Source organism: Rhinoraja longicauda, chromosome 9, assembly GCF_053455715.1.
Source record: "Rhinoraja longicauda isolate Sanriku21f chromosome 9, sRhiLon1.1, whole genome shotgun sequence".
NCBI lineage: Eukaryota > Metazoa > Chordata > Chondrichthyes > Rajiformes > Arhynchobatidae > Rhinoraja > Rhinoraja longicauda.
Window position 1 is genome coordinate 54,874,260 of NC_135961.1, and position 121,896 is coordinate 54,996,155.

The window sequence follows — 121,896 nt, forward strand, 5'->3', positions numbered from 1 at the left end:
TTTAACTTCAAATTTAATTAATTACTCATTATTTAAACAACACTGTTGTAAGGATGGTGCTGAGTCTGTTGTGTTCCCAATATTAGAATTTTGTGAATATAATGCTATTTTGGCATTACAAATACTAGGAACTGGATATATACTAGATTCCACAAAATGGGACTTGTTTTCCCAATATTTACATTTTGGACTATAAACCAAGTTCTCTACTATGGGGGATCCCCAAGCTGTGCTAGAATCCCAAAATTAGCAAAGTGTGCTTTATTCCAATGTAAGGTTTGTGCCAGATTAAAGTACTCTAGGATAGGTATTTGGGCAACCATTAACCTACGAACATTGGGTTATTTTCAAAAAATTACACAAACACCATAATTTCATCCAATGACTTGCGTTTTAAGTCTGGCACAGTGGCATATTTTGCCGGGTACCCAACCGGCAGCAACAGTAGCAGCTTCTCATTCACAGGGCGTTTTAGGATTTCACGCACACGAGGGCCGCAGTTCAGAGGTGTCGAGGTGACTGTTGCTAGGCCAGCATTCTGGATGAGAAGGTGATAAAACAAATGCACCATTAAAATGGTACCATGATTTTTCATCGTCAACTTATGGGTTAAGATCAATTCTGCCTCATTTTGTTTCAGTAAGATTTAGTTTAGTTTAGAGATACGGCGCAGAAACAAGCCCTTCGGCCCACCTAGTCCGCACCGACCAGCGATCTCCACACACTATCCTGCACACACAAAAGGGACAATTCAATTTTACCAAGCCAATTAGCCAATAAACCTGTACGTCTTTGAAGATCCACTCCAACAACGGGCTTACATGATTTTTTCGATGTTGCTGGGTTGGAGATACTTGTTTGTAGCGCTCCCCACTAATGTGATACTTTGTGGACTAGCAGCCCCACAGAATAGGGAGCTGGGAATCATGAGAAGGTTAGTCATGCTATCCTTAGACAATTAAAGATTCAAAACCACAGAACAAGTTGCACCAGACATTCAGTCAGAGTTTATGTAAGCAAATATGTGTGGTTTCATTCAAAGCCCCCCCCCCCCCCCTCAAACTTATCATCCTTTGAAGTGGCGAGCAGCGGCCCTGCCACCTTGCCATCCAATTAGTCAAGCTGAGAGAAGTTACTGGAATAAAACTAAACCCCATCAGCAAATCAAAGGAGTGATTGCTCCACCTGGTGGTCATTAATGAAGAACCTTGACAGCAACCAGCAAAGCCAACAAGGACCATAGCAAGCGAAGGCCTACTTTGACGACTCCAATTAAGGGAGAGCCACCTGAAGTAGAGGACCAACCACTGTGAAGAGCAGAGAACCTTGAACACCATGAGGTCAACAAAAATACCTGTGACCCACCTCACCAAGTGTGACAGATAGTGTTTGGGACTCGGGACGGACAGCATCTAAGTTAAGTATTGCTTGATTAACTTTGTGTATGTGTGGGTGTGCGTGAATAAAACTATATTTTCACCAGGCTCCGACTTGTGTCTTTTGTTTACCTCACAAGTATGGAGCACGCAAGTAAAACACACTTAAAGGGATATTTATTTTTAGTTTAGAGGTACAGCGCGGAAACAGAACCTTCGGCCCACCGAATCCGCTCCGACCAGCGATCCCCATAAACTAACACCATCCTACACACACTAGGGACAATTTATATTTATACCAAGCCAATGTACGTCTTTGGAGTGTGGAAGGAAACCGAAGATCTCGGGGAAAACCCACGGGGTCACGGGGAGAACGTACAAACTCCGTACAGACAAGCACCCGTAGTCGGGATTTAATTTGTGTCTGTAAGGCAGCAACTCTACCACTGCGCCATTGTGCTGGATTTTGGTGGAAGTGCTCAGAGAGGAATTGGAGCAACAACTTCAACTTGTAAGCATATCCATTCTTAATGTTGGAATGTAAAATATAGGTTTATTTTTCAGTGCAGTTTTGAAGGCGGTACTGCACTGAAAATCTGCTTTCTTTCAGATGTAAAGCTAAACTAATGCTGCCTTTTAAATCAATAGCACTGAAATACATAGCCAATATATGTAATTGCTATTTATAGCTTTGGGTGAAAGCAATGGCTGCTCTGTTTTTACGATGTAAGGATGGCATGGACAGTGATAGGCCGATATTCTCTATACAATGCTACGGGACACAGATGTCACACAATTTCTCTTGATCAATTTAGGCCAAGTGATCAAAAAATAAATGCAAGATTTTATCTCAATAGTAGAAGTTTGATAACATGTATGAAGGATTGTAATTTACATTTTCAGAATTACCTGCAGAGCAGCTAGGAGAATTCCACAGGAAATTGAAACACTAATCTCATTGTAATAATGGGTCTTCCTGCCCGTGGATAGGATTCCATAAATTTGTTTAAATATCAAGATAAGATAAGGTGCAGTATCCAGGTACTCTTTAATCCAATTTGTCCTGTAACAAAAGATCAATAATCATGTATTTCAAAAAGTTACATGTTCATAAATTTATATGTTATAGGAGTAGAATTAGGCCATTCGACCCATCAAGTCTACTCTGCCATTCAATCATGGCTGATCTATCTTTCCCTGTAAATCCCATTCTCCTGCCTTCTCCCCATAACTCCTGACACCCATACTAATTAAGAATCTGTTAATCCCCGCCTTAAAAACAACTATTGACTTGGCCTTCATTTCCACTGATTCACCACAACTCCGATGCTGGATCTAGTATTGGAAAATTGGGACGGGCAAGTTAATGAAGTGTTTGTGGAGGAGCCTTTTGGGACCAGTGGCCACAGTTCGATTAGGTTTAAGATAGTTATGGATAGGGACAGAGAGGGTCCACGTGTTAAAATGCTCAACTGGGGTAAGGCCAACTTTGAGGGTATGAGAGAAGGTCTCGCTCACGTTGACTGGAGCATTTGAGGTTATTTGAGGAGAAAGGAACATCGGCCAAGTGGGATGCTTTTAAAAGTGTGCTGACGAAAGCTCAGGATATGTACGTCCCCGTTAGAGTGAAGGGCAACGCAGTCAAATGTAAGGAAGCTTGGCTGATGAGAGAAATTGAGGCGTTGGTCAAAAACAAGAAGGATGCATGGGACAGGTATAGGCAGCTGGGATCAAGTGCATCCCTGGAGGAGTTTCGGGAACAAAGCAGTAAACTGAAAAAAGAGATCAGAAGGGCAAAAGGGGGCCAGGAGATACCTCTGGTGGGTAGCATTAAGGACAATCCCAAAAGGTTTTATAAATACATAAGGAGGAAAAGGATAACTAGAGAGAGAGAGTGGGACCTCTCAGGAATCAATGTGGTCACCTCTGTGTGGAGCCAAGGAGATGGGCAAGATCCTCAATGAGTATTTCTCCTCTGTATTTACCGAGCAGAAAGACAGTAGGACGAAGAATCTTGGGGCAGTCAATGGAAGTATCTTGAGAGTAGTCAGTGTTACCGTCGAAGAAGTACTGAAGGTACTGTCGTGTATGAAGGTACACAAATCTCCAGGGCCAGATCAGATATATCCGAGGACATTGTGGGAGCCCTGATTGAAATTTACGAGTCATCCTTAAATACAGGAGAGGTGCCAGAAGACTGGAGGGTGGCAAATGTTGAGCCTCTTTTCAAGAAGGGCTGCAGAGAAAATACTGGGAACGATAGGCCGGTGAGCTTGACATCTGTAGTGGGAAAGTTGCTAGAGAGTATTCGGACAGATAGATTATACAGGCATTTGGATAGGCAAGAGCTGATTAGGGATAGTCAGCATGGCTTTGTACGTGGGAGGTTGTGTCTCACAAATCTGATTGATTTTTTTGAAGAAGTGACCAAAAAGGTTGATGAGGGCAGAGCTGTAGATGTTGTGTACATGGATTTCAGTAAGGCATTTGACAAGGCTCCAAATGGTAGGCTGCTCTGGAAGATTAGATCGCATGGGATCCAAGGAGAGATAGCTGAATGGGTAGCAAATTGGCTCCCTGGAAGGAAGCAGAGGGTGAAGGTGGAAGGTTGCTTCTCAGACTGAAGGCCTGTGACTAGTGGTGCGCCTCAGGGTTCGGTGCTGGGCCCGTTACTGTTTGTTATCTACATCAATGATTTGGATGAGAATATACAGGGCAAGATTAACAAGTTTGCTGATGATACAAAAGTGAGTAGTTTTGCAAATAGTGAAGATGGTTGTGAAATATTGCAGCAAGATCTGGATCAATTGGCTAGGTGGACGGAGGAATGGTTAATGGAATTTAATGCAGAGAAGTCTGTGGTGCATTTTGGGACGTCGAACAAGGGCAGGACACAGTAAATGGCCTCTGGGTAGTGTTATAGAGCAGAGGGATCAAGGAGTATAGGTGCATGGATCCTTGAAGGTCAAGTCACGAGTAGATAGGGTGGTCAAAAAGGCTTTTGACACTTTAGCCTTCATCAGTCAGAGTATTGAATATAGATGTTGGGAGGTCGTGTTGCAGTTGTATAAGACGTTGATGAGACCGCATTTAGAATATTGTGTTCACTTCTGGGCACCATGTTATAGGACAGATATTGTCAAGCTTGAAAGGGTTCAATAAAGATTTACGAGGATGTTGCCAGGACAAGAGGATGTGAGCTATAGGGAGAGGTTGAGTAGGCTGGGTCTCTATTCCATGGAGTGCAGGAGGATGAGTGAGGATCTTTTAGAGGTGTACAAAATCATGAGGGGAATAGATTGGGAAGATGCACAGAGTCTCTTGCCCAGAGTAGGGGAATCGAGGGCCAGAGGACATAGGTTCAAGGTGAAGGGGAAAAGATTTAATAGGAATCCAAGGGGTAAATTTTTCACACAAAGGGTGGGTGGGTGTATGGAACAAACTGCCAGAGGAGGTAGTTGAGGTTGGGACTATCCCATCGTTTAAGACACAGTTAGACAGGTACATGGATAGGACAGATTTGGAGGGATATGGACCAAGCGCAGGCAAATGGGACCAGTGTAGCTGAGACATTGTTGGGCAAGTTGGGCCAAAGGGGCTGTTTCCACACTGTATCACTCTAAAGAAATTCCTTCTCCTCTCCTTTCCAAAGGTACGAAAGGAGCTTTAACTGTTACCTTGTTTCATGTCGGGTATTGAGTGCAGGATGAATTAAAGCCTTGTCTTGAGGGTTCAAATTTGCATTTATTAAGAGTCTCCTCCAATTGGGATCAGCAAATAAAAGCAAATGACACCCTGCTAAATTATAGCTCTGTCAACCACAAGTAGAGGCAGTGTAGTAGCACAACAACATCAGAAACTAAAGGGCCTTTCCCAGTTATGCGATTTTTAAGGAGACTGCCGGCGACTGTAGATCGCCAAAATTTTCTTTTACCCTAAGACAATGACCACGACAATGCCGATACAGGTCGATACAAGTTACTTTTTTTGTGAAACTAGCTGGCTGAGACATTACACCGTCTTTGGAAACATTGCAAAATTCCCACGCTTACCTGACTGTCAAACTGTTGCTTCCAATCTACCTGTCAAATGTCCTGACGGTAAATAAATAGGTTAAACAAAACTATCTTCTGGTATCTTCAAATGCCTTTTCTTAATTTAATATTACGTGCTTCTAAATACATCTGCGACAACCTAGTAAACCTGGGGACAGCATGCGACAACTCCTGCAATAAGTTATGGCACCTGGCGACAGGCCAGCTGTCGCCGAGAAATTTCTATCTGGAAAGTTTTTCCGCGACACGCTAAGATCCGCTACGATTCATTGAAGACTCCTCACGATCATGCCCGCGACACCCCAACGAACGTTCGGTGACAGCCTAGTCGCCAGCAGTCACCTTAAAGTCGCCTAAGTGGAACAGGCACTTAAGTAACTTCCTTGATTATGCTCCTGCTAATATATAGTACCTAAACAACCGGAGTGTTGTGTCTATAGTGCGATTGATTCATTAATGCACTGCAGTACAGCAGCTCACCACGAATATGCCAATATTTCTTTCTGTCAGAGTGTGCTTTGGCCTTGAGGAGGTATTTGTTGGAAATTGGGTACCTGAGCTGGGAAATAGAAGAAAGGGAAAAAAGGAGAGAAACAAAAGACAAAAGTAACACGAGGGAGGAAAATGCATGAGAAGCAAATAGAGCCACAAATGAGTTAAGTTTCGAAACAAAGAACTTCAGATGGTAGTTTATACCAAAATTGACATAAAGTGGTGTAACGCAGTGGATAAGGCAGCATCTCTGGAGAAAAAGGATGGGTGGCATTTCAGGTTGAGCCCCTTCTTCAGACTTAATGAGTTAACTATAGAGTTAATGTAAGGTAGTGAAAAGTAAAAATTAGGAGATCTGTATCAACAGTAAATGCACATGATATCTGAAACAAAAATCAATTAATTAACAGCTCAGATATAAACTTGCATGATCTGACATTCATTATGAATAAATGATTATAAGGTAATTAATACTGATAACGGTTTTGAAGGTCAGCCAGGAGCGCAAAGGTGGTGGGGCAGTCTATTAATAAGGTAAATAAATAGTTGCGAGAGATGACCTACACTTAAGATGTAGAGTCCATTTCAGTGGAAATTTTAAAAATATCAAGAGAGAGTAGACACGTCGAGGCTGCAAACAGAAATCACACTGCATTAAAGTACATAAGAGAATTATCATGAACAGTGGATTGACTAATTACCAGGAAATAGTGCTTGTGGGAATTATTTTCACGTTGGGGCGCCATAAGCAAGTGTTGGAAATGTAGCTCCTTACAGTTTTTATTAATGATTTAGAGGAAGAAACGAAATATGTTGCAGCCAAATTCATGGATGATACAAAAGTGGGCAGGAAGCTGTGGGGAGGATGCAGGCGGCTCATTAAGAGATTCTAGAGTTAAGTGAACGGGGAAAAAGTTGGCAAATGGAGTACAATGCAGGAAAATGTGAAATCAGTCAGAATGATAAAATGGATTATTATCTCAAGGTTGAGATAATAAGATGAGGGCAAGGTTGCAGAAAGTTATACACAAAGGTATCTGAGAGTCCTCAAACATGAAACACCGAAAGCTGGAGCAGCAGATTACTGGTAGAGCTAAGGGAATGCTAACTTTGACTCCAACTGTGTTGGAATATTAAGAAAGGGCAATTTTACTACTGTACAATCATACAAGGCATCTAGACCGCACCGAGAGCAGTGTGAAAAGTTTTGGTCTCTTTATTCAAAATAAGATATATATCATATAATATATATACAGCGCGGAAACAGGCCTTTTCGGCCCACCAAGTCCGCGCCGCCCAGCGATCGCCGCACATTAACACTATCCTACACCCACTAGGGACAATTTTTACATCTACCCAGTCAATTAACCTACATACCTGTACGTCTTTGGAGTGTGGGAGGAAACCGAAGATCTCGGAGAAAACCCATGCAGGTCACGGGGAGAACGTACAAACTCCTTACAGTGCAGCACCCGTAGTCAGGATCGAACCTGAGTCTCCGGCGCTGCATTCGCTGTAAAGCAGCAACTCTACCGCTGCGCTACCGTGCCGCCCATATATTACCTCTAGAGGCTGATCAGATGTTTATTAGGATGATCGCAGTTATGGAGGGAGTGCCTATGAGGGAAGGAAGGTTAAACAGATTGTCTAGCCTCATTAAGTTTTGGAAGAATGAGAGGTGCTCTTCTTAAACAAAAAAATAATTTGGAAACGTAATGGAATTGAACTTTTATGAAGGAAAGTTATGAAAGACTGTATGAAACCAGCTTCATGCTTCATAGAAGGTGGTGGGTGTATGGAATGAGCTGCCAGAGGAGATAGTTGAGGCAGGTACTATAACAGCATTTAAAAGACGGACACAGTGCTGAAGTAACTCAGTGGGTCAGGCAGCATCTCCAGAGACCCTGGATTGGTGATGTATCGGGTCGGGAACCCTCTTCGGAGTGAATGTCCAAATGTCTTGAGTCTGAAGAGGTGTCCCAACCTGAAGCATCGCCTATCCATATTTCTCCAGAGTTGCTGCCTAATCCACGGAGTTACTCTAGCACTTTAGGTTGTCGAAGCCTAAGACACTGATGCTCTTTTGCTTTGTCCTCTTGTTCTTCAATCCCTCTTGATTTAATTGAGTTCCTCGTTCCAGAATCTCCTTGTGGGGTCTGGTGATTTCCTTCATCTGAAACAGTTGCCTTCCCTAAGCAGAGTTGTACTTTGTTAAAAACGGTAAAGAAACGCACATAATTTAGTTTGGGTTAGAGATACAGCCCTTCGGCCACCGAGTCCGCACCGACCCACCGATCACCCATTCGCACGAATAAACAACACCCTGTACTACACTTAGCAATGTTCTTGCTCACCTCTTAATTTGTTTGTACCAGAAGGAACTGCAGATGCTGATTTAAACCAAAGATGGACGCAAAAAGCTGGAGTAACTCAGCGGGTCAGGCAGCATCTCTGGAGAAAATGTAAAATGTTTGAAGGTGTTGAGTCTGAAGGAGTGTTCCCAACTTGAAACATTGCCTATCCATATTTCTCCAGCGATGCTGCCTGATTCGCTGAATTACTCCAGCACTTCGTGTCCTGTTTGACAGTCTAGCATTGTACTTGCTGGAGTTCAGATGAGTGACTGGTAGCCTCTATAGAGGTGGGACCTGTTTGGTAGCCTCTCAAGAGGTGGAGGCAACTTAATTTATTTTTTAAACTGAATAGGAAAAGTTTAGAGGGGTATGGGGCAAAAATGGGCAGGTTAGACAAGTGCAGATGTGGCATCTTAGTCAGCATGGATAAGCCTGTTTCCATGGTGTATGACTTTAAGACTCCACAATCATACTGATGCCTCAGGCTGAAACGTTCGAAGATCGTGTAGGAAGGGTTGGATGCTCTGCTGATATCTTGGCCGTTATTTTACTCATCAACCATTGCCATTGAAAACAGACTGCTGTGTCACTCTTTCTGTTGTGCACACAAACTATGCTTTTCCATGTGTTACAGTGGCTGGCCTTCAGTGATTCTAAGGCAGCAATGTGTTTATAACAGGTATAACAGGTATAACAGAGCTTTATTTGTCGTTCGGTACCGAAGTACCGAACGAAACTACATAGCAGTCATAGAAAAAAAAAAGAACACAAGACACATAACCCCAACACAAACGTCCATCACAGTGGCTCCAAACACCCCCTCACCTCTCTTCCCCACGCCCACGGACAGACAGCTCGTCCCCGACCGACCCGCACAGTCCCCGCACCGGGCGCTGAAACGTCTCGCGGCCAAACCGGGCGATGAAAGGCCCGCGACCAAGCCTTGCGCAGCTAAGTCCCGCAGCCGAGCCGCACCAGCGGTGAAAAGTCCCGCAGCCGAGCCACACCGGGCGGTGTTAAGTCCCGCAGCAGAGCCGCACCAGCGGTGAAATGTCCCGCAGCCGAGCCGCACCGGGCGGTGTTAAGTCCCGCAGCCGAGTTGCACCGGGCGGTGTTAAGCCCCGCAGCCGAGCTGCACCGGGCAGTGTTAAGCCCCGCAGCCGAGCTGCACCGGGCGATGTAAGTCCCGCAGCCGAGTTGCACCGGGCGGTGTTAAGCCCCGCAGCCGAGCTGCACCGGGCGATGTAAAGTCCCGCAGCCGAGTTGCACCGGGCGGTGTTAAGCCCCGCAGCCGAGCTGCACCGGGCGATGTAAGTCCAGCGGCCAAGCCGCACCGGGATGTAAAGTCCAGCGGCCAAGCCGCACCGGGATGTAAAGTCCAGCGGCCGAGCCGCACCGGGGGATGTTAGGCCCCGCAGCCGAGCCGCACCCCGCGCCGTGAGGAAGAGAAAAGTTCCCCACACACACCCACCCCCCCACACACCACCACCCCCTCCCACACATACACAACCAAAAAAATATATATAAAAATCATCCCAACACCGACACTCAACAAAAAAAAAGACGGACAGACTGCTAGTCAGCCGCTGCCGTTAGGCGCCGCCACGTTTGGTGTCCCCCGAGAATATTTATATACTTCTATTCATTGGAATTTAAAAGGATGCGAGGGGATCTTATAGAAACATATTAAATTCTCAAGGGATTGGACAGGCTAGATGCAAGAAATATGTTCCAGATGTTGGGGGAGTCCAGAACCAGGGGTCACAGTTTAAGAATAAGGGGTAGGCTATTTAGGACTGAGATCAGGAAAAACTTTTTCATCCAGAGTGTTGTGAATCAGTAGAATTCTCTGCCTCAGAAGTCAGTGGAGGCAAATAAGCGAGTTTGGTATCTCGACTGTGCATGCCCAGGGCATAGGTCATTCAGGATAAACATTCTCGTCGGCTGAACTGCTGCGTGTATAAAGACCTGCGCTTCATCCGATTTTCCAGTTTTGCTTCTTCGAGGTACGAAAATATTGCTTTAAAAACTGTTAACTAGGTGTCTTTATGTTTAATTTCTACAAAACTACGATGATTTTGTTGGTTTTATTACTTTATGCTTCGGTGAGTGAGCGAGATCGTGACGATGAATAACAAGCACTTTTTATTGTTTTTGTTTTGAGGGGGGAAGAATGAAATAAAATGTATCATTTCTATAACTATCAATAGACCTCTGAATGATTTCTGCATGTACATGTGTAAGTGAAGCTGTGTAGTACAAAACTTTGTCACGAGTCTCTTGACTAATCATGTCTCTTCTGATTCCCATAACATTGGATAATTTTAATCAGTACTAGACCAAGTGGACCCGTTGGGCCCATTCCTCGTAGAGGGAAGGGGAGAGGGTGTGATTGAGTGAGCCCTGGACCCAAAGCCTCTCCTGTATTGTGGCACCCTCAACCCCCCCCCCCAATCAATCCCCTTTATCCCCTCCTCCTCCCCCCACTGACCCACTCCCCCCCCTACCAACCCCCACATGCCGCTCCCCTGCCCCCACCCCCACTTTCCCCTCCCCTACATCCACTCCCCCGGCCCTGCCTCCACCCCCATTTCCCTCTCCCCACCCCTATTCCCCCCTCCTCCCCCACTCGCCCCCACCTCCCTCCCCTCTTACCCCCTCTCTCCCTACCCGCACCCCACTCTCCCCACACCACAATCTTCCCTCTTCCCCACCCCCACTCTCCCCCACCCCCTCTTCCCTTTTCCCCACCCTGCCCTCCTCCCCACCCCCACTCTCTTTGCCCGCACCCCACTCTCCCCCCACCCCCAATCTTCCCTTCTCCCCACTCCCACTCTCCCCCACTTCCCTTCTCCCCACCCCCACCCTGCCCTCCTCCCCACCACCACCACCACTCTCTCCTCCCCCACCTCCCCCACTCTCTCCTCCCCCCACCCACCCCCACTCTCCCCTGCCGCGCACTGTCCCCCTTCCCCCCACCCTTAATCTCTCTTATCCCGACACCCAACACCCTCACCCTCCTCTTCCCCCCACACCCACTGTCCCCCTTCCCCACACCCCTCCTCCCCCCCACTCCCACTCTCCCCAACCCCCTTCCCCCCCACCCTCCCCCCACTCTCCTCCCCCACCCCGCCCTCCTCCTCCACTCTCTCCTTCCCCCAACCCCACTCCCCTCCTACCCAAATGTCTCCTTCCAACTTTTTGGGTAGAGACCCTTCTTCAAAAGTCCGGAGAATAAGCGAGTTCGGTATCTCGCTTCTTCAGACTTCTGAAGAAGGGTCTCGACCCGAAACGTAACCCATTCCTTCTCTCCCAAGATGCTGCCCGACCCGCTGCGTTATTCCAGCTTTTTGTGTCTACCTTCGATTTAAACCAGCATCTGCAGTTTTTTTCCCTAGAGTTTGAAGGGAGGTGGGCAGAAACAGTTTCCCGTTGCAAATTTACACACATGGCTGTCACACACATTCTGCATCCACTTATTCAGGTGATACGTGCTACTCCCACAGCCCAAATGGGCATGGCTTTGTCCAGTAACATATAAAACAAAATAAATAACGAAGACAATCATATGTTAATTCAAATAGGGTCCTGTAAGCATGTCCATTACATAACGGTACAAGTTACAATGAAAAAGAAAATGGTGCAAGTATATTGAACTAATTTGTACAATCACAAGATTATAACAGAAAATTAGAATATCAAATACTGATTAAAATTATCCAATGTTATGCGAATCAGAAGAGGCATGATTAATCAGGAGACTCGTGACTAAGTTTTGTACTACACAACTTTACTTACACATGTACATGCAGAACTCATTTAAGGATATGGGGAGAAGGCAGGCACAGGTTACTGATTGTGGGTGATCAGCCATGATCACATTGCATGGTGGTGCTGGCTCGAAGGGCCAAATGGCTCCTCCTGCACCTATTTTCTATGTTTCTATGTTTAGAAGTCTATTGCTAGTTATAGAAATCATACATTTCATTTCATTCTCCCCCCCTCTCCAAAACAAAAACAATAAAAAACGCTTGTCATTCATCGTCACGATCTCGCTCACTCACCGAAGCATAAAGCAATAAAACCAACAAAATCATCGTAGTTTTATACAAATGAACCATAAATACACCTAGTCAATAGTTTTGAAAGCAGTATTTTCTTACGTCGAAGAAGCAAAACTGTAAAATACGGATGAAACGCAGGTCTGTATACATGCAGCAGCTCAGCCAACGAGAATGTTTATCCTGAATGACCTATGACATGGGCATATGCAGTCGAAATACCAAACTCGCTTATTCCCTGGATGTTTTCAAGAGTGTTAGATATAGCTCTAAGGGCTAACGGAATCAAGGGATATGGGGAGAAAGCAGGAATGGAGTACTGATTTTGGATGATCAGCCATGATCATATTGAATGGCGGTGCTGGCTCGAAGGGACGAATGACCTACTCCTGCACCTATTTTCTCTGTTTCTGTATTTCTATGAAAGAAAGTAATTGATGAAGCAACTGAAGATGGTTGGGTCTCTGAGCTGTCCTGAGGAACTGCTACTGAGATGCCCTAAGGTTGGGATGATTCATGACCAACAATTACAACCATCTTCCTCTGTTTGTCAGATGATTCAGCCATTACAAAACCAAAGTTTGCTTCTTTTATTTCATAAATAATCTTTGAACTTTGACCCTCTATATCATGTTATCCAACACTGGAAATGTAACCTGGAAAACAATTCAGTGAAGCAGAGAAATTTGGGGCATTCCAATATCACAGAAAGTGTTAGATAAATGCAAGCCCTTTCCTCCTCTTCAACTGGCACTTAAAAATTAACGCACAGTTAAAGGTTAGGGTCAGTTGAACTGTTATGTAACTCATTGAGCAACTCATCATTCTGGCCTTAAACATTAACTTTCTCCACAAATGCTCTCTGACCTGTGGAGGGTTTCCAGTATTTTCTCTTCTACCGTATTTCAGAGAGCCAGTATCTGCAATATTTTGCTTTTAACTCATCCCCTGATTGAATTTACCTCAATCTCTGTAAGTCAGTGACCCAATTCTGCCCCATTCTCTTCAGATAGTTAATTTCTTCCTCCTCCTCAATTATTTCTCGAATTTGATGCTTCATTTCCTGGTCTTGTATGACGACGAAGGTCCAGGGTTCTGTGTGTGCCCCGCTTGGAGCAGTCCCTTTAAGGAAGCAGAAAACAAGTTATCCAATACAAGGCTGTTGTTGCCCATATCTGAATTCAATCATAGAATATTAAAGGACAATGGAGGCAAATTGATCAACTATACCTAATCGGATCTTTTATCTATCCAATTCGTGCTACTGCCTTGCCTTTTCCAACACAACCTGAAAAAAGTTTCCTTTCTAAGTATTTTTCAGACTCATTCTTTACTGCTGAAACTGCTTTCACCACTTTTCAACCCTACACACTACATCATAACAACTCACTGTGTAAAAGTCTCCTCATCCTTTACATCTGTTTTACACTTCCTGACCTTTTAGCCAATGAAAACCTGGTGCCAAATGCTATTCAATAATGTCTATTCAATAATGAAATGCTGTTCCTCCTATTTGCGTTTAGCCTCACTCTGACAATGGTGGAGACCTAGGACAGAAAGGTCAGTGTGGGAATGGGAAGGAGAATCAAAGTGTTTAGCCACCAGGAGATCAGGTAAGTTCAGGCGGACTGAGCGGAGGTGTTCAGCGAAGTGATTGCCCAATCTACGTTTGGTCTCGCCGATGTATAAGAGTCCGCATCTTGAATAACGGATACAGTAGATGAGGTTAGAGGAGGTGCAAGTGCCTAACCTGAAAGGACTGTCGGGGTCCCTGGACAAAGTCAAGGGAGGAGGTATAGGGACAGGTGTTGCATCTTCTACGGTTGCCGGGAAGGTACCTGGTGAGGAGGTGGTTTGGGTGGGAAGGGATGCGTTAACCAGGAAGTTGCGGAGAGAACAGTCTCTGCGGTAGGTGGAAAGGGGTGAAGAAGGGAGGATGTCACTAGTGTTGGGATCACGTTGGAGATGGCAAAAATGTCAGAGGATTACGTGTTGTATGCGTCGGCTGATGGGGTGAAAGGTAAGGACTAGAGGGAAGGGGAGCAAGGGCGGAGTTGCGGGGTACCGAGGAGATGAGTGAGAGCCTCATCTAAGATGAGAGAGGGGAACCCCCGTTCCCTAAAAAATGAGGACATCTCAGATGTCCTGGTATGGAACACCTCATCTTGGGTGTGAACGGAGGAATTGGGAGATGGCGATAGAGTCTTTGTGGAAAGCAGGGTGGTAAGAAGTGTATTTGAGATAATTGTGGCAGTCAATGCGTTTCCATAGATGCTGCCTGTCCTGCTGAGTTACTCCAGCTTTCCAAAGACGCTGTCTGTCCCACTGAGTTACTCCAGCTTTCCAGAGATGCTGCCTGTCCCACTGAGTTACTCCAGCTTTTTGTGTCTATCTTTAGTTTAAACCAGCAGTTCCTTCCTACACCATTCTAAAAGGTGTGCTTTTTGCTGTTTCTTGTTCCTCAATACCTGGGTTGATCTTAAATTGGGTTAATAATTGCACAGATAATCGCAACATGACATCTGTACATCCTATTCCAGATTCAGACTATAAACCTGGGGTTGCGGAATAATTGGATGGCATTCAAAATCTTTTATGCCATTCAAAATATGACCCTGAGCCATATAAGAGTGTATGAGGACAGACAGAGAAAAGCTTCAAGTGGTAACTTTGAGGAGGTGACTATGAGACTTTGAAAGTAAATTCCAGAGGCTACAGTTTTCGAGAGGTAGGTCAACCCACCAATCATGGAATCATCAATACCAGAAATTGGCCAGCATTGGATGCTTTACTTTTTTAATTTTATGCATAATTTCCTGGTCTTGCATGACTCTGAATGTCCAGAGTTGGAGGAATGCAAATATCCTGAAGAGCTTTGAGAGATCTATGCCTCTCATAGTTTTACAAACTTCCATCAGGTCTCCCTTCAGCCTCTGACACTCCAGAGAAACCAATCAAAGTTTTTCCAACCTCTCCTTACAGCTAATAGCCTCTAAACCAGGCAAAATCATGATAAAACCTCCTCAGCACCCTCTCCAAAGTCTCCACATCCATCCTCTATTGGGGCGACCAGAAATGACGTTTTATAAATTATTCTACCACTGGCCTCTGTCTTTTATGGATAAGCCAGTTCTGAATACAAACTACCAATCCACTATAGATCCCATGCTTCTTAATGTTCTGGAACAGCCTTCCATGACATTCTCACTAATTAATAATGAAATTCCTCCACCACTGATACCTCCCTTTCTATCAAATCCGAAGCATCAAAGCTCTAGGACGTTGCGTTGCCAGTCCTGTCCCTCTCACAACATCTTATTCCATTCACTGATCCAGGCTCAGTTCATCTGTTTTGGCTGTCACACTCCTTACATTGAAATAAGCACACTCCAGTCTATTAATTTCACCATGTTCATTAACCTGTCTCTGCCTACTGTTCTTGTGAGGGAGTGGGGGATATGAACTCAGTTCAGTATTAGTATTTGTGCCAAAGAAAAGCAAGATAGCATGCCTTAATGTAGCCCATTGCATAGATCACCATCAATCCCATTTACACTTCACCGCCTCGGGAAAGCAGTTAACATAATCACGGACCTTTATCACCCCACTCAACCATATTCTTATCTCTTTCAGGCAGAAGATACAAATGCTTGAAAGTTCCTACCACCAGTTTCAAGAACAGTTTCTTCCTTGCGATTATCAGGCTACTAACGAGTGCTCCCATTAACTTCCAACTTACCTCATCGTGGACCTTGAACTTTCTGAACCTTGAACTGTAACTTGAACACTATAATCCTATAATACTAAATTCTGTACTCACGTATTTTTCTCTTGGTACTACCTGTTGTACTTGTGTATAGCTTGATTGTACACACGTATAGTATGATTTGACTGGTTAGTGTACAACAAAGCTTTTCACTGTATCTTGGCATGTGACAATTATAAACCAATACCAATAGTATCCTGAGATATGTGTCTTGAGATACAGTGAAAAATTATTTTTGTGCTATCCAGGCAAATCATACCATCAGGTAGTGCAAAAAATAAAAGAAACAGAGTGCAGAACGTAAAGTAAAAATGGCCTGGATGCTACCTGCTGTCCTAATGATGCTCTCAACCACCTCCATTGGTACCATTTCCTCGCTGAAGAAACGCACACTCCTTCTCCCATTCATCAGATGGTAGAACTCATTGGCTCTGCAAATCATTTCTTCCTTTGGATAATGCTTCATCGAATATGGAATGTGATGGATTTCAACTTCTGTTTCAAGACATTCTTCTACTGAAAAGTAAAGAACACAAGAACAAAGGATTGTTTAGCAAGTTAAACAGAAGTACAGATGCCCCCTGCCTTACGATGCTTCAACTTGAGATATTTCGACTTTGCAATGGTGCAAATGGCAGCGACCCGTAGCACGCCGCAGCTCACTTCTGGCCACGTGATCAGGTGTATTAAATGCATTTTGACGTACGATATTTTCAGTTTACAATGGGTTTCTCAGAACGTAACCCCATCATAAGTTGAGGAGCACCTGCATATTGAATTAACAATATGTTTTGGAACTGGCACATAAACAAAAATCAGCTATGTTAAAAACAGTCTGAGTATTGAACATCAATAAATTTTGGCACAAGGCATACTGGCCAGAATCACTGGCCATTCCCGTCAGCGAACCTTCTACCTCTTATGATATAGAATGCAGAAAATATATGTCAGTAGAAATAAAAATCTGTACCAATGTTAAATGGACCACACACACTTTCAAAAACTTTCAACCACAAATCCACTAAGTAAACTGCCCTGTGTACATTGGCTCCATTTTGAAAAACAGGCCCCACATTGACTATTCCCCGTCCCATAGCAAACATTTGTGTCATCACAGCCCTGAGATTTAAGACTGAATTTGAAGCTGTAGGAGTGTATGGGTGCTGGAGGGAATGGGAGGATAAATGGGGAAGGAGGCAACTGTCAGGAAACTGGCTTCAATCTTTCCCGGGTGGCACTGTAGGGCAGTTCCTCATAGTGCCTGAGACCCTGGTTTGATCCTGACCATGAGTGTCGTTTAGCTGGAGTTTGGATGTTCTCGCAGTGACGTTGCCTCCTGGTGCTCTGGTTTCCTCCCACATCCCAAAGATGTACTGGTTTGTAGAATAACTGTAAATTGTCCCTAATATGTAGGACGAGATGTGGATGAGAATGTGGAATACAGAACTAGTGCGTGAATGGACAATTGATAGTTGGTGCGGATCAGTGGGCCAAAGGGCCTGTTTCCATGCTATATCTTTCAATCAATCAATCTAATTTAATGGCATTAAAACTTTAATTATTTTGATATTGACAAGCTATTATAATTAATTGTAATGCCGCATTAGATTAGTTTAGATGTACAATGGTATGTAGGGTACCATGACCTGCATGTATGTGGCAAATAAGGAATCTTCAGATTACCTGGCAGCAATTATCAACCACAACGTTTCATCAATGCTGAGCTGTGGCGCAGCAACAAACTGATCTTTATGTAGGTGTGCACAGGCATTTTGGACAGCTGCTTTAGCACTTTCATTCCTAGCTGTCCAGCTCCTCGATTAACTTCACACCATAAAACAAACCTACCGGTTGATTATTTGGAGACAAGGTATTTCCAAGAAAAAACGCAACTAATGAAACAGATCCACAAGGAACCCAAATTATGAGGCATAGGGTGGAACAGCAAAAACCAAATGATAACCAAATGTGTCCCTGACTAATAGGCTGGCTGAAGAAGCACTCTGTGTTACTGAGGAGATTTGGAAATGCTCTTCAATACATACCAGCAAGTGTCCTCAAAAAGGCCCTGAAATGGGCATCCTGAGTCTTTGAGAGGGAAACATGAGAGCCTCTTCCGATAATAGGAAAAAAATATTTCAGCAATACAAAATCGATTGCACCCATTACCGAATGTCATAATTATTATAAAGGGCATTTGAACTGCATCAAACCATTGTCCAGATAACAAATCCACCTTTATCATCCATAATAAGCAGCACAAAGGTGACCTTGGGTTATGGTAAAATGAATATCAGGATGGAGATGAATATGTCCCGAATTTCAACTTTGTTGACCAGGATATATTCATTAACATAATGAACATAACATAAACCTGCTATTAATAATTCTATGGACAATTTGAGGAAAGAGAATAGGGAAGAATTCATTGTGTCCCTATGCAGCAGAGTGTCATGTCTATAACCATATAACCATATAACAACTACAGCACGGAAACAGGCCCGTTCGGCCCTACCAGTCCACGCCGACCACTCTCTCTGAGGAATTACAAAACCAACAGCAGTCTTTCAAAAAAAATAAAAATTAACTACAGACTCTAGTTAATACCAAAGATAAACACAAATGCAGGAGTACCTCAGCAGGTCAGATAGTATCTCTGGAGAAAACAAATAGGTGACATTTAGGCTTGGGACCCCTCTTCAGACTGATTGTTAGGAGCATGGGGAGAATTGGAAGCAGAAAGTACATGGTTCTCCCATTATGATGCTCAGTTCTATCAATTAATATACCTACAAAGAAAACCTGAAGCAGGGATGAGGGGAGATTAAGAGCTTTTTTCACAGTGTGCAATTTTTCTGCCTGAAATGATGATGGAAGGTGATTTGTTAATAATTTCAATTAAGGCAGCTAAATATAAAACTAAAGTGCAATAATATGTTGGATGATGGGGGCTGGGATTAATTGGTTGGGTCTAACTAAAATTAAACACAATGGAATGAATAGACTTGTGCATGATTCTGCACAAATTTTCTGTAGACAACCAGGTCATCTCTGGTTACTTCTCATCCCCACAAAGGGATCTCCAGAAGTTAAGAGCCCATTATAATCATTAAGGACATGGCTTGGCAGATAGAGTGCACCCCGCATTGAACAATGGTGGCTTGTGAGAAGAGAGCAGGTTGACATAATTCTGCACTGTGATAAAATCAACAAAAATCAGGCAATGAGTTCTTCAAAGTGAATGTGAGCAAAATAAATGTCTTGAAATCAGTGAAGTGCGAATTTAAATATATTTCTAACATTTGAAGTTCGTGCAGAGTGGTTGAGATGAATAGCATAGCTTCACTTAAGGGGAACACAGTTAAATGTATAAGGAAGGAGTGAGAGGATGCGCTGATGGAGTTAGATGAAGGGAATGAGAGGAATACATAAATATAGGAGCGCCTCAGCTTCCGATGGGGTTCCGTTCCGAGAAACCCATCAGAAACTGAAAGTATTGTAAGTCGAAATGCATTGTAATATATGCGATCACGTGGCCGGAAGCGAGCGGCGGTTCGCCGTTTGCACCATCGCAAAGTCGAACTATCGCAAGTCGAAACATCGTAAGCCGGGGAGCACCTGCAATGTTATGGACTGGATGGGCTTCATTCTTTGTTGCAACCACTCTATCCACTACCCACTATTCTGTAACATTAGTTTTATTGATTAATCCTCACAGACTATAACAAACATGCAGAGGCACCCTAATTTTGGATAAAAGATTTAGGATCATATCAGAACAAAGAGTCTGCTCTAGTGACAACCCAAACTCTTTGAGATGATCAAAGGGTTCAATGGAAAGGATAATTCCACAGGTGGGGGTGATGTTCTAAATAAGAGATAGGAACAATAAAGCCAAAATGGAATTCAAGAAAAGTATCTTTATCCAAGGATTGGTTAGAATTCTCTTGAATTCACAATTACACAAAAGTGGGCCATTCAGCCCATAGGGTCCATGACAGCTACAGCAGAGCAATCTCATCAATCCCACTTTTTTATTTCCTGAAGTCCTGCAATTTACTCTTGTATATGACCATCAAATTCACCATAGCTCTTTTACCACCTGCCCTTAATTAAGGGTAATTTACAGGAGCCAATATATTCACTAGCACGTGCTTGAAAAATGGGAGAAAACCTAAGCAGCCGGAGAAATCCATGAAGTCAGTGGGTGAAAGTGCAAACTCTGCACGGATAGCATCAGAGATCAGGATCAATGCCAATCACTGAAATTACAAAACAACTGTGAAAACTACTGTGCCACCCTGTTATATTTGCTCCAACACTGGGTACAAAAGAAAAATAATGCTTTCTTTGGAAATCTGAAATAAAAATAGGAAATGCAACAAATTCTCAGCAGTATAGACAACACCCATGGAGAGAGAAAGAGAGTAGAAGTTTCATGTTGAAGACACAAGGAACTGCATAGGCTGGAATCGTGAGCAAAACACAAAGTGCTGGAGTAACTCAAGAGGATCAGGCAGCATCTGCGCTGGGAATGGGCAGGCATTGTTTCGGGTTTGAAAAAGGGTCCTGATCCGAGACATCGTCTGTCCGTTCCATCCATAGATGTTGCCTTACCTGCTGAGTTCCTTCAGCACTTTGCGTTTTGCTGAATTTCAAGTTAATGCCTTGAAATTGTATTTGCAGGAAATACTTGAAAAGAATGTCATCAATGCAATTCAGTACTCGAAGAAAATATTCCAGGCATTGGTGAGACCATATTCAGAGTACCAAATATAGTTTTAACGAATCTTGGAATTTTCTACCCCAGAGGAAGGGGAAGGAATTATATAACAAATCACATTTTCCACATAGCTGTTGCTCCAGTGACTGTTTTTTAAAATTGATTTGATTTTAAATTTCTAATCCTTATTGCCAAATACTGCCCTGCTCTCCTATCTCCCTTTCTCTGCACCCACTTCCAACTGCAACTGTCTGTGATCACTATGCCCCTCCACTTCTGTACTATTATACATCCTTGGGTTAATCACTCAATCACTGCCAACCATTCCTTCAGTTACCAAGAAATATTAGTGTATCTCTCCTTATACTCCTTTAAAATATTACTTTTTACCTATTTCTGACCAGGTTTATGGTCAGCTGGCCTAGTGTTTCCTCGTGTAGCTCAGTTAAACTAGATAAGGCTCCTGTGAAGTGTATTATGAGGTTTACTACATTAAAGATACCATCTATATCCAAGATAGATTGCCATTGCACAATACTTATTCTTCAGAAAATACCATATAATTAAGTCTTTTTTTTAATGTTTCAAACATTAAACAGTGATAGATCTCCAAAGCAAGCCTGTTCCAGAGATTAAGAGTCTGAAACTGCTCACCCTGATGAAGCTCGCAAAAGTTACATGAAGATTCAGACATTTTCAATGGTGAGGTGTACAGGACAGCATTACAAAGTTCCCTGCGTAACACCTTGTTAAAGCTCTCAATAAATGTTTCAGCGACACATTCCCCATTTATATTTTGCAAGTTCTCGTAGCTGTCAGCACTTAGAATAACATCTGCTATACAATGTAGATAAGCACTGGAGTAACATGTACATGGATAATGCTACGTTTATGCAATTCCCTCCTCCTATCAATCATTAAAAAAGCACATCAATATTTCTACTTCCTTAGAAGATTGAGGAGATTCATTATGTCAATAGCCTCAACTGTACAGTAGAGAGCATATTAACTGGTTGCATCACAGCCTGGTTTGCCAACTCGAACGCCCAGGAACAAAGGAGATTTCAGAAAGTGGTAGACATTGCCCAGTTCAACATATGCACTGACCTCCCCGCCCTCGAAAAGATCTACAGGACTTGCTGCTTCAGAATGCAGTCAATATTTTCAAAAGTCCACAAAACCGTGGTAATGTTCTCATTTCATTCCTACCATCAGGTAGAAGATATAGGAATCTGAAAACCATGACCACCATATTCAAGAATTCCTTCTTTCCAACAACCATCAGGATCTTAAACTCTAGACAGCACTAAACTCAACGATGAACGTCCGTGGACTGTGTTGGGTTCCACCAAGGACTGTGGATTTATTTTGCATTAGCATTGTGGTTTATTATTTTATTGAATTTTTAGTTTATTATTTATAGTTTATGTGCATATGTTTTACAGGTCTGTTATGCTGCAGGTTAGAATTTTGTGGTTCCATTGTCAGAACATACAACAATTAAACACTTTTTTTAGTTTAGACAGGCCCTCACGCCAACCAGCAATCCCTGCACACTAACACTATCCTAGACACACTAGGGATAATTTACTATTTTACCCAGCCAATTAGCCTGCAAATCTTTAAATCTTTGGAGTGTGGGAGGAAACCGGAGCTCCCGGAAAAAAACCACGCAGGTCATGGGAAGAACATACAAACTCCATACAGACAGCACCCGTAATCAGGATCAAACCAAGATCTATGACGATGTAAGGCAGCACTTCTACCGCTGTGCGCCTTGACCACCATCTCTGCATACAGTTCTTGAAGTGCCACCAGCGAGATAAATGCTGTGATAAAAAAGTTCTAACTTGAATGTTAGGAGCTGAATTTCCTAATGGGATATAAGTTAATCGGAAAGTGGTACAACATTGTTCTACTCTAAGGCCAATTTTCAACTACACTGTATATTTTCAAATTGTGTAGATGGTTTTGTTTTAGACAAAAACTCCAAGGAGAATTTCATTTCCATCACATGTATTAACAGTAGAACTTAACAAAAGAAAATACATTTAAATTCAGGAAAAATTCCATGCAGATTAATAGAACGGATGAAATAGCTTTTAGGCACCAGGTTTCATAAAATTACCTCCTCAACTTCTCTGAAAGACATTTACGTGAAATTTAGAAAAAAATGTAAAACAGGCTAAAAACTTTTAATTAGATTTTAAACCTAAAGCTTTTCTGGAAATAGGTACATTTTGTTTTAAGGAAGTGGACTACAATTGATTAGACATCGTTTGAAGTGCTGCTTCTAGTTCTGAGCAAAACACCTTAGGAATTACTTGATTGGTGAGAATGTAGGTAAAATTATGATTGGTGAGAATGTAGGTAAAAGTGGCTTCTGGAATAAATGGGACACAAGGTGTCTGGCTCAGCTAAGTGTTGTTTGTTCTTTGCATTCTTGCCTCTGGAAGGACCAGAGTAAAATACAGGTGGTAAAGGAGTTAAATTATAGCTGTTACATGGTAAAGATAAATCTTACATTTCCTTCGAATGCGAGAGGTCAGCTAATTTGAAAAGAGCTGACAGTCTAGACAGAGAAATACTATTTACTCTAGTGAGACTAAAATTTGAACTGATCTATTCAGTCGTATAATCTGAAAGTACATATTCAAATAAACAGTCGAAGAACTTTGAAATCTACTACCACAAAAAGCTGCTGAGGCTGGGACAGATAAAAAGAATCCTTGTGTTTCTTTGAGGATTAAAGCAAGGCATTTCATAATCATAATCATAATCATAATAGTACTTTATTAGCCAAGTATGTTTTGGAACATACGAGGAATTTGATTTGCCATATAGTCATACCAATAAAGAGCAATGTGGGATCAACTGAATCCCATGACAGAAAGCAAAGAACAAACAACACTTAGCTGAGCCAGACACCTTGTGTCCCGTTTATTCCAGAAACCACTTTTACCTACATTCTCACCAATCATAACCCGTGTGCAGATAAGGCCAATTAGTGCATCTGACCTTGGAGTTGTTATTGAGCTCTTGTGGCTGGACCTTCTTGTGAACCCCCTCCCCCACCCCCCACATAAAACAAACCAGAGAACATGAACACATACTTTTAAAACACACTAAAAATGACAAAAAAGACAGACTAGACTGTTGGTGAGGCTGCCATCGCTGACGGCGCCACACTCTGTAGATTTCAGATGGCCAGAGGCAATAATCTAACTTGTTGAGAATCCACACAAATGTTATGTTTTCCACCTCCTCAAAAAACATAATTATCAATATAAAATTAGTATGTTAACATCCCTTTTACTTTACCATTCTCTTCCAAACTGAGTTGTGACTCATCTTGCAGATCTTCATCTGCCCAGGGTTTGGATCTGGTTCTCTTTTCAAATGCAATGTTCTTTTGTCTCTTCACTTTCCCCTTATTCCTCCACCAAGCAACAACACAAATGCAAACCACAGCAAGAATGAAAGGAGTCAGGGGAGAAAAGATCGACATGGTAAACAACACTCAAAGCCAGGAACTCAATGAGCTACTGAACTATTGCTTAGCTCTGTTGCCACACAGTTAAGCAAATTCTGGCAATGTACCTTTCCTTACAGCCAATTGGAAACTTGTTTATTGATTCAACTTCCCACAGGGGCAAAGTCCATGCAAAATATTTGGCAAATTTTTGTTCTTGTGCAGCAGAGGTGCTCTCAAAGTGCATGTCCACAGCCAAATTCTGTTTAATTCACTGAATCACAAGATGGAACGGAATGAATCATCCCAAGCTACTTTCACCTCCTATTTTACAGGTAATTATGGCTACAAAGCAATCTGCTCCTTCACTATTCCCTACCCCTCCTGAACTCCCAATGCATTTTGACATTCGATTTATGAGACATTTACAATGTGGTAGACATTATCAGTGAGCATGGAAGAATGCTGTTAAGGAGCAGCTAGCCATAGTCAGAGGGTATATAGCTATAAGTGACCATTAATTTAACCAGCAAGATCTAACTTTAAAACTACTTCTAATTTATTTTCAAACTATTTTTCCCCTTCTGCAACTGGATCCTTGACTCCTGAACCATAGACCAGAATCAGTAAGGATAGGCGACAAAACATCCTCTACGATAATTAACACCAGCGCCCTGTGGTTGCATCCTCAGCTCCTTACTCCCTTCTACACTCACGACTGTCCACAGCCAATTTCTGTTCAAATTCCATTTCCAAGTTTGCAGATGACACTATTGTCATGAGTTAACAAGAGGGAGTAGAGGAAGGAGATAGCAAGCTTTGTAGCTTCCAATATCAAAATAACATCTCCTCCCTCATTATATATCATCAAAGTGAGGTTACTGGCATTGGAAGCAGGCATCAAACAATGTGAAAGATTCTTTGAACTATTGTGAAAGGTAAAGGACCCCGTGTTTCCACTCCCAGAATGAGTTGGAGAAGAGGATTCAGGAATTCCGATCCGAGTCACAGCAATCCCTGTAGAGTTTGGTCTCCCCCTCTCTCTCCCCCTCTCTCTCTCTCCCCCTTTCTCCCCCCTCTCTCTCCCCCTCTCTCTCCCCCTCTCTCTCTCTCACCCTCTCTCTCTCTCCCCCTCTCTCTCTCCCCCTCTCTCTCCCCCCTCTCTCTCCCCCCTCTCTCTCTCCCCCTCTCTCTCTCTCCCCCTCTCTCTCTCCCCCTCTCTCTCTACCCCTCTCTCTCTCTCCCCCTCTCTCTCTCTCCCCCTCTCTCTCTCTCCCCCTCTCTCTCTCTCCCCCTCTCTCTCTACCCCTCTCTCTCTCTCCCTCTCTCTCTCCCCCTCTCTCTCCCTCTCTCTCCCCCCTCTTTCTCTCCCCCTCTCTCTCTCTCGTGAATGTTAAGTAGGGGGATTGATGTGTGTACATGTGGGTTTATTGTAGTTTACTGCAGTTTACTGTAGTTTTATGGGTGGCACGGTAGCGCAGCGGTAGAGTTGCTGCTTTACAGCGAATGCAGCGCCGGAGACTCAGGTTCGATCCTGACTACGGGTGCTGCACTGTAAGGAGTTTGTACGTTCTCCCCGTGACCTGCGTGGGTTTTCTCCGAGATCTTCGGTTTCCTCCCACACTCCAAAGACGTACAGGTATGTAGGTTAATTGGCTGGGTAAATGTAAAAATTGTCCCTAGTGGGTGTAGGATAGTGTTAATGTGCGGGGATCACTGGGCGGCACGGACTTGGTGGGCCGAAAAGGCCTGTTTCCGGCTGTATATATATGATATGATATGATATGATATGATATGAGATCAAGAGAAGTTCCCAAATGGTTATTTTGTCACAGTGCATCAAACATGCAATATTTGTTTTGCCAATCAATATTTGGGATGTTTCTATATCCAGAGAGCCATCCATTACAATACCATGATTCAATTATACTTTGTTGTCACATGTACCTAGGTCCAGGGAAATGCTTTGCTTTGCATAGAACCTGGTAAAAACATACAGCAGACTACACCTATGCAGTACACAAGTGTCGTCACACCTATGGCAGTGACAAAGTTACAAAAGTCCATCCGCTGCCTGCCGCCACACGTGGCACCACCAACTCCCTGCCCCACTCATACCTGTCGGGCCCCCCTTCATTCTCAGGTCCACCTTTATTCTCAGTGCCCCCCTCGCCAGGTCCCCCCTTTGTTCTCGGCAGCACCCCACCAGGTAGCTCTCTATGGCCCTCCTCGTTCTCGATGCCCCTCCTCACTCTCGACGGCCCTCCTACGATCTCAACGGTCCCCTCGCTCTCGAAGGTTGTTCACGGATCACTCGTCGGTCTCAGCAGCACAGGTTCCGTCGATGCCGGTGGCTTGGGGCTAAATTCAAAGTCCACTGCTTCGTTATTGGTGAGCGAGTCATCGGTCTGCAGTGGGTGAATCGGACCTGTTGGAAGCCTTGGCCTCGCTTGCCGGGATACTCTCTGGTAAAAGAAGGATCTTGTAGATGTCTGGGTTCTGACCTCCTAAGCTTTTAAAATATTGATACAAACTAGCCAGCTCAACATAGGTATTTGCTGGTCTCGTCTCGTCACTTAAAATCAACTCCCATTGTAAATGTCTCACTCTTTGGAACCAAACATAGACATAAAAAACTGGAGTAACTCAGCGGGTCAGACAGCATCTGTGGAGAAAAGGAATAGGTGACGTTTCGGGTCGAAACCTTTCTTCAGACCAGTTATTCCAGTTGGAACCAGTTGTTCACTCCCAAAATGTTTAAATGACAATGCTTTATAACTGCAGTATGGAACATAGTAATGTCTGCAACCAAAAGGTATAAAGATAATGCATTTTCAGTTTGAGGAGATTTTTCCACCTGATCTTCTCTTTGCATTTACTCTTACCGTGATATGTACAGCTCCAAACTCCGTATGACTCTTTTAATGTCAAAACAACTACATGTCTGGCCTTCATGTGCACTGAAGCCATCAGTCTTAAAGGCACCAAGCCAGCTGTCACAGCAGCAGTGGCACCCACAAAATAAAACAAGTCTAAGGGTGAAGTGGTGAAATTTCAGAGCTGAGCCACTAACACACTCGGGAGTAAACAACGTTTTTTGACAAATGTTTGGAAACATTATGCAATAAGAAAATGTGTAAGACATGAGAGTTCTTTAAACATGTTCCAAGGCTTCTACCCAAAAATAGCCTCGCCAATGATATATTTCCCTGGAGTGAGATTAATCTAAAGTTTGAAACTGGGGTTCAAAACCCAAAATATAGACACAAAGATCTTCATGGCCTCCAATCATCTCCTCAACTCCTTGCAATTCTTTTTTTTTAGCATTATCAATTCGCTGATGTGTTATTTTGTGTGGCTACATTTAAATAAACCACATTAATCCATAGGATCCAGGGCACCTTGGCAAAATGGATTAAAAAAACTGGCTTAGTGACAGAAGGCAGAGGGTGATGGTAGAAGGTTGCTTCTGTGACTGGAGGCCGGTGTCCAGTGGGGTGCCGCAGGGATCGGTGTTGGGTCCCTTACTGTTTGTAATCTACATTAATGACCTGGATGTCAACGTACAGGGCATGATCAGCAAGTTTGCAGATGACACAAAGTTAGGGGGGGTGGTGAATAGCGAGGAAGGGATCTGCAAGCTGCAGGAAGATATAGATGAGATGGTCAGATGGGCGGAGCAGTGGCAGATGGAATTTAATCCTGAAAAGTGCGAGGTGATGCACTTTGGCAGGAATAACTTGGAGAGGGAGTACACCATGAATGGAAGGACCCTAGGGAAGACAGGGGTACAGAAGGACCTTGGAGTACAGGTACATAAGTCCTTGAAGGCAGCAGGACAGGTGGACAGGGTGGTCAAAAAGGCATATGGGTTACTGGCCTTCATTAGCCGGGGCATCGAATATAAAAGTAGGGGGGTAATGATGGAATTATACAGAACACTGGTGAGGCCACAGCTGGAGTATTGTGTGCAGTTCTGGTCACCACATTATAGAAAGGATGTGATAGCTTTGGAGAGGGTTCAGAGGAGATTCACCAGGATGCTGCCAGGGATGAAGGGCCTCGGCTATGAGGAGAGACTGAGCAGACTGGGGTTGTTTTTCCCTGGAGCAGAGAAGGCTGAGAGGGGACATGATCGAGGTGTACAAGATCATGAGAGGCATAGATAAGGTAGATGGCGGGGAACTTCTTCCACTGGTGGAAGGTTCAACAACGAGGGGAAATAGATACAGGGTAAGGGGAGGGAGGTTTCGGGGGGATGTGAGAAATAACCTTTTCACCCAGAGGGTGGTTGGAGTGGAACTCACTGCCTGGGGTGGTGGTGGAGGCGGAAACACTCACAACGTTTAAGAGGCATTTGGATGGGCACTTGAAATGCTACAACATTCAGGGCTACGGTCCAAATGCGGGAAAATAGGATTAAAATTAGACTGTGTTTGCTAACGGGCGGCACGGACATGATGGGCCGAAGGGCCTCTTTCTGTGCTATAGGACTCTATGACTCTATGACTCTATTATCCACAATTTGAACATCAATAAATTTTGGATCACTATGTGCATGGTTTACCATGTTCTGCTTTGGTTCTGCTTCTTACCTCCGCTAAATATCTGGTATCTTAGGTCAGAAATTTGGCACAGTTGCACATCAGGAAAGCTGCTACCTCCAGCACCAAAGACCCATGTTCAATCCTGACTACAAGTGCCTGTCTGTGCAAACCCTGTGACCACATGGGTTTTCTATAGGTGTTCTGGTCTTTCTTCCCACATCCTAAGAATGTGTATGTTTGTAGGTTAATTGGCTTCTGTAAATTGCCCATAGTATGCAGGATGCAAAAGTGTCGTAACACAGAACTAGTGAATAGGTGATCAATGGTTGGCATGGATTTGGTGAGCCCATGGTAATGTTTCCATGCTGTATCTTAGTTTAGTTTAGTTTAGAAACCCACCGAGTCCGTACACTAGTTCTATCCTCCACATTGGGGAGAATTTACAGAAGCCACATACCTACATACCTGCACGTCTTTGGAACGTGGAAGGAAACCGGAGCACCCAGAGAAAACTCCCATGTCACCGGGAGACCGTGCAAACTCTGTACAGTCTAAACAAAAAACTAAAACTAAAATTAATTTTAGCACACCAAATTAGTGTCAGCATAATCAAGGTTATTTAGGGGGGGAGGGGAGGAGGAGAGGGTGCTGCACCAATGCAGGAAAGATTTGGGCCCAACGGGACCACTTGGTCTATTTGATATAAAACTTTGGCATTGGCCCGAACAGCATAGCAGCAGCGTGTGTAAAACTTATGTCTCCTTTAACCCACTTGCAGACATTATTATTCTGCACGCAGTATTATGTAAATAAATGGTTTAGCTTTCTACACTGTACAAAAGTACATGGGCTGAGTGAATTAAAAAATGATGAATTCATCAAGGATTTTTTTTCATCGTTAGATGACTGAACAAGAAGTGATATTATTGAAGTTTTCAAAATATTAACAGGATCTGATAAGGAAAACAAACTTTCAGCCATTTGCAGGTAAAGGACTGGAAGAGCAGGCCTAATAATTAGAGCAAGGCCTCAAAGGCCACCATCAAAAATATCTTCCGCATACATTTGCGCACAAAATGCTTAAATTTAGAACTCTTCTACAAATAACAATCGATGTTAGAACAGTTATGAATTTAAAATCTAAAATCAATAGTTATCCCTTAACCAAATATTTAAAGGGAGAGGGTGAAAGGGTATGTAAATAGATCACAGATTAAATCTAATCTCAGAATGATCAGAGGTCTTGAGAGAGGAAATAGCATTAACACATTCCTACATCTCCATGCTGTATATGATTTTGGTTTAGTTTTAGGTTTATTATTGTTACCTGTACGAAGGTACAGTGAAATGCTTTGTTTTGCATGCTATCCGATCAAATCAGATAAAACTGTACCTAGATACAATCAAGCTAAACTCAAGTACAATAGCTGAAGCAAAGGAAAAGATACAGAGTGCAGAATATAGTTCTCAGCAGTTGTAGCGCACCAGTTCCAGAAACAAAATTTGCACTGGGGAAGAGGTGAATTGGACAGTACCCTGCCTTATAGAAGGACTGTTCAGAAGCTGAAGTAGCTGTTCCCGAGTCTGGTGGCGCTGCTTCCAAGTTTCTATATCATCTGCCCGACGGTAGAAGAAGGAATGACCAGAGTGTGACTAGTGTTTGATTAGGTTGGCTGATTTTCCACAGCAAAGTGACCTAAATTCACAATTCTCTGTAATTTTTTTGGAGACATGGACAGAGCTGTTCCCAAACCAAGCTGTGATGCAACCCGACAGTATGCTTTCTATGGTGCACCTGTCGAAGTTTGAGACATGCCAAATTTATTCAGTCTAAACTTTACTTATTGTTAATTAATCAACTTAACAATGTAGATCATTATAAGTAGCACTCATCATAACTAACTTTATTCTTACCAATTATTAACCTCACATTGCGAAATAAAGTGGTTGCAGGCAGAGCCAAAATAGTTCTTTGCAATACAGTAAATCCCCGTTTTTACAGACCCCTTTACAATGAACTTGGTTCTAGCAGATGGACCTGCCGATTTCCTCGGCGGCGTCAGCCGACGCTCCCCCTCCGACCGCTTCCTCGATCACGCCTACCGATGTCGACCCCCAAACCTGCCAACACCACCGCCAGCCCACACAGCTTCCTCAGCCGTGCCTGCTCTGTCGCTTCAGACAGGTAAGGCATCGGATTAATGTTTCAGCTGAAGAAAGGCACCTCTGTCAGTGCAGTTCTTGCTCAGCCTACAGTTTATTTTTGGGCCTCTACACATGAAATGCCATATATTACACTTGGTTATAGCAAACAATAAAAAAGAAAATGCAACAGATATGTGGCAAGTCAGGAAGCAATGTAACAGAGAAAGATGAGCTTGAGTCAGACTGACAGAAATGCTCCATTGTCTCACACATATCAAAGACATGCAAGCTTGTAGTTTAATTGGCTTCTGTAAATCACTTTGAGTGTAGGATGCGAAACTGGGACAACATGGAACTAGTGTACATATGATCAATGGTCAGTGCGCACTCAGTGGGCCAGGGGGCTTGTTTCCATGCTGTATCTATAAACTAAAACTAATCTATCAGGAAATGCTGGCTATCTGAAATTCTTTAATTCAATATTCAGTCCCCAGGGTTGCAACATGCCTGAAATGAAGACAGTGGTGTTTGTCAAGCTCATGTTTGGTTTTGTTGTAAAAGTGAAGGAGGACAAAGTCAGAGGGGTCATATTTGGGGTGGCATGGAGAATTGAGATGATATAGATCATTGGCAGCTTATGGTTACTCTTGTGGACTGAGTAGAGAGTGGCCACCCAATTTGCATTTGGTTCTCCAATATGAGGAATCCACATCATGAACACAGAATGCAATACTGTGAAAAATGCAGTGAATTTCTGATTCATCAAGGACAGTTTGGTCCCTTGGTCATTGCCAAGGAAGAGGTAAAAGAATGGTGTTGCATCTTCTGCAGTTACATGGAAAGTACTACGAGTAGGGAAATAGTTATCGATGAGAATGAACGGGCAAACCAGGAGAGAATGGTGGCTTTGGAATTTTGAAACCAGAGTGGAAGGGAAGATGATTCTGGCATTAGCATCTTATTAAGGGTGGTTGAAGTTACAATGATGGATTGAAAGCATAAGCTGAAGTAGTTGAAGATCAGAACAAAGGAAACTCTTTACTTATCCTGAGTGGATGGAGAAAAGGCAAACCGAAAAATGAAAGAAATGTTGCAGAGACAGTTGAGAGTCCTGTCAACCCATGGTAACGAGGAAGCCATATTTACGAACAAAGGAAAACATTTCAGAAGCATTAGTGTGGAAAATCTCTTCATTGGAACAAATATTTTTGAGAAACTAGAAAAATGGAAGAGTCCCAATGAGAAACATAATTGGAAAAAGCAGTCAAAATTCTTGTGCTAGTCTGTAAGCTTGGAATGGATATTGGCCACTATCCTAAACAGGAATGTCAGTGTTCCAGTTGAACAAAGGGGACTATGAAGGCATGAGAGAAGAGGTCGAATGGAAAGGGATCCTAGCAGGAATGACGGTGGAACATCAATGGCAGGAATGTCTGGGCATAATCCAGAAGATGCAGGATCATTTCATTCCAAAGAGGAAGAAAGATTCTAAGGAGAGTAAGAGGCAACCATGGCTGACAAGGAAAGTTCGAGATGGAATAAAACGAAAAAAAAATGTATAAGATAGCAAAGAGTAGTGGGAAGCCAGAGGAGTGGGCAACTTTCAAAGAACAACAGAAGAGAGCAAAAAGGGCAATATGGGCTGAAAAGGTGAGGTATGAAGCGAAGCTGGCCAAGAATATAAAGAAGGACAGTAAAAGCTTCTTTAGGTATGTTAAGAGAAAAAGATTAGTAAAGACAAATGTGCGTCCCTTGAAGGCAGAAACGGGTGAAATTATTAGAGGTAACAAGGAAATGGCGGAAGAGTTGAACAGGTACTTCGGATCTGTCTTCACTAAGGAAGACACAAACAATCTCCCAGATGTACTAGTGGACAGAGGATCAAGGGAGACAGAGGAACTGAAAAAAAGTTGCATTAGGCGAGAAATAGTATTGGGTACACTGATGGGACTGAAGGCTGATAAATCCCCAGGGCCTGATGGTCTGCATCCCAGGGTACTCAAGGAGGTGGCTCAAGAAATCGTGGATGCATTGGTGATCATTTTCCAATGTTCAATAGATTCAGGATCAGTTCCTGTGGATTGGAGGGTAGCTAATGTTATCCCATTTTTCAAGAAAGGAGCAAGAGAGAAAATGGGGAGTTATAGACCAGTTAGCCTGTCATCGGTGGTGGGGAAGATGCAGGAGTCAATTATTAAAGAGGTAATAACAGCGCATTTGGAGAGCGGTAAAAGGATGGGTCCAAGTCAGCATGGATTTATGAAGGGGAAATCCTGATTGACTAATCTTCTGGAATTTTTTGAAGACGTGACAAGTAAAATGGATGAAGGAGAGCAAGTGGATGTAGTGTATCCAGACTTTCAGAAAGCCTTTGATAAGGTACCACACGGGAGGTTGGTGAAAACAATTAGAACACATGGTATTGGGGGTAGGGTATTGACATGGATAGAGAATTGGTTGGCAGACAGGAAGCAAGGAGTAGGAATAAACGGGTCCTTTTCAGAATGTCAGGCAGTGGAGAGTAGAGTGCTGCAAGGCTCAGTTCTGGGGCCGCAACTATTTACAATATATAATTAATGATTTGGATGATGGAATTAGAAGTAACACTAGCAAGTTTGCGGATGGCACAAAGCTGGGTGGCAGTGTGAACTGCGAAGAGGATGATAGGTTGCAGAGTGACTTGGACAGGTTGAGTGAGTGGGCAGATGCATGGCAGATGCAGTATAATGTAGATAAATGTGAGGCTATCCACTTTGGGGGCAAAAATAAGGAAGCAGATTATCTCAATGGTGTCAGATTAGGTAAAGGGGAAGTGCAACGAGACCTTGGTGTCCTTGTACACCAGTCACTGAAAGTAAGCGTGCAGGTACAGCAGGCAGTGAAGAAAACTAATGGCGTGTTGGCCTTCATAACGAGGATTTGAGTACAGGAGCAAAGAAGTCCTTCTACAGTTGTATAGGCCCTAGTGAGACCACATCTGGAGTATTGTGTGCAGTTTTGGTCTCCTAACTTGAGGACGGATGTCCTTGCTATTGAGGCAGTGCAGCGCAGGTTCACGAGGTTAATCCCTGGGATGGAGGGAAGATTGGAAAGACTAGGCTTATATTCACTTGGGTCTAGAAGGATGAGAGGGGATCTTATAGAGACGTATAAAATTATAAAAGGACTAGACAAGCTAGATGCAGGAAAAATATTCCCAACGTTGGGGGAGTCCAGAACCAGGGGACACAGTCTAAGAATAAAGGGGAGGCCATTTAAAACTGAGGTGAGAAGAAACTTTTTCACCCAGAGAGTTGTGAATTTGTGGAATTCTCTGCTACAGAAGACAGCGGAGGCCAATTCACTGGATGGATTTAAAAGAGAGTTAGATAGAGCTCTAGGGGCTAGTGGAATCAAGGGATATGGGGAGAAGGCAGGCTCAAGTTATTTGGATGTTTGTAGATGATCAGCCATGATCACAATGAATGGCGGTGCTGGCTCAAAGGGCCAAATGGCCTCCTCCTGCACATATTTTCTATGTTTCTATGTTTCTATTCTGTGAGATACAACAATAGACGATAGAGCAGTACAGCACAGGAATGGGCCCATCGTCCCACAATGTTTGTGCCAAACACGATGCCCAGCTGAACTAATCTCATCTGCCTGCTCATAATCCATATCCCTTTATTTCCAGCACTTCCATGTGCCTATCAGAAAGCTCTTAAATGTCACTATCGTATCTGCCTCTACCACCTCCCTGGCAATGTGTTCCAGGCCCCCATCACCCTCTAGGTAAAAAAGTTGTCCCACACATCTCCATTAAACCTTCTGCCTCTCACCTTAAAGTGATGCCCTCTAGTGCTAGATATTTCCACTCTAGGAAAAGGTTCTAACTGTTTACCCTATCTATGCCTCTCATAATTTTATAAACTTCAATCAAGTCTCCCCTCAAACTCCAACATTCTGGAGAATACAATCCAAGTCTAACCAACCTTTCCCTGCACTGAAACACTGTAATCCAGGCAAAATTTTGGAAAACCTCCTCTGCACCCTCTTCACAGCTTCCATCTCTTTCCTGTAAAGGAGTGACCAGAACTACAGGCAATATTCCAAATGCAGCCTAACCAAAGTCGTATAGCGATGCATCATGACTTTCTGACTCTTATATTCATATAAGCAATAAAGGCTAGCAATATGGTTTCTTTACCACCTTATCTGTATGCGCTGCCACTTTTAGTGAGCTATGAACTTGGACTCCAAGAACCCTCTGCACATCAATGCTGTTAAGGGTCTTGCCATTAACTGTATACTCTCTCCTTACATTCAACCTCTCACAATACAACACCATGTACTTGTTTGGGTTAAATTCCATCTGCCATTTCTCCACCCATTTATGCAGCTAATGTACATGCCTTTGTATCGTCTGCCAGCCTTCCTCGTTGTCTGCAACACCTTCAATTTTACTGGGTCATAGAATCATAGAGTGATACAGTGTGGAAACAGGCACTTTGGCATAACTTGCCCACACCGTCAACATGTCCCAGCTACACTAGTCCCACCTGCCTCCACTTGGTCCATATCCCTCCAAACCCATCCTATCCATGTACCTGTCTAACCGTTTCTTAAATGTCGGGATAGTCCCAGCCTCAACTACCTCACCTGGCAGCTTGTGCCATACACCCACCACCCTTTGTGTGAAAAAGTTACCCCTCAGATCCCTATTAGATCTTTTCCCCTTCACCTTGAACCCATGTCCTCTGGGCCTCGATTCCTCTGCTCTGGGCAAGAGACTCTTGTGCATCTATCCGATCTATTCCTCTCATGATTTTGTACACCTCTATAAGATAGCCCCTCATCCTCCTGGTCGCCATGGAATAGAGACCCAGCCTACTCAACCTCTCCCTATAGCTCACACCTTCTGTCCTGGCAACATCCTCATAAATCTTCTCTGAACCCTTCCAAGCTTGATAATATCTTTCCTATTTGTGCCCAGAACTGAACACAATATTCTAAATGTGATCTCACCGATGCCTTATACAACTGCAACATGACCTCCCAACTTCTATACTCTATATTCTGATCGATGAAGGCCAATGTGCCAAAAGCCTTTTAAAACACCTTATCCACCTACAACTCGACCTTCAAGGAACCATGCATCTGCCCTCCTAGATCCCTCTGCTCCACAACACTCCCCAGAGGCCAACCATTCACTGTGTACGTCCTGCCCTTGTTAGACATCGCAAAATGCAACACCTCACATTTCTCTGTATTAAATTCTACCATCTACCATTCCTCAGCCCACCTGGCCAATCGATCCAGGTCCTGCTGCAATCTTTCACAACCATCTTCACTATCTGCAAAACCACTCACTTTTGTATCATCAGCAAACTTGCTAATCTTGCCCTGTATGTTCACGTCCAAATCATTGATGTCGATGACAAACAGTAACGAGCCCTGCACCGAACCCTGAGGCACACCACTAGTCACAGTCCTCCAGTCCGAGAAGCAATCTTCCACCATCACCCTCTGCTTCCTTCCATGAAGCCAATTGGCTATCCATTCATCTATCTCTGCTTGGATTCCATGCGATCGAACCTTACAGAGCAGACTACCATGCGGAACCTTGTCGAATGCCTTACTGAAGTGCATGCATACAACATCTACAGCTCTGCCCTCATCAACCTTTTTGGTTACGTCTTCAAAAAATTCAGTCAGATTTGTGAGACACGACCTCCCACGTACAAAACCATGCTGAGTATCCCTTATCTGCCTTTGTCTGTCCAAATATCTATCCATCAGAACACTCTCCAGTAACTTTCCAACTCCAGATGTTAAGCTCACCGGTCTATATTCCCAACATTTTCCCTGCAGCACTTCTTGAAAAGGGGCACAACATTTGCAACACTCCAGTCTTCTGACACCTCTCCTGTATTTAAGGACGACTCGTAAATTTCAACCAGGGCTCCCACAATTTCCTCTCTGGTTTCCCACAATGTCCTCGGATATATCTGATCAGGCCCTGGAGATGTGTCCACCTTCATACACGATAGTACCTTCAGTACTTCTTCGACGGTAACACTGACTGCTCTCAAGACACTTTAATTGACTGCCCCAGGTTCCTCTATCCTACTATTCACAAAATGCTGGAGTAACTCAGCAGGTCGGGCAGCATCTCGGGAGAGAAGGAATGGGTGACGTTTCGGGTCGAGACCCTTCTTCAGACCCGAAGAAGGGTCTGAAGAAGGGTCTCGACCCGAAACGTCACCCATTCATTCTCTCCCGAGATGCTGCCCGACCTGCTGAGTTACTCCAGCATTTTGTGAATAAATCGATTTGTACCAGCATCTGCTGTTATTTTCTTATACTCCTCTGTCCTACTGTCTTTCTCCTTGGTAAATACAGAGGAGAAATACTCATTGGGGACCTTGCCCATCTCCTATGGCTCCACATAGAGTTGACTGCTTTGATTCCTGATTTTGGTGTCGTTAGAAAACTTGCTAACCCATCGATAGTTACGTGTAAATCATTTATAAATATTATAAACATCAGAGGTCCCTGCACAGATCCCTGAGGAACTACACTGGCAACAGACCTCCAGCCAGAATATCTACCTTCCACCACAGCCCTGTGTTTTCTATGAATAAGCCAATTTCAAATCCAGATGAACAAGTCTTCAAGAATACAATGCATCTAAATCTTCTGGATATCAGCATACCATGAGGAATCTTATCCAAAGCCTTACTAAACTCCTTTTACACAACATCCACTGCCCTACATTCATCAATCTTCTTTGCCATCTCCTCAAAAAACAAACAAATTAGTGAGACAACTTGAACTCTAATACCTCTTTCGTTCACTGGTCTTCCCTTCCTCATACCTTAGTTTTACATATTCATCTGCTCTCACTGTCTCTCATGTTTAATTTTATCCACATTTCCTTGCGATATAGTAGGAATCTATTTAGCCTATCCAGTCAAAGTTGGCTGGCTCAATGGCACTGAGGCAGCCAACTTATTCCACCATGTATTCCTCCACGTATTTCTCTGTAACCCAATCTTTCTCATATGTCCACTACACACTCCCTGATTACCTACCAGTGAACGGAACCAGGGCCAAGGTAATGGGGGTAAGTACTCTCACAATATTTAAGAAGTATCTGGATGAGGACTTGAATCACCAAGGCATTGCAGACTTTGGAACAAATGCTGGTAAATAGGATTAGTATTTGATGGTTGCCACAGAAAGGATAATTTCTGTGCTGTCTGGCTCCATGTCTGAGCTCTGAGTAATCTCCCTCCTTCCACCTGTTCGGTCTCTTCTCCCTATCCCAACCTCTGGTTCCTTCATCATAATTTCAAACGCTACTCCCTCTGCCATTTGCTCACTCTCCCTTCTCTCATAATTCAATATCTGAACCCTTTGTCGTAACTTGAATATCTGATCTTCTTTCCATCTCTTAAGTTTATCCCTCCTATTACCTGTAGTGCAATCCAAATCAATAGATGTGAAATGGATAGCTTCCCCATCAGATCTGGAGTCATGGAGGGTTGCCCACTCTTCCATGTCTTGTCTGTTTGCTGCATATATGTTTGCTGAATTCATCAGGAGGGATGAGAACATAAATGGGGTCCCAAGCAGTAGGAGCACTCAGATCAAAACCTCCCTATACATTGATGATGTTTCCGTCTTTTGCTCGGATCCACGGTTGGTCTGCAGATTGATCAGCATCAGGATCAATTTGAGTTAGCATCAGGAGCTAGAGTTAACCACAGGAAGAGCACGGTCATGTTCATCAGCAATAGGGTAGATGCACAGTGTCTCTTGCCCAGAGTAGGGGAATCGAGGACCAGGGGACATATGTTCAAGGTGAAGGGGAAAAGATTTAATAGGAATCCGGGGATATCATTTCCACACAAAGGGTGGTGGGTGTACGGAACAAGCTGCTAAGGAGGTAGTTGAGGCTAGGACTATCCCATCGTTTAAGAAACAGACAGGTACATGGATAGGACAGGTTTGAAGGGATATGGACCAAGCGCAAGGAAGTGGGACCAGTGTAGCTGGGACATTGTTGGCCGGTGTGGGCAAGTAGGGTGGAAAGACCTGTTTCCACACTATATCACTCTATGATTCTATGACTCTAACTGGCCCAACTGATCTTCCATCTCATTCACCATTGGGTCTGGCTACGTGAAAGTGCTGGGGATCTGGTTTGGAGGTGCCGAGGTGTGCAATAAGAATTGACTGGAGCAGATAGCCAATGTCAAGCAAAAACTAGTGTTCCCTCGATAATTGTGAAAGATTTGGTCATCAGGTGTGACGTGCTCTTAGAGCTACTATACTTGGAGCAGGTGTGGCCCGCCCCGGCACTTCTGCCCCTGCGATCACCCGGGCCGTCTTCCAGTTCATTGACGATCAATAATGGAGCAGGTCAGATGGGTCATGATGCACAAGTCAGCAGACAACAGGGGCAAAATTGTGCCCAACATCGCCGTCAACCTGATGGATACCTTCAAGTCTGACTGCATCAGGCTGTGTGTAGAGGCAAATCACGTAGGCACTATGTCATTACCTGCTGAAGTTCCACTTGTCCCCAGTGTTGTGAAGGATGGGCCAGTGAGCTGGACACCGCTGCACCACCTGTCCTTTGTGGAAGATTTCTTCCAGACCAACTCCTTTGACTACAATTCTATCGGCAGTGGTCAGCACGGAACATCCTGCAGGCACTGCAGGATGACATCTCGATGGATTCTGTAGTGTGGTTTCCTGAGTTGACTGCCTGTTTGTCTGGTGAAATACCTCATCACAAGACTCACTAACAAGCACCAAGACCTCGCTTGCCTCCCAGTCAGATCCTTTGTGTACTGTCAGAATCTAACTACCAATGCGCACAAGAGGGGACAGTTGCCCACCTCTTCAAGTGTGGATTTGCTAACAGAGTCTGGAATAATGCAAGGGTCCTTGTCACAGTTCATCCCAAACAGCTCCATAACAGAGGATTCTTTGATTTCCATGCTGTTCCCTGGGACATATTCAGAGACGGACATCAATTGCCACTGGAATATCATCAACTCAGTGACAGATGCTCTTTGGTCTGCCCGAAACTGGTTGGCTTCCCAGAACGGCGAGATGTCTCTGAGAGGATGTTGCAGACTGGCCCATTCCAGACCTTAGGAATTCATGCTTGAAAGATGCAATGAAGCTTGGTGCAACCAATGTCAAGGCTCTGTGAGGGAGGACAACAGTTTAGGTGATCCTTCCGCCACTGACATTGAGGGGCAGAGACTGCTGTGGACACCCCTCAAATAAGGGGATACCACCCCATTGAGCCACATGAGTGGCAAGGGTGTTTTGTTGTGTTTAAAGATAGGTGCGAACACTACTGTGTATAACACTAATGAATGTATAGACGTTGAGAAAGTCTGAAGAGTTTTTGCAGTTATTGTTTTGGATAGGTATTTTTTATTCTGAATAACGTTTATTTTTGGAAAAAATCTTCTATCTCTGATCACTCCTTCCTTCTATCTATACACACTCCCCCATCATCTCCCCCCCAACCCCCAACCACCTTCCATCTCTGATCCCTCCCTCTTTCCTGAATCACTGCTACCTACCTCCCTCTTTCCTGAATCACTGCTACCTACCTCCCTCTGCTCTTTCTTTCGATTGTACTCCCTCCCATCCTCCCAAGTGTATGCTACGCGGCTCCCGAGGAAACTGAGTGTCAGTGTTCGCAGACGGGATTTGTCTCCCCGCCCGCTTGAGCTCGGCAGCCGGAGCATCATGAGCCGCTGAGCCTGGTCTCCCACCGCCTGTCCCTGCCCACCCACCATGCCCGGAGCACCGGTGTTGGCCGGCCGACTCCTGGCGCTCGGCGTATGGCTGCGGATCACGGCGGCGGTGGCAGGACCAGGGACGCTGATCCTCGACCAGTTCCGTCAGCAGCTTCACGAAGCCTGGCAGCCCGAGGCGTCGGGCACCTGCGACGCAGCCTTCAGCCTGAAGCAGGACTACATCATCCGCACCCGGGACTCGCTGAATGCCGGCGCCGCCTTCTTGCGCGCCCCGGCCGGGGTCAGCAGCCCGGTGCAATGTTTGCGAGCTTGCTGCGGCCTGCCCGGCTGCACGGCGGCCGTGGTCGAGCGAGCTGCCGCCAACGCCGCAGGAGGAGGAGGAGGAGGAGGAGGAGGCGGAGTGCCGGTCTGGGACCATGGCCGGGACCTAAATCCCAGGCCCAAGAACTCGGACGCCCTCAGCTGCTACCTGTTCAACTGCACCTACCGGGGCCGCGACGTCTGCCGCTTCTCTCCGCACCGGGGCTACAACAGCTTCTCTCGGCACCTCAACGGCAGCCGGTCCCCGGAGCCGCGTCGCCATGGCAACCGTAAGGCCCGCGCGCCGCAGCCGTTAACGGTTCTCCTCGTCCAGATTGGTTCACTGTATCCTTGATAAGGGTTGTAAAATAGTTATTTAATATTTAGGATATTTGGTATTCGAAAATATTTGTATTTGGTGATGGGTGTGTTGGTATTGATGGTGTTGTAAATATTATTGTTGTAAATAATTGGTTAAAGTTATTTTTTGGGTTAAAAAAGACAGGTCTCGTCCAAAGGCGCCCCAGTGTCACTGAAGGGATGCTGGAGGGCAGTGAAGCACAAACTTGAACTTGGGCATTGAGGGCAGCGAAGAGACAGAGGGGAGGGAGTGGGACTTGGATCAGGATGGGGTGTCTGTGCCTTGTGTTGGGTAACCTGGGTGACTCACAAGTGGCTGGTGTTGGGTCGATCCCTCAGAGGGTGATAGGACGGAGATGGGGGGATTGGGGGGGGGGGGTTAAAACAGATGGGAAATGTGTTTTGTTTTTAATTAAATCATTGCTTATAACGTGCTTTCGGGTGGCGATTGAACAGACTGCACTGCATTGAACCAGCTGCCTGGCCTGATGATTGCTTGCCATATTTTTTTCTCTTTATTTTCAGCTTCTGCGGTTTTAATTTGTTTTCAGTTACTGCAAGTTGGCTGATGAAAACCGCTTTAGGACAGTCATGTTAAGAGAGAGTGGCAAATAACTGAGATAGGGTACAAATAAAATCTGAAAATGCTGGAAACACTCAGTGATTGATTAGGCAGTATTTGTGGAAGGAGAGGCAGTTGACCTTTCAGGTCGAAGACTCTATCAGAATTGGGGTAAAGTCACGCTACAAAATAACCCTAATTCAAATAGCTGACCTGGGTGACAGTGCAGACATTTGGACTGATTCATGAGTGTCACAGCTGTGATCCAGGGAAAACCAACATAAAAATGCAGATGCTTGTAATGTCATAGAGTCATACAACATGCAAACACCCCCTTCGGTACAACTTGTCCATACCAACCAAGATGCCCCATCTAAGTTAGTCCCCTTTGCCTACATTTATCTTGTATTCCTCCAAGCCTCTCCTATCCATGTACCTGGCCAAATGTCTTTTAAATGATGTTATTTACCTGCCTCAACTACTTCCTCTAGCAGCTCATTCTGTCTACTGACACCCTACATGTGGAAAATGTTGCCCCTCAGGTTGCTATTAAATCTTTCCCCTTTCACCTGACACCTGAGCCCTCTAGTTATTGATTCCCCTATGCCGGGAAAAAGACTCTCTACATCCATCCTTTCACCCTGCACTTCTATAATATCACCCCGTGACCTCAATAAAAATAAACTTTGGGAGCAAAATGGAGGGAAAAAAATCAAGGGTCTCAATTGCGAGAGATGGGATATCAGGAAAACTTAATGGGACTAATGCTGTTTCCTTGAATCTGGTAGCCTTCATCGGAGGGTATTAAATGTATTGGCTGCAGACATAATAACACAATGGTTGTGATCTTTCAAAATTTTCAAGAACTCAAAATGCCCCTGCAGATCATGACTGTGCCTATTTAATGATAATAAAGTAAGGAAACAGAAAGCAGAAATCTACAAGGGGAAAATACTGAAATTCATTATGGAAAAGAAACAGAACAACTTTATAACTATACAATCAGGCAGAATCAACCATTTTGAAGGGAGATCAAGTTTGACAAATTTATTTGGGTTCTTCAAGGACATAACAAGATTGAATGGAAAGAGGCCAGCAGATGAAATGTATTTGGATTTTCAGAAAGCTTTTGATAAATTTGACGTAAAAGCTCACAATAGAAGGTTGGAGCTCATTGCTTTGGAGAAATAGTGTCAGGAAGACTAAAACAGAGTCAAGATAAATACACATAATTTTAAGATTGTCAGGCCATGACTAGTGGAAACTGTTGGGATCCGTCCTGGGGCACAACCATTTACAATCTATATTAATGGCTTTGATGAAAGGGCTGAGTGCATTGTAGCCATATTTACTGGCAATGCAAAAATATTAAAACAACAAATTTTAATGAGTTTACAAAAGGATGTTCAGTTACCAGATTTTTTTAATGGTGGATGGAGTATGCTGTAAGGAAATGTAATTATTTTACTTTAGTAGGAATAGAAAAGCAGAATATTTAAGTGGAGGGAGAATATTAAACGTACTATTCAGAGGCATCTATTTGTCTTCATAACTGAAATACTGGGTGCTAGCAGGCAGGTATAACAAGTAAATAATAAGCCACATGAAATGATGGCCTTTATTTTGAAAGAGTTTGGAGTGTAAAACTAGGGACATCTTGTGATAATTGCAGAGCAATTCAAACCTTGAATGCAGTCAAATTTTAATCTGGCACATGCAGGACTTGGTAGTGCTGACTAACAGATTTTCTGAACGTGAGATACTGTTTATATTTATTCCCAAGCACACGTGTAATTAGTTTTTTTATGATGTCACACAGTATGATTATAAATTCATCATTAAACCTGGTCAGTTTCATTGGAGTGCAGGGACCAGAACCCTTGAAAGTCTTGGGAGAGTGCAGGAAATGTTTGCTGATGAGCCAGGTACTGAACTTTTGGGATGTCCAAATTATCAGAGTTTTAATATACTCCTTTAAAAGCAATGAGATAAGCAAGATATTTGTTTAGCAATATAGGTTCAGAAATAAATATTTGCATGGCCAAATGCACCCCTGAGAACCCCAGAACTCAGATATTCTTTGTCATTAGGTCATGTAATAGGAACAGAACCAGGCTATTCGGCCCATCAAGTCTACTCCGCCATTCAATCATGGCTGATCTATCTCTCCCTCCTAACCCCATTCTTCTGCCTGCTCGCCATAACCCCTGACACCCATACTAATCAATAATCTATCTATCTCAGCCTTAAAACTATCCATTGATATGTAATATATCCATTGAAAATTTTGCCATGTTAGATTTAAAGAACTTCAGCTTTTTCAAAAAAGTTACCTCCCATTGGTATGGTGATCACTCAGTTCTTCGCCAGTATCAACCTAGATTATGTTTGGCTCTCTGAATGTGACTTGAATTCTGACTTGGGATTGAAAATGTTTCAAATTGTGGCTGATCCATCTGATTTTCAGAGTCTTTTGCAGTTCACTCCTTTAGGCATGTTTGATGCACGCCTCATCTGATGCACTGACTGATTCTTTAGATGGCAAGATGATTTCTTTATTTTGCTTTTTGTCTCCAGGGAATGATGAAGCCCCTCACAGTGATGCAGGTCAAGATGTAAACTTGTTGCTTCCCACTGACTGGGTCTTGCTGGACGGAAGAGGCAGTACCGACGATCGAGGGATTGTTCGTTATGAATGGACCTTATTGGAAGGCGATCCATTGGTCAACATGAAGGTATTTTACTTTTGAAGAAACAGTTCACTATATTTCCCCATCCATCTCTGCTGCATTCCCTCCATGAATCTTTCAGACAAGAGGTTCAAGTGATTGAAATCTGCAAGTTCTTGTTGAAAACATTTCCTTGGAATAGCGATAATATAGACTTTGGAATAACACATTAAATCTCTGTAAGGTATATCAGTGGTTAAGAACCAAGAAAGTATTGTGAGGAACCCAGAAGTTCCTGGTGTCCTGCAGCCTGTGATAGTGTATATTTTTATCCTAACCTCATTATTAGTTGTGAGTACTGCAAGAGGTCTTGTTGGTGATGGTGTCATTTGCTGCAAAGAGACAATTGGATTGAGACAATTTTAAATTGGTCACAGATATGGCTTTCCATCTTATCGAAACGTATAAGATTATTAAGGGGTTGGACACGTTAGAGGCAGGAAACATGTTCCCAATGTTGGGGGAGTCCAGAACAAGGGGCCACAGTTTAAGAATAAGGGGTAGGCAATTTAGAACTGAGATGAGGAAAAACTTTTTCAGTCAGAGAGTTGTGAATCTGTGGAATTCTCTGCCTCAGAAGGCAGTGGAGGCCAATTCTCTGAATGCATTCAAGAGAGAGCTGGATAGAGCTCTTAAGGGTAGCGGAGTCAGGGGGTATGGGGAGAAGGCAGGAACGGGGTACTGATTGAGAATGATCAGCCATGATCACATTGAATGGCGGTGCTGGCTCAAAGGGCCGAATGGCCTCCTCCTGCACCTATTGTCTATTGTCTATGTGTATTTCAAATCCTCAATGTTGGTTTTCACTGTCACACTCTAGAATATATAGAACTGTAAGGTAGAAGTTAAGTAATCCAATATTGGAACAGTAGATACATAGAATTCTAAAAGTATTATTGCATATGTGCTGTATGCGAATAAACTCCATAATGCTCCCTCGCAATGTTGACCAATAAACATTTTCCTTTTCCCTAAATAGATATCTTTGACTGACATGCCCCAATTGAAAGACTCTTGCTGAGATAGTACACACTAATGACTGAAACTCAATGCTGGCCAATGATAGTTGATCCTTTGGACATACATTTGCTTTGTGTCTCCAGTGATTTTATTGTAATGTCCAGAATCTCACCTGATCATATGCAGCTAACCAGTGTTTCTTTTACCAAACACTCTCAGTTTTTTCACCTTGTTGACTTTTTAACAATCACGTTTAGGTTTCAATGAAGCCTTATCCAGTAATTTGACACTGCTCCAGTGTTAGGGAAGGGTATCGAGTAAAGAATGCATCATATATGTGATTGAAAGTCCAACTTCGCCACTTGTCCAAAATGTATCCTATTCATCACTGCACTGGTCGATGCTCTTCTCAGCATTAATTTCTAACTTCTCCCTCTGAGGTCTAATCTTTACCATCCTGATTTCATGGACTAGCGCTTGGCTGGGCACAAAGTTCTCTTAGTGATACTATATGAATATAAAAGCTGCTGTTATTTTTTACTTAATGCGGAATATAAATCCCAGCAGCATACTATTTTCAGAAAGTCCTTGAACAGTTCCTCAAGACTGCCCTCTGAGCAGTTAGCGATTACAAAACTATTGGGGAAATATTTTGCAAACTTCAGTTGAACTGTTTAATCATTACATAAAACAAATGCATTCTGTGGTGTGATTATCAGAACAAAATCTGAAATGCAAACTTGGGAAGCACATGGTGCAGTTTTGCGAAAGTGAGAGTATTAACAGAAAGCTTAACAAAGAATTTTAAAGGAAAAACCCGTGCACCATAAGATGTAAAGTGAAGTAGAATTGTGTGTTTTACTTGGCTTTGCCAAATTTGGCAATAGTTGGCTCAGTGAGTGGCTCCCACAACTGAGTAAGAAAGTCGAAATCCCACTTCATTCACCCGAAAATAAATTCTAGAGTGAGATGCATGTACTCAAGGAGTGCTGCAAGGTCAGGGCTGCCATCTTTTAGATTTTGCCATGAAATCAAGGTACCTTCTTTTTCAGATCAACATTAACGATCCTATGGCACTATTTAGAAGCAGATAAGTTGAGTCTTCTGTGTTCCAACTAATATTTGTCCCTTTAGATTAGGAGCCACAAGATTACAAAAGACTCTTTCAATGCTTTGTCCTTTCACCCACTTGCATTACATTAGTTCTGGTGATAATGCTGTAGTTGCAGTTAGATTTCCTTCCATGGCATCGTTAATTTGAGTCCCTTCTTCCATTTAGAACCATGTCACTTAAAACTACCACCTTCAATCATCATCCATGACATCTCAGCCACCAATTGAAATGCTACTTCCTTACTGGACCAGGGCTGCAAGTACATGGGAACATCATCACCTCCAAATCCCATACCATCCCAACTTACACAAACATTGTATCATTTGTTTGGGGTGGGTCAGTCAATCTAAACACAGAGAAACAATATAAATGAATAGTCTAATTGATTGATACTTGGACGGTGGTGCTGGATAAGGGATGGGGTTTGGTGGGATTCTGGGAGAATTTCCTGAGAAATCTTTCATAGGCATAGACAGGGAATCATTTTAACATCCCGGTTGACAAATGTAGCTTGCGATTATATTTTTTGCTTCACTTTCAGCCTCCACAGCCTGGGATGTTGAAGTTGAGTGGTTTACGAGAAGGAATATATGTGATTCAATTGGCAGTCACTGACACCATTGGGCAAAAGAGTAACGACAACGTCACTGTGACTGTGATACCACCAAAGCAACAAACAACAGGTCAGTTGACAGATAGGTAAACATGGGCCTTAATCCCTAGATGACACATCACTCCCTTGCCCATTGTTCTTTTAATGAATAGGAGTAGGAGTCGACTTGCTTGTCAAACTTGATAATGTTCAGTAATTGATCTTTTACTTAAATTATCCCGTCTTTGCCATCCATTAAAGTAAATGTTTTTTTACCATTTATCATGGCAGTTCCTTTAAACATGCAAACGAGTTTATGCCTTAAATGTTTGTTACCAAAACATTGCAGACTGTTCTCTTGCTTTAATTCCTTGTAACCCTGGTATTACCCTGAGGACTCACCAGCTCCAGGGGTGTTCCGTCCCTCCCTGAAACTGAAGGCTGCACTCTGAAAGGTCTAACCAGAGCTTTACCTAACTGCAACAGCATATTGATTTGTATTTTTGACAGTTGGCAGCATTTTATTAGATTTTACATTTATTTTGGCATCTTTTCAGGTACTTCTGGGTAGCCTAATCTGGTATATGGAATTCACAGCCAGAAACCAGCAGAATTCCACAAACATAATATGAATGTTCTTGACAGCCAGACTGCTAGCAGCCCTTGAGCAAGACATTCTTCACACTCCCTCCTTGGTGCAGGCTTGATATTGAATGTACTCTCTATATCTTCCCGTGTAATGAGCATTTGGTCAGGCCTTTCCTCCAGACCTGAGTGTGTAGGGAGAGACGGAGTGGAATAACAATCCTAAACTATCCCTGGGATCTGTCTACACTCATGACCAGTTAGATGCCATACCTGGGCCTGAAAAGGAACTGTGCATATGAGGGGAGCTCCTGGTGTGATGGTGAAGATCCCTCATAAATGTCCCTAGTGCCTTTAGGATACTTCCAGTATAGTCCCTGGTGGACTCTTCGGAAGTGATGACCACAAGATACAAGATATGTATTTGGCTTGTGATTGCTATTGGGAATTTCTGGTAGTTATTTCATTGATTCTCATACTTAACACAACTGAAGACATAATCACCTTTCCAGTTGCAAATGCACAAAGGATTATCTAGGAATTAGAAGACTAATCTGATGACAAAATTAAGGGAATGTCTTTTGGAGAAAGAAAAATCAATTTGAAGAGGTTAGAAGGATGACATCAAGAAGAATCTAATCAATCAGGTACTTCTCTGGCCACTCTCTGATGAGCCAGGCAAGGCAAGGTGAGCAAAGGAAAGAATGTGTGGTATTAGGTCTTATGATAGCTCCTGAAGTTATTTTCCCCCTCCCTCAGTGCTCCAAATATAGAGTTGGGCTTTCTTGAACTGCTGGTTGTTCTTGCTTGTGGTGAATTAGTCAGGAATGGAGGTGGACATGCCCATATCTGTTCTGTATTTAGTGGTGGAGCATCTGGAAACTCAAGGGAAAATTCATGTTGATAATTTATTACTTTCTCAAGCCTGAGGTTTCCAGTGTGTGAAATGATTGCAAATCATATTCTCGCATCTGTACCTAAAATTGAAATCCAGCATTCTGTATGAATGTGCCCCGCATTGAGCATTACTGTATGAATATGCGAGTGCATGTATTTATTTGAATGATACAAAAATCAGAAAATGCTGGAAATAGGTCAGGCAGTACGTGGGAAAAGAGAAAAGATTAATGTTTCAAGTCGAGGATCATTCCTGAGAGAGTCAGTTAATGTGTCAAATCCAGGACCTGTCATGAGTTGAATGGTCGGTTGCATATTTTTGCCAGATGCAATGCCTCCATGTTGGTCTGCAATGTGAGTAGTTCATTACATTTGTATTGTGCTGCGACTATTTTACATGCTGATGTGTTTATTTTTACATGTTTCAGCATACATTTGGATCTCGTTGTGTTTCTGTGACCTTATGTTATGCATTATATTGTAGTGTTTCGGAGCTGTTTGCATTTTTTATTGCCTTATAGTTTGCTTTTATGAACAGGTGTGCTCTTCAACATTGCACTTTGTAATCAGAATGACTTCTCCCAGAATTTGTTGATTCACTCGAACACAGCCAACCTAGGAAAGTGAATTATAACCTAACTGACTGAGCTGAGCCCATGCTAATCCTTTGCCTTGTATTGCATGTTTTAACCCAAGCTCGGGGTGGCACAATGACACTGTTAGTAGAGCGCTATCGTGCAACCTCAGTACTCTGCCTTCAGTCCGGCCCTTGATATAGAGTTTGTACAATGTGGAGTTTGTATGTTCTCCCTATGACCTAGTGGATTTCTCCTAGGCACTCTGGGTTTCCTTTCACATCCCAGGAAACATGTGGGTTACTTGGCCACTGTAAATTGGACCTAGTGTTTAATTGAACAGTAGAATCTGAGGTAGTTAATGGGAATGTGGAAAGAATAAAATGGGTTAGGGTAAGATTAGTGTAAAAATGGGTTCTTGATGCGGAATCGGAGGGTTGAAGGACCTGCTTCTGTGCATCTCTAACAACTAATTCACCAAGACTCACTATAAACTTGATCTCTGCAGCTCTCTGACATGTTCTCATACACTCGCACACTCTCAGAAGCAACTGCACAAATTCACAACTCTGGGTGAAAAACTTTCTTCTCACCTCAGTTTTAAATGGACTCCCCTTTATTCTTATACTGTGGCCCGTGGTTCTGGACTCCCCCAACATTTGGGAACATTTTTCCTGCTTCTAGCTTGTCCAGTCCTTTTATAATTTTATACGTCTCTATAAGATCCCCTCTCATCCTTCTAAACTCCAGTGAATACAAGCCCAGTCTTTCTAATCTTTCCTCATATGACAGTCCCACCATCCCAGGGATTAACCTGGTGAACCTACACTGCCCTGCCTCAATAGCAAGGACGTCCTTCCTCAAATTAGGAGACCAAAACTGTACACAATACTCCAGATGTGATCTCACCAGGGCCCTGTACAACTGCAGAAGGACCTCTGCTCCGATACTCAAATCCTCTCGTTATGACGGCCAACATGCCATTAGCTTTCTTCACTGCCTGCTGTACCTGCACCCTTACCTTCAGTGACTGGTGCACTAGGACACCCAGGTCTCGTTGCACCTCCCCTTTACCTAATCTGACACCATTGAATAATAATCTGCCTCCTTGTTTTTGCCGCCAAAGTGGATAACCTCACATTTATCTACGTTATACTGCATCCACCATACATCTGCCCACTCACTCAACCTGTCCAAGTCACCCTGCAACCTCCTAACATCCTCTTTGCAGTTCACACAGCCACCCAGCTTTGTGTCATCTGCAAACTTTCCAGTGTTACTTCTAATTCCATCATCCAAATCATTGTAAATAGTTGCAGCCCCAGCACCGAACTTTGTGGCATTCCACTCGCCACTTCCTGCCATTCTGAAAAGGACCCGTTTATTCCGACTCTTTGCTTAGTGAAGACAGATCCGAAGTATCTGTTCAACTCTTCCGCCATTTCCTTGTCACCCATAATAATTTCACCCATTTCTGCCTTCAAGGGACCCACATTTGTCTTTACTTATCTTTTTCTCTTAACATACCTAAAGAAGCTGTGACTGTCCTTTATTTTCTTGGCCAGCTTCGCTTCGTACCTCATTTTTTCCGTCCGTATTGCCCTTTTTGCTACCTTCTGTTGTCCTTTGAAAGTTGCCCAATCCTCTGGCTTCCCACTACTCTTTGCTATGTTATACATCTTTTCTTTTAGTTTTATTCCATCCCTAACTTCCTTTGTCAGCCACGGTTGCCTCTTACTCCCCCTAGTATCTTTCTTCCTCTTTGGAATGAAATAATTTTGCATCTTCTGGATTATGCCCAGAAATTCCTGCCATTGCTGTTCCACCGTCATTACTGCTAGGATCCTTTTCCATTCAACCTTGGCCAGCTCCTCTCTCATGCCTTTAAAGTCCCCTTCGTTCAGCTGCAACACTGACATTCCTGGTTTAACTTTCTCCCTCTCAAATTGTAGATTACAACTAATCATATTATGGTCACTACCTCCAAGCGGTTCCTTTACCTTGAGTTCCCTTATTAAATCTGGTTCATTGGACAACACTAAATCCAGAATTGCCTTCTCTCTGGTAGACTCTAGTACAAGCTGCTCTAAGAATTCATCTCAGAGGCACTCTACAAACTCCCTTTCTTGGGGTCCAGAACCAACCTGATTTTCCCAGTCTACCTGCATATTGAAATCCTCCATAACCACAGTGGCATTATCTTTGTTACATGCCAATTTTAACTACTGTAACTTATACCCTATATCCAGGCTACTGTTTGGAGGTCTGTAGATAACTTCCATTAGTGTCTTCTTACCTTTACAATTCCTCAACTCTATCCACAGTAACTCTACATCGTCAGTCCCCATGTCATCCCTCGCAAGGGACTGCATTTCATCCCTCAACAACAGAGCTACCCCACCTCCTCTGCCCACCTGCCTGTCCTTTCTATAGGACGTATAACCCTGAATATTCATTTCCCAGTCCTGATCCCGCTGCAGCCACGTCTCTGTAATCCCCACTATGTCATATCTCTAACTGAGCCTCTTTCATTCATTCATTGTTCTTTATCTCTCTACATCATCATCTATATCTCTCGTTTAACTCCCCCTCCCGTTCCTCCACTGACCTTTCTGTCCTGGGCCTCCTCCATTGTCAGAGTGAGGCCCAGCGCAAATTGGAGGAACAGCACCTCATATTTTCCTTGGGTAGCTTGCACTCCAGCAGTATGAACATTGACTTCTCTAACTTCAAGTAGCCCTTGCTTTCCCTCTCTCTCTCTCTCCATCCCCTTCTCCTTCCCAGTTCTCATTCCAGTCTTGCTGATTCTGACTACATTTTATCTCTGTACCACCCACTCCCTTGACATCAGTCTGAAGAAGGTTCACGACCCGAAACGTCACCTATTTCTTCTCTCCAGAGATGCTGCCTTTCCCGCTGAGTTACTCTAGCATTTTGTATCTACCTTCTCTCGTTTCCAAGGTTTTAAGGTGTCAAGGTCAGTTTATTGTCACATGTACAAATTAAGGTACAGTGAAATTCGAATTACCATCCAGCCATACTACAAAAAAGCAACAAGACACACAACTACATAAAAGTTAACATAAGCATCCACCACAGCAAATTCCCCACGTTCCTCACTGTGATGGGAGGCAATAAAGTCCAATCTTCTTTCTCTTTATTCTCCCGCGTCGGGGCGATCGAAGCACCCGCGTTGGGGCGATCAAAGCTCCCATGTCGGGCCGATCGAAGCTCCCGCGAGCTCCACGATGTTAAAGTCCGCAGGCTCCCGCGGTAGAGCCCAGAGGTCGATCTCTGGCAAAGGGATTGCGGGCTCCGTGATGTTAAGTCTGCAGTACCATCAACGCACAGATTTCAATGCTTTAAGGAGAAAATTATCAAGGATAGAAATAGATACTGGAATTACCAATGAAGCATGGATTCCCAAGAGATGAAATCCTAAAGTAACCTAGCCACATGGCCACCCAAAATGTATTAGGTAAAGCTTGGGAGAAAGGTCATCAAATCATACAGTATGGGATCATTCAGCACACTGTACCAATACTTTAAGAGAGTTACCCACAGTCTCTTTATTTTATTCCTACCCATACCCTGCAATCTTTTCCAGTTCAACTTTTTTCCAGTTTGTCCTTTGCAAGTCATCAAATCTATTCCCAGCACCTATCAGGCAGTCTATTAGCACGTGACAAAAATCCCACCCACCCATTATTTTACCATTATTTGAAATCTACTTCCTCTGGAGACTGATCCTTCTGCCAGAGGCAGTGACAAAGGTTTCTGTTTATTTACTCAGAATAAAATTTGCAGTAGTCTGCTAAACTGAAAGAACAATTCCAGTATCTCTGAATTTGAAAATCCTTTATCCCTAATATCATTCTGGTAAATTTCTACACCCTGTCTGTGGTCATGACTTTCTTAAGATGTAGATGTACCACCTCCACACAATCCTCAATTACAGTCAATCTCCAGTATCTTTGTTTATTCCTGTGCCTGTTGTTTGAGGCCAGTTTCTGCCTCCAGCTTTATCAGTCCACTGTTTCCACCGTTGGACTGTGCAGCAGCTTGCCCTTTGAGTTTCCCCTGGTATTTTTCCTTTTTTTTGGAGAAAGGAGAGGAGCAAAGAATGAAAATCAATCCAGATCCATCATCACTGGAGACATTTGGTGTCCACTCACCAGTGAACCCAGACAAGAATGTAGACTGCAGGACACATACCTGCATGTGGTTCAGCACAAGCGTTTGAGGAACCTTCAGATTACAAGGTGAGTTACATCCAGGCACTTGAAAATAAGAGACAGGACTTCCAGCCCATCCAGTCTGCCCTCTGCACAACATGATTGTGCTGTCCAATGCAACAAAATAGACCTACCTCATCCACAATTGCACATCATGGCTGGAAAGGACGAAAAGCAATTAAAAACACAGGTCAATTAAAGGAAAAGGACTGAAATATATATTTTTCAACCTCCTTAGTCAAACCAATCCACAAGGCAATGAATGGTGTTTGTGATTAATGCTATGCTATAACTTCTGCAGGAGATACAAGAACCTGCAGATGATGGAATCTTGGGTGAAGCACAAAGTGCTGAAGGAACTTAGCTGGTCAGGCAGCACATGGGGAAGGAATGGCATTTCGGGTTAATCTGAAAAAGGGTTCCGACCCAAAAAGCTGGCTGTCCATTTCCTCCCCAGATGCTGCCTGACTGTCTGAGTTCCACCAGCACTTTGTGTTATGATTCCAGAGAAGAATTAACTGATTACATCGGAAATATTACCAGTGCCTGGTGTCCAAGAAATGGAAGCAGGGATAATGATCGAAAGAAGAGGGGCGCTTTCTTGAAGTTCGCTTGGAGTTTTGTTGGGACAAGTGTAGAAAGCCTCGGAAAGAAGAGTGGAATGGAGTTATTCTGCATTAATTTCACATTAGCACATAAGTTATGCCCTTTATTTTAAAGTGAGTTATCGATCAACTGTGTGTGTGTGTTTGAACAGCCAACTTGGTGTCCTTCAAATATCAGCAGCATTTCAACCATATAAATGAATGATGAATTAAAACCCCCTCTCATCTCCAACTTCCGCTGGTTGAATACTGTTTCATTTTGGCATCAGCAATACCAGAGGTTCACTGACAGTATATGGTCAGCATAGCTTAAACAGATGATAATTTATAAACATGGTATAGTGATGTAGAAGTTATATTACTGAATCTGCAAACCAGTGCTCTGGACTAATTAAAACTTGATTGCAATTTGCACTATTGTGAATTTAAATTTTGATTTAAGATGTCTGCAACTAACAATTCGGTCTCAGTTAAAATGATCATGAAGCAAACATCATTCAACATTATGGCAATCAACATTCTCAGTCATATCCTTTGGGCAAGAAGCCTCCAGGCGAATGGGGTCGACGTTTAATTAGCCTCTAATGTGGCCTTGCAAAACATTCAGCACTTCCAATTGTTCATAATGGGTCAAGAAAACTGAAGACTGACATTATCTCATATCTGGTGCGCTATCAAAACCCTGTTATGAGAATTAAAAAATAAAACCCCATTCAGTTGAATTGACAGAATAAGTGGAGTGACCTTGTAGACAAGTGAAAAACCAAGTGCAATCATTTAGAGGTTTGTATGCATTAGTTCTCTTTAACTTAATACATTGTTTTGGGAATGTGCAGAACAATTAAAGCAGAAAATTAATCTGGAAATAATGTGTCTTCATCTCAGCAGAGGTTGTGAAAACAGCCTATGAATTGTTTCGATGGCGCTTTCACTGTGGCACACTAGTTGGTGCTGTACTTCATAGCTCAAGGGACCTAGATTTGATTGTGACCTCGAGTGCTGTCTGTGAAGAGTTTGCACATTCCCTTCGTGTTCTGGTTTCCTTCTTCATCCTAAAGATTTGCTGATGGATTAATTAGCTCCTGAGAATTACCCCTCGTTGTCGGTTAATTGCAAGAAACAATCAAAGGGAGGTTGATGGGCATGTGTGTTGGGAAATAAGGGGTAGAGGCAAGTAAGGAAATGGATAATCAGAGTATTGGGTTTACTCCCCTGCGAAATGGCATGGATAAAAAATGGGCCATATGGGGCAGTTTCCTGTGTTGTTGGTCATTATAAGATAAGATCTTGTTGAATCTGTTTATACATCATTGTCTTTGCAGACTGTACAGGAGTTTGTTCACGATACCAGTTCATTTGTGATGATGGCTGCTGCATCGACATTACTTTGGCTTGTGATGGGATTGCCCAGTGCCCTGACGAATCAGATGAAAGCTTTTGCTGTAAGTGCAAATGCCAAGCACTTGTGAATCAAGTTGCTTTTACCTTCAGTTCATTAACTGAAACAGAAAAAGAGAAAGCACTTATTCATTTAACTGCTGTTTTTGCTAAAGTTAATGTAGGCCGTAAGACCGTGATCCACACGACACTTCCTGCTGCCTCAGGACGAGATGGCACCGCGCGGCCCATGGTGCACAGCTTGCAAAAGGAATTAGTCGAAAGCCAAAAGCCATTGCTGCAACTGGAGTCTGAAATGACGCAGCCACCCAAAACAGAAGCGAGAGGCAACCCCAGCACTAGCCGGCTTCCAGGTAGGAGAATGGAAACAATTAGAATCGTACAGAAGGAAACAGGCCTTCAGGCCTGACCCATCCAAAATGACCAGCTGGCACCCTTCGTTGTTAATTCGATCATCCAACACTTGGTCCATAGCCCTCTATGCCTAAGCGAATCAAGTGCTCATCTTGTATTTAAATACTGTGAGTAACCCAGCTTCAATCACTCAGGCAGTGCATTCCTGGTACTTACCGCTCTCTGGGTGAAGAAGGTCTTTCTCACATTCCCATTAAATCTCTTCCCATCTTTCTCGCCCGTTACTGTGAATTTATGTTCTCTAGTTTTATCTATCACTGAAAAAACAGTTAGTAAAGCAATCAAAGTGACAATGTGTGTAGCATTACAAGGGACAGAGGAAGCCAGTTCAGCTTCTCAGGAGACTTTATTTACATCCCCTAGCCTTTCCCCACATCCTTTTATATTTGCTTCACATGAGAAGCTGCTCAATTTCTATACAAAATTAGACCTCTTAAGTAAATGTTTTGCAGCATTAGCATTGTTAAAACACTTTGGCATTTGAGTGTATTTGTGAGGTGGAAACCAGCCCTATAAGGAAGTGCCCATTTAACAACATCCTTCAGGGAAGGAAACCTGCCCTCTTGGTTTGTTGTCTTGGACCTGACTCCAGTCTCCTCCACAACAGTTTGCTGCTTGCTATGATGCTCGGGTACAAACTGCTGTAAAGTGTAACAAGAATACCGGCCATTATTCCCTCGTTGGAAGTGGATTTAAACTAACTACACTAAACTAGCTTATCCATCCCATCCCTAATTTCCCTTGAGAAGGTGGTAGTGAGCTGCCTTTTTGAACTACAATGGTTCACATTGTGAAGTCACCCTGGTACTGATTATTTAGTATGGGAATCTACAATTTTGACTCGGTGATAGTAAATACATAGCAATACATTAATAAGTCAGGATGCCATGTGAAAGGGACAACCACTTGCAGAGGGTGGTGTTCACGCCCTTCTTGCTATTTTTTTGTTGGTAGTGATTATGGATTTGGAGGAGTTTGAAATAATCCATTTTGGTGAGTTGCCATACACTTTAACATTGAGCCATACTAAAGCCCCAGTGTATCGATAGCAGAGGGAGTGACCATTCATTATCGTAGAAAGAGTGTGAATCAAAAGGCCTGCTTTGTGCTGGGTGATGTTCTGGTCTGTTATTAAAGAATATGGCAAAGGCACCGAGGAGAAAAAAATCATAGCTTAGAAAATCAAGAAGTTGAATCACTCTAGGGAGGGAGCGAGAACAACAAGGTATAGAAAGCATTGGAGGGAGTTGTCGAGAGGCTTTCAAAAGTACACTAGTGGCAATGCGCATTATGGAATAATTCAGGAAATAAGTGATGCATGGAACAAAAACAATATGATAATCACAGGGAACTTTGAATATAGAGTGAGCAAACCAAGTCATCACTAATTGTGTGGAGAAACAATTCGTAGAGTGTCTGACGGGTGCTTTTCGAGATCAATGTGTTTCAGAATTAAAGAAGGAACAGGTTTTTTTAGATCGTATAATGCAGAGGGTTAATTCAGAGACCGTTGAGAACAATAATCATAATATGAAAATGGAGAGCTGCAGACCAGTCAATCTGGCATCATTTGCAGGGGAGATTGTAGAATCTGTTATTGAAAAAATGGAAACAGGATATGTCAGAGATAATCACGGGATGGTGGAGAGTCAACATGGATTTATGAAAGGGAATCATATGACAAATTTGTTTATTTGAGGTTATAATTAGCAAAAGAAGGGATGTGTTGTGTTGGACTTTAATAAAATGTTCATTTCAGATAAGGCTTTGGAGAGGTACAATACAGGTTTACCAGATTGCTGCCTACTTTAATGGGTAAGGAGAGGTTGGAAAAAGTTGGATTATTTTCCGTGGAACATCAGAGGTTGAGGAGAGATCTGATAGTAGTATATTAAATTATGAGAGTAGACAGTATATAGAGTAGACAGCAGAACCTTTTTCCCCAGGTTGGAACTGTCAAAGACTAGAGGGCATAGCTTTAAGGTGAGGGGACAAAATTTTAAGCAGATGTGTGGGGCAAGTCTTTTTTTACACATAGTGCTGGGTGCCTGGAATGCCCTGCCGGGGGGTGGTAGTTGAGACAGATACAATAATGGCGTTTACGAGCCTTTTATATAGGAACACGGTTGTGCAGGGAATAGAGGGATATGGATTATGCGCAGGCAGAGGAGGTTAGTTTATTTGCCCGGATAGAGTGGATGTGGAGAGGATGTTTCCAGTAGTGGGAGTCTAGGACCAGAGGCCATGGCCTCAGAATAAAAGGTTGAACCTTTAGGAAGCAGATGAGGAGGAATTTCTTTAGTCAGAGGGTGGTGAATCTGTGGAATTCATTGCCACAGACAGCTGTGGAGGCCAAGTCAATGGGTATTTTTAAGGCAGAGATTGACAGGTTCTTGATTAGTACAGGGGTTATGGGGAGAAGGCAGGGGAATGGGGTTAGGAAGGAGAGATAAATCAACCATAATTGAATGGTGGAGTAAACTTGATGGGCCGAGTGGCCTAATTCTCCTTCTATCACATGACCTTATGACTTATTATATTTGGCACGGAAATTGTGGACCAAAGGGCCTGCTCCTGTGCTGTACCGTTTTATGTTTTATATAAGATGCTGCACAAATAGAAAATGTGGGATTGGAAATTACATAGTGGTTTCGATTAATGATTGTTTACATGCAGAAAGCAGTAGGAAGAAAGTCACAGAGTTGTGCAGCACAGAAATGGACCCTTCAATCCACCATGCCCATTTATATTGATCCCATTTGTTCACATTTGGACCGTATCCTTTTTTGTCTTGCCTCTTTGTCTAAGTGTTTCTTAAATGTGACGATTATATCTGATTTCCCCCTCCCCCGACCCCACCACCACCCAGTAATGCATCCTAGATATTAAACATCTTCTGCAACATTTTTTTTTAAATAACCTCTTAGACCCCTTTTAAAACTCCATCCTCTGCCAATGTTCTGCCCAACTTTCTATCTGACCTATATCCTCCTCACTCCCCCTCATGATCCACAACATCACAGATTTGTGTGCAATTAAATTTACATAATACCTCCTACATTCACATCCAATCAAATATATATCACAAACAGCAAAGATCCGGGCACTGATATAAAAACGCTTTTTATTTTTATCTGTAGATTTTTGCCTCACTCTTCCTACTAAGGGTTCATGTGATGACAATCTTCCACGCTGGTATTTTGATAGCACCTCAGGAACCTGCAAGCATTTCACCTACGGTGGGTGCAAAGGCAATCAAAATAACTTTCTCCAAGAGCTGGACTGCAAGACTCACTGTGCAGAAACACAAGGTAAACAGTACATTACTACAGCAGTATTAATTTCTGGCTATGCTGTATTTCCCATTTCATTACATTGCTCAACTAGTTTTTTGATGTCTTTCAGTATTCCTGTTGCATGTCCCCCATCGTGAGTGGTTTTATTGCATAGGAAGGCACAAACCCATTACTGAACTTGTTTTCCAATGTTTGTTCAGAAAATAGCACTCCTGAGACGATCTTGGCTGAGACAAGTAAAGATGACATCATGATCAACCACACAAAAGGAGGTCATCCACTCCCAGAGTCAGGTCAGTCGCGTGTGTCTAAAATGAAAACAACGCTGAAAATACTCGGGCCAGGCCACACCTGTGGGAAATGCACAGAACTGGCAAAAGGACTTGAACTTAAAATGGTTGCACTGCATCTTTTTGCACAGATTCTGCCTGACCTGTTACGTATTGGCAGCATTTTACATAGAAACATCGAAACATAGAAAATAGGTGCAGGAGGAGGCCATTTGGCCCTTCGGGCCAGCACTGCCATGCATTGTGATCATGGCTGATTATCCACAATCAGTAACCTGTGCCTGCGTTCTCCCCATATCCCTTGATTCCATTGGCCCCAAGAGCTCTATCTAACTCTCTTTTAAATTCATCCAGTGAATTGGCTTCGACTGCCTTCTGTGGCAGAGAATTCCACAAATTCACAACTCTGGGTGAAAAAGTTTCTTCTCACCTCAGTTTTAAATGGCCTCCCCTTTATTCTTAGATTGTGTCCCCTGGTTCCAATGTCTGTTCCAATGAAGAGATTTTCCACACTAATACTTCTGAGATGTTTTTCTTTGTTCTTAAATATGGCTTCCTCTCTACCATGGGTCGACAGGACTCAACTATCTCTGCGACATTTCTTGTATCTTTCGTTTCGCCTTCTCTCCATCCACCCAGGAAATGTAAAGGGTTTCCTTTGTTCTGATCTTCAACTACTTCAGCTTATGCTTTCAATCCATCATTGTAACTTCAACCACCCTTAATAAGATGGTAATGCCAGAATCATCTTCCCTTCCCCTCTGGTTTCAGAATTCCAAAGCCACCATTCTCTCCTCAGCTTCCTGGTTTGCCCGTTCATCCTCACCGATAACTATTTCCCTACTCGTAGTACTTTCCATGTAACTGCAGAAGATGCAACACCCATTCTTTTACCTCTTCCTTGGCAATCACCTAGGGACCAAACTGTCCTTGATGAATCAGAAATTCACTGCATTTTTCACAGTATTGCATTCGGTGTTCATGATGTGGATTCCTCACATTCGAGAACCAAATGCAAGTTGGGTGGCCACTCCCTGCTCAGTCCACAAGAGTAACCATGAGCTGTCAATTATCACACTACCACCCACCTTTGTGTGATTCGCAAACTTGCTAGTGTTACTTCTAATTCCATCATCCAAATCATTAATATAATGGAATTAGAAGTAACACTGTCTTTCCATTTTTTGTAGGTTTTTTTTCTTTGCGCATGCCTGTGCGTGTGTTCCTTATCACTAAAACTCCTCGACCCAACTGAGAACAAAACACTGATAAGAACTTTGGGGCATTTGGACACATTGCAGTTCTGTGAGTATTGCTGAGAGGACAATGTTGAGCACTGTTGTTGGCACACCTGCCATTAACATGGTTGCTGAGTGCAGAGACCACAGAGTGAAATCGAAAGAGAATCATTCAACCAAATGTAAGAACTGTACCCATTCCTATCTGCTGTCCCCATAAAGGGCCTGTCCCACTTAGGCGATTTTATTAGGCGACGACAGGTGACTAGGATGTCACCACACGGTCGCTGGGGTGTCCCCTGTCTGGTCGTGAGTAGTCTCCAAAGAGTCGTGGCGTTTTCCTGGTCGCCGCTGGATATGGAGATGTTTAAGATTTTTCAGCGACTGTTGGTTTGACGCCAATGATCGTAGCTTGATGTACTGTCGTAGGTTGTCGCCAGGTGACATAGGTTGTCGCCGGTGCTGACTTCGGTGAATTCCATTGGCGACTACCTACGTCAACAGGCGACAGCTACCGGCGTCAAAACCGGAGGCCAAAATGACGTGAATTGTCTTCAGTTGTCGCCGACAGGGTCGTAGCTTGTCGTGGGTAGACGTAGGTTGACTTCTGTTATCGTAGGTCGTAGGTGCGGTCGTAGGTGGACGTCCTAAGTCGCAATGATTGGGTCGGCAATTGTCGGTAGCTTGCCGAAACTTGACGTCGACTAGGTGGTAGATTGTTGTAGCTTGTCGTAGACATTGTCATGGGGGGTCCAGTCGCCATTTTTTTGGCGACCTGCTACGACTATGACAGCCTCCGGCAGTCGCCTAAAAAATCGCCAAAGTGGAAGAGGCCCTTAACTCTGCAAAATTTTACTTTTTTAATATAAATATTCTAGCCTTTTTAGAAGTTATTGAATCTGCTTCCACTGCAGACCGAAAACAGTTGAAATAATCAGTGATGGGGACAGGAGATGTATAATAAAGGGGGTGAGATGGCCAGATGGCAGAAGAGCTCCGTGAGGTGAGTGGTGGCAGGGTGGGAAGGGAATTTATCAAGAGGATGATAAACAGCAGTGCTTGTTGGGGAACAGGAGGAGGTCTCCTGTACACTCTATATCCAACACGTCTGCCTCATCGTCTCCATGAGGCAATCTTCACTGAATTCTGGCACACCTGAAATCACTAATCCTTAACCCCCAACACATTTCCATTCAACCCCTCTCACTTCCCATCATAACCCCCTACTACCCCAACCCCAGCCCGTTGTCCCATGAGATTCTTCCCCCAACCTTTTGGGGTGGCACAGTGGTGCAGCCGTAGTATTGCTGCCTTACAGGGCCAGAGCCACGGGTTTGATCCTGACCATGTGTGCTGTCAGTAAGGGTTTGTATGTTCTCCCTGTGATCTGCGTGGGTTTTCTCCGGGACCTCCAGTTTCCTCCCACACTACAAAGACGTACAGGTTTGTAAGTTAATTGGCTTGGTATAATTATAAATTGTTCATAGAAACATAGAAAATAGGTGCAGGAGTAGGCCATTCGGCCCTTCGAGCCTGCACCGCCATTCATGGCTGATTATCCAGCTCAGTAACCTGTACCTGCCTTCTCTCCATACCCCCTGATCCCTTTAGCCACAAGGGCCACATCTAACACCCTCTTAAATATAGCCAATGAACTGGCCTCAACTACCTTCTGTGGCAGAGAATTCCACAGACTCACCACTCTCTGTGTGAAGAAATGTTTTCTCATCTCGGGCCTAAAAGACTTCCCCCTTATCCTTAAGCTGTGACCCCTGGTTCTGGACTTCCCCAACATCGGGAACAATCTTCCCGCATCTAGCCTCTCCAACCCCTTAAGAATTTTATATGTTTCTATAAGATCCCCCCTCAGTCTTCTAAATTCCAGCGAGTATAAGCCTAGTCTATCCAGGCGTGGCTGTGTTCTGCAGCTGCGGCTCACCGGCAGTCTCTTTGTCTTTTTTTTGTTTTTTGTCTATTGTCATCATTTAATGTACGTTTTGTTCTATTTTTAATTTTGTGTATGTGGGGGGTGGTGTGGGGGGGTGGGGGAAACCTTTTTTCTAATCTTCTCCTCAACGGAGATGCGACCTTTACCGTGTCGTGTCTCCGTTCGCGCTACGGCCTAACATCGTGGAGTCGGCGGCCTCCAACTGGGATTGACCTTGAAGACTCCGGTCGCAGGGCCTGGACTTACCATCTCGGAGGCTTCGGCCGTGGGCCCTGCAGACCGCAACATCGGGAGTTCGCAGGTCCCTGGCTGGCGACCGGCTTTCGGGAGCTCCAGCCGTAGCAGCTTCAACCGCCCGAAGCGCGAGGTACGATCGACCCGCCCACAGGCCCTTCATCGCCCTGCGTGGCCTGGCCGCGGCACTTTCCATCGCCCGGTGGGGGCTCAGGACCTTCATCGGCCTGCTCAACTCGGCCCTGGGACTTTCCATCGCCCGGTGGGGGCTCAGGACCTTCATCGGCCTGCTCGGCTCGGCCCTGGGACTTTCCATCGCCCGGTGGGGGCTCAGGACCTTTATCGGCCTGCTCGGCTCGGCCCTGGGACTTTCCATCGCCCGGTGGGGGCTTCAAGAGTTGGGAGCCTCGATCACCTCGTGGCACCACGGGAGAAGAATGAAGAGGAGATAAGACTTTTCTTTGCCTTCCATCACAGTGAGGGTGTGCCTGGAGCAATCACTGTGATGGCTGTTTGTGTTATAAATTGTATCTAGGTGTCCTGTGCTTTGTGTTGTATACTGCCGGACCCTGACGTGAGAGGACGCTGGCGCTGTTTATTCGCCGCTTCTCCGTTAGGATAGTTTGTCTGTTTGTTTTTATGTTATGATTGTTTTTGTAAAGTGCTTTGAGCTTCTGGTAAGGCGCTATATAAAATAAATGCTTATTATTATTATTATTCATATGAAAGTCCTGCCATCCCAGGGATCAATCTGGTGAACCTTCTCTGTGTGTGTAGAATAGTGTAAGTGTGCGGGGATCGCTTGTCAGTGCGGACCCGTGGGCTGAAGGGCCTATTTCCACACTGTATTTCTTAAGCTAAATTAAAACTTTGTTCGATCTGAGAACATGCCGTAAACTGACTGAACGACTACATTTCCCTTGCAGGCGCTGTGCTGCCTCTGGCCCTGGGGCTGGCCATTACCGCCCTACTCTTGTTGATGATCATCTGCCGGCTGCAGCTGGTGAAACGCAAGCTTAGGAAGATCCGGCCCATAACATCAGAGGAATCAGACTATCTGATCAATGGCATGTATCTATGATACCGAAAGGTACAAGAGTAACTCCTCCAAATCATGATCATCGTGGCAATGTGAAGCAAATCAGTGTGTGTGTGTGTGTGTGTATATGTGTATGTGTTTATTTAAAGGATTACGTGGAACAGTGCAGAACCATTCAATTTTATTCCTTCCTATTCATGCCAGCAAATCTAACATGTTTGGCCTTATCTTAAAACCCCTTTGAGACCAAACCCAGTACTGTTAAAACAATGTACTAACAAGCAGCCTTGGCGGTAAGATATTTCCTGTTCATTGCTTGTCCTGAAACTTTTAAACCTCCTGCTCCCGTCATTCAGAAGAGGTTTGGTCTTTTTAATAAGGAGCTCAATCCATTCTATCCCAATGACCAAAAGGTTCCCTGTCACCATGAAGCCACATTGGGTTCTTCCATGCCCACCATAATTTCTTCTGCCTGGGGCACACACCTAAGCTTCCCCCGACTGATAATACTGCAAGCAGGTTGCTCTATATCTTCCCTTATTGTTTTAAGGTAGATTCATGCCACTATTGATTGCACCTGATTTGCTCTTCTCCTATCATTTTTCCTGGGATTGCTCAGCAGCATTTGGGGAAACCAAAGGTAAAAATGTAAAAAATCGGGAGGAAAGTAGTGTTTTCAAGCCAGCGACACAGAATTTCAGATGTTCGTAATGTAGGGAATGTCAGGAATTTTATGTGTGCATTCTGTGCATTGCCTGTTGAACTTGGTCATATTATTGGTTTCCTCCTTAAAGATTCCACTGAATATCAATAGTCCTCAGCTCCTGGATCATCCTAAATAAATGGCACTTGACCAGTGTGACAATGAATCTATTGACTAACATTATTTGTTTTACACCGTTGAAATCATGCATTTGAATATATTTTTAAAATATGACCGTGAGGTGGAGCATTGCATTCTAGTTATCTTATGAAATGGTTAGCTACCACAGCACAGAAACAGGCCCTTTGGCCCACCACATCCATGTTATCTATTGTACCCATCCACACCAAACTCATTTACCTACTTTAGGTCTGTAGCCTTCTATACAGTGCATTCAGAAAGTATTCAGACCCCTTCACTTTTTCCACATTTTGTTACGTTACAGCCTTATTTTAAAATTGATTAAATTCTTTTTTTTTTATCATCAATCTACACACAATACCCCAGAATGTCATAAGTATGCTGTATTCGTGAGGGGGTAGAAACAAAAGACCTACAGTGTGCCCAAACAGCTCTGAATAAGTTTGGTGAAAAAGTACATGAAATATTGAATGTGATAGGTGGGGAATCTACCTAATGTCTGAAACAAATGGCAGTTGTGGGTAGAGATGCCCACGGTATCAGTAGCTTTAACATCTCTATCACAAATGACAGTGCCATAAGCAAAACCACAGAAGTAAAAAAGCTGTTTTTATGCCTGGCTGTGGCTGCTTTGACAGTCCGGAGTCACCTTCCAGAGGGAAGTGATTCGAAGAGTTTGTGGCCAGGGTGAGAAGGGTCAGAGATGATCTTGCCCACTCGCTTCCTGGCCCTTGCAGTGTACAGTTCGTCAATGGGGGGGAAGGTTGCAGCCAAACTTCTAAGCTGTGCGAACGATCCGTTGCAGCCTCCGGATGTCGTGCTTGGTGGCTGAGCCAAACCAGACCATGATGGAGAAGTTGAGGACGGACTCAATGATAGCAGTATAGAATTGGACCATCATTGTCTGTGGCAGATTGTGTTTCTTCAGTTGCCGCAGGAAGTACATCCTTTGTTGGGCCTTTTTGAGGGTGGAGTCGATAGTGGCCCCCATTTAAGGTCCCTGGAGATGATGGTTCCCAGGAACTTAAATGACTCCACAGATGTGACTATGGTATTGTTGATGGTGAGTGGGGGGAGGGGAGGGGATGGGGATCTCTTCGAAAGTCTGCAATTAGTTCCACTGTCTTGAGAGCATTGAGCTCCAGGTTGTTGCAATGGCACCAGGACGCCAGCTGTGTCACTTCCAGTATTACTGGAAATATGTCACTCAGCCTGTTGGGGGTGAGGAAGAGTTTTAAAGAAATCCAAGCTGGCAGAGGTTTGGATGGTAGCCAGAGATAATTTGAACACCAATCAAATAGTAATACGTGACCTGCAATTGAGACCAACAACATTAAGGAGCTCACAGGAAGAAGGGTCTCGACCCGATACGTCACCCATTCCTTCTCTCCAGAGATGCTGCCTGTCATGTTGAGTTACTCTAGCATTTTGTGTCAACCTTCGATTTAAACATCTGCAGTTTTTTTTCCTAAAGATTAAGGAGCTAGCTGATCCAGGAAGAGCTAGATGATCAAGGGAGAGCTAGCCAACTGGAAAGAGAAGGTAGATACAAAATGCTGGAGTAACTCAGCAGGACAGGCAGCATCTCTGGAGAGAAGGAATGGGTGACATTTCGGATCGAGACCTTTCTTCAGATGTCTCGACCCGAAATGTCACCCATTCCTTCTCTCCAGACATGCTGCCTGTCCTGATGAGTTACTCCACCATTTTGTGTCTACCTTCGATTTAAACCAGCATCTGCAGTTCTTTCCTACACAACTGGAAAGAGAATTGGCTTCATGAAAGGAAGCAGAGGAAAATATTGGAAGGTTGGAAGTTCAGGCTGGAGGCCTGTGCCTAAGGGATTGGTGCTGGGCCCATTGCTGTTTGCGGTATATATCAACGATTTGGATGAGAATGTAGAAGGCATGATTAGTAAGTTTGTAGATCACATGAAAATGGGTGGCATCGTAGATAGTAAAGATGTTTATCAAAAATTACAGCAGGATCTTGAATAGGGTGGGCATGGGGGGTGAGGAATGGTTAATGAAGATTAATACAGATAAATACAAGGTGTCGCATTTTGCGAAGTCAAACCAGGCCAGGACCTTCACAGTGAACGGCAGAGCTCTGAGGAGTATTTTAGAGTAGAGGGAACCAGGAGTGCAGGTATATAATTCTTTGAAAGTGGCATCACAAGAAGATAAGGTGGTCAAGACAGCCTTTGGCACATTGGCCTCCATCAGAATATTGAGTATAGAAGTGAGGCTATTACATGACATTGGTGAGGCCACGTTTGGAGTATTGTTCAGTTTTCGTCACCCTGTTATGGGAAAGATGTTGTTAAGCTGGAAAGAGTGCAGAGAAGACTTAAAGATATTGCCAAGAGTCCAGGGCATGTGAGCTATAAGGAGAGGATGAGCAGGCTAGGACTTTACTCCTTTGGAGTGCAGGAGGATGAGGGGTGATCTTAGAGGTGTTTAAGATCATGAGGTGAATAGATAGGGAAAATGCACAGAATCTTTTACTCAGTAGGGGAATCAAGAACCAGAGGACATGGGTTTAAGGTTATTAAGAACCTGAGGGGCTAATTTTTCACACAAAGGGTGGTGGGTATATGCATGGAGCTGCCAGAGATAGTTGAGGTAGGTACCATTACAACATAATGCTGACATGGATAGAAAATTGGTTGGCAGACAGGAAACAAAGATTAACAGGTCCCTTTCAGAATGGCAGGCAGTGACTAGGTATGGCAGGCAGGGTACCGCAAGGCTTGGTATTGGAACAGCTATTTACAATATACATTAATGACTTAGATGAAGGGATGAAAAGTAACATTAGCAAATTTGCAGATGACACAAAGCTGGGTGGCAGTGTGAATTGTGAAGAGGGTGCTATGAGGATGCAGGGTGACTTGGACAGGTTGTGCGAGTGGACAGATGCAGTTTAATGTGGATAAATGTGAGGTTATCCACTTTGGTGGTAAGAACAGGAAGGCAGATTATTATCTGAATGGTGTCAAGTTAGGAAATGGGGCCGTACAAAGAGATGTGGGTGTCCTTGTTGATCAGTCACTTAAAGTTAGCATGCAGGTACAGCAGGCAGTGAAGAAAGCTAATAGCATGTTGGCCTTTGACAAGAGGAGTTGAGTATAGGAGCAAAGAGGTCCTTTTGTAGTTGTACAGGGCCCCAGTAAGACCGCACCTGGAGTACTGTGTGCAGTTTTGGTCTCCAAATTTGAGGAAGGACACTCTTGCTATTGAAGGCGTGCAGCGTAGGTTCACTAGGTTAATTCCCGGAATGGCGGGACTGTCGCATGTTGAAAGACTGGAGCGACTAGGCTTGTATGTGCTGGAGTTTAGAAGGATGAGAGGGGATCTTATTGAAACATAAGATTATGAAGGGATTGGACACGTTAGAGGCAGGAAACATGTTCCCAATGTTGGGCGAGTCCAGAACCAGGGGCCACAGTTTAAGAATAAGAGGTAGGCCATTTAGAACGGAGATGAGGAAAAACCTTTTCAGTCAGAGTTGTAAATCTGTGGAATTCTCTGCCTCCGAAGGCAGTGGAGGCCAATTCTCTGGATGCTTTCAAGAGAGAGCTAGATAGAGCGCTTAAAGATAGCGGAGTCAAGGGATATGGGGAGAAGGCAGGAACGGGGTACTGATTGTGAATGATCAGCCATGATCACATTGAATAGCAATGCTGGCTCGAAGGGCCGAATGGCCTACTCCAACACCTATTGTCTAACATACAAGTGATCTGTACAGGTACATGGATAGGAAAGGTTTAAAGGACGTAGGCCAAATGCAGGCAGAAAGGTGGGTGTGGGCAGGTTGGGCTGAAGAGCCTGTTTCCATGCTGCATATCTGTGTGTGGACTGCAGTGAAGAATTCATGATCATAGTTAAAATAATCTCTGGTCTGAGCTCTTTGAATACTGAATTACATTGCACAAAACTGCCAGCTCTGAGCATGCTTCCCACAGTACAATTGCACCGTGTAATATACTATCAGCTAGCTTATCCTTATGTTGGCAAAGGTTATGCCGAAAGACACAGCTCTTCAGGACTGACAACTATTTATATTTGCATTCATCACATCTTTGACAAGTTGATTTTAAGATATTTTAGCCACAAAGTACTATACAGGTAGCCTTCAATTTGCAAATGTGCAATTTATGAATTTTCATTATGCCTCAAATCTTTACGGTAAGCATCCTCCATTCATAATTAACTTTTTGCCACAACTAAAAGCATATCCAACTCCACCTGTAACAGCACTGCTTATAACAGTGTCTGCTTATTATTGGGATTCAATCACTACTTAATCCACACATTTTTCAGGATAGCTTAAAATGCCTTGGCAGGTATGAGGAGCATACCTCCTAAGAAATCCCAATAAACTGCAAGCATGAATACCAAGCTGAGTGAGATCGTGACGCTGAATAACAAGCAATTTTTAAATTATTTTTGTTTTGTTTGGGGGGGGGGGGGAGAATGAAATGAAATGTATGATTTCTATAACTATCAATAGACTTCTGAATTAACACTATATCAAGCCTCAAACTAGTAGTAATTATTTCCTGTGGAACAAGAAGCTTTCCTCCTAAATCTACCCGCATCCCCCAATCATTGGCTCCCCGTAACTGGCCTAACACCTACCTGTCTCAAACTTCCCTTCTCTACCTTTCTCTCCCTCACGGACAAAATGAATTGCTACACTCCCAGTCCTGATGCCTACTCAATTCACTTGTACTCTCCTCTCAATTGCTGCAGCTATGCACTTCAAGTATACCGACCCTGAGAAAGACTAATCCTACTTCCTGACAAAATATGCCTCAACGTTGCCACCTCTTAACACAAGGAACATGCCGGGTCCCCACCTACCCATTGTTTGAGGTTCTGCGGTGATGCCAGCACATCATAAATAGCCATAAGGAAACTTACATGACCCGCCTCCATACACCACAGGTCCCTCCAGCTAAACCTCTTTTCTATACTTCCCAGTTCATCCACTGTCCCTGCTTAACCTGAGCTAATGCCTTTACACTTCTCACTGCTTCCTCCTGACGATGTACCTGCTCTACAACCAATTTCCTCCTCTGTTGGACCTGCCTTACTCCATACTGCTTTCTCTGTGCTGAGCCCCAAACCTCCGTTCCCTTACTGCACCCTACCAACAATGTTTGTATGCCTCAGAGCTGCTTGTGCTTCTTCTACAGCCTGCTTCGAGCTCCACTTCCTCCCTCCACATAGAGTAATAGTTGTCTTCAAAGATCTAAACATGGGACAATGCTGTAGAGCAATTGCATGATAAAAAATGCTGTGGGTTGCTACAAGAATTCATATGAAAAAGCTGTCCAGATTTTCATCAACATCTTTAAGCCTCATTCATCATCCACCCAGCAACAGACGAAAGAATGCTCACTGTCAATATTACAAATTGATGCTCAGATCTATCACAATTATCCAAGTACCATTGACAATAGTGACAATCACTATATATAAAATCTTGATATAAAAAGCTAACATTTACATACAAAGATACAAATCAGTAAACCACTCAGCGTCACGCCTACCCCCAACCCACTGGCTAAACAATTGCAACTACACCTCTGCATTTTTAACTACATGTAGTAATCTTTCATCATATTTAGAATCTGCCCCAAAGAGGTTGCAGTCCCAACCGTAGAGAATTCCCGACGCAACAAAACGAATGGTAGTTTAAATTGACAACCTCTTATTTTAAACAATGGCAATTTGTTCTAGGTTTTCCACAAGAGGAAGCATCCTTTTTACATCCACTGTCAAAAATTCTTGGGAAACTTTTATAATAATACATTAGTCGAACATAGAACAGTACAGCACAGGAACAGGCCCTTCAGCTCACAATGTTTGTGCTGAACATGATGCCAAGTTAAACTAATCTCATCTGCGTGCACATGATCTATTGCCTTCTATTCCCTGCTCGTCTACGTGCCTATCTAAAAGCCTTTCAAAACACCACTATCATATCTGCCTCCATTACTACCCTGGCAATGCATTCCAGGCCCCCATCAGTGTAAAAAAACATTCCCCACAAATCTCCATTAAATTTTTCCCCTCTCGCCTTACAGCTATGCCCTTTAGTGTTGGACATTTCCACCCTAGGTAAAAGGTTCTGACTATCGACCCCATCTATGACTAATCATTTTATATACTTCTATCAAGTTTCCCTTCAGCCTCTGACATTGTACACTTTGTTAATTACTAATACTGTAAATATTTCATGGTAATGTTTTTTTAAGTTTTCGATTAAAATATAAGTTTTTACAACATAAATGTCTTTTTGTATTTATGTTTTCTAGGAATCAACCATTTCATAAATCAGGGAATAACTTTAGTTTGTACCATTACAGGTAGTGAGTTTTTTTTCCAAATAGCTCCTACCAAAGTGCAATGCAATCACAAAAACAGTAAATGATCACTGGGTGAGGTACTTTCGTGTTTTAAAAGATCATGCTGACTCAGTCACAGCCAGCAGAGGGCAGGCAAGGTACCAGTTTAATCTCATCCAAAAGAACAGTACCTCAGTGCAGTGACCACATATTCCAAGCTGACAAGTGTCTAGGTTGGAAATCCTGAGGGGGAAAAAACTTTTCACACTGACTGGAAGATAGGTTTACAAGGAGGGAAAAGAGACGACCCAAGGTCAGGGAGCCTCAGCATCTTGTAATTGCCATTCAGTTGACAGATAACATGGACTTAGCAAAGGAGGGGAGAAAGAGACCTGAAGACGTTTATAAGGATGGCGAGATGAATATAAGTAAGCCCACAGATGTCAACTAATTAGAATGTGTCATTTGGAATTAGTGAATGAGAGTTTGGATCAGCAGGATATATTGACAAAGGAGAATTTATTTTCAGGAGGCAGAAATCCAAATTTAGCAGGTCTGTCATGTATACTTTTTTACCCCCACAATAAATAGTTCAAACAAATACAAATCAATTCATCCACTAAAATTTATTTGGCAAAGCAATAAATGCATGCACTGAGGAAATTTAACTGCAATTCATAATGTCAAGAGCTCCTACAGCGAGGTTATATTTTCACTACATTCAACTGTGAAGCAATAACGGTGGAATAGCAGCACAGAACTTAAAACCATGTTTAATATGTCCAAATATGATTTTTACTGTGAACAGTATCGTAGCTGCCATCAGCTTGTAGTGCTAGGGAGGCTCGATGTCAGGAACACGAAACATGACTGTCTGCATAGCAACTCACAGTGCACTACAATCTTACGGGTTTAGTGCTTGGTTATCACTGCATACAGAAAGCTCTTGCATATCCAGGATCATGGGTGCATAAAGTATGTTATAATGGTGCTAGATTTGAACACTTATCAATTCAAATGGGGTATGGAGGTTAGGGTGGGGAGCACACACCACACATCTGCTGGCCCTCCTTGCTGCAGCTTCATTCTTGCCAGTTAAAAAATTAAACAAAGCCACGGAAAACTTCCAGTGCTGAATGTATTTTTTTTCCAAACTCTTAATAGGCAGCTCTTTTCCCAGGCTAGTTTGTTGAACTATTAAAAGAACACTGCTCCACACCAATCATCAAGTATGAGTGTGGGTGTTTGTGTAAGTGTGTGTATGTTTGTAAGTCCAAAACAAGCTGCAATGCTGTCATTTTTCAAAGCATTTAGAACAGGAGATGTCCACTCCACATTAATGTCAGGTTCTGAGCACACAGATGAAGCTTCACATTTCATCCCTGTGGAATTAAAACAACAAGGAGTTAAACTGGAGCACAATAAACGCATGCACACAAGAGTACAAACATTTTAAAATAAAAGGGATTACATTTTATTTAGCAGAATACACAATTGTTTTTTGACAAAGAGTGACGGAATGAAGTGATAGCGGAAAGTAGTTGCTCAACTCCTCAAAATAGGTTTGACGGCCCAACATGATCATGTTCCCAGTAGTTTGAGATTAAGATATATTACTATATAATCAGAGACCTACCTAAGAGATTTCACTTTACCTGAACATGGCCTCCACTCTGCAGTAGTTGCCTCAGTAGATAAAAATGTTTTGTAGCAAGGAGTTTAGCTGTAATTTTGCAACTTAAATGTAGTAATGATTGGATCTAACTACTCTCAAGCTAGACAGAATTTTAGGAATTTAAGTTCCTATTTCAAGCAATTCCATCTAGCCTCCATTCATCTTTAATGACCGAGATAATATTGGGTTTTCATAATGCCTTAAAACCGGAAGATATCCGTCCTGACCAACTGGTTTCAGGATCACTTCTTTTTATTTCTCAAAAGGACTGCAGTCGCTTGTATGTGCCCAATGGCCAGCTGGTCCTCAAGAGCATATCTATCAAGATTTAACAACAGAATTGAGAGTATGGAACATTTGGGCAAAATTGTCAACAAATTTAAAGCAAATGGGATTGAAGGAACAACGGCAGCATGGACACAAAATTGAGCAACTCTCGGCTCACTCAAATGCTGCCAGATCTTGAGTTTCTCCTGCAGTTTGTTTTTTTCCCCAGACTCCAACACCTGCAATCTCTTGTATCTTCCTTCTGTATTAACTGGATATCTGGGCGGCATTTGGTACAGGAGAGAACAATCTCCCCCCCCACCCTCCACCAGCTCCCTCATCCCACATAGCACTAGCAACAAAAACAGGGATTATTAACAGGGATTTAGAGCCAAAAGTATGACATAGGCATTTAAACAATTTCAATTGAAGTTTAATTAAAATAAGCAGCAAGCCATCAGATTTACTTCAAAACATTCAATAAATCCACAACATCCAAAATAACAGGTCAACAAAGATCAGGCATTCCCACCCTGATTTTCCCCAACCTTTTTCCATCAACTTGGAAATTTATTTTTAAGTGACCAAAGCATTAGTATTCTGTTAGTTGTCCAGCTGGGCCATGCGGCCGGATGTCAAAGGATCTGTTGCGGGGATGTGGAAGGACCCGGCTCCGAGCCACCGGGGTCAATGGACATAGGGCCACACGAGCAGTTTAATTTACTTTAGAGATACAGCGTGGAAACAGGTCCTTCAGCCCACTGGACCTGCCTGGAGGGCGTCCGAGCCTCATCTCCCACCCACCCCCTAACACTGGGAACCAGAAGGGGGTGTGTGGGACCAGCGGATGCAGGACAGAACAAGGAGGGACTTGGCAGCAAGTGGGCATCAAGAACAAGGAGGGACCCAGTGGGTGGGTGGGGGGGGGGCCTCCGAGAGCAAGGATGGACCATTGGGTCTCTAATGAGTACTTTTCGGTGACAGATTTGTGGTGATTCTTTGCATTCTTTGTGTATTATATGCAACAACAAAAAAAAATTCACTGTACCTAGATACAAGCAACAATAAAATATCAATGAATCATTGCCATTCATCACCATTAATAAAAATCTGAAGCAATCCATTTATCACACGGATGTAATGAAGTCGCAGAAACAAAGCAACTTGCTCTAGTCCATATACTTCACCTTGTTTCTGAGGAAGATGAGTTGTGCAGAATCACTTCCACTTTGGCACCTGCTTTTCTTGATCTGTTAAAGGCACGTAGATCACTCCCATCAGCGGTTTCTTACTGATGTGGCCATTCTCTAGTTTGTCATACTGCTCCAGCATCTGGTTTCCACCTGCGGGCCCGACTGGTAAAATCAACCTTCCTCCGGGCTTTAACTGGTCTAGTAGCTGGGACCCCGGGAGAGGGGGGGGGGAGAAGAGGAGGAAAATAGTTTATGGGGGAGGGGTACAGGGCAGAACAAGTCAGAGGTAATATAAGAGAGATTGACAGAGGAAAAATAAAAAATTGTAAGAAAAAATTTAATACCACAAAGGCACTTTTGCATCAACAGATTAATGAAAACAATAAATCTATAGGTCTACCTAAAAAGCTACAAAATATATATTTCATGTTACTTTCAAATATATGCACGCTACATGACACCCAAACTGAATACTAGTTTGGTCACTTGCTGGATCCACATTAAACAGCAAAATGGGCAGTCAAATAGGGAAGCTCAAAGTTAAAACAATACATCAAAGACATTTGCTGTTAAAAAACTGTATGCAGCAAATCATTCCCATACCCTAGATGAAATGCTAATAGAGCAAAGATGTGAATGCAGAGGATCTGATTCATCTCTTCTGAAAAGACAAGCCAATCTCTAAACGGTAAACAATCCTTTCTTGCTTCAAAGGTCCATGGTATTGAACATAATTACTGAAATGGTTTAATCTGCAATCTCACAAGCAAAATAGTCTCAAATTTGAAGTACAATAGCTTTCTGATTTTCCTCAATGAGACAAGCATGACTGAATGTTGTTGAACTGAAGAGGAAGAAAAATTTGGATGTTGAAGTACTGCATTTACTTGGGGCCAATTACAGCCACACAAAGAGTTTTGTCCACCGTTTGGCCACGAGGACAAATAAGATCCCTGGATCAATCAAATATAGGAAACACATCTTGGGAATTCAGTGAACTCAGAAGCTCTTGTCAAAACAAATTACATTTATCCTTTAACAACTATTTTCAAATCCCCTGCAATCCAAACACAAAATCCAACACCTTTAAAGGGAATGTTTAAGCACTTGTAAAAATTATTGATGGTAATAGATCCAAATGCATTTCTGAAACCTATGGTGCCATTCTCACTCCTTTCCATGGACAACAACTTGCGGGAATTTCAGTTTGCAATAACTATGTTTTATAACTTTAATGAAATAGTTTCAAGAGAACTTACTGCCTGCGGTACTGTACTTGCAGCAGCCCCCACGTGGATGGCATCATATGGCTCTTGCTCTGGGTATCCTTGCCTGCCATCACCCACTGTGTGTGTAGGGGGGGAATGGAAATTGAAATTAAAAAGTCCAATTACAGAGGGAATTTTTCACCATTTAATAAAAAAGAAAGCAAATTTTAACATGTTCAAGAAATTGCAATAGGTGTGGTTTTCTGAGATTTAAAATAAAATCAAATACATACAAATTAGTAGTAAGCCATTAACCCCTTCGGCATACGCCACCATTTAACGCAATAATGGTTCATGCAAATTTAACCTCAAATTTAATTTCCCCATATTATCCGTAATCTATGACCTCTTTACAAATCAAAAACCTAAATACCTCCGCCTTAAAATGTATTTATTTATATCTTCAAATAAGACTATCAATACTTCACATAATACTCTCCAGATATGTTTTCACCATGGCCTCTAACAGTAGAATAACCCTCCCTACTTTTGTATTTAATTCTCCTCACAACAACATAGTTAGCTTTCTTGTGTAGGAGGGTCTCAACTCAAAACTTCTCTCCAGAGATGCTGCCTATCCTGCCGAGTTACTCTAGCATTTTGCTTCCTTCATTGTTCCTAGCATACCAGCTTTTGGCAAAGCATGCACTGGAGCATCCAGATTCCTCTCCATTTAAGAGCTCTGCAACCTATATATGCAATCACACGTGAGGCTGCTATTGAAGATATGTGAGCCTTTGGGATCAAAGGGCAGATTCTAGCATGGATAGCAGATTGGCTGGATGACAGAAGGCAAAGAATGGCAATAAAGGGTTTTTTCCGGTTGGCTGCCAGTGACTAGCGGTTCCACAGGGGTCGGTGCTGGGGCCGTTATTCTTCACGTTGTATATTAATGATTTGGACGAGGGGATTGAAGGCTTTGTGGCCAAGTTTGCGGATGACACAAAAATAGGTGGAAGGGCAGGTAGTGCAGAGAAAGCAGGGACTCTGCAGAAGTACTTGGACAGGTTGGGAGTGGGTAGAGAAGTGGCAGCTGGAATATAGTGTAGTAAAGTGTGGAGTCATGCATTTTGGTAGTAGGAGTAAAGGCATAGACTATTTTCTAAATGGGGAGAGAATCCAGAAATCGGAGGTGCAAAGGGACTTGGAAGTGCTGGTGCAGGATTCTTAAAAAGTTTATCTGCAAATTGAATCAGTAATCAGGAAGGTAAACGCAATGCTAGCATTTATTTCAAGAGGGCTAGAATACAAAAGCAGGGATGTAATGCTGAGGCTCTATAAGCCACTGGTCCGGCTGCATTGTGAGAGGACAATTTGGAATATTGTGAGCAATTTTGGGCACCATACCCAAGAAAGGATGTGCTGCACCTGGAGAGGATCCAGAGGAGGTTTATAAGAATGATCCTAGGAATGAGTGGGCTAACTCATGATGAGTGTATGATGGCATTGGGCATGTACTCACTGGAGTTTAGAAGAATGGGGGGGGGACCTCATTGTAATGTACAGAATAGTGAAAGGCTTGGATGGAGTGTATGTTTCCACTAGTGGGAGAGTCTAGGACTAGACGTCATAGCCTCAAAATTATAAGGACGTTCCTTTCGGAAGGAGGTGAGAAGGAATTTTAGTCAGAGGGTGGTGAATCTGTGAAATTCTTTGCCACAGATGGCTTTGAAAGCCAAGTCAATGGATATTTTTAAAGCAGAGATAATTCTTGATTAGCACGGGTGTCAGGGGTTATGGGGAGAAGGCAGGAGAATGGGGTTAGGAGGGAGAGATAGATCAGCCATAATTGAATGGCAGAGTAGACTTGATGGGCTGAATGACATAATTCCGCTCCTATTATTTATGACCTAATCTCACCCCTTTAGAATATACACTTTACCTTTCCTGCCAAAACAGACAGCATTACGCTCCTCGATGAGCCAGATTGTTGCCCACTCAATATATATCTCGTTGTAGTCACCATATGACTGCTTCACAATTTACCTTCCTACCCATTTTTGTGTTATCAAAGTTGGCAACTTGCCTTTGGGGCTTTCATTCCAATCACGTTCATAAATTATACAAAGTTGTAACCTCAACAAACAATCTCTGAGGCGCACAGTTAGATGCAACTTTTGAACATCCATTTATGGTGTGTATTGCTTCCTGTCAACTTCTATCTGTGCGAGAATGTTGTTGCCTGTACAACTTTTATCTCTACAATAACCTTGGATGTGACACATTAACAAATGCGTTTTGGAGACCCAGTATGGTACATCCACCAGCTTCCTGATATCCAAGCATGCATTACTTAAAAATATATAATAGGTCAACCATGATTTATTTTTCATTTTGCTAAAATGATTTTTAAGTGTTCTAAAAAAGGTTTATGCTAGTTTAATATTTCCCCTATGACAGATGCTGTTAACTGGCCTGCAGTTTGTTTCTTTTTCGCTCCTTCAGGTTTTGAATAAGGGAGTTTATATTTGGTATTTACCAGTCTAATGGTACCTTCCCTGAAAGTAGGTGATTTTTGAAAATTACAGCCAATGCATCAAGTGTCTCAGAATATAAAAAATGGCAAAGATAAGCAAGACTATTAAAGGAAAATATGAATCTGAACCAGAGCTGGCCAGATATGCAAACAGTAAGAGCTTCTATAGATATTTGAAATACATACAGATGGCAGATAAATTATGTGTAGGACTGAACTGCAGATGCTGGTTTATGCCGAAGATAGACATTATGATGGAATAACTCAGCGGGACAGGCAGCATCTCTGGATAGAAGGAATGGGTGACGTTTCAGGTCAAGATCCTTCTTCAGATTCTAAATTATGTGGCAGATAAATTAACACTTCTTTCAAGATGCTAAGATGAAGTCCACCTGGACTTGGGGAACTTGACATCTTACAGTGCCAAGAATTTGCTTGCTACAACTGCCCTGCCCATTGCAATTTCCCCCAAATTCCTCCTCTGTTCCAATTCCCAATTTAAAACTAATCCTGGGTTATTACCTGTATCCTCTTTAATGCAAACCAATGCAAAGTACCCATATAATTCATCCGCCGTTCACTTGGTTTCCATTACTAATTCCCCAAACTCGTTTCGATCAGGCTAACATTCACTCAATTCCTTTTCAAATAACATTAAAAGCACTTCTTTTCTTAAACAGTAGAATATCGCCCAATTTTCACCAGAATATCGCCTGTCCAGTAGATCGCCCATGCACATCCCCGATTACCAAATTATACAGAAATAGTCAACTCATTTGTCCTTCAATAGTCTTATTTCTTCTTTCTTAGTCGTCTTTCCTATTTTTTATATTTTGTTCAATGTTCTGACTTGCCACCTGTCTTTGCACGATGCATTTTCTTTCTTCCATTATTTTAGTTCATCACAGATGGTAGGGTCCTCCAAGGAAGGTTTTTCCTCATTTTAACGCATCTATTCAACCTAAAAGATCCCATTAAACTTTTGCAACTGCATCTCAACTGATGATTACTTAGCTTGCAAGTTCACTTTAATCAGCTGTGATTCCATGTCCTCACAATCCCCTTTAGAGCTTAGAACACCTGAACCCACTTTTGTCTCCATGATGCAATGCAAAATTTAATATCAGGACTATTTTCATTAGGTCAATAATTAATTCTGTCATTGCACAATTCCAGGTCTCGTATAATCTGCTCTCCAATTGGTTTCAGATCATGCTCTCCAATTGGTTTCAGATCCCACTGCAAGCAGATCACCTCAACTCCCTTTGCCCATTTGATTTTTCTACTCTATATTTAGATTCAAATACCCCACTGATTATTGCCAAACTTCTCTGACAAGCTCCTACCATGTGACCACTGTTAGGGGTCATGTGTACCATTCCCAGAAATAAATTCTTCCTTTATTTATTGTTTCATTTCCATCCAAGCTTCTAATCATGGTTCTCAGGATTTCCCCACGCCCTCCACAGCATTCAGACTATCTTCATTAACAGAGCCATTCCTCCTCCACTTTCTAGTTTCCTGTCCATCTAAAATAATATGCACTGCCTTAAATATTCCCTCTAATCTATGTTATCAATGCAGCCATGTCTTTAATGGCAGTCAAACCTATCTACCTCAATTTTCATTCATAGATCACTTTTGTTTCGAGTTCAACTGCATTCGCACAATTATTACTAAAACATCATATAGTGCAGAATGATACATTTTTCACAACTTAGAATTTTTTTTTAAAGCATGGAACAAATATGTAGGCATTTATCACGCAAAACAAAAACAAAACCACATTTTATTCTAGTAACTGATATAAAGCTTTGTAGATTTACACGCAAAAAAACTCACCTACAAATTTTACTCTTCCTGATGTAAGCAACGATGGATCATCTTTCTTTACATTAGCTGTAGAGTCATTTACCAGTTCCTTAATATGTTCAATTCCTACCACTTTCCCATTTGGGCCAACCTGGATAAGAGATGGTTTGGTATAACTTCAGAACATTTTCCCTTCTAAGTGCTGATACAATTCTCAGAACATAAAAATTAAATTACAGGAAACTACAATAAATCACTTTTCCACAGGAGGCCAAATAGTAAAAGGTAACATTCCACTAAAAAAGGAGAGAGGTCCAGCAGCAGAGATGGGATTTGCTTACCTAACCCCATTCCACCTACAATCCAACCTCGTTCCCACATTGGAAACCAACCTCTTCACTGCCCTCACAATGATAATGATGAAAGGTGCAATATATTCTTAAAAGTGACTCTACTTTAAACAGGACCCAGGACCCACCAGATCTTAGGGAATCACAATATCCGCTGGTGTTGAGGTGTGTACATCGGCCATTCATTTAACAATATTCATTAAAGGTGGAATTTGGGAAGGATGCAAGTTGGGGAGGAGGAAGACACAGGGTCCCAGAGTGAAGAACAGGCAGGTTAGTTATCCAGTTGTGATATTCTATCCCCTGCATTTCCTGAGAAAACAGACTCATCACAATGAGCAGCATGCAAGGATCTCTGAATAATCTCAGTGTTTACAATCCCTAAAGACTTACCATCCGTGCAAAACAAGAAGTGAGGATCCCACTGCCAGAACCTACATCAAGTGCTTTAGCTCCTTCAGCCAACTGATCGTGCAGCAGTTCCAGGGCATATGCGTGCTGGTGGAGGCAAATAAATCACATTATTCACAGCGAGATCAAGTATAAATACCTAATGACCTTGCAGGTATCAAATAAAAGCATTGGTTACTTAACGTGAAACAAGTTAAACCATTCTCTTCCATAAAATTATGTTTATGTTGACGACATGAGAAAGGAGTTGGCATTTTAAGAAGCATGTCAATTTCATTTTACATAGAATCACATTCCCACTCAAACAGTGTATCGCATTCAATGTCCACGCATACACACCCACCCCACGTTTAAATGCAACTTAACAGGAAAGGTTTAGATGGATAAGGGTCAAGGCAGTCAAATGGGACTAGCTTAAATGTAGTATCATGATCAACATGGACGAGTTGCAAAAAAGGGCCTTTCCATGGTGTATGGCTCCACAACTGAATGACTAACACCAATAGTGACATTTGCTCAGTCTGAATACTTTTTTTTTTTTTTTAATTGCTCCAAGTTTAAACTGCTCAAGTCTGAAATTTACACAAATGCAGTTGACAAATTGTAGCCCAGCAAGTTGAAGAGATATTTGTCAAGTCCAAGAGTCAGCTGCATTCATCTCGGTCTTTCTGGAAGATGGCAAACACCATTCGATCGTGCAACGAAGGATACTTACAAAATGTCTCCTGTGACAAAGACAGTATATCTGAATAACACAAGCATGCTATACAGACGCTCCCCGACGTTCGTAAGGGTTACGTCCTGCGAAGTCTTGCACAAGTTGACTGTTACACAAGTTAGAAATGGAAGTGCTACTGAGCACGCGTAAATTTATTATTCGACGCAGAGACCACGGGGACTTCAGTGGGCTTAAATACTTGCTTACATTTGTGCAAGTCACCTATTACTCGAGTCAGGGAGTGCCTATACATACACACTTATTTGTCTTTCCACAAGTCATAATACAGTCACTATTCAATTGAGAATTTTACACCAAAAATGAATTAATGCTCACACAAATCAAATCTAATCAACATTTCTCATGCAGTTCTTTTATTTTCCCAGGAAATATTATTCCCCTTGACTAAGTAGCAAGCAGTTAATGTTTCAGGTTGGACTATGTCTAGCATTTTCTGTTTTTGGTTTCGATTTCCAGACTTTATTTTGCACTGTGTGTTTTTAGCCTACCCAAACAAGGAAATTAATCAATCAAGTCACATACTAGACCATCAATAAAAATCTACTGTTGGAAAGGCCGAGTTAAAAATCAAAATACCCTTCAAGAAATATTCCTCTCTTCTACCCACACACAGGAACAATAATTTACAATAGACAAGTGCCACTCTGAAAGGTCACTTCTGACAATAAGAACATGCACTCAAAATGTTTTAATAATTGATTTTCTACAGGGTATCTCATGAAGTAAATGCTAAATTCTTTTAACATGGCTGGTTAAAACCACAGAGATCCATTACCACTCAACAGCCTAACTGCATTAGAATGGCCTCTCTGTATACAGGTCAAATTTGAAAGAACACTCTGTAATTGGTGACAAGCAGCATTTCCAGTGTGAGAAAGAGGCAAATGCAGAATTGGCACATACATACACACGTGCACACAAAAAAAGCTGGTTTCAATAAAAGTGACATGAAACTGGTGGACAGTCATTAAAAATGCCCAGTTTACTCTAAGTTTTGAAACTACCCTTGTGTGAAACAACGAGAACCATTGCCAAAAGATGCCAAAAATAATCAGTCAGGGAGCATCTGTGGAGAGACAAGCCCGGGTTTGATCCTGACCTCAGGTGCTCTGCAGAGTTTACACATTTTCCCTGTGACCGCATGGGTTTCCTTCGGGTGCTCTGGTTTCCTCCCACATCCCAAAGATGTGTGGGTTTACAGGTTAATTGACCTGTAAATTCCCCCCTTAGTGTGCAGGGATTGGATGCCAAAGTGGGATAATACAGAACTAGTGTGAATGGGTGATTGATGGTTGACGTGGGCTCTGAGGGCCAAAGGACCTGTTTCCTTGCTCTATCTCTCAAGCAAACTAAACTAAATTAATATTCAATCTCAAAGATTAGACAGAAGAGATTGATCAAAATGATTCCTGAGATGTGACCCAGTAGTTACCCGAGCAGAGAAGAGAAGAGCAGAGCAGTCTGAAGAAGGGTCTCGACCCGAAACGTCACCCATTCCTTCTCTCCTGAGATGCTGCCCGACCTGCTGAGTAACTCCAGCATTTTGTGAAATAAATAGCTTCGATTTGTACCAGCATCTGCAGTTATTTTCTTAGAGAAGAAAAGATGTTTGCCGTGAAATTGCCCTTATTGTGTAGGGGGTGAATGCAAAAGTGGGTCTAACATAGAAGTAATCTGAACGGGTGATCGATAGCATGTGTGGACTTGGTGGGCTGAAAGGCCCGTTTCCATGCTGTATCTTTCAATTCAATTCAAATCAGGGTTAACGCTTCAGGTCAATTCATTCCAGCTCTGCAGAAAGACCATCAACCAAAAACATTCACTGCTTCACTCACCACTGTGCTGCTGAACATCTCTAGGAATTTGTGTTTGCATTTTTGGATTTCCAGTTTCTTCTATTCTTGCTTGTTTCTGCCAGATCCAAGGAACTGAGACACAAGAGACTGCAGGTGCTAGAATCTGGAGTTTCAAACTGTTGGAAGAACTCAGCAAATCAGGCAGCATCTGTGGGGGCAGAGAATGGTCGACATTTCAAGTGTTGATGCTGGGCCTCAATCCAAAAAAAACCATTTATCTCTGTTTACACAGATGCTGCCTGGCCATCAAGTTCCTCCAGTCGATTTTATTTCCTAGGAACTGAAAAATTATACTCTTAAATCTAATTGATACCTAAATTGCAAAATTCAAAATTTAAATGAGGTATGGACCTGGGCAATCAAATAATCTCGATGTATAGTTTCCATTTGCCTTTGCATTAAAGATATATATTTTAAATCTAATCCTCTTGAGAGCTCCCTCCCTTTCATCCCAAAGCATGCTCACCCCATTTCCTGACCTCAAATCATCCTTTCCTGGAGCTAAGACTTTAGAGGATAACTGAATATTTATTTATTTTTATGCCTGTTGCAATGCAAAATTTATTTGAGTTTGACTTTAAAGCATTGTTGCAGATATTTGATCAGACTCACTTTAATCTAAACTTAAAATAAATCTGCCACATCACGACAGTGTCATTGTGAAAAACAAAATAACTAACCAATCACCTGAGCAGAGGCTAGCCTTGTCCTTTATTTCTGTTTAAAACAGCTGATCAAATCTATTAGAGGTTCAAAAGCCAGAGGATGTGGCACCTGGATCAGATCAGCCAACATAATAGACAGATATCAATGTATAAAAATAAATAAATATCCCTTTCATCGTGAAACTGGAGCAGTGACAAATTCAGGAGTTTGAACAGATGAGATGTCCTTATACCAGGACAGGTGGCCGTTTCTTCCCAGCTCCCAGATAGCTTTCAAACAGCACCAGCACTTTCCATCAGGTGGAACACACACACAGGCTCAGGAGCACCTGTTGAGGTGACAGAAGCCAACAACCATTTATTCAGAATCTCATACACAGGAGAGGAGATGTATGGCTTTCACTTAATTCTAAGTGACAAAAATCCACATTGTGCACACATGCAGACACACACGCACAGATAAATACCATTTCAGTAATAATTCCATTGACTTGGCTGCTGCAGTACAATGGAGAAAAGATATTCTAATAACAATCCAAATAAGCCAAAACCTGTTGTGTAAATTTAATGTTTCTCACCACACAGTGAAAATAGCTGTGGTAGTAATACTGTATTCATCCACTAGAGGGTGGGAAATCACATTTTCTTCTGATGGCTGGTGACAGAAACCATCCCCAATACAGTTTCACTCCGCAGTTTTACGAAATCACTGTACTGACATCAATGTACAACTTAAAAAGAATACATCTAAATTATGAGAAGATGCATATTACATACAAACTTCACTCACTCAGGCGGTACAATGGTAGAGTTGTTGCCTTGCAGCGCCCGAGACCTAGGTTCGATTCCGACTACGGTTGCTGTCTGTACGGAGTTTGTACGTTTTCCCCGTGACCGCATGGGGTCTTCTGTTTCCTCCCACACGCCAAAGACACAGGTTTATAGGTTAATTGGCTTGGTGTAAGTGTCAATTGTCCCTAGTATGCGTGGGATAGTGTTAATGTGAAGAGATCGCTGGTCGGCGCAGACATGGTGGGTTAAAGGGCTTATTTCCACACTGCATCTCTAAACTAAACTAAACATCCTAAGTCAGGTAATGACCCATTTTCCATATTTTTTATGCCATAAGAGCAGGGCTGTGGAGTCGTAGCAATTTTGGTGCTGCTGGAGTCGGAAAAAAAAGTCCCAACTCCGACTTCAACATAAATATCAGGGACTACGTTAATCGTAAAAAATCCCACTTTTTAAACATACCGCACACTTTATTTCCACCCGAGAGAATGAGCAAACACATCAGTGCTGCCATCTGGCGGCAGAACGATGAGAAACAAAACGTAAACAAACGCCATCACCAGCTGATTTCCCTCCACCTGCTACTGAGTGAACATGTCTGGATAATTTCTGAATTCAAAAGGTAAATTTAGTCATTCATTTATGGGGAAATATGTTTTAAATGAATGCAGATTACGAATTTTCATGATTTACTGCAAAATAAATCGTCAGTGATGATTAATTCCTTCTCAAGATGAGTAAACACTAGTCTTGGCAAAGCATCAAAGAATTTGGTGATTTTACATCAATACAAACCATAATTTCTACTTTCAGTGGGATGCTTGACACAATATTCTGGGTTAAAAGGTTAGTAAGGGGTTGGGTAATGAAGGAAAAAAAAGGTTTAGGCTCATTTAGGTAAAAGTATAGTAAATACCAGCTAACCTAAAATAACAGGGGGGGGGCTTCATCCCCTTGAGCCCCCCCTTTAACCTAACCTAAACTAACGGGGGGGGGGGGGGGGGGGGCTTCATTCCCTTGACCCCCCTAATCCCTTAAAACAAGTTTCCTCAAATTATTTAATTATTACCTATGAATAGAGACGATTAAAGTGAGTTAGTAAAGGTAAGTAAAGTATGTCGGTTCTTCCGTCGGTATTTACTGTACTTTAATCCCGTATTTTTTTTATATATAAAAGATGTTAATAATTCCATTTCAGGCACTATTCATTCACTAATATGCCACATCACGACAGTGTCATTGTGAAATGTCATTAATTATTTTCTTTTTCTGGAAAAAAAATTGAGTTAATTCCAAATTTCCCAAGTTAGCAAGTTTGAAATCCAAAGCCTCTTTCTCAATGGCAAAGAAAACTCCAATCAAATCTGCAGATTTTGAATATTTTACAATAACTACAGATGAAAAACATTGTGTGTCAGTGTATGAAAGAAGATGATGATGGTGAAAGATTGTGTGGAACAAAACTCAGTTGTTTCTCTGGCTCTGATAAAAATGCTCCAACAAGAGCTTCAAATTTGAAAAGACATTTGCAGCGTTTCCACCCTAAGATTTTAGAAGTTGTAAATGAGAAAGATACAAGAACCAATAAAAATCTTACACTACTGAAAGGGAGATTTCTGATGCAGATTCTGAAACTGAAACAGCAGAAATAGAACAGAATGATGAAACTTTAGATGATATTGTTGAGGAGGCATCTCAGCTCTGTCTAATCCAACATATGCATTGTGCTGTACATACATTGCAACTAGCAATAAGAGATGGATTGAAAGAATGCCATGCAACTACTCTGATAGCGGAGGCAAGGACCTCTAAAATTGATGCTATCCTCCAGAGACGTGCAGGAAAGGGAGTTATTTTGGACCAAGCTACTCGCTGGGGCAGCACATATATGATGGTTAAGCGTTTGCTTGACCCAAAACCCTTTCTAGAAGACATTGATAATCCCACGGTCTTACTGACTGAAAGGCAATGGAAGGAGGTATCGCAATTAGAAGCTCTGACCCTTACACAGTCATCAAAAACTTGCAAGCAGAAGATTTAACTCCTGGTACATTCCTATGGGAGTGGAAAAAAATAACATTTCACCTATCCAAAGCTGGAGGATTAAGTGCTGAAGGAATTGTATCACCAATGAAGAAACGAGAGGGTCCGCTACTTGAAAATCAGATCTTGTTAGCTGCTGTCTATGTAGATCCAATGAACTGAATCTTGTTGAGCGAAGATCAAATTGCTAAGGCATAAGAGGCCCTCTGTGATGTTGTAGTTCGGAGAAAAGGGCTACTACCTGAAAAGTCAGAACCACAAAATGAAGATGGGAGTACCAAATCCTTCTCATCCTCTTCAAATGAAGAAGAGTCAGATTTTGAAAAATATTTAGATAAAATTGAACAGTCGAGAGCAAAGCGTTCCCATTTAAACGTGCAAAGGCAGCCTTTTGATGTTAAACTAATGGAATTTAAGCAAGATTTTCTTGGTGGTTTAAAAGAAGTAAAGAAATATGTTCGCTCATCTTTACAGTACAAGAAGTTATCCCTGCTTATCCGGAAATAGTAACATTTGCAGCTATGATAGTAACAGCCATACCACCCACTCAGGTCAGCGTGGAGAGACTGTTCTCCGCACTGAAAATAATTCAATCAGATTTAAGGGCTTCAATGAAAGAGGATCTGGCAGAAGCAATTCTGTTCCCAAGGACAAGTTATAAATACATTTTAGGTATGTACCTTTGCAGCAAACTTAACAACATTTAGTTTTAATTTCTATTGCACTTGAGAATTTTTTTTGTCATAATTTAGCCATTTAGCTCATACCTTAGTTTAATAAATTTGGGAGTAATGTTTTTATAATTTTTATTTAATTCAATGGAATTTAAATTTTGTCATAGTCCTACATGTTTTTTTTTTCCTTTTAGCATAATTATTTTTTTTAAAAGAATAAACAATAAAAAAGCCTCAATAGCATAGCTCCAAACAGTAGACTCAAAACTTTAAGGACATGGGTTTAAAAAGTAGCCTGATGATTCATGAAGTTCTTATGAAATGCCATCTTGTGTAACGTCATCTTAGCAGATTTAGAATTATTATACCTAGGGGTCGGAGTTGGAGTCGGAGTCTGATACACAAGAAATCAAGGAGTCAGAGTCGGGTGCATAAAAGGACAGGTGGCTGTTGGATCCATGCTGGCGTGCATAGTAGACCCAATCCCCCACTTTTTGCCGTGACCCTATTCTCCTCACAATTCTACTACCTCTCTACACTAGAGGCAAATTTTAGTCACATATTAATCCATCAAACCAATCTTTGACATGTGACAGAAAACCACACAGTCACATGGAGGACGCACAGACTACACAGCCACGGTTAAACCTGGGCTGTGTGGAAATGAACTGCAGATGCTGGTTTATACCAAAGATAAACACAAAATTCTGGAGTAACTCAGTGGGTCAGGCAGCATCTCTGGAGAAAAAGGATGGGTGACGTTTCGAGTCGCGACCCTTGTTCAGACCCTGGGTTGCTGGAAATGAGTCAGATTTATTAGTTGAGCCACTACAAATATAGAGTGGATATTAACAGTAGAAACACCAATATTGTATTGTTGTAAAATTGTTCTTGGGATGTGGCTGATGGTGATAAATATTGGCATTGGGTAAGCCACTTGAACTGCAATCCTTGTGGTGGTTAGTGTGGACCTCTGTGTGGACCTCTGTGATATTGACCCATTGTCAAAGACATCAAGATATTTCTCCCATTGGGTTTCTCTTCCTCTTTCCTCCTAATGATAATTGACAACAAATCACAGATATCCTAGGGGATGAAAATCTCTTCCTTTCCGAGCTAGGTACATGCAACTATAATTCCAAACTCGCCTCAATCTCATTGCCTGAACTACCTCAAATGCCCAAATAAGTTACTACAATGCATCAAACTGCTAGGAAAAATGTTGTTGGCACCAGTTTAAATAAGAGAATGCCAAAGGCACACCCAGCTCAACAAACCCTTCAACATATGCCACAAAAGCACGTCCCTAAATCTGACTCAGATTGTTATGCACAGCCGAACAGTGTATACGTGGGCTCCTGATGTTCAACTGACTTTTCAGGGTCTATCACTCCCTCTGGGCATCTTCTGCCCAGTCAGTCAGAAACACCACAAGTTTAATTTAGTTTAGAGATACAGCACGGAAACAGGCCCTTCGGCCCACCGAGTCCGCACTGACCAGCGATCCCCGCATATTAACACTACCGTACAAACACTAGGGATAATTTTTACAATTACACCAAGTCAATTAACCTGCAGACCTGTATGTCTTAGATATGTGGGAGGAAACCGGAGATCTCGGAGAAAACCCATGCAGGTCACGGGGAGAACATACAAACTCCGTACAGACAGCACCCATAGTCAGGATCGAGCACCAGTCTCTGGCACTGTAAGGCAGTAGCTCTACCGCCACACCACCGTGCTGCCTGTACAAGTGACTGTGCAAAGCTATGAAATCAAGAGTCAAGAGTGTTTTATTGTCATCTGTCCCAGATAGAACAACTAAATTCTTACTTGTTGCAGCACAACAGAATATGTAAACATCATACACTGTAAACAATATGATAAACGAGAGAGAAAAAATAGATTTTTTTTTTAAAAAGTTTTTTTTTAAATCAGCAATGGGTGGGTGGTGGTGAATATCCTTTATATGGACATCAGACGTCAAGTCCACTGACCGCAGGCCATAGGTGAGCAAGGGCACCTCCTACATTACCAATTTTCACTCTCCTTCGATTGAACCTGTCCAGAGCAGCATTCTCCATCACACTGTGTAGCTACAGTAATGGTAAAGATCCACAAGATTCAGCAAGTCAAAAGCAACATCCACAGGATCCAGTCAATCATGAACAGTGACAGACTTGGACCCGCCATGATTTATTTTCTCATGACCTGGTACATCTCACTTACAATGTTGGAGCTACCAGGAATAGTCATCTCCCTACACATCATCAATATAGAAAAAAATTGGAGTCACAAGCGACATCAGATGCTGGAAAATAGAGATAAAAAACTAAAGGAACTGAGTCAAGCAGCGCCCATGGGAACGAAGGGTTGAGACATGGATGAAGACAGAGGGAAGATGTACAGTACAGAGAGGTGGAAGGGTGAGGCAAGGATGGTCAGAGATAGATGGAATCAGGTGAGGTGGGGGATGATAGGCAGATGGAAACAGGTGGAGAAAGATACAGGGAGGCTGGAAAGTGAACTAGAACTAGATAAGGGAGGGATTATTGACAGTTGGAATCAGGCTGGAGAGGAACGAGGAATCAAGGGAGAAGAAACCCAGGTAGACAGGCATGGGCAGATGGAAGCAAATGGGGAGGGAGAACAGAAAAGTTGAACAAAAGGAGAACTGGGTGGACTGGTAAAGAACATTGGGTTGGGGTACCTGAAATTGGAAGATTCAATGCTCCCATCATTGAGAGCACTGAATTAAAGACAATGCGAGCAGCTGCTTCAGGACACTTAGCCCTTCAAGCCTGCTTTGCTATTTCATAGGATTATGACCATCTGACCATCAATTCCACATTCCCAGATATCCCAGACATTCACCATACTTACCAAAAATGCAATGTATTAAAATATTCAAAGACTCTGCTTCCATAGCCTTGGAGGAAGAGAGCTTTCAAGGTCGGACAGGACAACTCCAAATGGGGCCAATTACTCCCATACTCCACATTCCTGTCTGCTCTATGAGACGTGTCCACCAGAACATTTATGCACGAATGTTTAATCCATATTATGCACTAACCAAAAGATCTCTCAACAACCTTGACCCAAACCCAGGTAAAAAGAGATAATTTGCAAAAGTAAAGCAAGAGTCTCAAAGCACCACTTGGCCATGCATACAGTTAAAGACCCCTAGATAAAATGGAGTCAATGGAAACGGAAGTAAATTCTTTATCCTTACTGGAGTCAAATCTAGCTTAAAGAAATTGAGATGTTGTTATTGCAACCTATTCTTGATCCGAGAATTTTGTTACTGAAATAAAACATGGCACCAATTGAGACCTAAATGTTTACTATCATTCATGACCTGGTTAGATGCAAAGTCACTTGCAATACTCAGTTCCATTTATAATTGCTTGGATGATGAAGAAGCCCAAATGCAATTCAACCCAAATAAAGATCAGACATAGGCTGGTAACTGATAGGTGATATTCAAACCACATGCCAAGCAATAACTTTCACCGACAAGATTATCCATTCTACCTCTAATCTTAACCACTAAATATTACCAATACAAAAACAGGTCAGAGGAATATTCGGATTAATCTTCCAACTATGTTTGATCTTCTGCAAGACAGTCATCACAGGGAATACCCTTCACTTGCCAAGATGAAAAAAGTCCAGTCTAACCCCACTTATGTTTAACACCATCCAGGATTAAAGCAACCCATTTAGCAACTAAACCTTTTTCCAAACAATAGACAATAGACAATAGGTGCAGGAGGAGGCCATTCGGCCCTTCGAGCCAGCACCGCCATTCAATGTGATCATGGCTGATCATTCTCAATCAGTACCCCGTTCCTGCCTTCTCCCCATACCCCCTGACTCTGCTATCCTTAAGAGCTCTATCTAGCTCTCTCTTGAATGCATTCAGAGAATTGGCCTCCACTGCCTTCTGAGGCAGAGAATTCCACAGATTCACAACTCTGACTGAAAATGTTTTTCCTCTTTTCGATAAGATCTCCTCTCATCCTTCTAAATTCCAGTGTATACAAGCCTAGTCGCTCCAGTCTTTCCAGTCAAACAGGCACAGTTTTCAAAATGCACCATCTGCAACAAATCAACTTGGCTGCACAATAGCAGCTCTTAGACAAAACACCACCCCCTGTAAACTCCCCTCTCAGTTATACTGCACTGAACTAGTAGTAATACATCATCATTTCATAATTTAGTAGAAACAAGGAACTACAAATGTTGGCTTCAAAAAGAGGACTCAAAGTGCTGGAATTAACTCATTGGGTCAGGTGGGATCGCTGGAGAACATGGCTGGGTGTTGTTTCAGTTGTCTCAGTGCTAAATGGCCTACCCCTTATTTTTAAACTGTGGCCCCTTGTTCTGGACTCCCCCAACATTAGGAACATGTTTCCTGCCTCTAACGTGTCCAACCCCTTAATAATCTTATACGTTTCGATAAGATCTCCTCTCATCCTTCTAAATTCCAGTGTATACAAGCCTAGTCCCTCCAGTCTTTCCAGTCAAACAGGCACAGTTTTCAAAATGCACCATCTGCAACAAATCAAATTGGCTGCACAGTAGCAGCTCTTAGACAAAACACCACCCCCTGTAAACTCCCCTCTCAGTTATACTGCACTAAACTAGTAGTAATACATCAACATTTCATCATTTAGTAGAAACAAGGAACTACAAATGTTGGCTTCAAAAAGAGGACTCAAAGTGCTGGAATTAACTCATTGGGTCAGGTGGAATCGCTGGAGAACATGGCTGGGTGTTGTTTCAGCTAGGGACCATTCTGCCATCTGAAGAAGGGTCCCGACCTGAAAAGTTACCTATCCATGTTCTCCAGGGATGCTGCCCACTTTTTAAGAAAGGAGGGAGAGAGAAAACGGGTAATTATAGACCAGTTAGTCTGACATCAGTGGTGGGGAAAATGCTGGAGTCAATTATAAAAGACGAAATTGCTGAGCATTTGGATAGCAGTAACGGGATCGTTCCGAGTCAGCATGGATTTACGAAGGGGAAATCATGCTTGACAAATCTACTGGAATTTTTTGAGGATGTAACTAGGAAAATTGACAAGGGAGAGTCAGTGGATGTGGTGTACCTCGACTTTCAGAAAGCCTTCGACAAGGTCCCACATAGGAGATTAGTGGGCAAAATTAGGGCACATGGTATTGGGGGTAGGGTACTGACATGGATAGAAAATTGGTTGACAGACAGAAAGCAAAGAGTGGGGATAAATGGGTCCCTTTCGGAATGGCAGGCAGTGACCAGTGGGGTACCGCAAGGTTCGGTGCTGGGACCCCAGCTATTTACGATATACATTAATGACTTAGACGAAGGGATTAAAAGTACCATTAGCAAATTTGCAGATGATACTAAGTTGGGGGGTAGTGTGAATTGTGAGGAAGATGCAATAAGGCTGCAGGGTGACCTGGACAGGTTGTGTGAGTGGGCGGATACATGGCAGATGCAGTTTAATGTAGATAAGTGTGAGGTTATTCACTTTGGAAGTAAGAATAGAAAGGCAGATTATTATCTGAATGGTGTCAAGTTAGGAGGAGGGGGAGTTCAACGAGATCTGGGTGTCCTAGTGCATCAGTCAATGAAAGGAAGCATGCAGGTTCAGCAGGCAGTGAAGAAAGCCAATGGAATGTTGGCCTTCGTAACAAGAGGAGTTGAGTATAGGAGCAAAGAGGTCCTTCTACAGTTGTACCGGGCCCTGGTGAGACCGCACCTGGAGTACTGTGTGCAGTTTTGGTCTCCAAATTTGAGGAAGGATATTCTTGCTATGGAGGGCGTGCAGCGTAGGTTCACTAGATTAATTCCCGGAATGGCGGGACTGTCGTATGTTGAAAGGCTGGAGCGATTGGGCTTGTATACACTGGAATTTAGAAGGATGAGGGGGGATCTTATTGAAACATACAAGATAATTAGGGGATTGGACACATTAGAGGCAGATAACATGTTCCCAATGTTGGGGGAGTCCAGAACAAGGGGCCACAGTTTGAGAATAAGGGGTAGGCCATTTAGAACGGAGATGAGGAAGAACTTTTTCAGTCAGAGGGTGGTGAAGGTGTGGAATTCTCTGCCTCAGAAGGCAGTGGAGGCCAGTTCGTTGGATGCTTTCAAGAGAGAGCTGGATAGAGCTCTTAAGGATAGCGGAGTGAGGGGGTATGGGGAGAAAGCAGGAACGGGGTACTGATTGATAGTGATCAGCCATGATCGCATTGAATGGCGGTGCTGGCTCGAAGGGCTGAATGGCCTACTCCTGCACCTATTGTCTATTGTCTATTGTCTGAACTGTTGAGTTATTCCAGCACTGTGACACCATTCCATCATTAATGACTTGACAGAGTGCTGTTGGAATATGTTCAACGTACAGCGGTTCAAGGCAACAGCTTGCTTTATTCCCAATAAACATGTATCGTCAATAAATACTAAAATCATACAGCTGTAGAACAGCACACTTGTCAAGTTAACTGTGGATATAAGAAAATACAGATACAGGTTTACAAAAGACAGTGTCGGAGTAACTCAGCAAGTCAGGTCTGCAGCTGCCTGACCTGTTGAGTTACGCTAGTAACGTGTTTTCTCAGTTTTGCTGTAGGTGGAATTGAATTTGCTCTATTTTAGTTGCAAACTCGTGCAGCGGCAAGTACACCACAACATTTTTGATTTTGTCTTGCATGTGGTGGATGATTTTATTGGGGTGGTGTGAGGAAGTAGGTTGCAAGCCAACAGTCATAGAACTTATGTAATACATATTAACTATGATTTGAATTATGAGCAATAGTCTCATTCTCAATACTGCAAGTGAAGGCCCTGGTTTCCTAGAGAGTCAACCATATATCATTTACCACCGGGTGGCGCCGCGATGGCAGCCTCTCCAACGTCTGTCTTTTTGTCTTTTTTTATTTTATTTTTAGTGTGTTTTAAAAGTTTGTGTTAATGTTCTCTGGTTTGTTTTGTGTGGGGGGATGAGCAGGGGAAACTATTTTTCAATCTCTTACCTTGCCGGAGATACGATTGTTTTCTGGATCGTATCTCTGATCGTTCTGCGGCCTAACAGCATGGAGCTGGAGGACTTGCTCGGGACTGACTTTGAGTCCCACCGCGGGGACGTGGGCTTACCATCGGAGCATCGATCCCTTGCCTGGATTACAACATCAAGGAGCTCGCAGCCTCGGGTAGAGACCGATGTCGGGAAGCTCCAAAAAATGCAGAAAGGTTCAACCAGTCCCGACCCGGGTCAGATCGCCCTGCGCGGGGGAGCTGAGATCCCCCTGATGCAAGAGCTTGATCGCCCCGATGTGAGGGCCCGACCACCAGCTAGAGTCAAGATCATCCTGTCAACAGAAGGCTCGAGGCCCCCAATCGCGGGAGAACAAAGAAGGGAAGAGGTTGAACTTTTTTTCGCCTTCCATCACAGTGAGGAATGTGGAGGAGTCACTGTGGTGGATGTTCATGTTAACATGTATTTTGTGTGTTCTGTTGCTTTCTATTGGTATGACTGTATGGCAAATGAAATTCATTGTATGTTGCAAAACATACTTGGCTAATAAAGTATGATTATGATGATGGGAAAAGGCCTTTCAATCCACCACACCATGCTGACCGGTGGGTATCCATCCATAATATTCTCATTTTCCAGCGCCTGCCCCATCGACTGCTATGTTTAGGCGATTCCAATTACTCATCTGCGCACCTAAATGCGGTCAGTGAATCTGATTCCACGCTAGCTCCAGCAATACATACAAACTAGTCACCACTATCTGGGTGAAACAGATTCCCAATTCTATGTCTTCTAGTTTTATTCACCTCCGAAAGGGAAGTGGGGAGTGGGAGAGGGGGATGGAAGGGGGAAGAGAGAGAAGATTCTTGCAGTCAACCATATCCATATCTGAATCATCCTTCCTCTTTAACCTCCTCCTCAGTCTCTCCTCATAACCAGCCTCTCCTCATAACAGACCCAGCCTCTCCTCATAACCAATATCCCAGTGGAACTCCCCTGCCACTTTGCCAGCAATGTCAAATCTTTGCAATAATGTGGTAACCAGAACTGCATGCAGGACTCGAGCCGAGGTCTGATTGGTGTTGTGTAAATTTGTTCTTGTATTCAATACCTCAGCTGAAGACATGCATCCCGAATGCCTTGTGAATCACATTATCGACCCAGGCTGCCACCTTCAAGAATCTTCAGGCTTGCATACCAGTTCCTGCTGCTCCTTAAAATGTATATCCTAGCCTCATTAGTGCTCCCAAAATACATGACCTCACATTTATCAGGATTAAATTCCATCTGCCATTTTACAGCCCACTTCACCAACACATCAACATCCTGTAGCCGGAAACGACCCTTCCACACTGACAACTCCACTATTCTTTGTGCCATCTCTGAATTTACTGATCATGCCTGTTGCATGCAGATCCAAGTTATTCACATATTTTACAAATGGCAAGGATTCCCACACCGCTCCCAGTGGAACACCGCATCCATTCACATTAATAATCCTCTACCATCAACCCTCTGCTGCCAACTGCAAAACCAATTTTGGATCAAATTTGCCCTCAAACTCACAGGCCCTAACCTTTCCCATGTGTGACCTCGCCAAAGCATAAACCACATCTAATGCACTGCTCTCATTAATACAGTTACCTCCTCAAAAAATTCAGATTGGTCAGACAAGATCTGCCTTTGATAAAACCACACCTTTCCAAATGATCATTAATCACATTGTTCAAATTTTTTTCCAATGACTTCCGTACTAGTGATATTACCCTCAAGTCTGTAATTACCATGCTTTTTCCTGCTGCCCTTGGAAAGGGATCACATTTGCAGTCCTCCAGTCATCTGGTATCTCACTGGTGGCCATTAAGATTTAAAAATCTCAAGGCAGAACCACAGCAATCTATTCCCTTGACTTTGATAGTAGCCCTGGATAAATCTCATCTGGCTCTGGGAGATTTATCCAACTTCAAGTCTGCGAAAACATCCAGCATCTTTTTGCTTAAGGAGACTTGCACTAGAATGTCACCCTCCCCTTTGTTGCGTTCTCCAAATTCAAAGTTTCTGATGAATACCAATGAAAGGTATTTGTTTGGGACTTCACCTATACCTTCTGGCTCCACGCCCATGTTGTTCCTAATGGACCAAACAATGTCCCTAGACATTCATTTCTCCTGAACATACTTATAACATGCCTTTGAAGTTAGCTTAATCCTATCTGCCAGTGAGATGCCGTAACCGCAACCACACTTTTGCCTTCCTAATTTTCTTTTTAAGCATCTCCCTACACTTTTTGGAATCCAGACGGTGGTTGTCCTTTTCTCGTTCTTAACATCTGCTCTATGCACCCTGTCTCTCTTTATCCAACCCTTGATATTCCTTGACATCCACGGTTCCCTGTACCCAATACTTTAATTGATGTGTAACGATTGAAATGTTCAGCTTCTGATTCCAATCATCTTTTAATTCTGGAATTAAAGCCGTGAGGAATTTTCTGATTGATCCCCATTGTCATTAGCTTTGGCAGCATTTCCTACTGCCTTATTCAGATGAAAGCTATCTCCACAATGAGGAAAGTAAATCTTGGCTCCCTTTTGGCATTCCGTTCATGCCACATTCAGATAATGTAAGCAATGAGGCTGAGAGCTTAAGCTGAAGTAATAGACAATAGACAATATTGTGACTGGTATCTTACTGGTACACAAAACCATAAGAACAAAGGTAAAACTAAACCAGGAAATAATTTACACCTACCATATGTGGGGCACTGATTGTAGCTTGGAAACCTGTGGAAAAAAAAGCAAAGAGTATTCATGGGCAAGTGAACAAATATGAACCGGAAGACAAACTGCAACAACTTACAGGACCTAAGGCACAGTATTTCAATGTTTGTTAATGGAGTGTAATGTAACAACCTGGCCACAGAGCAAATGAAACAACCAGTCCATTATCCCTTTGAGACCATTCTGCCATTCAATCTAGTTTATGGATGATTAACACGACTCTATTTAAGCAAAACACAACATGCTGGAGGAACTCAGTGGGTCAGACAGCATCTGTGGAAAGGTGACAATTCAGGTCAGTTCCCTTCTTCAGGCCAGATAGTCTGAAGAAAGGTCCGGGCCTGGAATGTCACGTGTCCATTCCCTCCACAAATGCTGCCAGACCCACAGACTTCTTCCAACACTGTGTTTTGCTCAAGGTTCTAGCATCTGCAGTTCCTTGGGCCTCCATAAATCCATGTACCATTTAAAAAAATTCTTGCCAGAATTCTATCCACTCAATACTAAAATCATTCTTAATTTCTTCTACGTTTATTTACACATTTTCAATCAGATTACACATTGAAATATGAGCAAACTGTATATCTACATTATTTACTTCTAACTCTGAGGTGAGTGGTGCAAGAATGAAGATTGAAATGCCTCATACAATACATTCCCAAACCATGTGTCCAGTTCTACATTTGTATTCTAGTCTTGACCATCATATCATATCATATCATATATATACAGCCGGAAACAGGCCTTTTCGGCCCACCAAGTCCGTGCCGCCCAGCGATCCTATCACTATCCTACACCCACTAGGGACAATTTTTACATTTACCCAGCCAATTAACCTACATACCTGTACGTCTTTGGAGTGTGGGAGGAAACCGAAGATCTCGGAGAAAACCCACGCAGGTCACGGGGAGAACGTACAAACTCCTTACAGTGCAGCACCCGTAGTCAGGATCGAACCTGAGTCTCCGGCGCTGCATTCGCTGTAAAGCAGCAACTCTACCGCTGCGCTACCGTGCCGCAAATTGCTTAGATTTCTTATCATGTACAAAGTTCTACCATTAACTGAAGAAAGATGTACTGTAGAAAGTATCCTGACTGGTTACATTACTGGTGCGGCAATTCCAATGGACAGGAATGCATGAAGCTGCAAAGTGGTGGACTCAACCCGGTCCATTATAGGCAGCACCTATATGAAGCATTACCTAAAGGCGGCAGCATCAATCATCAGAGATTATCACCGTCTGAGTCATGCCCTTTTCGCTCTGCTACCATCGGGCAGGAGTTACAGAAGCCTGAAATTGCACACCGTCAGCTTTAGGAAAAGCCATTTTCCTACAGCTGTTAGATTTTTGAAGCAAGCTGCATAATCGGCAATCCTACTTTGACAATGTAACTCTTTTGTGCAACTTATCTCCAATTGTGTTTTGAACCAATGACTTATCTTTTTTGGAGTTTTCTCTTTTTATATCGTGCGGAATTTTGTAATTTTAAGTATAATTTATGGTTAATTTATGCTTTTGTTTGTTGGTCTGAGTTTACCCATACCTAATGGTACCTAAAAGAGTAAAAAAATAAATCTGATAAATAAAGTGAGTGCAAGCTTGAAAAGCAAGCTAATAGCAAATTAATTTGAAGTCTGATAAGCCAGACACATCCAAGTTACATCGGAAATAAGTAGTACTGGTCACCATGAAATCTGGAGATGCTGGCAAATGCTCCAAAGATATACTTCAGGTTAAACATAGAAAAATAGGTAGAGTAGGCCATTCGGCCCTTCAAGCCAGCACCACCATTCAATATGATCATGGTTGATCATCTAAAATCAGTGCCCCGTTCCTGTTTTTTCCCATATTCCTTGATTCCCTTAGCCCCAAGAGCTAAATCTAACTCTCTCTTGAAAACATCCAGTGAATTGGCCTCCATTGCCTTCTATGGCAGAGAATTCCACAGATTCACAGCTCTCTGGGTGGACATTTTTTGGAAGGACATTATTGCTATTGAAGGAGTGCAGCGTAGGTTCACCAGGTTAATTCCCGGGATGTGACTGTGGTGTTGTTGATGGTGGCCTCCCATTTAAGGTCTCTGGAGATGATGGTTCCAAGGAACTTAAATGACTCCACAGATGTGACTGTGGTGTTGTTGATGGTGAGTGGGGGGAGGGGAGGGGGAGCTCTCCTAAAGTCTACTATCAACTACACTATCTTAAGATCATTGTGCTCCAGGTTGTTGCGAAGGCACCAGGACGACAGCAATGTCACTTCCTGTCTGTCGGCAGATTCCTCCCCATCCTGGATCAGTCCAATCAGGGTTGTGACATCCGCAAACCTAAGAAGCTTGACAGAGGAGTTAGTGCAGTCGTTGGTGTAGAGAGTAAAGGAGAGGGGAATGTACGCAGCCTTACGGTGCTCCTATGCTGAAGGTCAGCGGGTCCGAGATGTGCTTTCCCAGCCTCACATGCTGCTTCCTGTCTGTCAGGAAGTTGGTGATCCATTGACAGAGAGATTCAGGCACATCCAACTGGGAGATGAACAACCCGCTCGTAACTTCAGATTTTGGACAACCCATATGTCAACATGACGTTATAATTGGAGGGAAAAGAATGAGAAATCAATGGAATTCAAATTATCAACACGGTATGAATGTGAAAAGGCAAATGTGGCAGGAAAAAGCATTAAATGCTGCTTCATGTTTGAACAGCAAGTCCTAAATAGGTTTTACTACTTGGCTGCTGGATTGCTCCTTGGATTGACTGCTCAGAGTATATCGTTTTGCGAGGCATACCACGGGAAAGACCGTCATAGAAACACAGAACATGCAAATAATGCATGTTACCCATGCAAATAATGCATATCCTTGAGTCGCGAAAATGGATGATCAGCCATGATCATATTGAATGGCAGTGCTGGTTCGATGGCCGAATGGCCTAGTCCTGCACCTATTTTCCCAGTTTCTATGTTTCTATTAAAGAAGTTAATTAATGAAGCAACTGAAGATGGTTGGGTCTCCGAACTGGCCTGAGGAACTGCTACCAAGATGCCCTGAGGTTGGGATGAAAGAGATTTTCCTCATCTCAGTCCTAAATGGCCTACCCCCTATTCTTAAACTGTGATCCCTGGTTCTGGACTCCCCTAACATGGGAAACATTTCCAGGTGCAGTAGGACCTCCTTGCTCCTATACTCAAATCCTCTTGCTACGAAGGCCAACGTGCCATTTGCTTTCTTCATGCTGTACCTGCACGCTTACTTTCAATGACTAATGATACAAGGACACCCAGGTCTCGTTGCATCTCCCCTTTTCCTAATCTGACATCATTCAGATAATAATCTACCTTCTTGTTCTTGCCACCAAAGTGGATAACCTTCATTTCTAACAAGGGTGTTTTGTTTCTCAAAAGAGAAAAACACCCTTTGTGGGTAGAAGTACCAATTCAAAATGAAACATTACATGATTTCTGAACACAAAGCATGGAGGCAATAGTACATTCCTGCCAACACTAGGTCGCAGGTAAGAAACATTGGAGCCAAATCAAAAATGTGCACATGGGGTTTGGTGGCATGATCCAGTTCATTATACAAGGAAGAGAAAATCCTTTGGAAATCCTTACCTATCGACTGGGGGGAATCTGTGTAGGGGTTACTCTTTGCATAATGGCAACGGTCAGTGGCCAACATTACTTGATAAACCTTCTCAGTCTTGATTATTCCATTTTCTGTAAACAAAAACAAAGAAGCAATTAATGGAATCAATTTTCCCTCCAAGTGGAGCAACAGTGCGCTCGGTACTATTTCAAGCATTCCAGGAAACAAAGTAAATCTTAAGTGTGTAGGAAGGAAGGAAGGAAACTCTGGAGTAACTCAGTGGGTCAGGCAGCATTGCCGGAGAAAAGGAATGGGTGACGTTTTGGGGCAGAAACAATTCTTCAGACCCCGGGTAGTTTGTATATTATTTAAGGCAGGAACAACGCACATTTAAATAACGTCAGCCATCCCCTGCAAAATTTTAGATGCTTCAAATTATGATTTGATTAAAATCACATACTGCAGAACTAATAAACATCCAAAGTCCATTTATGTATGTGGGAAATAATGTTATGCCAGTAGAACAGTTATGAAATTGATTTTTATAACAGAGTGTGTTTCCGTCTCCATATCCAGAGCATGGTTTTGCTACCCATGTCACAGATTCGGTTTGTATGCTCTCTTTTGCTTGCACCAAATGAACCAGAGAACCTTGACGTTTGAGGGCAGCTTTATCCGGCGAGCACTTTATCTACAACATCGAAATTGAGTCAAAGGCCTTTGTCCATCCAGTTTTAAACTCATGATAAAACATCACAGTTGAAGTTACTAAAAGAGGTACATGGAACTCTTCAGACGTACATCACCATTCAATGTGATGCTGATTTTTAACTCGGTGGCACCAACAGCCTACAATTCTGCTTAACAGGATTGTTCCCACAAGGATTTCTATTTATTTCACTTTTCAGCTTAACCCAACTCATTTATCATGCAAGATAATCTGCATTATCGCTGGGAAACAAAATAATAGACAATAGATGTAGGAGTAGGCCATTCGGCCCTGCAAGCCAGCACCACCATTCAATGATCATGGCTGATCATTCTCAATCAGTACCCCGTTCCTGCCTTCTCCCCAGCAAAATAATACAAGCATTGTTGCTCTGCGCTTGTTTCTTCATTCCTATTGTACTCATTCAGTTAAAATATATTTTTTACATGACAGGCTTTGAAATATTGTTCTAATAAACGACATTTGCTAACTGCTCTCCTAAATCACAAAATTAAATGATAATTCCACACGTCAGGTAAGATAAGAGGGTGTCTGTGCAAGATTCCAGTGGAGAAATATCACACCTGCCACAATATCATACCATTCTCATTTTTTTAATTAACTTTCACCAACTGGAGGCAATTATCAATGGCATTTGCAGAATTTAAAGCAATGGTTCTCTATCTACATTCTACTGGCTGTTGAGTGTAGGAAGGAATTGCAGATGCTAGTTTACACCGAAGATAGACACAAAATGCTGGGTGTAACTCAGTGGGACAGGCAGCATCTCTGGCAAAAGGAAGAGATGACGTTTCGGGTCAAGACCCTTCTTCAGGCCGAGCGTAAGGAGAGAGGGAGTTTCAGAGATACGGGTATTATTTCCGTAACATCTTTGGAACTGTAACTTATTTCTATAACTCCCTCTCTCCAGATGCTCAGTCTGAAGGGTCTTGACCCAAAACTACACCCATTTCTTCTGACCAGAAACATTTCCAGGTGCAGTAGGACCTCCTTGCTCCTATACTCAAATCCTCTTGCTACGAAGGCCAACGTGCCATTTGCTTTCTTCATGCTGTACCTGCACGCTTACTTTCAATGACTAATGATACAAGGACACCCAGGTCTCATTGCATCTCCCCTTTTCCTAATCTGACATCATTCAGATAATAATCTACCTTCTTGTTCTTGCCACCAAAGTGGATAACCTTCATTTCTAACAAGGGTGTTTTGTTTCTCAAAAGAGAAAAACACCCTTTGTGGGTAGAAGTACCAATTCAAAATGAAACATTACATGATTTCTGAACACAAAGCATGGAGGCAATAGTACATTCCTGCCAACACTAGGTCGCAGGTAAGAAACATTGGAGCCAAATAAAAATGTGCACATGGGGTTTGGTGGCATGATCCAGTTCGATCCAGAGCATGCCTGTCCTGCTGAGTTACTCCAGCATTTTATGTCTATCTGCCAGATGTTAAGTCGGGAAGTTAAGTAAGCGGGTCTAAGCCTAGATAAAGGATTAAGATCAGCAAGCATGACCAACTATGATAAGTTGGTTCAGAACCAGCAGTCTAACGGTTTGCAATGGGTTCTCAGATAAACTATTCAGTAAACATCAGCGGCAGCTTCCCCATCCCATACCCCAGGGGGTATGGGGAGAAGGCAGGAACGGGATACTGATTGAGAATGATCAGTCATGATCACATTGAATGGCGGTGCTGGCTCGAAGGGCCGAATGGCCTCCTCCTGCACCTATTGTCTATCCCCATGGAAAACATTTGAAGTACATCAAGACTGCTTTAAACAAAGATTAAACTAAAAAATGCAAGATATTAATTCCAGCTAAAATTATTATATCAATTCCAAGAAATTTCTCATGAAATCTAGGCAACATTAGATCTTGATTGATCAATATTTGCATGTAAATGCACAATAAATACAGATTCTACTTCTGTTTTCTCCTGCACAACCGCCAACAGCTGGGCTATCTCGTGCAGATTTTGCTCACGTAGGTCCTTGCAAAAAGGTTATTTCGATTTTTATGTGGGCATGTTTGGTGAGATGATCCATGTCCAAGTTGTCAAGCAGTGACTTGAAGAGTGACAACGTTGGTGCACATCTGGTGGTGTCGGGAAGGATGTTCCACTCTGGGATAGTCCGTGGATATAATGTCTGTAGGTAGTTATTTTTGTTTGCTCTAATTCTAGTATAAACGAAGTGACCCGAGGACTGTCTTGTAAATTTCTGAGTATTAGATTGAATAAAGTGAGATATGTTACTGATACCTTTAGCATGCGCACAAGAAAGACAAGGTTGAAGCTCAAATAGTAATTATCTACCAAAATGAAAGGATATCACCTGCAGCAGATGTTTAAAAAATGTACTCTCCAATATATTCACAAAATGCTGGAGTAACTCAGCAGGTCAGGCAGCATCTCGGGAGAGAAGAAATGAGTGACGTTTCGGGTCGAGACCCTTCTTCAGACTGAAGAAGGGTCTCGACCCGAAACATCACCCATTTCTTCTCTCCCGAGATTCTGCCTGACCTGCTGAGTTACTCCAGCATTTTGTGAATAAATCGATTTGTACCAGCATCTGCAGTTATTTTCTTATACTCTCCAATATAAATGGATCAACCAGACCTCACTTTAGCTAGCTAGGTCAAGTAAATAATCAAGTGAAGGCTCAACAATTTGCTGGAAAACCGCCACATTGAAAAGAGACCCAAAAATCCCCTGTCCAATATCTATTAGAGCAAGGGATGATGTGGTGTTCATTTTTGAGGTCCTTGTCTCTAAGCATGTGCTGAGAAGGAAAGTCCTTTAGTGCAAAGCAGCTGGGACAAAGGATTTAAAACAATCTCCACAATCTTCACAACCCAAGCTAGAAAAATTACAGATTTAGTGTGTAGAAAGGAACTGCAGATGCCGGTTTATTCCGAAGGTGGACACAGTGCTGGAGTAACTCAGCAGGTCAGGCAGTATCTCTGGAGAAAAAGGATGGGCGGTGTTACGGGTCGGGACCCTTTTTTAGCCCAAACTGAAATATCACCCATCCTTTTTCTCCAAAGATGCTGCCTGACCCGCTTAGTTACACCAACACTTCATGCAAATCTTCAGATTACAGATCTAGTGGAGCAAAAAGAAAAAAACCAGCTGGTCAAGCTGCATTTGTGGAGGGATTTGGACCTTCTTCAGACTGATACAGATTTAGTTGTAAGTGTAATACTTGGGCTAAATTCACATGCCCCACTAGCAGTTGACACCAAAATGTATCATGTAATGGAGACCTGAATTTAAAAATCAGGTCAAACTTAATTATGAATAAATTCAGGATTTCTACGTAAGAAATAGCATCAGGAGCAGACTATTTCACCATTTCAGCCTGCTCCATCATTCATCAAAATCAAAGCTGATCTCCCTCAGCATTTCCTCCTCAGCAGTACTTTCATATTGCTTAACTCACTTAATAACCAGAAATCTATCAATTTTATTTTGAATGAACTGAATTCCACTGTCTGAGGGAACTCTAAAAGATTCACCACTCTCAGCATGAAACAAAATTCTCCTTGTATCGGTCCTAAATGGTTTATCCCTTATTCAGAGACTGAACGTCCCCCCGCACCATTGCAGATTTCTCCGCCAGGAATAACATCCTCCCTGCATCCACCCTGCTGTGACCTGAAATAAATTTGTACACTTCAATGAGATCTCTCAATCTTCTGAACTCTAGTAACAATAGGCCTAGTCTCATTTCATATGCTAACTCTGCCAATCTTGGAATCCATCTGATGAATTTTCACTGCACTCTGAATAAAACTCTGCTAGCAATACTCCCAAGGCCCTTTATAACTCTGCCAGTCATTTAAATTTCTATGTGTAGGAAGGAACTACAGATGCTGGTTTAAACCGAAGATAGACACAAAAAGCTGGAGTAACTCAGCGGGACAAGCAGCATCCCTGGAGAGATGGAATGGGTGACGTTTCAGGTCGAGACCCTTCTTCAGACTGGCTAGGGATAAGTGAAACAAAAGATATAGACGATGATGTTGAGAGATAAAGAACAATGAATGAAAGATATGCAAAAAAGTAACGATGATAAAGGAAACAGGCCATTGTTAGCCATTTGTTGGGTGAAAACGAGAAGCTAGTGTGATTTGGGTGGGGAGGGACAGAGAGAGAGAGTCTGGGTTAAAACGTGGCCATAGAGTCGGAGAACAGGAGACATCACAGAGGTGGAGCAGTGAGAGAGGATGTTGCAGAACTCTCATCAGAGAGAGGAGGATAACTTCTTCAAAGAGAGTTTGCAATGGAGCAGACAAATTGTGTAGGAAGGAACTGCAGATGCTGGTTTAAGCTGATGATAGACACAAAAAGCTGTATGTCTACTTTGAAGAAGTTCTCCTCCTCTCTCCTGCCCTTGTTTGGCTTCCCAAAATGCAACATCTCACAATTATCTGCATTAAAATCCATTAGTTATGTACACAGAGTGAAAACATTGTTTTTACATGCTATCCAGTCAAATCATACCACACACAAGTACAATCAAGCATGGAGTAAAATAATGAAATAATTGTAAGGACCATAAGAGGCACGGTCTCCAGCGAGTTTAAGAGAGCACAGGAACTAAACCAAGCCAATTAGATGCTAAACTAACAGAATAATTAGATAGTGGATTATCAGAGTTATGCACAGGTTCCCTTTTAACTATTACAAAAATTCCATGCTGAAGGCATTACTGGAGGAATTCATGTCACTATTTTCACAAAGTTAGCTTGGGCACTAATCCTCAATCGAATGCAAAGGCACTACTGCTTCCATCAAGTTATGCACAGCAAGAATCCCATTAAATTATTTATTTCAAGAAAAAGCACCAAGAATTGCTTAACTAGAATGATTACAGCCATGAATATTCAAAGCAACAAATGATGCTTGGGTTAACAATTTTAGAAGCTCCAAAAATAGAGTCGCTGTAACTGAAGATCTCAGCCATTACATGATACTCAAATATTATGACCTAAATAGGGAGGTTATCACCATTTGCTTCCTTGGTATGGAGAAACACTGCTGAATTGAAGAACAGAATCACAACATTAAAACATTTCAAAAGATAAATCTAATTTCTTCCACTGTTGCAATGAAGTAGTGAAACAGCAGTGCTGGTGTAAATAAATGATTGCTGAAATCCTAAATAATTTTGCTTCAGCAGTTGCTTGAGTCCAATGGATATATTTATTTTATAGACAAATAAAACTGGGTAAGAATAGAGACATACAGAACTGTAAATGCTAGTTTACAAATGCAAAGCACTAAGTGCTCAGACAGCTCAGGCAGCATCTCTGGAGGACATGGATAGATTGGGACCCTTCTTCAGACTGAGAACTAATGGACTAGAGGATTGATACATTAATACAGAAAGGAATTCTAGAGACACCTCTTTATCCAGAGAGGTGGAACTCACTATCAAATATAGCAGTTGAGCCAAATAGCATCAATTGCATTTTGGGGGTAAACTAAGTGCATGAGTGGGAAAGGAAAGAAAGGGTACACTGCTCTACATGCAATACGATGTAAAGTAAGAACAGTGTCATGGTGTAAAGTTCAAAGTGAAGTGCACGGATTGACGATGATTTAAAAACATGAGCAAATTCAAGCATCTTATACACAAACTGCAGCTCAATGAAAATGATTGAATGATTCTGCAGTGGTACTGTTAATGGAGGCTCTAATTATTCATTGTAGGCTCTATTGGGAAGGACATGCTCATTGCATGCCCACTCCTGGGAATCCATCGCCCATGACCATTGAAAATGGAAAAGAAGCATTCAGGATTGCACGGAGAACCGCAACTCTGTATTAAAGCCATAGAGGCCAGTGTAAATGGCACAAGGGTCACAGCACTTTACCTCAAGCTACCCACCCACTGTCTTATTAGACACCAAGTGCCCTATTTGTGGCCGAGTCTTAAAGCACCTCATGGCCTCATCAGTCACCTCAGAGACCTAGAATGGTAACAAGTAATCCTCAAACCCAAATCCATCCAAGGTGAAGAGCTGACATCATACAAAGGTCCAGCATTATCCCCCTTTCTCACGTTCTATACCTGAACTAAGAAAGGAAAGCATTCAATGTGCTTATATCTACCTTAGATCTGTTTTGCAACCTTTAATGCCAAATGATTGTTCGATCAACACATTCCAAAAATGGTTAATGCCTATTAGGTATAGTCAGTTACCTTTATAATGTAGGATACATGATAAATTTATACAGAGAAATAGCATTTAATAAACGACTAAATAAACCATTTTACGTTTTTTCAGAGATGTGTTCTGGGTTTAGACAAGGAACAACCCCATTTGTCTCACAGATTATGTGACATCCTTAACATTCAAATGAGAAGGAAAGGCCTAGTTTTACATCATTATAAACACCACCTCGAAGAATTCGGAACACCACGAGTACTGTAGAAGAGCAAAGATTCCTTGCCCAACTCCACAAAACGAAAGCCCAACATTCAGAAACCTGAGGAAAGGCTAGTGTTGACATTCGGTTGACACTTAAATTTTTCAAAATTTGAATCCGTAATGAATTGCATATATTACTCTCTAGCTGCTTCCTTTTAAACAACAAATTACAGCATCTGCAGTCTCGTGTGCAATCTCATGTGCCTCCTGCCTGTCAAAAGAACAATGCTATAAAAAATAAGTCTTATGCCAATCCACTCACTATCCCTAATGAAAAAACAGCCCATTTCAGCCATACCAAAGTTATTAAGTTGTGCGTTTAACTGTCAATCTGTATAATAGAAGAATTGGTTTTAAATATTGTTAGTACATCAACTCAAAGCAAGTCACACTGCTTACATAACTTGTACATTAAGACAAAGTCTTATTGACAAAAGAATGCTCCTTCATGATGGTTGAAATAATTGTTCTCTGACCAGTTGACACATTCAGATAGTCATACAGCATGGAAACAGACCCTTCAGCTCAACTTGCGCACACCAACCAACATATCCCATCTACACTAGTTCCACTTGCCTGCATTTGGCCCATGTCCATCTAATCCATGTCCATGTCTATCCTATCCATGTAACTGTCAAAATATCACTAAAATGTTGCCATAGTACCTGCCTCAACTACCTCCTCCAGCAGTTCGTTCCACACACACACACACACACACACACACAACCCTTCGTGTAAAAAGGTTATCCCTCAGGTTCCTATTAAATCTTTCCTCGTCTTACAGTTATGTCCTCTAGTTCTTGATTTCCATGCTCTGGCAAGAGAATCTAGGCTCTGTGCATACTTGCATTTTACTGATAGCTCAAGAACTCGGGGAGGGGGGGGGGGCAAGCAACACCTGTGAAGGGCAAGATATGGGCAACATTTCAGATTAAAACCTGCATCTGGACTAAGTGTGTAGAACAAGTAGAACTAAGAAGTGAGAGGGGGGATGAGATAGAAGTCGATAAATGATATGAAACCAGATGAGGGAGGAATGATGGAGCCAGATGGGGAGAATGGCATGTTGAGACAGAAGCTCATAAGTAACAGGTGGAAAACAGATAAGGAGGGAAACAAAATTAGGCAGATAGAACGGGACAATGGTACAGGTAGACAGAAGCCGGTGAAGAAGTGTGTAAGAAACGTTTGGGATGTGGGGTATCTGAACTTAGAAAATTCAATGTTCATACCATTGTACCACAGAAGGCACAAGCAGAACATTGGATGTTGTTCTACGAGTTTGCAATTGATGTCATTGTGGCAGTGGAGGCGGAGGACAAACATAAGGATGTGGGGATGGAAATGGGAGCTGAAATGACATGTAGCCGGAAGCTCAAGCTTGCAGTTGTAGATAGAGCACTGCATATTTACTGAAACATCTGCACCAACTCCAGTCAGACTGGTTTAGTCTGGACTGGATCAGACAGGATTTAGATTTAGAGATCACTGGGATCGCTTCTGGGGTAGGGGTGACCTATACAAAAGGAATGGGTTGCACCTAAACTGGAGGAGGACCAACATTGTGGCAGGCAGGTTAGTGCTACACCATGGGTGGGTTTAAACTAAATAGCAGAGGGAGGGGTCGACAAATTCAAAGTATAAGGATGGAGTTAAAGGGATAGAGAGTACAGGAAAAGTTACGAAAGACGCCTGAATTCATGGGAAGAAAAGTTCAAGAAGGGATAAGAGAGTAAAGTCAGGTGAAATAGGAACCGATGTGAGAGGGGAGGTGAATACTGAATTAAAAGTGTTATACATGAATGTGCGAAGTATAAGAAATAATGGGGAAGAGCTTGAGGCCCAGTTAGAGATTGGTAGGCATAATGTTGTGGGAATTACAGTCATGGCTGCGAGGATCAGAGCTGGGAACTGAATATTCAGGGTTATATGTCCTATCGAAAAGACAGACAGGTGGGCAGAGGGGGTGGGGTAGCTCTGCTGGGAAGGAATGAAATTCAGTCCGTTGCGAGGGGTGACATGGAATCAGAAGATGTAGAGTCATTGTGGATAGAACTGAGAAATTGTACGGGTAAAAAGACCCTAATGGGAGTTATCTACAGGCCCCCAAACAGTAGCCTGGATATAGGGTGCAAGTTGCATCAGGAGTTAAAATTGGCATGTAACAAAGGTAATGCTATGGCGGTTATGGGAGATTTCAATATGCAGGTAGACTGGGAAAATCAGGTTGGTACTGGACCCCAAGAAAGGGAGTTTGTAGAGTGGCTTCGAGATGGATTCCGAGAGCAGCTTTTACTGGAGCCTACCAGGGAAAAGGCAATTCTGGATTTAGTGTTGTGTAATGAACCAGATTCGATAAAGGGAACTCAAGGAAAAGTAACCATTACGAGGTAGTGACCATAATATGATAAGTTTTAATCTGCAATTTGAGAGGGAGAAGGTAAAATCAGAAGTGTCAATATTGCAGTTGGACAAAGGGGACTATAGAGGCATGAGGGAGGAGCTGGGCAAAGTTGACTGGAAAGGGACCAGAGATGAGGTGGAATAGCAATGGCAGGATTTTTTTGGAATAATCCAAAAGATGTAGGATCATCTCATTCCAAAGAGAAATAAAGATTCTACGGGGACCATATAAGAGGTGACCATGGCTGACAAGGGAAGTCAAGGACAGTATAAAAATAAAAGAGGAGACGTATAACATAGCAAAGATGAGCGGGAAGCCAGAGGATTGGGAAACTTTTAAAAAACAACAGAAGGTAACTAAAAAGGCAATACAGAGAGAAAAAATGAAGTACGATGGTAAGCTAGCCAAGAATATAAAGGAGGATGGTAAAAGCTTCTTTAGGTATGTTAGGAGAAAAAGATTAGTTAAGACAAATGCAGGTCCTTTGAAGACAGAAACAGGTGAATTGATTATGGGGAACAAGGTGAATTGATTATGGGGATGTCAGGCTAACTAGTCTAAAATTCCCTATTTTCTCTCTCCTTCCTTTCTTAAAAAGTGGGATAACATTAGCTACCCTCCAATCCACAGGAACTGATCCTGAATCTATAGAACATTGGAAAATGATTACCAATGCGTCCACGATTTCTAGAGCCACGTCCTTAAGTACCCTGGGATGCAGACCATCAGGCCATGGGGATTTATCGACCTTCAGTCCCATCAGTCTACCCACCACCATTTCCTGCCTAATGTGAATTTACTTCAGTTCCTCCGTCACCCTAGGACCTCTGGCCACTAGAACATCCGAGAGATGGTTTGTGTCTTCCATAGTGAAGACAGATCACTAAGCACTTGATCACTAAGATCGTTGAAAGCATTTCATTTAAGTTAGTAATATTGATGGAGGAATCAGAAACCATGTCTCCTCTTGCACTTTCAATAAAAAACATCAGATCCAGTCACACTTCACAGCCCAATCATACAGACAACGTGCATCTTTGGAGTTATGATGAGTTAACTTAAGGACTGCAAACAGGAAAGTAAGTTTTGGTCAGAGGAGTGATTTCAGTTTTTAGATGATAGAAGACAATGGGAAATGGATTGAATCACAACATACACCACGTATTTAATGCAGATATAAACAAATGAACAAAATAAATTTTACTCAGAAATTGTCGGTTCACCTAATTTCCATGCTCAAAATTAGTGGCAGGACAAATTAATAGCCTGACAAGACCAATAAATGAAGAACATTAAATGAAGAATGCTATATTTAAGAGGGAGTTAGATGTGGCCCTTGTGGCTAAAGGGATCAGGGGGTATGGAGAGAAGGCAGGTACACGTTACTGAGCTGGATGATCAGCCATGATCATATTGAATGGCGGTGCAGGCTCGAAGGGCCAAATGGCCTACTCCTGCACCTATTTTCTATGTTTCTATGTTTCTAAGAACCAATAAATGTTAGATAGAGCACTAGGAAGTTAGTGGAATCAAGGGATATGGGGAGAAGGCAGGCACAGGTTACTGATTGTAGATGATCAGCCATGATCACAATGATCTAATGTTATCCCACTTTTTAAGAAAGGAGGGAGAGAGAAAACGGGAAATTATAGACCAGTTAGTCTGACATCAGTGGTGGGGAAGATGCTGGAGTCAATTATAAAAGACAAAATTGTCGAGCATTTGGATAGCAGTAACAGCATCGTTCCGAGTCAGCATGGATTTACGAAGGGGAAATCATGCTTGACTAATCTCCTGGAATTTTTTGGGGATGTAATTAGGAAAATTGACAGGGGAGAGCCAGTGGATGTGGTGTACCTCGACTTTCAGAAAGCCTTTGACAAGGTCCCACATAGGAGATTAGTGGGCAAAATTAGAGCACATGGTATTGGGGGTAGGGTACTGACATTGATAGAAAATTGGTTGACAGACAGAAAGCAAAGAGTGGGGATAAATGGGTCCCTTTCAGAATGGCAGGCAGTGACTAGTGGGGTACCGCAAGGCTCGGTGCTGGTTCCGCAGCTATTTACAATATACATTAATAACTTGGATGAAGGGAATAAAAGTACCATTAGCAAATTTGCAGATGATACAAAGCTGGGTGGTAGTGTGAGCTGTGAGGAAGATGCTATGAGGTTGCAGAGTGACTTGGAAAGGTGGTGTGAGTGGGCAGATGCATGGCAGATGCAGTTTAATGTGGATAAGTGTGAGGTTTTCCATTTTGGTGGTAAGAATAAGAAGGCAGATTATTATCTGAATGGTGTCAAGTTAGGAAAAGAGGACGTACAACGAGATCTGGGTGTCCTAGTGCATCAGTCACTGAAAGGAAGCATGCAGGTACAGCAGGCAGTGAAGAAAGCCAATGGAATGTTGGCCTTCATAACAAGAGGAGTTGAGTATAGGAGCAAAGATGTCCTTCTGCAGTTGTATAGGGCCCTAGTGAGGCCCTGGAGTACTGTGTGCAGTTTTGGTCTCCAAATTTGAGGATGGATATTCTTGTTATTGAGGGCGTGCAGTGTAGGTTTACTAGGTTAATTCCCGAAATGGCGGGACTGTCATATGTTGAAAGGCAGGAGCGGCTAGGCTTGTATACATTGGAATTTAGAAGGATGAGAGGGAATCTTATTGAAACATATAAGATTATTAAGGGGTTGGTCACGTTAGAGGCAGGAAACATGTTCCCAATGTTGGAGGAGACCAGAACCAGGGGCCACAGTTTAGGAATAAGGGGTAGGCCATTTAGAACGGAGACGAGAAGAAACTTTTTCAGTCAGAGAGTTGTAAATCTGTGGAATTCATTGCCTCAGAAGGCAGTGGAGGCCAATTCTCTGAATGCATTCAAGAGAGAGCTGGATAGTGCTCTTAAGGATAGTGGAGTCAGGGGGTATGGGGAGAAGGCAGGAACGGGGTACTGATTGAGAATGATCAACCATGATCACATTGAATGGTGGTGCTGGCTCGAAGGGCCGAATGGCCTAGTCCTGTACCTATTGTCTATTGTAGGCCCAAATGGCCTCCTCCTGCACTTATTTTCTATGTTTCTATATAAAATTTGAATCTAATTTTCAAATCTTAGCCTATCTTTTATCCAAATAAGTGCAATGCTCAACTTTATTGAAGCCAATTGACCACTCAACATCCATTTGTACATTCTAACTGAACAAACCCAGCAGATTCACAGATTTCAGTAGATTATGGCTCAGATATATTCACAAGAGCAATTGGAAAATCAATCTGGACATCTATTCTGATTTAATTTTGAGGGTGATGTGTTTCTACTGACATCATAGAACAGTACAGCATGGAAACAGGCCATTTGGCCTACAATGTCTGTGCTGAACATGACGCCAAGACCAAATTGTATCTGCCTGCGCATAATCCGTATCCCTTAATTCCCTTCACACCCATATCCCTATCCAAAAGCCTCTTAAATGCTACTATCGTATTTGCCTCCACCACAACCTCCGGCAGTGCATTTCTGGCACCCACCACTCTATATACAAAAAAAACATGACAACTCATCTCCTTTAAACTTTGCCCCTCTCACCTCAAATATTGGTAAAAAGGTTCTGACTGTTTACCCTATCCATGCCTCTCATAATTTCATATACTTCTCTCAGGTCTTCACTCAGCCTCTGGCATTCCAGAGTAAACAACCCAAGTCTGTCCAACCTCCCCTTGCAGCATTATTCTCGCAAATGTTCTCTGCAAACTTTTTAATGCCTCCACACCCTTCCTGCATTGGGGCGACCAGAACTGCATGCAATACTCCAAATACAGCCTAACTGAAGTCTTATAAAGCTGCAACTTTTGTGAACTTAGCTCATACTGCAATTTTTCAAGCTGAGAGACAAGTCTACCACTTGGTCAAGTCCCAAAGGCAAGAGATAGCTGAAAAACAACAGATTTGTCCTGTTTCTATTGCACACTGCATTCTTCCTTGTTGCACATTCTCCACATTACCTTTAGACTTAATTATTTAAGTCTAGTTCAGGATAAATAACCTAGTCAACTATGAACACATTCCTCCTCCGTCTACCAGCCCCTGCCATCGTCTCCATTCATTATACTGAAATCCACTTCAAATCCATTACAAAATCGTTGTATCTCATTTTTTTAAATTCTAGCATTTTCCACCCCAAAATGGTAATCAAAATATCCAAAATGATTTTGCCATTGATAAATAGGTTTCCAAAGATTAACATCAACAGAAGGATGTTCAAGACTTCAGCTTTAATGCATCAATGTAATCAAAAGTATTTCTTGTCGAGGGTATTACAATGCTCCAACAGATCCACAGTCTGAATGAATATTTAGATAAACAGTTTGCTTTCTCTTACTGAAATAACTGTTCTGAATTGTTACAAATTCACTTTTGTTTTTCTCATTCCCTGCAAGTTTTATGACTGGAAATAAAGCACTACTATTCTAATCTTTGCCCAAACAAAATTAAATTTTTTAAATCGATCTCTGCTGTTCACATAGTTAATTGCACTCTGCGTACAAACGCTGCAACCTGGTCATAGTCGGGCAAATCATTTTCATCTTTCATACTATTTAATCTTACTAAGTGAAGAGGTTTATCATGATTGAATTACAACACTCTTGCTGAAGTAACAGAAGGTTGAACACTATGTCTAGATTGACAATCCAACCTCATACCATAGGAGAGCTACACCATCAGAGATTCTATCTTTTGGGGGTGATGTTAAATAGAGATCCCCATTGCCCTTCACTTGGACCAAAAAAGTCTTGCATAACTATATTGAAAGCAGCAAAGCAACTCACGCCAGTATAGCAGACAACATATATACCTCAATCAAACAACACAAACAGATGATCACACTATTTCCACAATGCGGCACGGGAGCTCATTGTATACCAAGAGGCTTCTGTTGTTTCCCATATTTAAACAGTCTATGCTACGACCTTGTACGACATTGGCGATGGCACTTCTAGAGTATAGTATAAGAAAATAACTGCAGATGCTGGTACAAAGAAGAGTGGGAAGACAGAGGATTGGGACTCTTTTAAAGAGCAACAAAAGTTAACTAAAAAGGCAATACGGGGAGAAAAGATGAGGTACGAGGGTAAACTAGCCAATAATATAAAGAAGGATAGCAAAAGTTTTTTTAGGTACGTGAAGAGGAAAAAAATAGTCAAGGCAAATGTGGGTCCCTTGAAGACAGAAGCAGGGGAATTTATTATGGGGAACAAAGAAATGGCAGACGAGTTAAACCGTTACTTTGGATCTGTCTTCACTGAGGAAGATACACACAATCTCCCAAATGTTCTAGGGGCCGGAGAACCTAGGGTGATGGAGGAACTGAAGGAAATCCACATTAGGCAGGAAATGGTTTTGGGTAGACTGATGGGACTGAAGGCTGATAAATCCCCAGGGCCTGATGGTCTGCATCCCAGAGTACTTAAGGAGGTGGCTCTAGAAATAGTGGAAGCATTGGAGATCATTTTTCAATGTTCTATAGATTCAGGATCAGTTCCTGTGGATTGGAGGATAGCAAATGTTATCCCACTTTTTAAGAAAGGAGGGAGAGAGAAAACGGGTAATTATAGACCAGTTAGTCTGACATCAGTGGTGGGGAAGATGCTGGAGTCAATTATAAAAGACGAAATTGCTGAGCATTTGGATAGCAGTAACGGGATCATTCCGAGTCAGCATGGATTTACGAAGGGGAAATCATGCTTGACAAATCTACTGGAATTTTTTGAGGATGTAACTAGGAAAATTGACAAGGAAGAGTCAGTGGATGTGGTGTACCTCGACTTTCAGAAAGCCTTCGACAAGGTCCCACATAGGAGATTAGTGGGCAAAATTAGGGCACATGGTATTGGGGGTAGGGTACTGACATGGATAGAAAATTGGTTGACAGACAGAAAGCAAAGAGTGGGGATAAATGGGTCCCTTTCGGAATGGCAGGCAGTGACCAGTGGGGTACCGCAAGGTTCGGTGCTGGGACCCCAGCTATTTACGATATACATTAATGACTTAGACAAAGGGATTAAAAGTACCATTAGCAAATTTGCAGATGATACTAAGTTGGGGGGTAGTGTGAATTGTGAGGAAGATGCAATAAGGCTGCAGGGTGACTTGGACAGGTTGTGTGAGTGGGCGGATACATGGCAGATGCAGTTTAATGTAGATAAGTGTGAGGTTATTCACTTTGGAAGTAAGAATAGAAAGGCAGATTATTATCTGAATGGTGTCAAGTTAGGAGGAGGGGGAGTTCAACGAGATCTGGGTGTCCTAGTGCATCAGTCAATGAAAGGAAGCATGCAGGTACAGCAGGCAGTGAAGAAAGCCAATGGAATGTTGGCCTTCCTAACAAGAGGAGTTGAGTATAGGAGCAAAGAGGTCCTTCTACAGTTGTACCGGGCCCTGGTGAGACCGCACCTGGAGTACTGTGTGCAGTTTTGGTCTCCAAATTTGAGGAAGGATATTCTTGCAATGGAGGGCGTGCAGCGTAGGTTCACTAGGTTAATTCCTGGAATGGCGGGACTGTCGTATGTTGAAAGGCTGGAGCGATTGGGCTTGTATACACTGGAATTTAGAAGGATGAGGGGGGATCTTATTGAAACATATAAGATAATTAGGGGATTGGACACATTAGAGGCAGATAACATGTTCCCAATGTTGGGGGAGTCCAGAACAAGGGGCCACAGTTTGAGAATAAGGGGTAGGCCATTTAGAACGGAGATGAGGAAGAACTTTTTCAGTCAGAGGGTGGTGAAGGTGTGGAATTCTCTGCCTCAGAAGGCAGTGGAGGCCAGTTCATTGGATGCTTTCAAGAGAGAGCTGGATAGAGCTCTTAAGGATAGCGGAGTGAGGGGGTATGGGGAGAAGGCAGGAACGGGGTACTGATTGAGTGATCAGCCATGATCGCATTGAATGGCGGTGCTGGCTCGAAGGGCTGAATGGCCTACTCCTGCACCTATTGTCTATTGTCTATTGTCTAAATCGAAGGTATTTATTCACAAAATGCTGGAGTAACTCAGCAGGTCAGGCAGCATCTCAGGAGAATCAAAGGTATTTATTCACAAAATGCTGGAGTAACTCAGCAGGTCAGGCATACCTGGACTATCTCCGACATCTCCCTCCCGTTTCTGGACCTCACCATCTCCATCACAGGAGACAGACTAGTGACTGACATCTACTATAAACCCACAGCTATCTGGACTGCACTTCTTCCCACCCGGTCTCCTAGAAAAAGTCTATCCCCTACTCCCAATTCCTCCGTCTACGCCGCATCTGCGCCCGGGATGAGGTGTTTCACACTAGGGCATCAGAGATGTCCTCATTCTTCAGGAAACAGGACTTCCCCTCTTCCATTATAGATGAGGCTCTCACTGGGGTCTCTTCTACATCCCGCAGCTCCGCTCTTGCTCCCCCTACCCCCACTCGTAACAAGGACAGAATCCCCCTCGTTCTCACCTTCCACCCCACCAGCCAGCGGATCCAACAAATCATCCGCCAACATTTCTGTCACCTACAACGGGACCCCACCACTGGCCATATCTTCCCATCCCCTCCCCTTTCTGCGTTCCGTAGAGACCGTTACCTCCATAACTCCCTGATCCACTCGTCCCTTCCTACCCAAACCACATCATCCTCGGGCACTTTCCCCTGCAACCGCACGAGATGCAACACCTGTCCCTTTACCTCCCCCCTCAACTCCATCCAAGGACCCAAACAGTCTTTCCAGGTGAGACAGAGGTTCACCTGCACCTCCTCCAACCTCATCTATTGCATCCGCTGCTCCAGATGTCAACTTATTTACATCGGCAAAACCAAACGCAGGCTCGGCGATCGCTTCGCTCAACACCTGCGCTCGGTCCGCGTTGGCCAAACTGATCTCCCGGTGGCCGAGCACTTCAACTCCCCCTTCCATTCCCAATCTGACCTTTCTGTCATGGGCCTCCTCCAGTGCCATAGTGAGGCCCACCGGAAATTGGAGGAACAGCACCTCATATTTCACCTGGGCAGCTTGCAGCCCAGTGGTATGAACATCGACTTCTTCAACTTTCGATAGTTCCTCTGTTCCTCTCTTCCCCACCCCTTCCCAGATCTCCCTCTATCTTCCTGTCTCCATCTATATCCTTCCTTTGTCCCGCCCCCGACATCATTCTGAAGAAGGGTCTCGACCCAAAACGTCGCCCATTCCTTCTCTCCCGAGATGCTGCCTGACCTGCTGAGTTACTCCAGCATTTTGTCAATAAATTTTAGAGTATAGTGTTTATTTTTTGTCACCCTGTGATAGGAAAGTTGTTAATCTGCAAACTGTTCTCCACAGTCCCTTGCTTTCTTTGACTTGTGTGAAAGGAGGAGTACATCTCTTCTGAAATGTCACTTAAAAATAACAAAACAGTATGTCGGGATACCATCATATTTTCTCACAAAATACTTCTGTGGGTCTGTGCAATAGTTATTCAAAACTATGCACCAACACCTATCCTCTCAGTTATGTTCAGTCATTCTGATAGACCTCAAGCTGTCAATTCACACACAGGCAATCAGATTTTCTCTTCTTCATTGAATGTAATGTCTGAAAACAGCTTAATCAGTGAACAAAAGAATTCAAGAAATGCAGAAGTCAATGTTTCAACCCCTCACACTTTCTACATCATTCCATCAAATTATGACTGATATTTTACCTCACATCATACTATTTTTCTGCATTAACTCCACATCCCTCGATTACCTTAATATGTACAAAACAGGCATCCATCTATTGACATACACATGAGCCAATACGTTTCAGAACATCAAGCATTACAGTATAGAAAATCCCTAAATTGGTAGCATAGTTATGACTGGGTTAATTACTATCTGCGTTTATGTTCTAATGGAGCGGATTGTGTAGATGTAGGTAGATCACCCGTGCCAGTGACAAAGACATACTGTGGAAAGGGTTTTTGCCAACACGACAGTAACCAACTGTCTGAAGAAGGGTCTCGACCCGAAACGTCACCTATTCCTTTTCTCCAAAATTGCTGCCTGACTCACTGAGTTACTCCAGCATTCCGTTTCTCAGCTCCTTCCTACACAGTAACCAACTAAGTCTGGACTGGTTTAATCTAATTGCACCAGGGACTCGCAGATAACCGCAAAACTGTAACGTCGCAGTCCATCGCAGTAACATCGCTGTAGTGTAAGAAAATAACTGCAGATGCTGGTACAAATCGAGGTATTTATTTCACAAAATGCTGGAGTAATTCAGCAGGTCAGGCAGCATCTCAGGAGAGAAGGAATGGGTGACGTTTCTGGTCGAGACCCTTCTTCAGACTGTTCAGTCTGACATTGACCCGGCTGACGAAGGAAGCTCGCCTTCTCTCCCCAGAGTGGCCACCTGACCTGCTGAGTGCTTCTAACGTCCAATGCTTTTATTGCAGATTTCCAGCACTTGTACGTGTTTGATTTTCCAGTCCCTTTCACTTCCCGCATTGTGACGAGGCAAATTGGCGAAGCCTGCTACGATCGGTCGGGCTCTGCCCTGCCCAACCCAACCTGTAAAGCCCTTCTCGAAGCCGAGCCCAGTCTCGCAGACGGATCAGAGCCGGGATACGGTTGGAGAAAAGCACAAAATGCTGGAGTAACTCAGCCGGACAGGCAGCAGAATGGATGGGTGAGGTTTCGAGTCGAGACCCATCTTCACACTGAGAGTCTGGGGAGAGGGTCCAGATATGAAAGGGTGGGTGAAAACGACAGGTTAAAGCATTTCGATGTAAACCAACATCTGCAGTTCTACGCATATGATTGGAGTCCCTCCCCTTACAAGCCAGGCCCCAATACCAACTGCATGCTAAATAAACCGCCACACACCCCCTTCCAGCAGGCGGGGACACGGAGCCCCGAGCTGCAAACCCCAGTGGACGGAGATCCTGCAGCAGCCGCCGCCTCGGTGAGCAGAGGCTGGGGAAGGATACTGTGCGGCGGCATCTGGCTCTGCCGTGCCGCTGTCCGCGCCCCACCCGCCCGCACTCACTGCGCAAGTTGTTGACGAGCTCGGCTTGGCTGTCTCCGCCGCACTTCCACGCCATGCTATGACACAGAGACCGCAGCAGGTACAAGGCCGCCGTCAACACCACGCCTGCGCACACCGTTCTACCCACAACACTGATCGCCTCCAGCGTCGACGCCCTCACGACGTCACCGCCCGTCTCCATGACGCCACGACGCACGCCTCTGTGATGTCAAGACGTACACCTCTGACACCACTCCTGCTACTGTGAGGTCATGCGACAGATGTCTCCTGGCCCCGCCCACGGACGGGAGGCGTGTGGCCAAAGATAATAAACACAAGCTTCAAAAACTGCTTTAATTCCTCCCTCAGCGGCGCTGTCGAGCTCGCCCACCAGCAGCAGTTGCTACGGTGCGGAGTTGCCCCGAGAGTCAGGTAGTCACGTGGGGCGACTCGGTGACGCCATCAGCAGCTGGGGCGGCGGCTCCGCGCGCGGAGAGGGGGCGGGGCCTCGAACTGTGATGACGTAAGCTCTCCCATTGGAGCCCCCATTCAGGTTGCTTTGATCCAGGTGTCATCTGCCCTATCCTGGGTATATCCTGGCAAGACAAAGTGTCCAACGCCGAGATTCTATCTCACGCTGGCCTTCCCAGTATGTACACTCTACTCAGGCAGCGCAGGCGGCGGTGGCTGGGCCATGTCCACCGCATGGAGGATGGCCGTATTCCAAAAGGCATCCTCTATGGAGAGCTGACATCTAGGAGGAGAACCATCGGCCGACCCCAGCAACGTTACAAGGATGTCTGCAAGAGAGATTTGAAGGCGCTGGACATTGATGTGGAGTCCTGGGAGAGCCTTGCAGTTGACCGTACGAGGTGGAGAGGTACCCTGAACCAACATCTCAAGGCGGGGGAAGAGAAACTGATGAACGCAGCGGCAGACAAGCGGGCACGTAAAAAGGAGCGCAGCAACTTCAACAGACCAGAGACCACACACAAATGTGACTTTTGCGACAGAGACAGTCACTCCCGCATTGTTCCTTTCAGCCACAAGCCACACTGCTCTAGTCGAGGCGTGGAGCAAGCAGCCAACTAGGATGCATCACCCATGGTCAGCCATGACCGAAGGGGCCTAAGGAAAAGAAGGATTCCAGGTGTCATCCATCTCCTGCAACCAATGCACTACCAATTCCCATCAGTGCCGGATTAACATAGTAGCAAAAGTAGCATTTGCTACGGGCCCCATACTAAATGCTTGAAGAGAGCATATGGTTCAGGTGAGAGGTGTTTAAAAATCGATCTGAGTAATAATTTTCTTTGTCGTAGAGAGTGGGCGATATCTGAACGCACTGCCAGAGCGGGTGGTGGAATT

The 121,896-nt window shown here is 43.0% G+C and overlaps 3 protein-coding genes across 4 annotated transcripts in view; 1 reads left to right on the forward strand and 2 right to left on the reverse strand.

Annotated features, from left to right (window-relative positions):
• Positions 1-24,359, reverse strand: part of iyd (iodotyrosine deiodinase) — a 25,889-nt gene extending 1,530 nt beyond the window's left edge. The window contains exons 1-5 of one of the 2 annotated variants that reach the window (XM_078405524.1): positions 24,149-24,359; positions 16,432-16,617; positions 13,301-13,460; positions 2,286-2,439; positions 1-538 (exon numbers count right to left, since the gene is read on the reverse strand). The exon at positions 1-538 is cut by the window's left edge and continues 1,530 nt beyond it. In XM_078405524.1, coding sequence (XP_078261650.1) covers positions 356-538; positions 2,286-2,439; positions 13,301-13,460; positions 16,432-16,617; positions 24,149-24,335 — 870 coding nt within the window. In that variant the 5' untranslated portion in view covers positions 24,336-24,359 and the 3' untranslated portion in view covers positions 1-355. Of the gene's footprint in view, positions 539-2,285; positions 2,440-13,300; positions 13,461-16,431; positions 16,621-24,148 lie in introns of both variants that reach the window. The other variant, XM_078405523.1, reaches the window with a different exon arrangement.
• Positions 24,360-40,561: 16,202 nt separating this feature from the next.
• Positions 40,562-65,013, forward strand: lrp11 (low density lipoprotein receptor-related protein 11). Its single transcript, XM_078405522.1, has 8 exons — positions 40,562-41,351; positions 44,561-44,718; positions 47,328-47,469; positions 55,598-55,717; positions 55,829-56,026; positions 59,228-59,398; positions 59,584-59,676; positions 64,020-65,013. The coding sequence occupies exons 1-8, from the start codon at positions 40,799-40,801 to the stop codon at positions 64,172-64,174; spliced, it is 1,590 nt and encodes a 529-aa protein (XP_078261648.1). The 5' UTR covers positions 40,562-40,798; the 3' UTR covers positions 64,175-65,013.
• A 6,928-nt stretch (positions 65,014-71,941) lies between these two features.
• pcmt (protein-L-isoaspartate (D-aspartate) O-methyltransferase) lies at positions 71,942-120,745 on the reverse strand. The gene is made up of 8 exons (XM_078405526.1): positions 120,550-120,745; positions 100,962-101,066; positions 97,328-97,359; positions 80,769-80,873; positions 80,056-80,176; positions 75,729-75,814; positions 74,464-74,674; positions 71,942-72,716 (listed from the first exon to the last, which is right to left on the reverse strand). The coding sequence occupies exons 1-7, from the start codon at positions 120,728-120,730 to the stop codon at positions 74,495-74,497; spliced, it is 810 nt and encodes a 269-aa protein (XP_078261652.1). The 5' UTR covers positions 120,731-120,745; the 3' UTR covers positions 71,942-72,716; positions 74,464-74,494.
• Positions 120,746-121,896: the final 1,151 nt, after the last annotated feature.

What these genes read in the sequence shown, in the direction of transcription:
- lrp11 (XM_078405522.1), top strand. Translation starts at nt 40,799, where the DNA reads ATGCCCGGAGCACCGGTGTTGGCCGGCCGACTCCTGGCGCTCGGCGTA. An exon ending in GCCGCGTCGCCATGGCAACC is followed by an intron (nt 41,352 to 44,560) that starts GTAAGGCCCGCG and finishes TTTTGTCTCCAG; the next exon opens with GGAATGATGAAGCCCCTCAC. An exon ending in TCACTGTGCAGAAACACAAG is followed by an intron (nt 59,399 to 59,583) that starts GTAAACAGTACA and finishes ATGTTTGTTCAG; the next exon opens with AAAATAGCACTCCTGAGACG.
- pcmt (XM_078405526.1), bottom strand. Translation starts at nt 120,730, where the DNA reads ATGGAGACGGGCGGTGACGTCGTGAGGGCGTCGACGCTGGAGGCGATC. An exon ending in GCTCGTCAACAACTTGCGCA is followed by an intron (nt 101,067 to 120,549) that starts GTGAGTGCGGGC and finishes TTTTGTTTACAG; the next exon opens with AAAATGGAATAATCAAGACT. An exon ending in CAATCAGTGCCCCACATATG is followed by an intron (nt 80,874 to 97,327) that starts GTAGGTGTAAAT and finishes TGCCTCCACCAG; the next exon opens with CACGCATATGCCCTGGAACT.